This window comes from Helicoverpa armigera, chromosome 4, assembly GCF_030705265.1.
Source record: "Helicoverpa armigera isolate CAAS_96S chromosome 4, ASM3070526v1, whole genome shotgun sequence".
Taxonomy (NCBI): domain Eukaryota; kingdom Metazoa; phylum Arthropoda; class Insecta; order Lepidoptera; family Noctuidae; genus Helicoverpa; species Helicoverpa armigera.
The window spans coordinates 13621133-13730979 of record NC_087123.1 but is presented as its reverse complement, the minus strand read 5'-3'; the positions used below and the strand labels follow the sequence as shown (position 1 = coordinate 13730979).

The following is a 109847-nucleotide window of genomic DNA, read 5'->3' as shown; positions in this document are numbered from 1 at the left end:
TACGACGGATTTGTTTATTCGAGTCATTGATATCTTTTGAGCGAATTAGAAGTATGCTATAAGGATCCGTAAATTATAGATAATCGGTTCGATTCGAAGAATTTTCCATAATTCGATATTGTTATTAAAAATAATAGCTTTAAATATTTTGTAATTTAAATCTATTTTCTATTTGTTTGTGAGGCAACAACATACATATTTAGAAGTGTGAGTTATTTCAAGTTATTTGAATGGTTGGCTAGTAAGTACTAAGTAGTTGCCTAGGAATTGGTACGATATGGTAATGAATAAATCGGTAGTTTAAATTCGATACTTATCCCCAATTAAGCAACTAGCAGTATGGGGATTGAGTTCACTCGATATTTTACTATGATGTTTATTAAATGAGTTCTGGGTCTAGACAGCAGATTGAAGAGATAACATTAATTATTATCTAATATTATGTTAATACATACTCTATGATTCAGATTGCAAGGAGTTTAATATTAATTTCTGTATTTATTGTAACGGATATTAGAAGAGGCATAGATAGATAACGCATCATTTGTATGCCGGGTCGATGACATAACTAATTAGCAATTTTGTTAAATATTAAGTGAATTATTATTGTTTGAAATTATATAAAAATAAATAAAAGAATAGTCTAGCTAGATTCTAGAGTATAATTTACAAGATAAGCAAACATATACCAAGTATTCAGACAAAGCTTGAAATATAAGAGCATCTGAAAGAGTGACTATTTATAGTTCAGAAGAGCTTTAACACTTCCTATGTCCTTTCTCAGGCTACGTACCTACTGATTACCCTTTTTCGCAGTTGTAATATTGAATATACCGTAATATATTGAATATACAGATTTAATACTGTAATTCAGAATAAGCCAAGGAACCCAGCTACACAAATACGGTGCGACAACTTTTTCTCAGTCGGTGCAATCAGTGATCGATGTTTTTAGCGCCTTAGTGTGTATTTGTTAGATAGATTGTAGGCACTCGATTTTGCATTTGAACTAATTGCGTGTCTGACTTCAACATTTCTTCACACATGTACAGGTTAGTAATTTACGTCATTTAAAACGTTGATACGGGTTGTGGCTTGCATAAGCGAACTAGCCCCTAAGCTCTTAACTTTAGCTTACATGCAAATGACGAAACTCACATGCCCAGTGGTAGGATTTGAAATAAAACCGTAATATATGGGCTGTATATCTGCACTGTCCAGTGAGGTTAACAAATATTCGTTATTGCACTTACTCTAGATAGATAGTATGGTATCAAACTGTTTTTGAGAATCAATGGAGGCGGCCTATGGTCAGCAGTAGACGTACTTTTTTCTGAGGTTGTAAATCTTCAGATGGTCTCTCCCTCTGCCGCCACAAAAGGAGGTGTTATTCTTTTTTAAATTGGTTATGAAACCTTATACCGGCACATAGTTCTTCAATAAGTACATTTGTATAAATGGCCATTATGGAAGTAGTGTAAGGTTTGTTATTGAAAACAGGTAAAACGGATATTGCCAAATGAAACGGATAGACCGAGAATTTGGTAATAGGGCGGACTTAGGGCAAGCATTCGTAAAATGTGATTAATAGGTGAATTATTCAAATTAAGGTTGTAAACATGTCTATTAAAAATAATTACGACTGTGTAGTACATGGGAAATTCACGCTTAGTAACAAAACCTTTGAGGTATTATCATTTTGTTGAAAAGTTCGTAATACCTATTGTGGGTGCGCCCTTTACTACTTACACAAGTGCCATTGTTTTGAAAATGAGTAAAGACGAATTAACAAATTAATCTGTCTAAGTTTGGACGCAATCATAACTAGGCCAAGTATAAATTATTACTTGCACAATTGTTGATATTGACAAATATAAATAAACATTTTCGATTTCGATAGTGTCAATAGTTTCATAGAAAAGACAGCTGCTTTACAATTTTGATAGATAATGATTTTATTCTAAAAAACTGTTTCAGATAATCTATACTTCTAAAGATACTAATGTAATAAAGAGCATTTTTTTGTTTGTTTGTAATCGCATTAGTAGGCTCCTAAACTACTAAACCGATTTGAAAAATTCTTCCACTGTTGGCAAGATACACCCTTCCCGAGTAACATAGGCATTTATCCCGGTACGGACAGTAGTTCCCACGGGACGCGGCTGAAACCGCGGGAAATCGGCTATTGATATAAAATGAGTAGTACCTTATAGTTATGTTAGGTACATAGTTAGGTACTTTACAGCTTAGAAACCTTTCGTAGGTACTGGAGTAAACTGCGCGATTATCCAGATTATAATCGCATTATGTAAGGCAGTCCTCATGAAACTGTGGTACCAAGCGGCAGTAATGCAAATGTGCTACAAATCGCAGTAAGCTCAGCTGCCGATGTGGACCTCGATAATGTCCAGGCGTAGCCACCACCGATTTATATCTTGTCACCAAATAACTGTGAGCTTCGGTTACACGGAGTATGTAGTAAATGGAGAGATAGACAATTTCAAGTCTTTGGCTTTTCATGGCATTTAAACATTTTTAACAACTATTTTAATTTTTAATGTTAGAGTTCTTTTAGTGTTTGACTGCTTAGACATTATAGCTTAAAATATTTTATAACCTTTGTAGTCTAATTAAAAAAGTCAGATTACGAATCACAATATAACTCTTGATTTTTATACACTACGTAAGTTAATACTAAAGTAACTAGTTACTATCAAAACTGTTGCATGAATCAATAAATGTTAAATTGTGGGCGCTCCATTTGTTAACTACTCCGCGACCAACTCGTGCGCAGACCCATGCCCAGTAGCGCTCCCAAACCTGATTGTTAATCAACAAGTGCTCGGCCAGTATTTGTTTTATTGACTAGTTTTTATAAAGTAGGTACCTACACACATGGTACAAAATGTAATACATTTTTACGTAACGTTCTAACAACTGGCGCGAGGTTCCCAAAGTAATGGTCGCCTTTATTATCTGTGCAAGGTCGATTTAGTTATTATAAAAATAAATAAAACATCGAAAAATGCTCTTTATTTAATGAGATTCTTAGTGATCGTTTGGCATTGACTTGGGTTTACTTTTTAGTTTAATGTTTCAGTCTAAGTACGTATTTTACTTACGTTAATGGCTAAGGCGTAGTTGTTTGTATTTAATTATAACTTTAATGTCTTAATCGTTGTGAATGTTATGTTCGCAGCCTGTAAATAATGGTCTTTTGTGCTTTTAGAAATAAAGCTTTTACACTTTTACTATATACTCTATGATTCTCTTTTATGACAATGAGAGAAATAGATATCTAAATGATTATTTTTTGACCGATATGGCAGTCCTCATTTGTCGAAAGTTTTGAAACTTTTTGTACTTAATATGTTTGGATGATATACGTTTTTTTTTTACCTTTTCAGGAAGTGATGCCACTAACATGATTTAAAATGACTTTTCTTTGTTATCCTTGTCCGTATTTTTTTTAATGTGTCAATCGTTATACTTACTTAATTTAATGGAAGCATATCATCACCAGGTGGTCAGTATTTTAGCGAATACAAATTGTATTAATTAATTGCCTCTTACGATTGCCGCACGAGCGGAAGCGGTTGCGGAATGAACGAAGCGATGTTATTCGAGCAATGTCAGTATCTTACTTAATCTTTATTTATGTTAATTACAATTATCGGAAGAAATATCTGGTGTATTAGCTTAATTTGTCATTACTATTTAAAATGTTTACAGATTGTATAGATTGATATATTGCTTTGCTGGATTGGTAGGTAGTAGGTAGTTGTCCGGAGTAAGAGTAAGTGCTCAGCTCCGTGCTCAGTCTAGGTCCAAGGCCCATATTTTATGACACAAACATTTATCTTTTATTTTTGTTTGCTTACATATTTTGTCAAATAGAGTAGTGATATTTACGAAATATAATTTAAAGGCCCCTCTAAATTTCAGAAGTCGTGGGTTACTATGCCTTTTGTTCACAATCTAGGTAATTCTATTGGCATGCTAATGTGTCCTAGTTCCCGAACAGTGGACAGGGAGAGACATGTCGTGATTTCAGACTATTAATTAAACATAACTGACATTTATCATAACGATGCTAAGGAATTGTGATCGAAATATGACTCATGCTGTTATTATAAAGCGGCCCAAGCTTTGCTTGTATGAAATGCCCTTTTAAACATATCGTAATCAGCAATAGTTTTGCAAAATAAACAGTTCTGACGTTGTATTTATGAGATTACATACGCCTTGGGCGTATCTTAGAGCCATTTTGTAAGATTTTATTTACGTATGTTAAGGAGCGGTGTGTAACTGTATCAAAGCAAAATTATCTTGATGAAAGTGATGGCGTGAATAAAGAGATTTTTCTGCAGGATTAATTATGATTTAATGTATGCGACGGGCTTATTATGAAGTGCTTTATGTTGATATGATTCGGTAATTACATCACAAGTTGAACTCGTGGGTGTTTTGTGTATTAATACACACTTCACTAAATTGCTTAATAGTTTACCCGTTGTAATGTTTCGATACAGATTAAATACCAATAAATCTGCTTGTATGTATTCATAGCCGAGATCATAAATTACGCTATTATTGTTATGCCGTGTTGAATAATTTAATTAAATGAATCAGCCCATTTAGGTCGAATTCCAATATCCTATCGACTGCGAATCAATTACAATTACTGGCTAGAGATTTAGTCTCCATGTAGCCATGTACTCATTACACCTTATATTATGAGCCTAATCTTTAAGTTCATTACACGTTACTCGGCTTTTGTAATACAGTAATTTGTACGACTTTATTCAAATGTCAGACTACCAGACGTTATAATGGGCCTGTACCGACGTTTCTACGTACGATATGCTTCAGTTTTAGCTTAGTCAATAATTTATTAGTGGATATTGATGACTAGATCTGATTTTAAGATAATGTTGATACGCTTTTCGTTTGTGGTCACTGGTTCACAAAGGTCCTGTCTGAAACATTGTGGAATTTTGTTACAAAACCTTTTAACCCTTTTACCGATAATATCTATATCTTCATAATTACCTATATATAGATAGATTTCTATGTATTTGTAGGTACAGATTATGCTATTTACCAACCGTTTCACTATGATCTAATATTAGTAAAATGATCGAGTGCGTGCACGCATGAAGAAAGCTTGCGCAAGTTTCGCTGACCGTTCGGTAATGTTATCGATATGGTGTTGGTATTCGAACTTGTTTGTTATTGTCAAATTATTACGTACCTGTCGACATGTTCCCCCCTATAAGTACGTTAGATATCGAGTAAGTTTATTATCTGATCGATTATAATAGTTTATACATAACTAAAGCTTTCAGAGTAATTAGTTCACTACTAACCTACCCACACTTTTTTCTTGACCTGAATTTACTTTTCATTTCGTTTGACCCAGACCTGATTACAATTTTATCGTGAACTTAAAACAGTACATTAAAAAGCTATAATCGATAAGCTCAAACCAATTAAAGAGCACTATTTACATCCTGTTTTAATAAAAATACCTACATACATTTTATGATAAATATTTAAGGCATTTTAATTTATTGTTCCGCAATAAAACTGCAGATACATTTACAATTATATTAAAGCGCCTACTTATTAACTTTTGCTTTTCATATCCTGCCAGTGTCGTGCCAACTGTCGAGCGATTGTTAATCGATGATCAATTATATCGATTACCGTTGCTTGTTGATGTGTTTAATTCGTTTGGAAATAAATCGTATAAGGTATTATGTAAGGAGAGCTGATCGCTGATAACACAAGGATCTTTGTAATCTGGCGCCGGATCGCTCGTGCTTCAATTTTACGGTTGAGTAACTGTATAGTGTATATCTATAAGATCTGATCATGACCTATATGACTGTTTGATCTACATCAGGAGTTATGTGACATGACGAATGGGGGTAAGCCATTCACCTGTGTTTGAACTTAGTGGAATTAAGACATTATGTTTTGAGTCTATAAAAGAAAGATTTTAAATTATACCGGGATAAAATATAGCATATATCACTCAGGACGTGTTGCTTTCCAACAGTAAAAGAAATTTAAATCGGTTCAGTAGTTTAGGATACAAACCAACACCAAGAATTTTCTCTTTACCATATTATGTGCCTATGTGCAGCATAGACGTATATAGAGAAAAATACCTGTCTAGTTAGATTTCGTATTTAGTGTCTAGGTGTTACTTTGTACCTGATACTGAGCTGTACAAATAGATGTTTAGCAATCACTATATTAAATATTGTGATCGTAAAATATAATATAGAATATGTAGTTATTTGTAAGCTCAAGCTGTAGCCGCGATCTTTATCTCAGTCGGCAGTTCCGTTCACTTAGTTGTCACCGTGATTCAATGAAACTTGCATTTGCAACCTACTTCATGCCTTAGTAATAGAAGTAAAAAGCTAGAATTATAACTATGAAGGTATGTGAGATAATAAACGTAACGTATGTAGTTAATCGCGCCTTCAATTCAATGTACAACACTAGGTTTTGCTCTTTTACAATGCAAAGTAAGCACGCGACCAATGCAGCTGTGTCGTGAAAAAGTTTCATTTTAATAGTGTCAAGACACGCTGTCCAACAAATTGGATTATAGGAAACATTGGGTCACTGGAAAAAATGTAATTTAAAAAAAATCATGTTTACTCACACTAGTCGATCATTTCAGTTTAGGAATTATCATTGATAAGATAATAGCATAATAGGTAAGTATGAAAGGTGCACCAAACAGGTCTCGTTCATAAATTCTACCGCAAAACACCGCTATTTTCGGATTCAAAAAAAATTCGATACAGATCCGAAAGCCTGTTTAAATAAATTCATGAGGTAAATAATACATTATTCATTAATTACCTAATTATAAAATGCAGCGAACAAAATTGTACATGCAATGACATACAAAATATAATATTCAAAATATTAATATAACCAACTTTTTTAAATGCAAATTTTCTGCACAAAAAAAAAAATATACTCTCGTTCGGTAGTCGGCTAAAACATTGAAAACAAAATGTTGTGTAAATGACATGTGAACGTTACAAAGCATCGGATTATGATCGATTATATCTCGTTCACGACTCGAACTACTTTAAAACAGTAGTTAATGTGCATGTGTCGACAATAGGTTATTGAGATACCGTGCAAGTTAAACACGTGTTATGTGGACACTTGCACAATGTACAACAGGTATGAATATATAAGTCAAGCCTTAGAAAATAATGTGGCTGCTAGGTAAAATATTTATCGTGGGAATAGGTGTACAGTGCTGCACCTATCTTCGTATATCTTGTGTCGGAACGATAAATTCATTGGCGTCTTAATTAAATACACTAAAATGTCAACCTTTAAATATCAATAAGAAAATTCGGGAAAATCACCCAACCGCATTGAGCAAGGGTTGTGATTAACGCTCAATCCTTCTCTGTGTGACAGGAGGCCTGTGGGACGATAAAAAGGATGACAATGATGATGAAGAAATAGGGCTTACCACGGTCGACCTATTTTCTATTGTCTAGATTTGAAAAGTTACCATATTTGGTCGGTATAGTTTACAGATCTTGAAGAAAGGACAGCTGACAACAGACCTGAATAGCCTGAATATTGATTAAATCTCAACCTACTGTTATCTCCGTTTTACTGTGTTGTAGCATTGCAGAGGTTAGATTACAGTCGCTCCGATAACCTGCGATTGTCATTTGTTTAGTCCTGATATTCAGCAACGATACCTGTACTTAAGTATAGATACCTAATTTACTTTGTATTGCTTTTGAAAAAAGTTTAAATTGTGGAGAAGAACTAAAGCTGCTCAGGAATGAACTGGAACAGAAATTGCAAAAGCTGAGGCCGAAAATTGAAAGCTATTTTTATAATAAACATGAGGAAAGACGTAAGTTCTACATAGACTAGTGTTGCTAGGGATGTTGAAAATGATATAGAATTTAGATCAAACCCATTAATCCATTTCTGAAGTATCATTGTAAGCTTATATTTCACGTGGGTGTACAAAGATAGTTAATTAGCTGTCAGTCTTCTGAATAGTGACCGAATGGCAAATATTTTGATGACTCACAGCGGTAGGTAATCATGGCCAATGAGTAAGGGCCAGGCCACAACAGTGCGTTGCGGCGTCGCATCGCAAAAACAACATTGCACAGCTATGCGATTAATATGATATGCGTCGTTGATTTTTGCGATGCGACGCCGCAACGCACTGTTGTGGCCCGGGGTGCGATTCACTAAGAAAAAACATCTTTACAACCAAGAAATCATCGTTGTAACATCAGATGTAAACTCGGCGGTATTCATTAGTTAAAATTGCGCGATCGTAGCGCCTCAACGATGTTGACGGCGTGACATAGAACTAACATTTGGAGCCAAATGTATGAAAATCGGTATTCAGCAACACGAAACATCCTCGCCTGCAACGACAACCTCGCCTTCGCCCTCGATTTTATCTGTCAAACCGAAAAGCTTGTAAATTGTGGATGTTTTCTTGGATGAAGGCGATTAAAATGTAAGTAAAGCAAGTTATTTAATAAATTGCAATGTGAAAATATGTTTTTATGATGTTTTGTTTATCGTACTTTAATTCCTGAAACGTTTACGCCTATTTTTAATGTTTTAGATGGCAGTTCGTCTTTCCTGTACTTATGATTTTTTTGTTGGAAGAAACTAAACATCAAGATAATTAAATAAATAAAAAGTCAGGCCTCCGTGATACGTAATATGGATTTACTAACTAGGTACTGATAAAAACTATATTACGGTTGACTGAAGTACAGATTAGACAGTTGAAAGAAGATTTTTCCTTTCCTAACAAAGGCGAATCGTTAAGGAGGAATTAGCAACCACACCAATATTATTACACTTAAACAATATAATATAAATCATCATACCTACAGTACAGTGGATAGGTGCCTAAAACTTACTGGCCATCAACCTTTTGTATATACTGTACATTTTTTGGTTAGTGGGATTTATGTACCAAATAATGCTATGTGACATTGCAAGAACAATATCTCACGGGCATCTGCCTTAAGGAGTCAACAATATACAGTAGATGCCATCAACCATCCAGATATGATTAATAAGTACGAGGTAAGAAGCGACTGTGACCCGGTTAACAAGCAAGCCGGACTCTAGCAGTGACTTGGACAGTGGATGTCATGCTAGAAGTTACCTATTTAATAAACAATAATATGTGTGACACCTTCTAACAATACATATGTATTTTATTACCTGTTACTGTTACAGCCTTTTTTTTATCGTCCCACTGCTGGGCACAGGCCTTCTCTCACATGGTTTGAGCATTGAGCACCACACTTGCTCAATGCGGGTTGGTGATTTCAGACCATATAGTCCAGGTTTCCTCAAGATGTTTTCCTTCACCTTTTTATCAGCCAGTGGCGTCCAAGATATACTTAGAAAGTACATAAAAAACTTAGAAAAGTTGCATTATTTTACTGTATTTTACCTGTGTATGTTAAATAGTATTTTAACATTACACAATAGTGTGCAGGTATCAAAGTAATTTTTATAAAAATACTTTACTTTTCTGTAATCATTAATTAATAAAACAATATTTTAATTCAACATGTCTTTTTATTATTTTGTATTTTATAATGAACATGGATTTATCTAAATTCAGATTCCAAAACATTCTCCTCACATAATGAAATGTATTTTTAACTCAATTACACCGAGTTCTGGCAAACTCTTCATGTTGCCTCGCAGCTGCAATTGAACTGGACTTCCTCTGCACTGCTCCTTTTTGTCCTTCCAGTACTGCAACACAAGCAAAAATTATATGGTGTAATATATAAAATAAATAAAACAACTATTTGCTTGGTGTGGTTTAACTTTCAGTTGCAATTTCAAATGCCTTTATGATTGAATTTGAAGGATAGAGTAAAATCATTGTATGTATATGCCTGCTGTCAACACTAATTTAGTACCTAATACATACAAAACACAATGTAAAAGAGTACCTACTATACTTACCATGATTTAATGCAACAGTAAACACACACAGGTTCATAAATTATTATTGATTACTAACCTTACACCACTGCTCCAATATTTTCATACACCCACTACGTCACTGTTTGGGGCTGTTGTTTTCGGATCGTGCCTGATGACTGCTCGCATTTGCAGTACGATCATGGGCCCATCATAATCAAACATGGTTTGTTTTCCAAAAAGCTTACTACCTCTTCCAGCTGACTCAACGAAGGCAGTGCGTTGCGAGACACTAAAAGATAAATATTTTAGTTAATAGACGTAGTTCACAAAGACTGTATTGTATATTAAAATGTAAATGTTACGTACTGTGTACTTACTTTCGATAGTTTTGGAACCAAACTAAAACACAGGACAAGTAGAATGCCGTTGGTTAGGGGTACAACTTTTTTTAAAGTCCACTTGACCGCTTAAAGCCATTTGGAGCTTTGAAATCTCGTATTAAGATAAATAAAGATATAATCAAGTTATGAGCAAAATGTTTGTTTTGGTTTTGAAAAGTTTTGAAATCACACAGACTATATTATACTACATAACCTAGATTATAACAAATGTCAAAGATTTGAGTCATTATTTTCTATGTCGAAAATGACATGATTAATTAAATATTCGTTGCTTATCGAATAGAATGTGTTTTATACATACATGTTATGCATTTACATTGATTAAAAATGTCGAAATAATGCCAAAAAACGTTAGTCGAGATTTTCTCGATTATACTTTAAATTGCTTTAGAAGAAATTTGGCAACACTGTGAACATCCTACCCGACATCGTTGTTCGGCAGATCGTCGACGAGCTTTTGAGCTAAGCGAATACGGTTTTCAGCAACGTTGTTTTTAAAAGCGATGTCTACGATGCGACATCTGTGAACTCGTCGTTGTTAGCATCGATGATGTGTTTGTTACAGAATCGCATGGCTGGCCCTAAGGTAGTAAGGCCTAACGTTGCAATAGTAGTATGACGTTAATGTAGCGTGACGAATTTCTTTATATTACAATCTTTTATTTACCTTATTTTATGGTCATGAATGAAGGCTGTCAATTGGGCCTGTTAATTTTCACTAACTTTTTTGGCATTACGTCTCAGTTTTGCATGTTGCGCTGTTGACAAAAAAGCTAAACCACTTTCATCTATGACTAAGTTTATGCAGGCAAATACTAAAATATTCATTTACATAATCTATTTAAACAGGATCTAGGTATGTTAATGTTAAAGTAGATTAATTTTAATATATTTTTTCTGTATCAATTTAGTTATCACTTCTTATATCGCAGGGAGATGTAATTTCTGAATGAATATGTAAGCTTTTCGATGAATAAACAAAAAACAAAAACAACACCTGTATTATTTATGTAAGTCTGCATTTATCGTGGAATATTAGACTAACAATTTGCTGCAAGTCTTTAGAATTTGTATACTTTTATTTAATGTATTCTCTCATAATGGTAATCTACAGATTATGAAATAACTGTAATACAGCACCTCTAGCTTCTGTACAGTTGACATAATCCTAATGTTATAGTCACATGTTACGCCACCGTATTAAGTTAAGACAGTATTATGTTAGACGGCGACCGGACACTAAGCAATAAAATACTCAGAGCACAATGCATAGGTGAAGGTGATTTAAGTCAATCAAAGACCCCGCGCAAGTTTATTACTTAATTTACTAACCTGCAAAGAATGTTCTATGATAGATTAAGGTTACGTTACGCTTAACCCCGTCAATAGATGGAATATCTATACTCGTTTCGCCTTAAGATTAATACAGCTGATAATAAACATTATCCATTGTGCACGAAGCTATGGCTTGGCGCGACAATGAGATACAGGATTAAAGAAATCATTACCATTGTGTAATGGTTTATCCGGTTGGAGGAGACAAGGTCTGCCATATCTGTTGCATTTCATTTTCTGTGGCACGTTAGTTTGTCTTTGTTACATGACCACATGGATTTATTGTGACGTTGAATATATATGGGGTGGTTTAGATATTCAGTTTGGTAAGTAACAGTGGTGAAAGTTTAGCAATCGAAGCATTGCGTACTGGTCCTACGTTACAGGTGGCCTGTCTCATATGAAACATGTAGGACATTTCTACATACGACTAGAAATATAGGGTCCGTGCTCTAATGGAATATTCAAATTGGTGTCCATTTTCCTCGATAGTTTACAAGATATTAAACACAGGTCAGTATTTAATAGGTTCTATATTGCGCAAGAGCGTGCTATGACTGATCTTTAAATCTTTTTACGTTCTTAAACAAAGACTGTATTTATGATAAGATATTTGCAAATAGAAAAATAAAGCTTCGGCAAGATTCTACCAGAGTAAATCTCTAAATTTTCCAATTTAGAATCCGACTGAATCTATTAAAGGAGTTCTAGAGTATCCTACCGTAGGATACTCTTACTCGTGACTTGTATCAGATTTATTTACCTAAAAGTAACATTCCCGCTTAATTGAATAGATCCTTTTTTTTATAGCTGATAGAGTAAGCTAGGTATTATAAGGTAGCGTAAAAAGGCCTTTACATAATATCAGTGTCAAAGAAATTAATGACCTGACGGAAAGGACCAACGTTTATGAGCTCCGTAGATTGCCTGATCTAGATTTAATTGACCGAGTCTATGGTTGCGTCACGCCGACAAAGTATTACTATGTATGCAATTATTGGACAATAATCAATTTTAACATATTACTCCTAAAGCCGCGTACGCACGTACGAACAAATTTGTTGCGTTACATGATATGCAACAACTTGGTTCGCACGTGCGTACCACTATCGAACATCGAACACTCTGTTCGTCAAACATGTTCGCGGCGATCCTTGTAGTGTGTTCTGTATGGACGGTGTTCGAAGAGATTTAATAAATGTTACGCAACAAAACTGTTCGTATACCTAGATCTGGGCGGGGTGCGGGCGCGGCAGAGGTCCTACCCGTACCTAAGTTCTCGACGTCGACGAATCACTGCGAACATCAAAAAATTCTCCGCTACTTCACAATCGACCACTTCCAACGGCGCCGTCGTGGCTACTAAGATAGAGTTCACGACTGTTGTTCGCGAACTCGACTCGAACTATGTTTGCGTTCGTGTTCGAATATGCCGTCCATACGCACGAACCAAATGTTCGGGTGTGGTGTTTGTGTTCGCTATGTTCGTGTTCGTACGTGCGTACGCGCCTTTAGGATAGTAAAACAGGTTTGCGAGGTATTAAGTTGCTTCACTTTATCACTATTTTAATTGATGTCAATGTTTCTTTTTATTTATGTTTCGGGGCACATTAACTTGAGATAATTAACTCATTTTATTTGCAGTCATAATTAAAGGATAGGCAACACTTAAGTCTTACGAAAGGCGCATATTTTATGTTTCGTCAGCGTACATTTTTAAAGAAGTTAATGGATTTTTATAGCTGCGTATTACGATTCTTTGGAAAGGTTTTTATTACTTCGTTGTATAAGGGAAGTGCCTAACAATGAGCTTCAGTGAGGCAAACTCACAGTTTGCAACGATATGGAAATTCTGAAACGAGTTTCATTCTCATGACTCAAGGGTCTAATAATAATAATTGGAAGTCTGGTTACCTGAATGGGTTCAAAACGAGGTGTTACAAGCTCGCAGGTTATAATCCAAATTGTAATCCCACGTATTTGGCGATTTGTAATTTTATCTACCTTTTTTTCTCACTGTGTGTCGCAAGTAGTGATTGTACAATATACATACAATTCAATTTGGAGAATTTAGACCGATCCGGCTGGCGGTAATGAACGGTCCAATTAACACCCACAATGACACCTCCGAGACTTTCTTAATTGGTCGCTTGTCTACTTTGATTTATTGGCATTAGGAACTTGATTTATACTTTTAACTTTATACACTTAATTACTTTATCAATATAATGTAATGTAGATACGATATGGGTACTAGACCTCATTATATTTGGGTATGATAATTGTAATCAACATTCATAAACATGCAGAATTTATAACATTAAAGCATCTAAACAAATAAATAGGTATAAACACTTTAAAAAATCTTCTTGATGCTTAAACCAAAAGTATTTTAAAAATAATAATTAATTGTTAGAGTTAAGAAACATTACTTCATATTATAATACCTGCCCCCATTTTAGAATACAGTTTAACCGATTAATGCACTCTGGCTAAAGTATAGAATTCGGGAGGTAATTCTAAAGTATGGACATAGTGCCCTCTAGCGAGAATATCACGAGCAACAAGATACAGTTGAGTAGTCAAGTACAAACGTTGACTGTTGAAGTGAATGTATCACGTTATATAAAGCAAACGTATTAATTTCGCGAACTTACGCCAGATGTAGCAGCTTCCATTTGACTAGAGAAACAAAGTCAAAAACATTTTAAACCCTCACACCTAGCTACACTCGGTCGTTTCTTCCTGAATGGGTCCTGAGAAAAGAAGTTAGGGAGTGGTTAGGTGATTACCACTTTTATTTTTAAATTGTTACTTTTACAAAGTGGAAAGCTATTAGGTACCTCTTTCAGTAGTTGGCATAATTACCTATTTTATCAGAAATCAACTATTCCTGAGACAAAAATGTTAGATGATCCTCACTAAAAGAATGTACTGTCTTGGTAAGTTGGACAAGAAAAGTTAACTTAAATATTATTTGAATGGATTTCTTGGCAGATGTTGCTAAGTAGGTACTTCTCTCAGCCAAACCAAAACAAAACATCCAGCAAGAATATCAAATTACAATCAAACACAAATAGTAATGTTTTACTACATATCTCATTTACGTTTGCATACAGTGCTATCAAGTATTTTAATTGACAAGGACCTTTGTCGATGCATACATCCGCCGACAAGCACATTGTTTCACTTATCAGATGAGATGACCCTATAAAATGCAGTTCGACGAGACGAGACCCTTCAATCCACTGGCTTACTTTATTTACGTCTTGATAGCTGGTCTGCGTTATGGATTTGATTTATTTTAAGGCAAGTTATTTTAGTAGCACTCCAATTTATACAGCGCCTTGTGAAAGCTTATAGCATTTTGCACTACGTAAGCTGCGCGTTCCAATTTTGTCTCAAACGTGTCAATGTTTAAGTGTGTTATGAGAATGTTTACCACTGAAGTTATATTGTAGTATTATAGTATGTGATTATTTCTGATTTCAGTTGGTGATGCTGGTGAACGGTTGGGTAATTGCGAGTGGTTCGCCTGTTGCGATGTTGCAGCACGCCACCTCCTCGCAAAGCATTGTGTTTCACCCGCTGCAGGCGGCACCAATTGCACCCATTACAAGTAAAACACCATTTTCTTTTCCATACACCTATATTTTTAGTTCTATTGTTATTGATCGTCTTTTATTACAGCCCCAGTACCAGTGGTTCCAAGCAGCAGTGCCAGTCATGTAAGTTTAAATAGCAGTCATTTGTTTTGACCAAATTAAATTGCTATAAACAAATGAATTTTACATACATTTGTTTCATAGGTATGCTGTTTTATTCCTATCTGTGTTATAGGCAAAGTATGAATACAAATACGAGGTATCGGATCACCAGACTGGAGATAGGAAGAGTCATTGGGAAAGCCGTGATGGTGACAAAGTACGGGGTGTTTATACTCTGTATGAACCGGACGGCGCTCTCCGGACTGTGGAGTACACTGCCGACGCTTTGCATGGGTCAGTGGGTAGTTTAGGAGTTCATTGTCTTACAAATACATATTTGTTAGCACCGGTCTTTAATAAGTAGCTTGTCATATGTCTATGTTGGTTGATGTGCGCGTAGAAGTAACATAACAAATGATTTTTTTCTTCAATTACATTACATACCTTTTTCAGATTCAATGCAGTGGTGAAAAGGAGTGAACCGAACCAGCACTCTCATCTAGGTGCTGGGTACAAACACGATTCTCCAGCCACTAGTAGTTACACCTCTTACGCTGATCCCAGTCCAGGGTACACCTCAGAAAGAGGCGTATTTCCAGGACAAGGCAGTGCTGCCAGACGTCCAGGGAAAGCCAGCGGTCACAACCCTGGAGTTGACTTTAGCGTAGTACATGGACATAACCCAGACAAATCTTATTGAATGAACGAAAACCAACCATAATGTAATGAAAATAAAGTTTTTTTCAGAGAAATGGTTTAGATATAAGGTTGACAAATTAAAGATGATATTTTTGTTCTATTGGTTTTATTCGTCAGCGCTGGCGTACTTTGCGAGAAAGTTAATGATAAATGGGTATATTTAGTCGAGATCGAAGAGTTCGGAGGGATGATACAGTCCAGTTTAATGGTGGTGACCATGATCATGATGATGGTCATGATGGTGGTGGGGGATGATGTGGTGGTGAGCCGTCTTGTGGTGAACATCAGCTCTGAAACTGTAATAAAAGAGAGACGTTTATTAATTGTGGATACGTAGAAGAGAACAACCAAATAAGTTGTCGTTCTGTTTGTGTTAAGGCTTTAATTTTGTTTGGGTTTATCTTAGTTACGGCATATACCTAATATTGTGTTCACTTATGTTTAAGTTTATACAAATATAAGTTTGACATTATAATTATGTGAAAGCAGCATTAAAGATTGCTGAAAGAAGAAACGTTGGTTTTAATGTTGCTTTTATTTGACTGATGATGAAACCTTTTACCCGATAGGGTCGGCGTTGAAATAAGGGGTGCCCAACATGCAAGTCCTCATTTTCCTATGTATCACCTACTACATTGCGAATCCTTGACTTTATTTATGAACTTTCTACATCGTAACCATATCTCACATAGGTACGTTAAGGTACTTTTGGCGTACGGTCAATGTTGTCATGTACGAGTGACTGTCCTGATGATAGTATGGATATTATAACCTTGATACTATGGAGAAGGGAAAGTACAATGTTCTTACCCGTGATGGTCGTCAGCGGTGTAATGAACAGAGCGCACGTTGCCATCAGGCTCCACCAGGGAGTAGGAGCCGCTCACGTGGTCGCCGTCGCGGTGCTCGTGCTGCGACTTGTGGTCGCCCGTGTGGTGGTCCTTCACTGAGTACTCAAACTTGTACGAGGGGTGGTGACGTTCCTGGAACAGTATATAGTTGTAGCAGTAGGGATGAGGTTACATGTCCTTATGCTAGCATGTTCAATAGGGATAGAAAGTTGGCAGTTCATACTTGCATAGGTACAAGTTAGGACAGTCCGGAAGAATTGCGAATGAACGATTCGATCCACTACATACAACAATTCTATAAAATCTTGAGCACAGCTAGCATTACACGATATATATAAATAGAGAGTCCACTTACATGATCCCAGTGGTGGTGTTCGTCATGTCCGTGGTGTCCATCATGGTGACCGTGGTGTCCATCATCGTGGTGTCCGTGGTGACCATGGTCATGGTGGTCGTGGTGGTGCACGGGGTGGTGGATCTTCACGTCATGGTGGTCGTGACCATGCTTGTGGTGGTCCACTCGCGACACATGCGACACCGCCGCAGAGTGCGCATGAGCGCTCACCGCCAACAGACACAACGCGGCCACCTAACAGAACGAACGTTTAGCACCTTGTAGCGAATATTCATTTATGTTAATGCAACTGTTCAAGTATGTAAACCCATCCTTCCGTGAATGTTACTTCTGAATGATGTATTCCGATATAGGAACATAATTATTATCATTTCAACACCAGTTTTGTTAACATGATGTGATTTGTTAAAGGAAAATTAAGAAATTAATCGCTTATGTTATTTTACTGAATGAAGACATTATTTTGTAATTTGATTAATTAAATTGGTTTTGAATATTAAATAAACAGAACAATACTCACTTGTAAAAACATTTTGATAGATTAGATATTTGTTTGTTAGCTGGACTTCAACTATGAATAATTCGCGGATAGTTCACCTTATATTCCAATTCGTGTGTCGAGTTGGGGGTGCAATTCAATTATAACGACATTAGGATGGATCCTCACCAATTAGTCGAAAAATAATAGAGTTAATACGTGAAACCTAAGTTTCTTTTGCGATATCAAGGGCGTCACGACCCATTACACAGATTAATAGTGAATCCGTCAATACCGCTGAAGCTTGTAATTATCCAATAAGTACAGTTAATTATCACGCGATCGATATGCAACTTGTTTCGAAGGAAGGGCAACACATACGTATACTAATTTATGAGACGGTTTTTCTATTCGGTGCTTATAAAACAGCTTACTATGCTTGTCTATTTACTCTGATATCTCAACTGCTCGTAATTAGACGTACCTATTACTTTTGCTAATTAAAATTGCTAAACTGCACAATATTTGGGAAATTAATGACTGTGTTTTAGAGAAAAAAAAATTAATTGTAAAACCGGGTCATACAGCTTACAGATTTCACCATCTTTTCGAGTTGTTATGTCTTTACAAACTTCCACTTATTAAGTTATCTGACCATCTATTTATTTCGAAGCATGAGTGATTCCAGTAGAACAACGGCAACATTTTGTGTAATCCCTGAAATTTTCAGTTTTTCTTAAATATATTGTTCCTACGTGCATTTCTAATAGGTTAATGTCCTCGTGATTGATTTTGGGAGGGTGTTTTTTATCAAAGGAGATATGCTATCTGCGCAGGAAATATATATTAGGTAGTAGTGCTCTTTTCTATTTCAGAAATAGTCAAATAGAAGATCCGTTATGCCAAGCATTTCTAAGAGTCGCCAAAACCGGAAGCATCTCGAAAATTGAATGGCATCATTTAACACTTTCTTAAAAATATTTACGAAAGGACAATATCACACATTTTACATGAAAAGTGGTTTTAAAGATAAAGATAAAGTATATTTATTTTGCAAATATGGGTACAAATATGGGTTGTATTAATTTGTTTTCGTTTAGGAAAGGGCTACCATCATGATGGCCGACTGCTGTGTGTGATGTTATTTTTTGCTTTGTGAAATGCAAATCAAACAGCTATCCCGTGCCATCTCCAAATTAGCAGTAGGTAATACTGATTGATTGACCTTTAAGAATTTGGCTTTGTACCTTTAATCGATGGAACTGTTATAATCAGTCGCGGGAGGTCAAACTATTTCGCTACCAAAGTATGCAGTATGGTATGTCAAAATTATGTCTTATTTTTCCAACCCTCCTGGCAAACCGTCGGCCGACTGTTTACTCTGCAGTGTGGTAATCTTATGCCCATTTTCACCAACAATCTCTTAATCTAAGTGCCACTTAGAATAAGGGCTCTCCCAATTTTGACATAAATAACTATGGATAAGGGATACCTAAACTTTGGTGAAAACGAAATTCTTATTAAGTGTTCCGTAAATGCTCTTAGGGGATCCCTTAGTTTAGGTATTTGTTGGTGAAAATGGGCATTAGGCTTTGAAATGCATCAAAATTCAGTTCCGGTGATAATACATTTAATATAATAATGAAATAACTCGATGGTGCAGCCAGGAGTATCTTCTCACGACAGTTGAGTATAAATACGAATATTTGCACAGCTACCTATTCAGTTCAGTTCTAGTGATGAAAGGCATATGGTTTCTTAAATACATACACGTTATTATTTATGTTAAGAACACAATTAGTAGGCTTCATTATTATGAACAGATTTTCTCATTCAAACAATTTCGCCAGCAATGTCTGAGTGTTAAACAATTAAAGGAGAGTATGAGTCCTAGTCACCATGGTAAGAGAGTCCAATAATATGGTGACCAAATTGGGACTGAATCCAGAACCTCATGTTCTCGAGTAGTCCACCTCTGAAGTAGGTTCATGATAAGTATCACATCGTTGATCGTATTATGATTAAATGAAGTGCTAATTATCCATAATGATTTCAAGTAGAGTAGAACATCAGATAGTAGCTGAAGTTGGCCAATAAGTTCAGTAATAAAACATCCGCTGAAACGTGATTATTTTTATAATTGCGGTAATAATCAAATAAATGTAGACGAGTAAGAAGAACTAAAAATTGATTTATTGATTTTTTACATAATGTGTTATGCGTTACTGAATGATATAATGGAAGGATGTTAGAAGTAAATTATATATGTAATGGCCTAATGATGACGAGCCGCTTTCCACGGGTTGTGCTGCAGCTGATGTGGGCGGAAATATTCTTCGTGCTCATAGTTGTGGTGAGCGCGTCTAGCATCGTGATCATCTCCGTAACGCCCTCTGTTCTTTGATTGTTCAGCCAAGCGACTCAGACGGAGGTGTTCGAGCAACATGTCGAAGTTATCAAACTCCTTGTGTTCATTTGACTTGACACCCTTGGGCAGGATGAGGATCTGACCGCCCGGGCCGCGGGTGTAGTCCCGACCGCCCGTCTTCAGGTATCTATAGTCAAGAATCCAAGTAGGCTGGTACCAGTCTGGGCTGTATACGTCAGCAATTATTCTGAAACAAACAAGTTATTCGTATTAGAATATCTTCATACCCGTTTGACGACACTATAAGTTGCTGTGTAACAATGCTTACCTATTTTGGCGTTCGATATCCGGATGTCCCTAGAAAACAAAACAGACTGCTTATTATGAATTATCTTGCATTGCACATACAAATATATTTGCTCCAAGCAGGTCTTACTTACATGGCTGTGAAGCGGGTCAGGTGATCGCAATATCTGAGGCCCAGAGTGGTCATCGTCCTTGAAGTTGACTCTGATGGGTCCTTGACGGTCATCATTGCGGGGGCTGTTGCGTAACTCTTCGACACGTAAGCGCGTGCGTTCGTCGCGGCTTCGCATCAGTTCCAAGCCATCTTGGTAGTGGTGAAGTCGGTCGTCGTCATGTACCCGTATTGGAAGTGCAGATTCATCGGCCTTTAGCTCCGAATGAGCCTCGTTGTTGGCATCAGCCGCAATAACCACTGAGGCAGTCGCTAGGAGTAGTAGCTGGAAAGGAAAAAACTTGTTTATATAAGTGTAATCTACAGACCTCGGACTTCATCCTGTCGCCACTCTTTTTGCGTAATTAGGCTTTATATTATTTTTTTTGACATTGTCCTTTCCGACTATGTAAAAAGGGATTGAAAACTCACATAATGCATGTTGTACAGCGATCCACAAACGAGACGTTCATAAAACAGACCCCACACCTAAATACTAACACATAATCGATATAATTGATACTTATGTAAGCGTTTAGTGTGCCGGATTCGTAGCCAATTGTTCTGTATCCTTTACATAAACATAGTTTAAATGATTCTTAGGGTTAAGTAAGACAGTCTCAAAGGATGGTGTACCTATGTTAAAGTTATCATTGTGAAAGAAAATTATACATATCTATATAGTTTAGTGCAAAAACCTATGGGGTAGTAAATTATTAAGGTTTTTAGTCAGTTAATTCACCATTGATAAACACTTCAGCAATATTATGGAGAGTAAGTTTACCGATTAGAAAGTGCATAGAGAAGATGAATGCGCATAGGAACTACGCAGGCGTGCATCAACGAAGAATGAATGTAATGTACCCAGTAATAAAGGGAACAGGTAATTGATAGATTTGTAAGACTTTATAACAGGACCATATTGTACGCTCGCGACTTACGCTTGACGAGTTCTTTATTTGAATGTGTTTGTAAAGTACAGTAATTAAATCCGTGGCTCCATCTTATTGGCCGAAGATGATCTTTGACTTTGATTGAATCACATTTTAGGTGGCAATGTAAGTAATAGAAACTCCTAAAAATCGAGTATGGAGAAAGGAAAAGGTTTCTTCAAAAATTTCAAAATTCAATAAAAAAAAAACCGATACCACGAAGAATCTCGAAAAATTTAGGTTTGAGAGCAGTGAGGTTGATCCGATCTCTAATAGAAATCAGGTTACAATCGTCACCAAAGATTCCAGGATACTAAAACTCACAGTGGCGAGACTGATAAAAACGTCGTCGTCAATTTTCGAAAAAGGGGCGTGTATTTAAAAAGCAATATAATTTCATAATTATATATTATTATTTATTGGTGTAATGTCATGAATGTAAGAGAATTCTCTTGAAAATGAGAAATCATAAATAGGTACCTTATAGATTTCATTAATTGATTGGGAGGATAGCTAACTAACAACCGCATGCTCGATAAAGAATTATAGGTTCAGCAACGCTTGTTGCAATCAATCTGTGAATAAATGACCACCGTGCTTTGAAGATTTTCTCAAAATATTAATAGGACTCAGGAAACTAAAAAACCTACGTAACTGTTTATAAAAATTTAATAATTCTTTAGTATCTAAGTGATTTGAATAAGTCTTGCTTGACTAAATTAATTCTAGTAATTTATTTTGTTCTTTGTCCATTACGGGAAGAAAAACATACTTGCATCCTTAGAAAGCTCCTATACATAGAAGAACGATAGGAATTAGGCGCTTTGCGCAGCCGTGTATGGATGACCATATAAACATGACGAGTTTATAGGAAAGCACTTCAAAGTGGTGGGTCCCGACTCCCGGCTTTCAATTTAATTTCTTTGGCAGTCGTTACGGGTAGCGAAAGATAGAGTCTGACAATCAGTCTTACCAAGAGGCATGGGGTTGAGGAGGTCAGATAAAACTGTCTATCTGACCGAGCGACTTTGCTTCATGTAAAACATTTGCCGTCTTACCACAAAAACTTTTAAATGTCAGTTTAATACTTGTCTAAAAAAAAAACTGATTATGACGTTGAAATAAGGTCCATTTTGCAGCCACACTTTTTTTAGACAGTGTTTGGCACATGTTTATTGTTTAAGTTTTTGAAGTAAGACCATTGTACTCAGCTGCATCCGGTTAGATTAGACTACTATCCTCATCATCTTTTTACTAATTGCTAGCCTATTAATGTATGAAAGCCGATCCGTCTTCTTTAACTCATACCATTGACGCTTAATTTGCTTATGATGGTAATTAGTAGTGTTTTTTTAATGTTTTGAAGGTACTTTATTGTGGGTTATGATTAGTACACAAATACTTAGCTACATCTTTTACTATATCCAACATAGTCGGTAATATTCTTTGCAGAGCAGATGTAAGAAGCAGTGATGTAAGTTGGTAGGAATTCGAACGTTATGGTGATATAAAATGGTAAACAGTGTAGAAAATGTTAAACAGCTTCAGGCAAGGAAAGCTTCCATAAACTTTCAACAACTTTCATTAACAAGAGTAGATTTTCGCCTTCTGAAAATGCTCGCACTTTTCTGTTGCTATCCAAATCGGTGTGTTATTTAGTTAGTTGAATATCCTTTAGATGCATCGCGTGCCCGTGCAAGGTAACGGCGCAGTACACGATTATATTATAGTTTTTTCAGGGATTTTATTTCACGTACTTCAGAGTGATTGATTCTATAATGATTCGCAGTAATCGCGAATACAAACGCAATATAGCAATGAAATAAAACAATATTAAGCGCTCGATACCTTTATATCAGGTCAGCATTTGCATGAATACAATTATTATCATTAAAATTATTAACATGTTTATCACAAATTACAAAATACCATTTTCACATGCAGTCTTTGTCTTAAACGTTTAACAGGGAATACATTTAGGAGTATATCTTATCATTTAAGTACGTCTAGAAATGTTACGGTCTCTTTGGTTATGCCTGTAAAAGCGAGGGTTCATACGGGAGGGGTGGCCGAAGTAAGGCGTTTTTATCGATGGGTAACCACGTCGCTCGTCGAACTTGCGGCGTTCCTCCCAAAGAAGACTTTCCTCTTCCTTTTTGTCATGATCGCGTTTCTCGTCACGTTTCTTGTCGTCGCGGCGACTGCCGTAACTGCCCAAACGACCGTAAATAGTCATTTTGCCGATATCATATTTATCGTCATCATCGTCTTTGTCGTCATCGTGGCCGCGTTTATGGTCATCGTGGCCGCGCCTGTGGTCATCTTTGTCATGGTCCCATTTAGGGCCGTAACCCCATCTGATTACGCCACCTTCGCGGCCACGGGTTTCTTCAGCACCACGATGTTCCTCGCCTTCATCTTCGTGACTGTCCTTGTGGTCTTCATGGTCCTTGTGTTCTTCCTTGCTATGATCGTCATGTTTGTGTTCTTCTTCCTTGTGGTCTTTGTGGTCATCATCTTTGTGGTCATCGTCTTTGTGATCATCTTTGACATGACCGTGGTGTTCGACTATGTGATGGTGTTTGTCCGAGTAATGGACGATAGCGTGGAAACTGGACAAACAAAAATGTGTATCATAAAGTTACAAACTTTCATTTATTTGGAGAAACAGGACATGAATAATATATATCAATGTAAAAACCTGAAACATACCCGCTATGTTTGTCCGCGTGGTATGTAACGGTGCGCTTGCGACCGTCGGGTTCTATCAGCCAGTACTCGCCCTTCACTTCATCTCCGTCGCGCGACTCATGTTGACCCTTCTTGTCATGGGTATGGGGATCGTGGACACTGTATGAGAACTCGTATGATGGATACGACCACGCCTAAAACATAAGATATCATAAGACTTTCAAGCATAACACTTCAAAAACTTTGTGTTGAAAGATATGACAGTTCTGAAGTTATCAAACATTTTGGTCCTCTGAGTTTTGGAAACGGTGAGATTCGATCAAATATCTGAATGACATTCAAATAAATCGGAGCAAGATATTTGATCACTGTTGCCCAGACGACATTGTAGACTAAGGTTACGTCTACACGGTGTATTTAGTTGCAGCAAGTGACAAGAGTGCTTCAGTACATGCGCGAGGAACCGCACATTTTTAAAATCCATGCAACCTGCGTATGTGCTTCAACAACTTGCACCGTGTAGATGGACCACCCACCCTAAGGATCAAAGAGATGTTGTAGACTCACGTATTCCTCATGATGCTCGGGCTTCTTGGAACCGATGTGAGTCAGTTCGCCATGATGCCCGTGATGTTCCTTATGGTTTATTTTGATGTGTTGCTCAGAAACCGCGTGATGTCCATCTCCAAGCACACACAGTGCTAAGCTTAGGAGGATTATTGTCTGAAATTAAATTGAAATATTAAATAAACACTAATAAAAATAAATCATTATAATACAACTGAAATTAATCACGCAAAACATCTAATGAATATAATTACTTGATAAAACATCACTGAAATAAGACAATTTGATGGATATGGATTAGTATTCGACCTTTACGAAGTTTCTAAAATCAAACGATATCTACAAAAACAACATGGAAATCCAAACAATTAACTGTAAACCGCACAGCAATTTTCTTAATTATTGTTATTGATTCAAAAGTATTTATAGAGAGAAAATTAAGAACTTTTTTATTAGATCCTTTATCTATCAAAGAATTAAAATAATGAACGTACCTTCCGAATCATCGTGAACCTTCAGTGAATCTCTAAACTGTATTGATATCTATCGTGATCTCATCTAGTATTTATACACATATCGTTTTGGTTTTAAACATCTGCATCCTGTAATACAATACACTTAACTACAATTATATGTGATTTTTTTGCAGATTTTCTCGACTTATAGATGGGTGTGCCTATCAATGCTACAAAGAGGAAATAGGATTTTCCAAAGAGTTTAATATAACGCAGCGTTCCTTTGTTAAATTTTGATTGTGCCTGGTTACTTCGAAACACGAATCCTTAGTCTGATTAATCGTAATTATTTGTAATAAAGCGGTGATGAGTTCGTGGCCACAGCCGCACGGGTCAGTCCACAAAGGTTATAAGCTGCGTGCCACAGCGAGACTCTCCCGTTCTTCTGAAAGCACGTAAACAGTAAGTCATAGTGTTATTTTGTTAATCGGAAGAAGTAGGACTGTCAGTTACTTATGAGTAGGTACGTATTAGAGTTGTACTGTTGGTGAGAGACTGGGTAGACAATGTTCCCGTAATCTTCGTTAATGGGTAAGTTGTGACTTAAAAAGCTCAAGAAACGTTTTGATTTGACAGATGTGGTGACGGTCTGGTGGTTACGTCATTTGTGATAAGGAAATAGAGCCCGATTTATTTTTGTTATTTGACTTAAATTTTTTGTACGCTTAAATATTTTACAGAACTTCAAGTTCTGTAAAACGTCAGTTTTTCTCATTTGACTGATGATATGACCTACCTATCTGTAGTTACTGCAAAACACATTTATATTGTAGATCCCAAACCTTATTTTTTGTTTCCTACTCAATTTAAATTGATAAATAATTGTTTTATTTTGAAATAATTATAAATAACGTTTAAGCAAAGGTTATTTTTTGCGCCTGATTAGAAAATTACAGCAAATTAGCTGGCTTGTGTCTTACAGTAAAAGTTGCCAGTAATTGCAGTAAATGTTGTCAAAACAGCTCTGTTTAGTTACTCCAATAATTCGTATTCCAATAATTTTATAGAGACAATGCTATAGGGGTGAGGAATTCGTGGCTAGGTAACAGTTCCCGTCGACCATATGGTTGAGCACTTGGCGCGGCCGCCGGTCCGAGGACTGGTGACCACTGGTGGTTAATATTTATCCTGTTGGTTATTTGTACATCTTTGGCAGCTTACTTTCAGCCAGAAGTCAGAGAGCCTGGCAACTTGCCTTTGCACAGGTAACCAGGAAGAGAAGACCAGATAGGCGCTTCATGGGAAACATTGCTACTAAACTGCATTCGGATAGACTGGAAGCCGACTCCAACTCGGTTTGTAAACAGCTAGGTGAAATAACACATAAGTATTTGAAATGTTTTTAATGAATACGTACCCAAATACCCAAGGTTATGATTTTTTTCATTTTTAAACCTTATAATTGAATGTCGCTCTCGCATATGTGTAGGACTTGATCAAGGCGTAACTTAGAACCTAAAACTTTAAAATCTGCTGTAACATAAGTCAGAATACTGGGTGTTGCTATTGGTTTCCAATTAGGGTCGAAGTATACATTATGGATTCTTACGGCATAATATATTAACGCCTCTGCTATATCCTCTTAATTTACGTATTTACTGTGGGTATAACTAAACTAATTAAATTGTTTATTTGTAGTTTAGGATCCTTTTAGACTTCATCATGATTTTTAAGTTGTTACGCCTAAATTTAAAATCTGGCTCATAAACCTATTTCCTATTTGTTTTGTTTGTCTAAACTTTTCTTAAGGATCTTTTCTGAAGTTGATATTTCCAAGAACCCTATACTTCTGTAAATAATGAATATTAGGTAGCAGCTCGGGATGTACCAAGAAACTTTCATTGAAATGTCTCAGATTTTTTTAAGCTCAGCTACGGAACCATCACAACCAAAGAAAAAAACTCCACAAATAAAATTAGCGCTAATTTTATTTTGCGTACAAAAGCATTCTACATGTATCAGTACGGCAAGCATACAGTCAGTCTTGTTTGAGCAGCAGTCAGTTCTGGTCGCAGTGACGTCATCACACTCAGATGTGATGATGAGAATGATGAACATGATGGTGAGGCGACGAGTGGTGGACGATGGCGTTGAAACTGGAACAATTGGATGAGGATATTAGGTAAAGGCTTCTTCGGATATGTTGATTGAAAATCTTACAGTGTTTTTTGGCAAAAAATATGTATTCTCTCTTTCTGGTATCCAATATCATAGACAACAACCCTTTTTGTCACTCGAGTAAAAATAACACATTGAATTAAATTAATATTGAAGGCATGTAATTATGTAATTGTCTATATTTTTATACATATGTATGTGCGAGTATCCTATATACCTGACAGTAATTTAGATGCTGAAGATTTGATCTTGAAATTTTCAATCGAACACAGAATCACATAAAATACTCTCAGAAACAGTTTTTCTGTTTTTGTACGTTCAGTCAAGTTGCTGTTCTTTACTTGCATTTAGAGTCGATTCGGCTCCTTTCAACATCTAATTGTTGTATACTCACCCGGTGTGGTCATCAGCCTTGTACTCCACCTTCCTGTACCTGCCGTCAGGCTCGACGAGCTCGTACCCTCCCTTCACTATGTCTCCATGGCGCAGCTCGTGTTGAGACTTCACGTCACCAGTGTGGTGGTCGTGGACGGAGTACGCGAATTTGTACTCGGGGAATGCCTGGAGATGATGGAATAGTTTAGAGATTGGATATGGTATTCTGTTCATTAGAACATATTTTTTGTTTCAATGAGGTTTAGGTTTTTGATAGGTACTAAGTACTTATGTATTGTTTCGTATAAGTTAAATCGTTTGACATAGTCGTGGTCGTCATCACTGCTTAAACTCACTGCTCAGTGTCTATCTTATGTGATCGAATTTTCATTTTATCGTTGTTTTATTGCTGCTTGTACAAATTGTTCTAGGTTTCCTATCATAGGTACAGATTGTTACTAAATCTATTGTATCTAATGGCAAATACGATATAGATTAAACAGTTATAAATGTATGTATGGTCCGCATAATTTCAGCACCATAAAGCTACTTTGTCCGTGAGAATATAACCACTGTCCTTGTTTTGTTTAAATGTCAGCAGCTATTGTGTTGACCACTTTATAAGATTTGATTAAAATTCAAGCGCCTAATAGATACAAGACCGCCCTATTTATGTTTTACCATAGGGTGAAGGTCTCAGCTCTGAGCACTACGATTTGTCATAAGTGTTTGATGTTTGTATGTTTTTAATTTCCAATGTTCTCATAACATAGAAATCATAAGACATAATTGGCACTACTTGGATGATTCAGAAGCACTTACAAATTGAGAAGCAGAATCCGGCTACCACAAAATTGCTGATTATATGACTCAATAAATCTTAGCTTCGAAGTGCCTTCTAATAAATGGTATCACGTCATGGTCGATTAGATACTATCATGGGTACGACTTAACAACAAATTATATGAACAATAAAATCGATTTATGTTTTACCAACACTTATTTACCTTAAGATACTGGGGTAAGTACGTAAAAACTGGACTGTATACAGGAAGTGGACGGTGTAATGTAACCACAGACCTTTCGCTTGCTTCACAGAATATTTTACCGTGCAATTACTCCTCGGGGAATTCGTTGAATAATTTATATTTAACTAATATCTTTAAGAAATGGCTGTTTATTTTCACGCTATTTATAAAATGACTTTTAGTATAAAAAACTCTTTTGTTTGACTGATTTGCAACTGCTTTTGAGGCCGTTGTAAGTGCCTTAAAAGCGCCCCAATGCTTTGATTGCGGTAGACTTGATATTGTGTTAATGATGCTACCATACACAATTTATTAGTAACGAAAGCCCTTTTGGCAGTATTTGATTATATTGTTATTTAAACAATAAGACTGACGATGAATCCAGACTCAGATTGTTTTGTTTTTTTTTATCAATTTTTAAATTATATTTAGTTACTTAACAGTAACAATACAAGAATATGATCTTTGTGCTATGATTGCCCGATGACGATCCCTGTGATTTTTCATACCCCTAAAATAAAAACAACAAAACTACTTACATAATGATCATGGTGTGGAATATGGTGAATAATAGGCTCAGGTACGTGGTGATGAAGAATCGGCACGTGGTGGTGAATCGGGATCGGAACTATCGGTTCGTGGTGATGATGGATAGGTATCGGGTGGTGCGGCCCGTCGTGCTTCTGCAACTCCTGGTGGGAGATTGCTGGGTGGTGGTGATGGTGATGGTGGAACGGGAAGATCGCCTGACAGGCTGACACCACCGCGAAAAGTGTTAGCACCTGGAATAGAAGTAGATGGATAGACACGGCTTTATGCATAGATATGTTTTTCTCACAAAAACTGTTGTATAGAATATACTAGTACACATCTGTATCAAATCTTACAAAAGCTTAAGTGATTCTATTTTAAGCTATCACACTATAACTTCTAACACAGTTTATTAACCAAGTATAAAGTTCATCGATGGGAACATTGACAAAAGGATTTTGGGTATAACCTAAAGAACAATTTTTTAATTACTGGTCATATTAAACTTCATTTTGGTATTTATTTATAACGTGATTTTATATGTGTACTGTAATAATAGTATCGCTAAAGCATTGATACAATTTCCTTAATGTTAAATTGTTTACAACTATAATAATTCCGTGTACGTCTAGTTTTATTACTTTAGCGGAATTCAGTTCATTGGTACATGTAAAGCCACAAATGATCCATGTTGTCTTACCTAAATCAAGAACTTAAAAAATATGAAGAGATTTTTGATTCTGCAACAACTGTTTTATAAGATTGTAGTCATTATTGCTGGCATTATTTCACCAATTAAGATTTTCAATACGTCCTTTACGGCACCATATAAATTAAAATCAACGTAATTGTTAAAATCGTTTTTTTTTCTGCATATTAGTTATATCTTTATTTCTTTTACCTACATTTTGTAATCACGTCTAAAGATAAAACTAAATACCGTTGACGCTATGTTATTTAACATGAAGTAATTATTTAAGTTTATTCATTTCCCTGTAACACTTGTACTTACTAGTCAGTAGTTATTGAGAGTACTGTGTTAATAGAACTATTATTTAGATAAAGTTATTCGCATAATAAACATTTTTATGATAATTTAACGGCGGCGCTTGTTATAAGCAATCATGTTATATAAATAAGGGTTTTCATAACTATTATTATATGAATGTAACGGTGAGATAATATATGAAAATATTGCAATAGTAATTCGCTGTTATTTATATAAAAAAATAATACTAAAAACCAGCAAATTGAAGCTATTATATTCCTTTCGGGTAAACGATACGGGAAATATGAATATATTTACTGAATTTAAGGATGCTGTTATAAAGTATAATTAAAAGATTTGTAATTCAAATGGCATACAACTAGAATAACATTAACAATATAAAGGTACGCTGTACTGGAATTTTCGGGGAGGTGTTTACGTTTACGAACAAACATTTCACACGCACAAACTGCGAACTAACGAACTCGGAACCCTAAAAAGCTCAGCGTCCCAAAGCCCATCTTATGAGTAAGAACCAAAGACAATCACGCTTTTAGTAAATATTTATGAACTAAGAACTTACTTTAGCAAACATTTTTAAAAACACAAATTAGCACCAAATATGTTCTCGATATGAATACTAAAAGACAATACTGCCGCCAACTTTGCTTCATTAGTTTATATAGAGGTTTTAATTGTGGGAATTATTAGAGCAAAAATCCATTGATCAATTTCTCAGGGTTTGCTAACCGCCCCTGCTATCGTAATTGTGGAAGTATGCGTGTAAGTACATATATCGAAGCCGTATATAACGGATGTGAAGTTTAAACGAGCGCCAACTAGGTGAAAACCACCAAAATTATTGCAGGAAAATATGTTTTTTACGAATTATTGTTTCAGAAATACCTGTCCATCATAGCATTTATATTTTGTAGTCTGCTTACGCTTGGCGATTCTTTACTCACAATTCGTACGCAATGCTAGCTTGCTACTTGAATATACTAATTAAATGTGATCTTCCAAGAGCAGAAAAAACAAAGGAAGCGCGACGGGAAAAGTGGCAAGTTCTACGAAAAATCCCTTTATCCAGGTATTATGTTATTTGGTTGTCTTAAGTAGGTACATGTGACCGAACAAGCGTGTATTTTTTGCCCCACCTTTTCAATTTCGTTCAAACATTCGTGGTATTGAACAGCAAAAGAATTTGAGTTGCATGGTATCTGTTGGTACTGTAATTACCGCATTTTTAAACCATTTGTTTCGATATAAATAGTGCGTTATTATATGTTCAGTTAGGTAAGGTATTTAATCGCATTCAATAAAATCAATGACCGCATAGCATGTTTCCTGTTCAGAAGGACACACGTGAACTAGGTTGAATTTTAGATTTTAAGATGAATGAGTCTTTGGGCTGAGCGCTATACAAAAAAAAATGTTCTATTAGATACTAGCAGGTCCCAGTTGTCCTTAGTTTATTTGATCCAAATGGCCCAACTTAAGTATGCGACTATCGTTCAAACTTCTTTGACATCTTTTAATTTCAGGCTTCTAAAAATGCGCAAAGGACGACCCTTAAATGAAAATTACAAAAACGAAACATGAAAATACGATTGCATGTTTGGGTAATTAAAATTGGTATCAGCTTCAATACTTCCTCTTCTGCATGGTAAAAAAATGTTGTTACATTCGATTTAAACTTAGAAACCGCATATATTGCTGGCTATTTCCCAATATGGCGGTAACATAAACATGTGGTAAGTAGTTACGAATATGTCTCATTGTCGCGTTTCTTTCTTGTGATACTCGCACATTCTCACGTGAATGCTATGTGCGACAAATCGTCTTGAGTAACACTTTACACTGGCCTTATGTTAACACTGTTTTTATACTTAAATAATGTTCATAATGGCTTAGAAAATTCTTTCTATGTAAGTACCAGTTTAAGGGTAAAACTAAGATGAATAATTTGATAACAATATACAATGAATATTATGTGGTAAAGAAAATGTGGTAAAGAAAATGTCTTGATCTTTGAAGAAAGGCCATTCTTTCATTTGTCACCCCTTTTCCCCACATATATTGGGGGTCAGCTTAGGAGCAAATACCCATCTGATTTTCGCTACCCGGAAAACTGATACCCGTTGGTAATACAAATAGCTATCGAGTTTAAGTTAAATAGAGAGATACCATTATTTCAAGTTTTCTATGTTCTATGTTAATGCGATATCGAAATTAAATACTAGTAGATATCATTAGTGATCTAGTTTATTTTTCCTCCTTATTCCATTCAATTAAAAGGTACCTAAGAAATGCGACATTTTATAATTTTATTGATGCAATTATGGTAAAGCGCGGGCAGTTTAATGTTCGACAATGATTGGGTCCACGGTGGTCGGGACATTAACCTTTTTCCTAAGGCAAACGTTCTTATTGATTTTAGTCAATCGTAGAATAATGACATATTTGATAATGCGTAGGTATTGAATTTTAAACAGTCTATTACGACGTAGCAGCCCTAAAAGAGATAATAACACAGTAGCTTGACTAATTCTTACACGATCATTATTTCGGCAATAAAACCCTTTTTAATAGAAACTAGACTTTGTTGCAATCGTTATCATAACAGAAGACTATAGACATTATTATACAAGATGATTAAAATGTAATTAGATTCGAACTATATGTGCTGAACAACCTATTTTTCGCAACTAACATCACACGACACAAGTCCACCTTGTGCTTAATATATTTTGTTCTTTTTCTTACTGTGATAGCGTATTAAATTACTGTATAATGTTGATAATAATTACTTAGCGTAGCGATTTAAGTGAAATGAGTGTTTATGTTTAGTGGTTTGTTTTGTACTGTTATTACTCAGCGCAAACGAGGCGGGTTGCACAATAAGAACAAAGCACACTAGTACCTACTTATAACAGTGTTACACTTAAATTGTTTTCAGGTCAATGTCTAACCAAGGAGGTAGTGGACGCTCCGACGCCTGTTTACGACACATGAACTAGTGAAACATTATCGCTATCTTTAATAAAATCTATTTTGTTTGTGGCCAGTATTGCACGTGGTCGTGGCCTAACTTTCCCCGATTCTAATCCACTTACAATTGTTTATGTCAGCAGTTTCTGTGTCAAGTGGTACTTCAGAATTTGGACAGTCATTGCATGTCTTCTGAGATGTTTGCGGTTTGTTGGATTATGTGACATCTAGCAGTGCAATGCTAAGTAATACTAGCGTAAGTATGACCGTATAATCTTATGAAGGCGTCATAATTTATAACAAAATGTTGATTACAGAAATTCGAAAGGGTAGTTTCCAAAAAAATAATAATTAGTCCGTCTTGTAGATTGTCCAAAATTAAGCGATACGTATTTTTTCTTTTTTAAATTGGATCAGAACTTGTTAAGATATAGCGTGTTAAAGTTGAGTGTGACGTCACAAGTTGCTACAATTTTCAGGAGACTGTGACGTAAAAGGCCCCCACTCCTAATTTTTGAAGCGTATTATCTTTGTCATTTTATGTTTAATAAAAAAAAGAAAAAATACGTATCCAATATTTTTTGATTATCTAAAAAGCGGACTAAATATTATTTCATTATTTCGACCCTGGACACTACCTCGTCCCGGTTATAAATCTTGAAAAGCCTCTAATAAATTCTATCCTCCGTGATCCCCATTTCATGCTTTTTTATTATTTTCTTACTTTCGTAATTACATTTCTATGCCTTTGTTATCCAAAACCTTGCGGAGTACGTGATCCGTATCATAAACAGTTCTATGAATTTACACGACATTAACTTACGAGTTTAATTACTGACATTATATACAAGGCTGTAAATTCAATTAACAAGTCAATTTGTTGCGGTTTATGTATTTTGGGTTTGTAAAGCCTGCGTTCAGAGCATCAATTACAAGGTATAACTACTGTGAAAACTTAGTAAGTAAGTTAAGATCAATTGACTACCAAACATGGTCTGGTTTATATTTTCATATAAAACTCCTTAGTGTAATTTTGATCTGTGCAATAATAAGTAACCAAAAAAATTCAAGACTATTCGTAAAGACGCGACGTTGAAATACCTGCGTACGCACAAAGATTTTGAAGAGTTTTCATATAACACATGGGTATGTTTTACCCAGCGATGAGGAAACAAAGCAATTAAATCAACTCTATCTTTATGCACGGCGCGTAAAATCATAATTGTTCATAATTTCTTAGTACCAGCGCAAGTACAAGCGCGTGGGAATATTTGTATATAGGCGGTAAATGTAGTACATATACATACACGAAGTTATTGCTGAATGTGAAGAATTGGGGCCAATATTTGTGGAAAATATTCGACTTGATATGGTTAATTTCAAGTTCAGCTATAGCAAAAGCTTCATTGGCACAGAGTATCAGATATTTTACGAAGTAACTGAAGTTTTAGGCTGCATTTACAAATGTATTGTAGCTAACATAGTGTTCCGTATTATAATCTCATTGCCATTTATTTCCATAGACTCATGTTTTCGGGCGGTGCCGCGACAAATCGCGACCGCAACGCTGAACGAGTTCAAACCATGAAGGATTTACACCATACTGGGTGAAAAGATTTTTTAAATATGTTTGTTCCTAATTTAGCGACAAAGTAATAACCGTGACTGGTCCCTTATAATATAAACAATGTTTAATTACCGTCGTAATACAGAAGTCTTACTTCTTCTTTCTTTCTCCTGCCCTGTTCCCAAATATTACTTGGGGTCGGCGCAATATGTCATTTTCTTCCATTTTCCCCTGTCACTCGTCATACTGACACTCACTCCCTTCCTATTCATATCATCTTTCAGGCAATCCATAAGTCTTACTTATTGTAGGTATATTAAAAGGGATCGAATTGTGGGCGTTTGATCGTAAAATATTACTTTAAGTTGACATTTATCGGCCCTTAATATTTAGTAGGTTAATGGGTCAGGACATATGATAGCAGGTTTAAATATAGATTTATTTAAAACGAAACAAACAAGATGAAATTGGCAATTATTTGGATTTTGGCAGTGAAGACTTACAGTTTGGTTATATACGCTCTGTCCTTGGTGGCTTCTAGTTCAAATTAAAAACTATTTTTAGTGAAAGAGTGCCCATTTATTAAGAAAAGCTCAGTAGCTATGACTCGCGTGAAACCGTAGTCAAATGGCTAGGAGTAGATTATTACCACATGTATTTATTATTTAAATATAGCATAGAAGAATGTATGGCATTGTTCTTACTGTTAGCACCTAGAAATACTAAAGATCTATTAACAATAGGTGCTAAGAGCTATTTAACAGAAATAACATTGTGAGAGAAGCACGTGCCATTAGCAATAAAGACGGACAATCCTTTTGTAATGTATTCTGTGTTAAATAAGTGCTGAAATTATTTTTGGTCCACATGATTTTGTAAAATGTTTTGTATCGAATTGTTACTATAAAGAGCTACGCGAGACAGTAAAAATTAAAATGTAGTATGGTGAAAACACTCGTATACTTATTGGCATTGCATGCGCCTATAGGTAAATTTAAAGGTACCCATTTATCTACGTCTCAGAAATATTTTTCTCTAAAAATGTTTTCACATTAATTAGTCCTCACAGGTTCGTATATTTAATTTCCAATTATTATTCAAGTGCCCACGCAGCGCTGAAAGTACACGAACCAGCATTCCGTCGATCGGACTGTGTATTGTCATGAATGAACAGAAATTGAAACCAATCCCGCGACACGAAACAATGCAACGCAAACTGTAGCTCACGATTGTAAGTATCGTTCACACTGTTAAGTTACTGAATAAGTTATTTGAAGAAAATTGGATGAAGTAGTTGGTAAACATATGATGGAAAATATTGAACTTGGCTTGTTTCAGTTGCGGCGTTGGACTTTTCATACTAACCTACTATCGACCACTGCTGGTGCTTTTTTTATTAAAAATGAGTAAGCCTTATGTATTTACAATTTCATTTATCAAGTGATTAATGTTATAATATATTTTTTTCTTTTGTCGGAGAATTATTATTACATACTTACCTACTATTAGTTTTCACCTTACTATGAAAATTTTACCATGTAAACAAAACATCAGTATTTACATTCCCACACTTAAATGATATAAAATGACACGTAACAAATGACCTTGGCTAATTATATTGTGGTGTAGATTTCATCTTGCAGTTATTTCGCCATCTCGCCCCAGAATGGACGCGGCCTATGTCACGCGTGGCGTCGCCGCCTCGGATCATTATCTCGTGGGCCCAAGGTCGAGCCACTAGAAAGGTTCAACCAACCCAAGATATGATTCACCCTATCCCCTTTGCTTCAAGGAAAAATATTTCAGGAAGGTGACCAAAAGAAAAGGAAATACTTAACATTTTTCCAAGAAACTCAATGATTTTTTGTTTGAACTTTTGTTTCCATTTATTGCTTTGCGAATTTTAAATGGTTTGACAACTGGAAAGTAGATAAGAATTAAAACAATGCGCATGGATATTAACACCTTATTTTGTCACAACAGGCACTTTTGTAATTTTGAATTTTGCAGATTTTAGTTTCATTGTTTTATTCAACTCGAGTCTAACACTCATGAAAGTTACAAAAGTATTTAAGAGAAAAGAGACTCTCTTGCTATTATTTAGTATCTTGTTTTAAGCACGAGCCAATTCTTCGGTTAGCGACTTTTGCGTTTGAAATCAATGAACGCACGGAAATTTCTCCATATCTCTGAATAGCCTCTAGTCACTTGGGCACTTAATATTTCTTCCGAAGAGATTAGTTCCTAAATTAAAAGGATATACATTATATAAGTCTGGGAGTGCATTATAATTGTAACTTACTATTACCTAAGTCTTTAATTTCTATTTTCACCATTGGCGCCGTGAGCAATCATTCTCTAAAATGGGATCACTGGACCTCAGTCTCGAAAACAAAAGAACATGCTGGTAACATACTCAAACATGGTCACTTACTATTGTTTACACAAGTAATGATAGGCATGAAGTCAGCCTAGACGTCTTAACATTACCTATGCAGGTGATTGATCACCAGGAGTCCGGTGTCGAAACGTACCTAACCTTTATCGAACTTATATGTGCACATTTTCGTAGACAATTGTGGCAATTCATATCATTACGATTTACACATAATGGGATTTTGTTTGTAGCCACACAAATTGGTAGTCGTTATAGTGATTGCATTTAAATTGATGTCATTTATTGCAGAAATTACCCTTATGAAGGGATGTGTGAACCTAAGTAAATAAAAATGTTACCGTACTAATATCTGTGTGAAATTGCGTCAAGAGTAAATTAGCGTACGCGGTAACAATGGATCAGTTATTTGAGCAAATTACATGCATTATAGAGACAGATGCAATAACTAAAAAGGTGCGTTTTTCTAGGCCGTCGCGCAGTGGCTGGGGCGGTTAAGCATTTTGAGCAACTCTCCATACAATGTTCTGTAATTATCGCACCAAATCACCAGCGAGGAATGCGCGAGTGCCTTCGTCAGTCAGCACGCAACGCAACTGCGCGTGTCCACATAAATAACAACAGTAATTATTTCCAGCCAATGTCTTACTATTCAAGGGCATAATCGAAATTAATTGTTCTCAATGCATTTATTTGTTACCTAAGGGCAGTTAACGCGTAATCTCTAGTAGGAACTAAACTTGTGTACGTTTTTTGTTTTGTTGTTATTGCCTTCAAACGTTCAATGAATTGTTGTTATTGAGTTGCTGTATGTTTGTAAATTGTTATGCCAATTATGTTAATGCTCTTAGTTTGAATAAGATGTTTAAGTAAATCTCGATGTTTTACTTATGAACTGTATTTTGTTTACCTACGATAAAGGGTTGGCGTTTAGCAATGTGTTGTTTTGATTTTTTCTATAGGTACATATTTAGTTTATTCTATGTATTACTGTATGTAAACGTTTGGCGATCAGTAAAGTAGTTTAGCAAAGTAAAACAAAGAAGTAAAATTCAGCAGCTGAGTATTTTATTTACATTCGAGTATAAATTCATATCATCATATTTACACATAAATATCACATTCAGTCATCCGTCATCATATCACACGAGTATGCTAGAGTAGTGTTCAGTAATGGAGGCCATGATGTCCGTGCGCCAGGGGGGCGACGGCGTAGTGCGCGATGGGGGCGGCGTGGACCACGGGGGCAGCGTGGACGACGGGGGCGGGGTGGTGGCCGGGGGTCTTGTGGACTACAGCGTTGAAACTGGAACGAAGGAACATACATTAAGTATATAAAAATCAAAAGCTCTGTGGAATATTTAACGTTGCCTTATAGCTTGAAGATTATGACTCGCAGAATGTTGCCTTACCCGTGGTGGTCGTCAGCGGTGTACTCTACTTTGCGCACGGAACCGTCAGGCTCAACCAGGGAGTAGCTGCCGTGCACGGCACCACCGTCGCGGCTCTCGTGCTGGGACTTGTGGTCACCGGTGTGAGGGTCAGCCACGGAGTACGCGAAGTCGTATTTGGGGTGAGACTGGAAAATAATAGTTCATAAAATTACTTATCATTGTTTTGGCCTCAATCTTTTTGTTGTAATGGATCAAAGGAAATTAGCTAGTAAATGATTTCAGGATATCCGTTTGGAGGTAATAACCACCTAATTTGTGGCTAAGACCTTGTGAAATAGCAGGTATCCAAGCTTATGATCTTATTGTTGTTTGCTATACTTACGTATTCGGCGTGGACGGCGATGGGGGCGGCGTGGACTACGGGGGCGGCGTGGACGATGGGGGCGGCGTGGACTACGGGAGCGGCGTGGACGATGGGGGCGGCGTAGTGCGCAGGGGCGTAGTGGGCCGGCGCATAGTGCGCGGGCGCATCGTGGCGGACGATGCTTTGGGAGGACACCGCGCTGTGGTGCACGGGCAGGAGGCCGGCGCTGGCGGCGGCCAGCACAGCGCTGAGGGCGAACACCTGGACACACACAAAATACATTTATAATTCACGTTTTTTTATTTATTTCTCAAAATATGTTTTGAAATATGGCTGTGTTCTTACTTTGGTGAACATTTTGCACTAGTTAATCAGAGCAGGTGACTGATACCATTATCGGGCCGGAGTGTGACTTTTATATGAAAAGCAAAACGGAGCCGCAGTCCTGTCGGTGGTGGGGAGTGCGGTCACTTCAGTTCCGTAACTTTGACACCGCGAGGTCGTTGGTTACTCGCACACATAGGCCCGATTATAATTCACAGACAATCGCCTTCCCGCGCGGCCTGTGGGCGCCCTGCACCGCCATACCCGACATTATCTCCGATATCGACGTTGCGTGAGTGATTGCGATAATCAATCTAGTTTTTTATTGTGATTCAGACTAGAGGACCAAGGGCAACATTTGAGTGATTTGAAGACATTAGTTTGCATATAACGTATGAAGGTTCTTGTTAATAAATTATTACCAATTTTGAAACTGTATTATTATTCGAAAACGTTTTAGCTGTGTTGATGTTTTTAAACAGCCTAAGATAAATTATGTTGAGTGCTTAGTAGTTAAATTCAATGTTTTGCGATGTGAGTGCACGCACTCTGATAGTTTAGGTATATGCCTGGTATATTAAGGGGTTTTAACAAAAAAAGCTTATTCGAGTTTTTAAGCAAATTCCATGAACTCAACGTATGCGACAATATCGAACCTATCTGGTACAATTGCCACATGTCACACAAATTTTAATTATGAACGACAATTGAAATTCGATTGCCTCAAATTATCAGCTTGGTGTTATAATTACAGCCAGTGTGTGATTGCGACAAAGCTATCAAATGCACCGGGTTCGACCACACGGCGGTCAAATACTCAGCACGTAGAACGTTGCCAGTGTTCAGTTTCCTAACTCTTCGTAACGCGATCACAGACACTTGATATCATAAATTAAACGTTGTTGTAACTAATAGACCCATATTGGTTCACAAAAAGAATTTTGATAATAGCCTGGGTTTACAAAACAGTTTGCGAGTTAGGCAAAGCAATTAACGGCGGTTTCAGCACTTAATTTAGTATTAAATGAATCACCTTTGATAATGGTCGGATTAAATCTAAGCTTATCTAGAACAGCCTGTCGATATGATGAAGAGCCCAACATTAATTTTCTGCTGCATTTAGTTGGAGTGCATTAAGTACGGGTACTTTAATTATCTACGACGTCTACATATTTGGCAAAAAGACAATTACAACATTTTTAACAGCTACAAAAACAATGTATTTTCATCACGTCTAACTTGACATCATATTTTTAGGCGAGCACATACAACAATGTGCAAGTATGCGTGCAATAGTTCAGGTGTCGAACGAATCACTCGAAAACTATGTACGAACCGTGTTTCAACACTTTCAGTGTGGAAAATGACTTAATTACAATTAAATATTCAAAATATTTGAAAGGTGCTCACGATTATTGGTTGTAACTGATTTAATTGTTACGAATATATTCTGTAAAAGGTGGTCGTTATCGTGGCCTAAAGGTCCGGCCATATCTTGCCGTCGTGATCCGATACCGCCTTCGTCACGGAAGCCGAATACCTATAATTCGACTAACATACATTTTATTGTTCGGAAGGTCACACTTAATAATAGTTTTGATTGAAAGGTAATAAGAAACGATAGTTCAGAGGTCACTCACCCGATAATTGTCTGGCCGTGACTCGGAACTGACTATTTATATTAATCAGAGCTTATTGTTGACAGCAGTTTTTCTTTGTGTGCTGCTAACAAAGACGTATGATAGTTCTTAGAATAATACATGACTTTTTTTGTTCAATAAATCAAATATCTTAGGCGCATATCGTATCAAGATTATTTGTTTCATATATTTAGATTATGTTAATAATCATGTCAACATATGCATTTGAGATACAGCGTGACTTGTTTCAATCAGCCGATCGCTTACGGAATTCCGGGCCGTAAATCTTGATACGCTTTTCGGAAGTTTTTATACAAGTTCAATTCATTCCGGTTCAGTCGGTGCTTAAATTCATTTACATACGTTAGTAATGCATCCGTTAGATTGTTCCGGATAGTTTGCGTTAAATTACAGATACAATGTCAAGTTTGCCATTGTTATTATTATCCATTTTCAGTACTAGATTTTGCTCGATGTCGCAGCATATGATACGTATTACTACTGATACTTTGTTGAGCCTAATTTTGCAAAATATAATGTTAAAAACTACTTAATTACAACAATTTTTCATCTAAATGGCTACATTATTTGTTAAAAATAATTAATAATGACATCGACAGTCCAGAACTCTTATCAAAACTTTTCTTTAACATCCCACATAAATTAGTTCGTTTCAATCCACCACTACGTATACCGAATGCGTCTACCAATTACAGACAAAATAGTTATATTGTGCGAGCAAGCCGTTGCTTCAACAACCTGTGCAGGTAGCATGATTTCGATCCATTTATAACCAGTGTTGTGTCGGCGAGAAGGTGTCTGAGCCGTAGCTTCTTCAAAAGTTAGATTAGTTTTCTTATATTTTGTTTTTGTTCCTACATTGTTCTTGCATTGTTCTTGTATTATTTTTAATTTTTTTACTTTATGTTACTTTATTTTATTTTAGCCTGGTTATTTGACTGGTTGGCAATAAGTTACATATTTTATTTTATTTTATAAAACCTGTGCATGCTCAGTTTGCTCATTCTTTTTACAATTGTTACACTATTGCTATAAGTGAAGACTTGTCATTGGCTCCCTGTTAACTAAACTTGTGTTATTTCTAGTTATTTTAGCTGTAAGTCTTCCATGTTACATAAATAAATAAATAAATAAATAAATTATAATGATATATTCGCAAACGAGCTACATAATATATGCCAACGAATTTCTTCATCAAAGAAAAGTCTAGTAGTAAATTACCTCTAGCCTTTGGAAGAATAATGATTCGGAAGAGCCTAATTATATGGCAGCCACTATAATTTAACCAGGTGTTAATCTAACTTTAATTTGCTCGTAACTTTGACGAAACCGTTTGAATTAAATTATAAAATTATGTAGTATGTGTAAAGTTAACTAAGCCTGTTGCGTTAAATGATGGTATTGCAAAACGAGACTTCAAACGTTGGAGTGAAATTAGTGCAATATCAACGGATATAGGAGTGAATGTTTTAGGAGCAATGTGCCGAACAGTGCGCGATAAAACTCGTTGCTTATGACATCGTAAACTTGTAAATCCAGGCAGTTATCTCGCTGACAGGGGCGTTAGCAACATTGCTTGGGCCGAGAAATTATATGTGCTATTTGTCGGCGCTCTGGCATTATGTATTGACAAACTGTTTACTGTGTAGGCCTAGACTTCCAACGAGCTTTCGAATGTAAACCAATTGACACATAGTAGCATTCTCAATCATTGATCTATTCCTACTGTTACGTGGTTATTTTCCAAGTAAAGTCATTGTTTCAAAAAGCAAGGAATTAAGGTAACGGTTCACACAATTGGTCGGAATCGCCTTGAGATCAGTCTCAAGGTACCGCAGTCACGACACGTAATAAACCGTAGGGCCTAATGATATGAATAGTGTATGAGAGTGACAATTTGCAATGTTATGCCTTATGAAAATTGTTCATAGCTTATCCTTGAAAGGTAATCGTATTTGTATTTCGTAATAATGTATCAGTAGTTAGGAAAAGGTACACTTTGAATAAAAACACTAATGATAATATAGTAAACTTTGTTTTTTTTGCTATTATAAGAATTTCTCACGGTAAGTCCCTGTTCATTTCAGTGGACACTGAATTAAGGTTAAGTACATAAGCAGGTACAGTAGTCTCAGTTATTATCTACATACAAAGAGCAAAGGCGCAATTGGTTTTTAGAAGGTAAATATCATTTGTTCATAGCAAGTTCAAGAATTTGCGACCTGTAAATGTCAACCCTTAGCATCGATAGATCTAGATTAGTGTTCTAGTCTACATAATTCTATGTCGACCCCACTTCGATACAGGCAAGTTCTTGTGAACTATTTTGTCAGTGTTAATATTTGTTGTATTACCGAACAAACAGGTGTTCGTTTCTAAACAAATATAGCTTAAATCCCTGATTGGCATAATCTCTTCTATCTCTTAGTTAACACGTGGGTGCAAATTAATTACAATCGAGTTCCTGATAGGTACTCGACAGCAAGACTAACTTTCGACAGACCAGAGAATTTGCAAATCCTACGAAAGCCTATTTCTTAATATCAGGTTACAATTCTTCAGACTTTGTTGCCTAGGCGTAGGAAACTTTAAATTAGTTCTATAAAATACAGGCAAGCTAAGCAAGAATCAATTTAAGTTATAATTGAAAATGTCATGGTTTTGTTTGTTATTTTTAATGACTAATTATAAACATAAGAACATACACGAAGATCACAGCGAGTATAAATAAGGTACATTGTGGCTCTTAAAGCTTATTTGTTGGAGATCTAGTAATGGTGGTACTGGGATGAGTAGATGTGATGACTGGGGCCGGAGTTGTGCACGACCGCGTTGAAACTGCAACCAAAACAAAACAATCCGATAAATATTATGACAAGATAATAGTCGGAACAGGTTCCAATACCAGTTTGTTATCACGACACCTGTTCGCTGATACCTGTTGTCAGTCAGTAGCACGTGGGTCACACGAGTTCATTACTCATACGTTACTAGTCCGGCCGTTTACCGGTTTGACTAGCATGTGACTTAATACGATGTAATTTTACGACTCTCATGTGTGTGAACTAACAAAGCTCCGTAAACGAGCAAATATGGCAGGTCAGTAGTTTTGCGCAATTTGGGGAAAGTTGCACTCTCATCAATGGTACGTCATTACGTTATGCAGTTTGTGTTTAGATTCTATTTTACATAATTTTTGAAATAATGTTCTTGTGCTAACTTCTGGCTATTCTAGTCATGAATTGATTACATTTTAGTAGTTAAATATTAGAACAATTTGATGCTTTAGTAAATAGAGGTGAAATTATTATTCATTTATTTGGTCTAGTGACACAGAATTTGTTTCGTAAATACGTAATGTATTGCGTAGATGATGAGAGATTCGCTGTAGTGAAACTTTCAACAGCCTTTGCAAACACATGCATATTTTATAGTACTTGACGTTATTCCCTAGATGCTTATAGCAGCACAAGATGACTTACCCATTGTGGTCGTCAGCGGTGTAGGAGACCTTGCGGAAAGAGCCATCGGGCTGCAGCAGAGAGTATTCTCCCTTCACGACGTCACCATCACGGACCTCGTGCTGGGACTTGTGGTCGCCAGTGTGGGGGTCTTCCACGGAGTACGAGTACTTGTATTTGGGGTGAGACTGAAAAAGCAAGAAAACACGTTAAAAGGATACTTACACGTCTGACTTATTCTCTAAATGACTACGTTCGAATCTTTTTATAGATTAAGTTAACAATGCCATCGGAGTACGTACATAGTAGTCCTCGTGTCCATGGCTGTAGTGGCCACCATGTACTTCAACGGGAGCAGCGATGGCGTGAACAACGGGGGCGGCGTGTACAACGGGGGCAGCGTGGACGACGGGGGCAGCGTGGACAATTGGGGCGTGGGCATAGGCAATGGGAGCCGCGGCATAGTGCGTGTCATGATGCACCAAGTTATGCTGAGACGACACAGTGTAACCACCGTGCCCTAGGTGACCAGCACGAGCCACAGCTACCAAGGCGCTGACTGCTAAAATCTGCACAGAAAAAAATAAAATTTTTCACTTGTCCGGAAAATTTTGGTACACTTCACTTCACTTTTGATCACGGGAAGACTTACTTTAGCGAACATTTTTGTGTGGGATTGTGCGTGCGTGACTGACATACATATGATAAGCAGCAGTGGGTTTTATAAGAATTGGCTCGGGTAGTCCGGTGGGGCGCCGAAAGCACCAAGCGGCGCGTCCCCGCGGCCGCAAGGTCACCGCGCTTTGTCTTCGACATTCTCGCGGCAAATTATCAAAATGATTGTTACTTAATGAAAATACTCTGTGAACTGTAATACTACACTTTGTTATACTAGGTCAATGCGTACAATGATACGTTACTGTCGTTTGTGCGTAGCGTTTTGAAAGTCAATGTTGTTGTTTCCAAAAATAGAACTTTTTAATTAAAAACAGACTTATCTAATCAGTTAAAAGGCATCAAAACATTGTGATAATGATTTACGAGCTTTTGTTATTTTATTTGTTAGGTTTGAATTTTGTGAAATATTAAATACTAAACTATATCATCGTTATTTCGTTAATTGTAACTGGGCCACAGGCATAACATTATTGAAGATTATGTAGCACCGCTAGTTTCTCTACAAATAACGTAAAATACTGTTTACGTTTGCCACAAATGCGTGAAAAGACAAACTTGTATAAATGACGTTTGTCTCCGACAGCTCTTTTATCATCTTACTACGGATTAATTAACCGTATTGTTTTGAGATTGGAGATTGAATTTTGACATAAGCTTTAAATAAATCATGTATTTAGCCGACTTCAAAGTGTCGAAGTTATTTGATGAGGATTTTACAAATAATTTTACTTCGGAAAAACAAAGGCAATTGTACCGTATTGATTATTTCTAGACGTTTAAAAATGAATTAAAAGGAAGCAATAAATATAAAGTGAATCTAGACACACGGCAGTGTGTCCGCCAAGTTCGAGCAAAAAAAGCGACACACCGGCCGTGGGTTATATTACACGAACCATTTCGAGCCAAATTCGACCCCCCTATAACACAAAATCTATTTTATTTACGCATATCAAATTTCTAGTATCTGTTGAGACCCCCTCACTTATCTAAAATACAAAATTTCATTAATATAGCTATTGTAGGTCTTGAGATATTGACGTCAGAAAATCGCTATTTTTACTATACACTCACTGACTGACTCACTCACTCATCAAAAACCTAGACCACTTCCAATGGTTGTATTGACTTGAAATTTGGCATGGAGGTAGGTCTTTATGTCAAGGTAAAGGAAAAAATCTGAAAATGGCCAAGTGTGAGTCAGTTTCAAAATAATTAAGGTATTTTATACCCGGTGCAAATTTATACCCCTAAGGAACCAAAACGAACCAAATTTATCTATATTTATATAATATATCTTCGAATGGTCGTACCGATCTGAAATTCGTTACAAAGGTTTGTATTTAGTCAAAGTAAAGTAAAAATCTAAAAACGGCCAAGTGTGAGTCACTTTCGAAAATAACGAATGTGTAACGTGTAACGAATGTGATCCACGAACATAATATATGATAACATGTCATGTCAGTCAGTTGGTAAATCTAGTCCATTTAGTTAATCTAGTTCATTTCTTTGTAAGAAGCATAGTGCTTATTCAAAAATCTGAAAGATAGTATAAATGAGACATTTTCTTAACTAACTTAATAAAATAAACAACCTTACAAAAATAAATGAAATCCCACCCAAAACAAAAATGTGAAAGACTGCCAAGTTCGATAATATGGGAATGCTTCGCCTATAAAAGAAGTGAGATCTGAATAAGTACCAAGTTCCATACACATACCTCAGTAAAAAATAGTTACTTTTTAATGATGTTACTTGGCAAGTTTTAATAGAAAATTAAATACTTGATTCATTGCGTTTAGTAGGTTTATAACAAGGTGTGTGAAAACTTGCCAAGTGACATAAAAAAAAAGTAACTATTTTTTACTGAGGTATGTGTATGGAACTTGGTACTTATTCAGATCTCACTTCTTTTATAGGCGAAGCATTCCCATATTATCGAACTTGGCAGTCTTTCACATTTTTGTTTTGGGTGGGATAAAGTGAAACATAATCAGCTGACATAGTTTGGCGATGTGTACAATGTTTGTAAGTACCTAAATACGACGTCCGACATATTGAACGATTCTGGGAAGGAAATTGTTATAATCACTTATATTTTGTTAAACGTTTAAACAGTGAAGACTGTAAAATGCTATATAACGTATAACCTACCTACGTACTAAATTTTTTAAATTTGATTTCCGACGAATATTTATCCTGTAAAAATATTGTTTTTCATTTATGCAAAAGCTCACTGACACCTGTATGGGTATTAAAAAAAATATGCAAAGGGTAAGGAATATCTGTTTACAATACACAAAACACAGTTCGGTACTGACGAACGTATCAGCATACATTGTTTACATCTAGATTATGAGATTTTGATGGCTATTGTCCGACACAAACGTATTCCCATCCCTTGAAACGTTATTAGAATGTTTGTGTCCAAACTTTGCACGAGAGTTGATATGAATATACATAGTCGATCAAAATAAGATTTTGTTTAATTTTACAGAAAAAAGTGATAACGTGAAAGAAGTATTTAACTATGAAAGGGCAAAAAATAGCGTTAAGTAGGTGCGTTTTACTGAATTGCCTAATATGAAAGATGTACTAAGGTGTTTACCTGAATATCGGAAACAGTTGGTAATTTATTTACATCAGTTTTAATTTTCAATTGACGTCCTTCACTTCGTTATTAATTTGGTACAGTTAACAATTTTCCACTGCGTAGTTTTTTTTAGGGTTATTATTTAAATAAAAGATGCAGACTATCAACAAGTAGCAGGAAGGGGAAATAATTGTGTAATTCAGTACTTTTATTTGCCAAATAGTTGTATGAACCATAATTATGGCAATTATAACGACAGATTTGGTTGAGTTTGTGAGATGAGAGCTATTAAAGAAGTTTGAGAACGTACAATGTATTTTTTTCTGACCATAAGTAGTATCGCCGTAACATCAATAATATCGGTAACATCAGTACGTTTTTGTGGTATCTTGATTTTTGTAATATAAGTTTTTGAAGGGCAAGAAGCGAATAGTGTCTTACCCAAGATTTACCGGAGTGGGTAAATAACAGTTATGTTTTTATAGCCGGAATCACGCAAGCGCAACAGCCTTGCTATATAATTATAATATCTGATAAGTCTCGACCTAGCGCCAAATAATTTTCTTTATAACGTGCATTTTATAATGTGTGAACTTGTCATGTACGTTATGACAGCTACACTCTCGTTTACAAGCTTTACAGTAATTTGATTAATTGCCTTGATAAAAATTGCGGTTTTCAGAAGCATTTTAGCATGAATCACATTGTATCTTATTTACTTGCATTATTTAGCTTTTATGCTGATTTTAAGTGTCGTATCTTTATTAGGCTCCTAGTTTATTGTATGTATATTCAAGCAAGGTGTATACAACGAGAGTAATAAATTAGAGCAAATATATTGTGTAATAAATAATTTATTATTTTAATTTATAGTCGTATTTGGTTTCAGCAGGTCGTCAATATAAATCCACTCATTAATAGTGTTGGTGGTACTCAGGAGCCGGGTGGAGATTGGGAGCCGAGGTATGTACCACGGCATTGAATCTGAAGCAAACGAGAAATAATAAGTATCATTTTACCTTTTAACATTCTTCTTTCGTCTTGAAGTACCCACACAATGCAGACTAAAGAGGCGGCCGACAGTTCACCCGATGGTTGGAGAAAATATATTTTTAAGAAAATCTTGCATTCAATAAAATTACGAGTATACTCCTATCATATTCATACTGATTTATGAGCCCAAACCAACTATCGGTCGACAAAAAAATTTTAGTGTGCCTTAGTCTTAGATTTCAACTTTCGTTGTTAAAGAAAGGTTTTATACTAAGAAATTTTCCGTGACCACAAAAAACACTTCTAAAGAACGTGGAATATTCCATTATATCTAGTAAGCAATTCTCAACTTACCCATTATGGTCATCGGCGGTGTACTCGACATCGCGCACGGAGCCATCAGGCTGTACCAGTGAGTAATGGCCACGTACAACATCTCCGTCGCGGGTCTCATGCTGCGACTTGTGGTCACCGGTGTGAGGGTCAGATACGGAGTACTCGAACGCGTATTTGGGATGAGCCTGGAATTAAGATTTTATAGAAATTAAAACGTTGAAGTGCTTGCTACATCTTAGTTGATAAATGATCTAAAACATATAGTATAACTAAGATCTAAATCATAAGGAAGGGAAAGAGTTGATTAACATTATAACAGCAGTAATCTGGTATCAGATGCTTGAATTAACTATTAAGCTAGCGTTTGTTTGAGCCACAGTTACTTTACTCAAAGAGTAAAAGTCAACCCTAAGTATATTTATTAGACTATACATACATCATGTTCTTTGTGATGGTCGTGATGGTCATCATCATCGTAGTGTCCATCATAAGCTTCAGCAGCGGCGTAAGGAAGAGGCGCAGCGTAACCACCTTCGTACGGCACGGCGTACGCCGCTTCATACGGTGCAGCGTACCCCGCGGCGTACGGGATGGCGTATGGCGCGGCGTACGGAGCGGCGTATGGAGCGGCGTAGTGACCACCGTGATGGACGATGCTTTGGGACGATACGGCGTGGCCGTGTCCATTGGCTGCGGCCAGCATCGCACCGAAAGCTACCAACTGAAGATACAAAGAACACATTTTATAATTTAAGCACTCAATATAGATTCCCGGTTGAGTTCAAAGAAGATGGCGTGTCATCCTATATTTAAAAGTATTGATGTATGAGAATGATTTTGTTACACTGCACTTTCTTTTGTTATTCACTTGTCGCCGTCTTTCTTTTTTTGTTATTCACTGGCCGGGAATTTATAATTCGACACACAGAAATGTAAATGTTTCAAAACTTACTTTGCTGAACATTTTGTTGTTGTTAAGATCAAAGTCAATCAATGATTGATGACAAATTCCGCTGACCGTGGTTTTTATATTAGTTAAAACTGTAACAAGTGGGGTTGACCATACCGCATGCGGACCTCGCGACAATGACAATACCTAAGGTCATCTTAAAAAAAAAGCGATTATAGAATCGCAATATATGTCATGGTATCGATAACCGCCGTGGCCATGTCATGCTGTTTAAATGTGCATGTTTTGTTCGGCTACACAAAAAATGTTGTACGCATGAACGAAATTTTCAAACGCATAGGTTGATGGATGAAGCAGTGACACTTGGTACAAAAGCTTAGCATCGATTTGTACGACGTAAAAGCTTTTGTAACACTACAAAGTTGACAATTTGATGCCGCAGATTGGTACTAGCAATATTTGCATTATTTGCTACCCACGTTCCTTGTAATTTTAAAACTCATCAGATAAATAAACTATCGGTTGAGATCTCTATGATTAGAAGAACTGATTATAACGTCCTTAAATTATTAGGTATAATATTTGTATATCCAGAAATGTATAAATGCAGAAAATCTATCAAATTAGGTACTTCAGAGCTGAAGAAGAATCATTCGTCATCAAGTTGTTCCATGTAACAAGGCCGTAACAACCGCGAAGTCCTACGTGATGCTAGACTGAATGAAAGAAAAAGGCCACAGAGATCATTACTGTTCAGTGTAACTTCCACAAAAAACTACAGATAATTTGTCGTTCGATACAATTATTCTTATTATAGTAGTTTTTGTAGCAGTTCTGGGTTGACTTAAGGCTACGTTTTTTGGCATAATAGAATTGAACAATGTTATATCGGGTGTGTCGTTCATAATCACATTAAATTAAATGCGTTAATATACTGGTTAATATATGTCGATTAACACAAAGATAAAAGAAAAATACGTAAAAATAAAAAAATGATTTTTTCAAACAAAGTAAATGGAATAAAAATGTGCAAAAATTAGAACACCATATAAAAGTCAGTCATTACAAACAACTGAAATTCTCCCTTGAAAACTGACAGCTGTCAACTGAGCAAAACATTCGGTACTCCTAACTTTATCTCTGCTTTACACATGATGTTGTAAATTATAAAAACGAAAAATGACTCCTGTGGTTAAACCACTGAATGGATTAGGTTATTTTTTTTACAATTCGCCATAGAATATCATAAAGTATTTGCGATATGATTTAATGTGATTGTGAACGACACACTCGATATAGCATTGCTAATCGTGTTGTGTAATAAGTTTTACAACTTCATTGATAAGATATGGTCGCCTGTCAGATACTTTATAGTTTCTTTCGAAAATTTATGATAGAGTGATAGCTTTTTGAAAACTCATTGAGCTTTTTCTGAAGTAGATTGAGGTTGGTTGAGAATTTCTAAATTTTTGCAATTACTTAAATATAGGATAGAGTTTTGTAAAATAATGGCTAAAGATGGTCACTATATAAAGATAATTTGACTAAGATGCGTATCATACAGACTAACAATACAATTCAAATCTAAAAATAAAATACATTCACAGGCATTATTATTTATGGCATATTGTTTTAATTCATAATTCACAATACAATCCACAATTCTAGCTGAATAATTCTGTTATGTTCACACAAGGAAATAAAGGCTGGCAAGTCTAAAATGCTTGTAGTGTACGAAATTCTTACATAATTTACTGCTTAGCCGTTCTATTGTACTTTGGCTAAAGCGGGTACTTTGACATACGAGCTTAGCATTGAGCTATTGAGATTTATTTATGACAGTTATTGCAATTATTTAGTGGCGTTTAAGTTCCTGTATTAAGTCGGATTTAAGTTATTGTTGTGTGATATTATACATTTAACTTATACAACTTCTTTGTAATGCGGACCTTAAAATCAAAGCACTTCGAATACATAACATCTTCTGGAAGCTTTCTACGTAGAAACGCGAGCTTGGTAGTATGACAGCGGATAAAGAGGGATGAATTAAATTGGGAACACGACAAGAAGAAATAGAATATAGGTAACTTAAAATTATTTCTCAGAATATTAAATAGACCTACAAGAAACATTTTCATGAACCATTGATTGAGATTAAAAGATTAAATAATCAAATTAGATCATTAAACACCAATTGGGTTTTGTTGCCCCAGCACTTTAATACTGTTATTTTATATGGCCTGTTTTACTGTAGTTTAGGCCACTTAATAATATAGAATTTAAGCTTTGATTTATGTTGTGATTGTAATATTTATCCCACCCAAAACAAAAATGTGAAAGACTGCCAAGTTCGATAATATGGGAATGCTTCGCCTATAAAAGAAGTGAGATCTGAATAAGTACCAAGTTCCATACACATACCTCAGTTAAAAATAGTTACTTTTTAATGATGTCACTTGGCAAGTTTTCATACACCTTGTTATAAACCTACTAAACGCAATGAATCAAGTATTTAATTTTCTATTAAAACTTGCCAAGTAACATCATTAAAAAGTAACTATTTTTAACTGAGGTATGTGTATGGAACTTGGTACTTATTCAGATCTCACTTCTTTTATAGGCGAAGCATTCCCATATTATCGAACTTGGCAGTCTTTCACATTTTTGTTTTGGGTGGGATTTCATTTATTTTTGTAAGGTTGTTTATTTTATTTTTTTCTTATGATGAAGTTAGTTAAAGAAATGTCTCATTTATACTATCTTTTAGATTTTTTAATATGCACTATGCTTCTTACAAAGAAATGAACTAGATTAACTAATCATCCTCCGAGCCTTTTTCCCAACAATGTTGGGGTCGGCTTCCAGTCTAACCGGATTCAGCTGAGTACCAGTGCTTTACAAGAAGCGACTGCCTATCTGACCTCCTCAACCCAGTTACCCGGGCAATCCGATACCCCTTGGTTAGACTGGTGTCAGACTTACTGGCTTCTAACTACCCGTAACGACTGCCAAGGATGTTCAATGACAGCCGGGACCTACAGTTTAACGTGCCATCCGAAACACAGCCAATGGTGTCCAAGATATACTTAGAAAGTACATACAAACTTAGAAAAGTTGCATTAGTACTTGCCTGACCTGGGATCGAACCCGCGCCCTTGTACTTGAGAGGTTGGTCCTTTACCCAGTAGGCCACCATGACTTTTTTTTTTACTAGATTATCTAAATGGACTAGATTTACCAACTGACTGACATGACATGTTATCATATATTATGTTCGTGGATCAAAGTTACACATTCGTTATTTTCGAAAGTGACACACTTGGCCGTTTTCAGATTTTTACTTTACTTTGACTAAATACAAACCTTTGTACCATTCGAAGATATATTATATAAATATAGATAAATTTAGGTCGCTTTAGTTCCTTAGGGGTATAAATTTACACCTGGTATAAAACACCTTCATTATTTTGAAACCGACTCACACTTGGCCATTTTCAGATTTTTTCCTTTACCTTGACATAAAGACCTACCTCCATGCCAAATTTCAAGTCAATACGACCATTGGAAGTGGTCTAGGTTTTTGATGAGTGAGTCAGTGAATAAGTGAATCAGTGAATCAGTGTATAGTAAAAGTAGCGATTTTCTGACGTCAATATCTCAAGACCTACAATAGGTATTTTAATGAAATTTTGTATTTTAGATAAGTGAGGGGGTCTCAACAGATACTAGAAATTTGATATGCGTAAATAAAATAGATTTTGAGTTACAGGGGGGTCGAATTTGGCCCGAAATGGTTCGTGTAATATAACCCACGGCCGGTGTGTCGCTTTTTTTGCTCGAACTTGGCGGACACACTGCCGTGTGTCTAGATCGCCTTAATAAAATTATACCACTTTATCGAAAGTGTCCCACGGAGTAATTTGTCAAAGAAATATTTGTAAAGCATTTACTAAGACGGCTTACATTTATTGTTCGTAAATCATATAAAGTATATCGTAGATGTAACACATAGAAAATAAGTAGATTAAGGATACCAGAGATGGTTAGGCCTCATCGTTGTAGCCCATCGTTCAGCAGAAAAATATTAAAAATTTAGTGTTCATCGATTTATTTACATTTGACACAATATATTCACACACATAAATATTTACAGATTCAATTTCAGGCTTTCTCAATAAGCGTAATATGCGTGACCGTAGATGGGGGCTGGGTGAACCGAGGGGGCAGAGTTGTGCACCACAGCGTTGAAACTGAAAAAAAGAAAAATGTTGTGTAATTTCTATCGCTCATTTGTTTTATGTAACTCGAGGTATTGTGGTACATACCCATGGTGGTCGTCAGCGGTGTACTCGACCTTGCGCACGGAGCCATCAGGCTGCACCAGAGAGTAGTATCCGTGCACGGCGTCTCCGTCGCGGCTCTCGTGCTGGGACTTGTGGTCACCGGTGTGAGGGTCAGACACAGAGTACGCAAAGTCATATTTGGGGTGCGCCTGTTATTTAAAAATACAGCATTGATTGTACAAGATAAGCAGGTAGGTAACTATATTTGAAACAAAAATGCCAGATGTATTTATATTTAGACTTACGTAAGTGTCGTGGCCGTCGTAGTGCGCTACGGGAGCGGCGTAGTACGCTGCAGGAGCGGCGTAGTAGAGGGGCACCGCATGGGCTTCATCGTGACGCACGATACTCTGGGAAGACACGGCGTGACCGTGACCATAGAGACCAGCGTTGGCAGCAGCCAATAGAGCGCCGAAAGCTACGATCTGAAAGTTAAGATGATAATTATTGACTGATTTATTTTAGGAAAAGGATTATAAATTGAAAAGTAGTATTTTTCAAGTGACAATTAAAATTTCAATTTTTCTAAAAAATATAAGAAAGAAAATCCTTTTTTTATAAAACTTACTTTGCTGAACATTTTGTTGTATTGTATGTTACAATCAATTATTGATTGATGTCAATGGACTCGTGATTTGGTTTTATAGTTTACGATAGTCCGAATTTAGCGCAGTGGGGTAGACATGCGTGTGCGCACTAGATCTGAAACATTGACATTTATCAAGGACGCAGTTTCGTGACCAAAAAATGTGATTGATTTAAATAACCAAATAAATTTAACGATCGCGTGAATATTGTACATTTAGAATTGTACGTTATTGATATAAATATATTTATTATAATACCTATCATGTTTCCCAGGGTTGAGTAGGTTAGATAGACTATTCAGTTGCTTCATGTCAAACACTGGCAATCATGCATCATTTCATAAAAATGCTGTGTAATTCACGCAGAGTTTGTACATGTGTATGTATACACTTTTCTAGATAGTTAAACATAAACAATATTTTTTTGCAACAAGAAAATGACTTTCAAAAACATTAGAATCTGACAACGGTTCTATTCATTGCATTTTAATATCATAGCCTAATTTTAGCGTGTTTTGCGTGTATCGTCATAGCGCTTCAGATAAAGAGGTAAAGACTTGTTTCCTCACGGAAAAATTTCAAAAAATTTCTAGGCAGATCTTGATTGAATGTGCTCCCATCCATGTGATACCGTACTTTTTATAATGCAAATACCATCTCAATCGGGGCAACTATCTTCAAGTAAAGTAAAACGAAGTCACATCCGATTTGAGAATGTCGTTTTTAGAAATTATAAAGATAAGATAAGATAATTTTAAAGATAAATAAAATCAAGTACTTTTCGTAGTGGATCAAAGTTTATGCTCTAAGCAAACCATGACCTCTTGAAAAAGGTTCAAATTCATCTTCTGTTCAGTTGAACTATTTCTCTTAAAGAAAAAAAAAAGTTGTATTCAAGAGCATATTTAGATTAGGTAGGATATGTAAAATATGTATGTATAAATAGGATATATTAATATGCATGTAAATAGATGAGTAAATAAGTGCCTATTTCCTTTTTCAAACGTCACCTTTTTCAAAGAACAATGTCAGGTTTCGGCCCATCCAATCAACTTTTAAAACTAAATTCTCACTGACACAAAGTTCTTTACTACAACAATTTAAATATAAAATACTAACTTCTTATAAAATATTTAATTGTTATCTAGAACTTTACCAAAAAAAAATATCATTTTAATAAGTAATTATTTTGTTTATCGAGTTCAGGTTTTTCGTTCTAATAATTTGGAATAATTTGGTTTTGAGAAGTTCAATGCAAAAGTAGAAAACATAGAAAAGCTTCTGACATTAAACTACATAAAAAACTGTAAGAATTTTCACTGTACATGAAATATTTTTATTGAGCCTAAGTTACTATGGACGTCTGACATTGTTCTTTGGACTATTACAGAGGGTCCTAGTCCTTAGTCAAAATGTTATTGTTTTTCCCGTTTGTTATGTTTTAGAATTTCAGACTTGATGAATTCTTTCGTAAGTAATTAAAAAAAAAAAACAAAAATTAGTTCCATTTAAGCTTCCTAATTCAGCAACTATGTAATATACTGAAGTGTTATTTTATTTATAGTTCATAATGTTATCCGTCACTCTTTCGACAAATTATTATAATTGTGTACTTCATAATTGGCGTAATGTTTTGTATGATGATTCAATGTAATGTACTGTTAGCTGTGAAGCTACTTCTCATAAATAAATAAATAAAGAAAATGCGAGTACATTATCATCTGTCTACCAGTTCAGCTGAATTCCCGAATGTTACGTGAAGCAACTGAGCCCTGAAATCCCTTTGTAGTACTAATTTCTCCCAAGAATGACTATTATAAATCTTTTAGTTAAGTAATAGCTGAGAAATCTCGGTATGACACTTCTGGTCATAGGTACATTTCATAGTTGACCTAGGTGATAGGTCAGAGGCAAGCTAATATAATTTCTTTACTTTTCTTCGCACCAGTTCATATTCAGCAAGCAATTCATCAATTGTTGTTCGTGACGCTAATATTAAATTCAAGTATGATATTGTAATGGGTAGGTGTCAAACGTGTTTCAGCATAAAATACATCAGTCAATGTGATTAATGAAATGGTTACACAAAGACATGTTTATTTCTCTGTCAGGAGAATTATGCACCTTATAGTGAAGTTAACACGATTTAGTTGTATTATTGCCTTAACTATTTTGATAGCGATGTCTTAGGTGCGTTCGTACTTGAATGGCTGTTAGCGGATAACAGTTGCAGCAAGTTGAGTATATTATAGGTTAGAAAAACTCTTTACGCTTTGAAGGCGTAACATTAAAGCAGATTATGTTGATCAGAATATTGCTTGGTGTCTGCCATGCGGCTTAAGTTGCGAACAGACAGTTTAATTGGAGTAGAAAATTTGTAGGGTGTTAATTCCGTTCTGAAGTCTTTATTATTGTTGGTAATGTTTTCAATTCCCTTTTAATTTTCAGTCAGATTGAGGATAATCATAGAACATGTAATAATAAAATGTGGATAAGTATATGATTTTTTATTTGGAAAATCATTCATTCTTTTGGTATGTATAAAATAATAAATAGGCACACACACAACAATTATTTATAGATGTACGCTCAGTAATGATGGTAAGCGTGTCCGTGGACGGGGGCGGGGTGGACTGAGGGGGCGGAGTTGTGCACCACAGCGTTGAAACTGAAAAGAAAATACAGCGTTATTTTTGATGAAGAAATAAATACAATTTATCAATTGTTTTTTTATAGATTTACTACAAGATCAGGAAAGAAAGAAGAGGAAAAACATACCCGTTGTGAGCATCAGCAGTGTATTCAACCTTTCGGATGGAACCGTCAGGCTGGGCCAGAGAGTAGTATCCGTGCACGGAGTCACCGTCGCGGCTCTCGTGCTGGGACTTGTGGTCGCCGGTGTGAGGGTCAGCCACGGAGTACGAGAAGTCGTATTTGGGGTGAGCCTGGAGTGTTTCATGAATTAGAATTGTATATCACAAAAATAAGTTTTCATTATAAGAATGTAGTAGTAACTTACGTAGGTATCGTGTCCGTCGTAGTGGGCTACGGGAGCGGCGTAGTGCTCAGCAGGGGCAGCGTAGTGCGCTACGGGAGCGTAGTGGGCTACAGGTGCAGCGTAGTGCGCTACGGGGGCAGCGTAGTGCAGAGGTTCATCGTGACGGATGATGCTCTGGGAGGACACAGCGTGGCCATGGCCCAAGTAACCAGCATTGGCGGCGGCCAACAGCGCGCTCAGGGCTACGATCTGGAAGTAACACTCTATGCTATAGTCACTTATTTACGTTCACTGGTAAATTCACTACATATTTTATTCATTTGTTTATAATATTAAAGTTCAAAAATTTTATCTTACTTTGCTGAACATTTTTGTTGTTTGATTTGCAATGGTCAAAATATATTTGATATCGTTACGAATTGTTGTATGATTTTATATATGAAACACAAAGACGTAAGTTCTGCAGAGGTGGGGCGGAGAAATGTATGCACTTGACTCTGAATAAATTGTCAGGTCTCAAGGTCACAGATACTATAGCTTACGTTACACTATTCGCATTCATAAATGTTGGTAGTTACTTTTAACAATAGAACACGAAACTTATAAAATGAATTCGATTTTGTTTAGTTCATGATATTATTTCATCAAGAGACATAAAATAGGTCCGGAAATGCTTATACTGCTTTTGCTTTTCCATATTTTAAGTGATATGGTTATCAAAAATAAAGTTAGGTACTCATAAAATATATAGGTACTAATCAAAGTTGTAAATATGCTGTTTTCACAGTTAATCAATTTTAGGGTATTCAGATTTTCTTCGACTTGAAAATGTGATGTTTTTGTCTTTTATACCTAAACTGAGGGTTTTCTGTATCAGCTTTAAAATTTTTCGTTCGTATAGGTGCTATTATAATGAAATCAAAGAATCACTGGTACTCATTTGTATCTGATTAGACCAAAAGTCAACCTCAGAAAACGTTGGGCAGAGGTTTCTAAATTAAATATTCACTTCCCACGTTATGAAGAAATTATATTTGTCTTAAAGTATTTCGTTATATAATCAAAAAAGGCGAGTTATATGAAGTAAGTGTCGAGAACAACATACCGGGATAAACAGATGGTAACACTACAGAGATGGCACCAGCAGGATAAGCTTGCGTCTCATAAAAAAGGGCTCTCCAAATGTCTCTAGATCTAAAACTGCTAATGAGTCTAGAGACTAGTAATGAGTACTTTAGACTAATGAGTCTAGTCTTATAGTGTAAAAAAATGTTTTCCTATCTATTCCATTTATTTTTAAAAGACGTACAGCATTTCTTCTTAATAAAATTGACTAAGTTTGTTAATTTATAGTTCCCTTTTCATTTCAGCCGTAACATTGACTAGTGATAATGGACAGTTTTCAGCGTCAGGTTCAGATATTACTCGCCGCATGATCGCTCTAGTCATTTTTCACTGTTCAATGACGTTCTTGTTATCTAGTACTACCTACTACGAGTACTATACAGATGTGACTCAATAATATTATTAATAACATTTTGTTTTGTATTCAAATATTAATTGATGCTTCATTCAATTAAGGGCTTACCCTTAATTATACAAAAATATCTTAATCTTATCATAATCCATATTATAACATTTTTATTTATATTTATAACATTTTTAAAATAACACTATCAAACAAGCGATCATCATACTTGTTACAATATGAACTGCATATTTAAGACAATCAATACATAGATAATTGTAGTTACGTTAAGAAAATAACTCCGATTCATCATAAAGCTCTTGTTCTCATCCAACGTTCTCATCAAAATTAGGTTTTCAGTATCAATTGATAAGCCAAAAAAGTATCTAAGTAATCTAATTTGACTATTTGTTTTGTCATAGTCATGTATGTATGTAAACATACAATGTACTCTGTGATAGACATCCTCTTCCGAGCCTTTTGCCCAACTATGTTGGGGTCGGCTTCCAGTCTTACCGGATGTAGCTGAGTACCAGTGCTTAAATGTTATAGTTTACCAACCGATTTAAAATTGTCACCAATATTTTGTGAATTGTAGCTAAACAGTTTGATGATATTTTAAAGCTAACAGAGTACATATTAAAATTTACTTATAAAAATTAAAAATATAATTACTTTGCTGAACATTTTTGTTGTTTAATTTTCAACGGTCAAGTGTTGATTGATGTCAATGGACTTGCTGAATGGTTTTATATACTAAAAGCATAGCCGCGTGCGTTGTCATGGTGGGGCAGAGAAATGCGAGCGCGCACTTGACTTTGAATACTTTAATGTGTCTCAAGGCCGTCGTTACAATAAAGATAGAATTGATTGTTATAGTGATTTAAGCGTTATTACGTCAAAACGGACATGTAAACTTGACTCGAGATAATCTTACTTTATTGTTCGGTATTTTTATGAACCAGAAAATACGTGAATGTAACGATCCAATTTTATTTAAGTTATTTAAGTAATATAGTACATACATGCTGCATCAACCTTCTATAGGCTTTCAGGTTGCAGTAAAGCTTTGCCACTCTTGCGGTATGCGCGGAAAAGCTATAAATAAAATAAATAAATACTCTGTCTGAGCATTTTATATAATAGACAAGCAAGTTTAAATACATATGCATCCTTAACTTTTAATAAAGAGTAGTAGGTAAATCAAAAATTTATAAATTTTTGCTCTATGTTTCATATTATTTTTATTAAACCCTATTTTTAAGCGAATGGTAACAAAACACCGAAATCGATCTTTCTAGCTGCCACACACATAAATCGTATAAAGATGTAGAACATAATAAGACGTACATAGTACATAGTACATATATCATTCTACGCAGGAGGTTATTTGTTTGATAGGTACTAGTGTCGTCGTTTCAGCCTAGAAACAGTCCACAACTGAACAAAGGACTCCCCAAACTACTCTCCCATGCGTGTTGGTTAGCTTGTGCGTGTTTTTCTTTACCATTTAAAATACACAACAAATAACTTTCATATACATAGCATTCATAAACTAAAAAATTTTGTAACTAATGCTACAACTTGGTCTACATCAAGATATTAAATATGTATAGGTACCTATATTGAATTTTAGTGACAGATGTATTTGTGTGTTTTACTTTTTTTTAAAGTCCCGCCAATCATATGATCACATTCGTAAGAAGAAGGAAGGAATGTTAGAGTGTTAACAATTAATTATCCAAGTTTTGAGATACTCATCGTAATAGAGAAGGGCTGGTTAATATATTCAATCAAGCGATTAGTTGACTGCAATGCGCATAATTATAAAAGATGTTCAGAATCTCATAGGGCTACCTGTACTTTTTTACTGAACTTTTATAATATTAGCCATTACTTCCTTCTCCTTAATGCATTTCGTGATTTAATATTGGTGCAGCATTGTGTTCTAATTTGCACGCGGATTTATGTCTGGTTATGTGATTTATTAGTATGAAATCAATATTTACTCCTCCTATTCCTGATTAAACATGTCATCAGACAGATAAGTGAGATGTTTCATTTGCTTCGCATTTAATTACTGAATTGTAAAAATCAAATGTAACACGTTTTGTATACTTTCATTTCTAGTCCCAATGATTTTGTTAAAATCTACTCATCATCTTTCATTATCTGGCTGGTCTTTTTATTCGACAAAGTAAAATATATAGGTAGAAATAATTAAGGCTGTGGTGTTTTCAAGTCATTTATATTTTCTTCTCATCTCATATCACATTTGCATACAAATAAATAATTGTTTTCTATAGCTAATCGCTCAGTAGTGGTGGTAGTCGTGTCCGTGGACGGGGGCGGGGTGGACTGAGGGGGCGGAGTTGTGCACCACAGCGTTGAAACTGAAATTAAGAAAAAGGTATTTTAGATTCAAGTCTTACAAAAAGCTATACAGAAGATTGTTCTGATAGTAGTGGTACATACCCATGGTGGTCGTCAGCGGTGTACTCGACCTTGCGCACGGAGCCATCAGGCTGCACCAGAGAGTAGTATCCGTGCACGGCGTCTCCGTCGCGGCTCTCGTGCTGGGACTTGTGGTCACCGGTGTGAGGGTCAGCCACGGAGTAAGAGTAGTCGTATTTGGGGTGAGCCTGCAATAAATCAAATCATGAGTAAAAATGTTATATTTCCTAATTGACCAATAGATGGTAATCAATTTTAGGTACACTTACGTATGTGTCGTGTCCGTCGTAGTGTTCCACGGGAGCGGCGTAGTGCGCTACGGGGGCAGCGTAGTGCGCTACGGGAGCGGCGGCATAGTGGGCCACAGGTGCGGCGTAGTGCGCTACGGGAACAGCGTAGTGCAAAGGAGCGGCATGGGCTACATCGTGATGAACAATGCTTTGGGATGAGACGGCGTGGCCATGGCCGTAAAGGCTGGCGCTGGCTACGGCCAAGAGGGTGCCGAAAGTTACAATCTGAAAAAGAAAATTCACTCGTCATTAGACCACGGTAAATCACAATTTTTTTTTGACACAGGACACTCTTATATTATTTAGATCACTCACTTTGCGGAACATTTTGATGTATTGTATGTTAGAATCAAGAGTAGATTGATGTCAATGGAACTGCTGAATGGTTTTATAGATCGCGGTCAAAAAGTATTATCGCGGTGGGGCACACAAATGCTCGCACGCACCTTGACTATGTACGTAACTATGACAACGTATTTCAGACCTTGTAAGTTACAGTTCCGACTGTAATGCGTGCTGAGGTTGTTGTGTATGAAGTAATTGAAATAGTTTTTTAGGGTGAAGTGTGCATGCCACCAAAAACCCAATAGGGTGGTTTTATCATGAGGGATATGGTATCTTCCTGTATCATATTCAGTAATATTGTTTATTGGTTAATAAAATAAATATTGGTAGGTGCCTAAGTACGGAAAGTGGTACGTTTGTAACAATTTGTTGCGTGTTTTTAAATTAAATCCTTTATTTGTATATTGTGACTTTGTGAGCCATAAAATGAGTGGTTCATAATGCATGCAGTTTGTGCAGAGACCACAAGTGTAATTATAAATAAAATTATATTATTGAATAAATGATTGTTTATAGTTTTATTTTTGTCTTCTTCCTGTTACTTTCTTCAACGGGTGTAAAGAAATTATTAATTGTGTTATTAATTGTGATGAAGACTCCTTACTACTGTCAATCAGGTAGATCGCTTTACACAGGGTAAGACAGAGACCCAAATACAAATAATAATGTAGGTAATAATACTTTGATACAGTACATATAGAAAAAGACTAATATTATTTTTCTTGTCTCATTTATACGATAAATTTTGTTACATTAGTGTGTTCGCATGTAAAATATTTATTGTTTGTGTGATATATGTATGTACATTAGTAACGACTTGTGTTGGGTACTTCGTTCTTTTTCTGTATTGTGACTGTTTTAATGATAAGATTACGTACAAATCCCCATGAAAACCTAGACCTGAAAGAAAATAATTAATATCAGCGTGCCTGATGCATTACAAATATTCAAAATATCCTAAACACTCCTAAAAAAGAAGCGCAAGAAAACGCGGGTATTCGGGGATCGAGAAACGTTACTAGCTCCACCGTCATACGCCTTCTTTGGAACCTCCCCTTTTATTTTGATAGAAAGTCACCAATCAATCAAAACCTAGCCGCGCCGCGGTATCTCTTTCGAACAACCCGCAGCCCCGGCAGGCCTTTTATCAATACCATCAATAATAAATATTGATTGGATATAAATATTATTTTATTTACGAAGTTTGATGAAAATCATCATCATCACAGGCTCTCAAGCACAGGTTGCCTCTCACACAAAGATGGATTAAGAGTTAATCACGATACTCTTGTTCAATTCGGCTTGTTAATCTCTAAATAGAATCAACAAAGAAAAATATCCCTTTTGTGTATATTATCAGTTTTCAAATCAACTAAAATACTTGCACTGAAGCAAACTCATTGGAGTTCCCTACTAGTTTTATTTTTCGGAGTCCCCAGTTATCCACAGTAAAGGCATTGTAAATCATCAAATTGTAAATAAAAAAGTCGTCTCGCTTTACACACGGAGTTTATGACAATTTTTACAGACATTTGACCTTTTTAGGATTCCGTACCCAAAGGGTCAAACCCTATTGTTTTCGCTCCTCTGTCCGCCCGTCCGTCTGTCACCAGGCATCTCATGAACCGTGATAGATAGAGAGTTAAAATTTTCACAGATGATGTATTTCTGTTGCCGCTATAACAACAAATACTGAAAACTAAAATATAATAAATATTTTGGGCAGCTCCCATATAACAAACGTGATTTTTTTGCTAATTTTCTAAATAATGGTACGAAACCATTCGTACGCGATTCCGACTCGCACTTGGCCGGATTTTTTTTTACAGTTGCTTTTGTTACAATACTGTCAATTGATCTTATTATGGGCACGACCTATGGAAATGGTAGGTATAAGATCAATGCACGTTGATACAATTATTAAAAAAAGTACATTTATTGTAGCGTAACTACTTTTTTTTAAATTTCAAATATTTTTATATTTTTGTACTCTAGCAAATTGTTTTTCGCTTTAGACTGAAGATTTTGGGCTCCGGTGGGTTATAGGATAGGTAATTTCAAATTAAATTAATAAACCAAATAATTTTAATATGATTTATTTACAGGATAAGTACATTATTTACAGAAATAAATATGAAGAAATATCACAGTCAGTTATTGATCGTTCAGTAATGATGGTAGTCGTGTCCGTGGACGGGCGCGGGGTGGACTGAGGGGGCGGAGTTGTGCACCACTGCGTTGAAACTGAAAATAATATTTTTAGATAAATACATGTTTGACGAATCAAATATAGCATTCGACTTATAAAAATGCTTTGGTTCTTACCCGTTGTGAGCATCAGCAGTGTATTCAACCTTGCGGATAGAACCGTCAGGTTGGGCCAGAGAGTAGTATCCGTGCACGGAGTCACCGTCGCGGCTCTCGTGCTGGGACTTGTGGTCTCCGGTGTGAGGGTCAGCCACGGAGTAAGCGAAGTCGTATTTGGGGTGAGCCTAGAGTGTTTCATATAAATTAGAATTGCATATCACAAAAATAAGTTTTCATAAATATGAATGTAGTAGTAACTTACGTAGGTATCGTGACCGTCGTAGTGGGCTACGGGAGCGGCGTAGTGAGCTACGGGAGCGGCGTAGTGCTCAGCAGGGGCAGCGTAGTGCGCTACGGGAGCGTAGTGGGCAACAGGCGCGGCGTAGTGCGCTACGGGGGCAGCGTAGTGCAGAGGTTCATCGTGACGGATGATGCTCTGGGAGGACACAGCGTGGCCATGGCCCAAGAGACCAGCGTTGGCGGCGGCCAACAGCGCGCTCACAGCTACGATCTGGAAGTAACACTCTATGCTATAGTCACTTATTTACGTTCACTGGTAAATTCACTACATATTTTATTCATTTACTTATAATTTTTATTTAAAAAATTGTAATCTTACTTTGCTGAACATTTTTGTTGTTTGATTTGCAATGGTCAAAATATATTTGATAACGTTACGAATTGTTGTATGATTTTATATATGAAACACAAAGACGTAAGTTCTGCAGAGGTGGGGCGGAGAAATGTATGCACTTGACTCTGAATAAATTGTCAGGTCTCAAGGTCACAGATACTATAGCTTACGTTACACTATTACACTATTCGCATTCATAACTGTTGGTAGTTACTTTTAACAATAGAACACGAATCTAATAAAATGAATTCGATTTTGTTTAGCACATGATATTATTTCATCAAGAGACATAAAAACCTCTGTTAAATCCGGAAATGCTTATAGGTACTGCATGTTTTGCTTTTCCATATTTTAAGTGATATGGTTATCAAAAATAACGTTAGGTACTCATAAAATATATAGGTACTAATCAAAGTTGTAAATATGCTGTTTTCACAGTTAATCAATTTTAGGGTATTCAGATTTTCTTCGACTTGAAAATGTGATGATTTTTTCTTTTATACCTAAACTGAGGGTTTTCTGTATCAGCTTTAAAATTTTTCGTTCGTATAGGTGCTATTATAATGAAATCAAAGAAACATTGGTACTCATTTGTATCTGATTAGACCAAAAGTCAACCTCAGAAAACGTTGGGCAGAGGTTTCTAAATTAAATATTCACTTCCCACGTTATGAAGAAATTATATTTGTCTTAAAGTATTTCGTTATATAATCAAAAAAGGCGAGTTATATGAAGTAAGTGTCGAGAACAACATACCGGGATAAACAGATGGTAACACTACAGAGATGGCACCAGCAGGATAAGCTTGCGTCTCATAAAAAAGGGCTCTCCAAATGTCTCTAGATCTAAAACTGCTAATGAGTCTAGAGACTAGTAATGAGTACTTTAGACTAATGAGTCTAGTCTTATAGTGTAAAAAAATGTTTTCCTATCTATTCCATTTATTTTTAAAAGACGTACAGCATTTCTTCTTAATAAAATTGACTAAGTTTGTTAATTTATAGTTCCCTTTTCATTTCAGCCGTAACATTGACTAGTGATAATGGACAGTTTTCAGCGTCAGGTTCAGATATTACTCGCCGCATGATCGCTCTAGTCATTTTTCACTGTTCAATGACGTTCTTGTTATCTAGTACTACCTACTACGAGTACTATACAGATGTGACTCAATAATATTATTAATAACATTTTGTTTTGTATTCAAATATTAATTGATGCTTCATTCAATTAAGGGCTTACCCTTAATTATACAAAAATATCTTAATCTTATCATAATCCATATTATAACATTTTTATTTATATTTATAACATTTTTAAAATAACACTATCAAACAAGCGATCATCATACTTGTTACAATATGAACTGCATATTTAAGACAATCAATACATAGATAATTGTAGTTACGTTAAGAAAATAACTCCGATTCATCATAAAGCTCTTGTTCTCATCCAACGTTCTCATCAAAATTAGGTTTTCAGTATCAATTGATAAGCCAAAAAAGTATCTAAGTAATCTAATTTGACTATTTGTTTTGTCATAGTCATGTATGTATGTAAACATACAATGTACTCTGTGATAGACATCCTCTTCCGAGCCTTTTGCCCAACTATGTTGGGGTCGGCTTCCAGTCTTACCGGATGTAGCTGAGTACCAGTGCTTAAATATTATAGTTTACCAACCGATTTAAAATTGTCACCAATATTTTGTGAATTGTAGCTAAACAGTTTGATGATATTTTAAAATGTACTACATATATGGTACCATTTATAGGGCGTAAAATAAAATTTTAACAACAGATTATGTAAGATTCACACTGTATTTAAGAATCGCATATCACAGTCATTACGTACAAAATAATAAATAGGCACATTACAATCAGTCAATGTTGATTATTCAGTAGTGGTGGTAGTCGTGTCCGTGGACGGGGGCGGGGTGGACCGAGGGGGCGGAGTTGTGCACCACAGCGTTGAAACTGAAAATAAGAAGAATATATTTAGATTCAAGACTTTCAAAAAAAGCATCGGTATAGAAAATTTTTGAAGAAGTGGTACATACCCATGGTGGTCGTCAGCGGTGTACTCGACCTTGCGCACGGAGCCATCAGGCTGCACCAGAGAGTAGTATCCGTGCACGGCGTCTCCGTCGCGGCTCTCGTGCTGGGACTTGTGGTCACCGGTGTGGGGGTCAGCCACGGAGTAAGAGTAGTCGTATTTGGGGTGAGCCTGCAATAAGTTGAATCATGACTGAAAATGTTATATGCCCTTATAGTCCCACAGATGATAATACATTTTAGGTATTCTTACGTATGTGTCGTGTCCGTCGTAGTGTTCCACGGGAGCGGCGTAGTGAGCTACGGGGGCAGCGTAGTGCGCTAAGGGAGCGGCGGCGTAGTGGGCCACAGGTGCGGCGTAGTGCGCTACGGGAGCAGCGTAGTGTGCGGGCTCATCGTGACGGACGATGCTTTGGGAGGACACAGCGTGGCCATGTCCCAAGTATCCAGCGTTGGCAGCAGCCAACAGGGCGCTCAGAGCTACGATCTAAAAGTAATAATGTGTTATTACAAAACTGCGTAAAGATGTAAATATGAAAAGATTTTTTATTTATATTTTAAATTATGCAAAGTGATAATTAATTTTGTGAGTACTTATTCCAATTTACTTATAAAATATAAAAATATAATTACTTTGCTGAACATTTTTGTTGTTTAATTTTCAACGGTCAAGTGTTGATTGATGTCAATGGACTTGCTGAATGGTTTTATATACTAAAAGCATAGCCGCGTGCGTCGTCATGGTGGGGCAGAGAAATGCGAGCGCGCACTTGACTTTGAATACTTTAATGTGTCTCAAGGCCGCAGTTACAATAAAGATAGAATTGATTCTTATAGCGATTTAAGCGTTATTACGTCAAAACGGACATGCAAACTTCACTTGAGATAAGTTCACTTTATTGTTCGGTATTTTTATGAACCTGAATATACGTGAACGTAACGATCCAATAACTTAATAAATTATTTTTTGAAGATATTTAAAGCAATGGGTATGTATTGAAGTAATATGCATACATATTACATCAACTTTCTCCAGGCTTTCAGATTATAGTACCGACTTGCCGGGCCTGCATACCGCAAGAGTAGGGTAAAACCATCTGAAAGTTTTCTGTAATATATTTAGAAGCAATTTCAAATACATAGTTACATTTGATAAATGAAAAGAAGATAGTACTTCAAAAATTTATCAAGTTTAGGTCTGTGTTAAATATTATTTTTATTATGCTCAATTTTTAAGCGATTGATAACAAAATATGGTAATAGATCTTTCCAGCTGCCACAGATAAATCGTATGGAACATAATAAGACGTATACTGCATTTGAGTAGGTATTATTATGTTATTTGTTTGAAATGTACGAGTACGTGTGGCGTTGCCACAGCTGATAAACGTCCACTGCTGGACAAAGGACCCCCTCAAGCTTGGGGGATTTCACCATCTTTACTACGCTGGTCATATGTGTTGGTTAACTTGTGCGTGTATTCCTGTAATAATACTATATTTTATGTGTTTTACTTTGCTAAGTCCCGCAAATTATATGATGGCATTTGTATTATTGTCTTAATAATTAAAATCTATCTAAGTTTTATATTTTCAATAAAGACGAAAATTATGTCAAATGTCCATGTTGCGCCCACCCCAGTCTCTGTTGGAAGCTCGGTACTCGAAGTTGTTGACTCATAAATCTACCTAGGACAAGTAGTCCAATTAGGTAGGTCCAACTTCGAGAAACAGGTCAACCGCCGAATCCAAATCGGCTGGGCAGCATTCGGGAAACTACGCAATGTCTTTTCGTCCGACATACCTCAGTGCCTCAAGACGAAAGTCTTCAATCAATGTGTGTTAATGTTGATGACTTAGGGCACCGAAACGTGATCTCTCACTATCGGCCTCATCTCAAAGCTCAAAGTCGCTCAACGACCTATGGAGAGGGCTATGCTCGGTGTTTCTCTATGTGATCGAATCCGAAACGAAGAGATCCGTAGACGAACCAAAGTCACCGATATAGCCCATCGGATTAGCAAGTTGAAGTGGCAATGGGCAGGCCATATTGCTCGCAGAGCAGATGGCCGATGGGGCCGAAAAGTGCTGGAGTGGAGAACACGGACTAGCAAGCGCAGCGTAGGACGTCCACCAACGAGGTGGACAGACGACCTTATAAAGGTCGCCGGAAGACGCTGGATGCAGGTCGCTTCCAACAGGTATCTGTGGAGATCAAAGGAGGAGGCCTATGTTCAGCAGTGGACGTCTTATGGCTGAGATGATGATGATGATGATGATCCAAGTATTTGAGACACTTATCGTATGTGAGACGGTTAAAGATCTTTAGCATACTGTCTATAATAATATCTAGTTACTTTGTATGTATCTTTAGTAACCAACTGGTTAAAATATCCGTTCAATCAAAAGACTTGTTCATTGCAATGTGCATAATTATAAAAGATGATTAGAATCTCATAGGGATATCTGTATTTTTTTACTTAACGTTAATATAGCCATTACTTCTTTGCCCTTTGTGCATTTCGTGGTATTATAGTTATGCAGCATTGTGTTGTAATTTGTACATGGATTTACGTCTGGTTAAATGTGATTTATTAATGTAAAATCAATATTTGCTTCTACTATTCCTTATTAAACGTGTATTGAGACAATAAGTGAGATTTTCCATTTGCTTCGCATTTAATTACTGAATTGTAAAAAATAAATGTAATACGTTACGTATAAAGTATACATGTGTACATTTCCAGTCACAATGATTTTGTTAAAATCTACTCATTATCATTCAATATCTGGCTGGTATTTTTATTTGACAATGTAAAATATTTAGGTAGAAATAATTAAGGCTGTGGTGTTTTTAAGTCATTTATATTTTTCGTCTCATCTCATATCACATTTGCATACAAATAAATAATTGTTTTCTATAGCTAACTACTCAGTAGTGGTGGTAGTCGTGTCCGTGGACGGGGGCGGGGTGGACCGAGGGGGCGGAGTTGTGCACCACAGCGTTGAAACTGAAAATAAGAAGAACATATTTTAGATTCAAGTCTTTTTAAGAAAGCCTTACGATGTCTGTTCTAATATATGGGGGACATACCCATGGTGGTCGTCAGCGGTGTACTCGACCTTGCGCACGGAGCCATCAGGCTGCACCAGAGAGTAGTATCCGTGCACGGCGTCACCGTCGCGGCTCTCGTGCTGGGACTTGTGGTCGCCGGTGTGAGGGTCGGCCACGGAGTAAGAGTATTCGTATTTGGGGTGAGCCTGCAGTAAATTAAATCATGAGTAAAAATGTTACATACCCTCAAAAACCAACGGATGCTCAAAAATTTTTGGTATACTTACGTATGTGTCGTGTCCGTCGTAGTGTTCTACGGGAGCGGCGTAGTGCGCTACGGGAGCGGCGTAGTGCACTACGGGAGCGGCGGCGTAGTGGGCAATAGGTGCGGCGTAGTGCGCTACGGGAGCAGCGTAGTGCAAAGGAGCAGCGTGGGCTTCATCATGACGAACAATGCTTTGGGATGAGACGGCGTGGCCATGGCCGTAAAGGCTGGCGCTGGCTACGGCCAAGAGGGTGCCGAAAGTTACAATCTGAAAAATAAAATTCACTCGTCATTGGACCACCGTAAATCACAAAATTGTATTGACATAGGTCGTAAACTTTTCTATTATTTAGATCACTCACTTTGCGGAACATTTTGGTGTATTGTATGTTAGAATCAAGAGTAGATTGATGTCAATGGAACTGCTGAATGGTTTTATAGATCGCGGTCAAAAAGTGTTATCGCGGTGGGGCACACAAATGTTCGCACGCACCTTGACTATGTGCGTAACTATGACAACGCATTTCAGACCTTGTAGGTTACAATTCCGACTGTAATGCGTGCTGAGGTTGTTGTGTATGAAGTGATTGAAATAGTTTTTTTTAAGGTGAAGTGAAAAAACCAACAGGGTTGTTTTATCGTGAGGGATATGGTATCTTCCTGTATCATATTCAGTATCTAATATAGTTGGTAGGTTAATTTAAAAAAAATCGGTACAAAAAAACGGTACGGTATGGAAAGTTGTAGGTTTGTAACAATTAGTGGTGTTTTTTTTTAATTATATCCATTGTGTGTATATTGTGAGTCATAAGATGCTCTATGGCCAATGATGAAGATGAGCGCTACATAATGCAGTATGTGCGGCGAAAATAAGTGTAATTCTATTTAAAATTCTAATATTGAATAAATAGTTTCTTTTTATCACGCTTGTTTAATTCTTGTCTTCTTCCTGACACTTTCTTTTATGGGTGTTCTTTTATGGTCTTTTATGGGTGTGGGTGAACTATGTTCTTAATTGTGATTTAGAACCTTTATTACTATCAATTATGTTGACCCAATGTAAGACAGAGGCCCAAATTAATAAAAATAATAATGTAGTAAAAAGCTACTTTGATAATACATCTAGAAAAAGGCTATTATTATTTTATTGTTTAATTTATATTTATACGATAAATATTTTTGATTTTATATAAGAGTGACATATGTAGATTAATTACTATTTGTGTTGGGTACTTCGTTTTCCTGTATTGTGAATGTTTTAATGATAAGATTACATAAAAACCTCATGAAAACCTGGACCTGTACGTCGATTCTATAAAATTCGAACAACAACTCGTAATTCACTTCTCATTTCACTTCGCTATTCACTCTCACTTCATATTCGGTCTAAATGTCATCTCATACTTTACCTGTCAAAATCTCGAGTTTAATTTAGTTCAACTCGCAAACACGCTCGAAAGTGTAGCGCTAGTGTAGTAACTCACGGCGGATTCAGATGCGAAGTTTAGAGTGAAGCTTATAGAATCACATTGCTGGAAGATAATAATTAAATATAATAATAGCAGCGTACCGGATGCGGCACAAAATGTTTTGATAGTCGAATTTCTTTAGTGATTTTCATTAAGTTGATCTCCCACGAAAATGATTCTGCCATGGTTGCCTCCCACACAGAGACGGATTGAGCGTTAATCACCACACTCTTGTTAAATTAGGCTTGTTAATCTCTCAGTAGAATCAACTAAGAAACATATCCCTTGTATATTAACTATAATTAAAATCAACTAAAAGACTTATTAATTCCTGCACTAACGCAAACTTATTGAATTTCTTCTAGTCTTATTTCTCGGAGGCCACAGTTATTAACAGTAAAGGCACTGTAAATCGTATAAAAAACTTCAAGCATCCAGGATAAAAAGTTGTCTCGTTTTACATACGAAGTTTATGAGAATTTTTACAGGCATTTTACCTTTTTTTATAAGAGTTGCTTTTGTTACAATACTGTCAATTGATATTATTATGGGCACGACCTATGGAAATGTATAAGATCAATGCACGTTGGTAGAATTATTAAAAAAAGTACATTTATTGTAGCGTAACTAATTTTTTTTAGATTTCAAGCAAATTGTTTGTTGCTTTAGACTAAAGATTTTGGGTTCTGGTAGGTTATAGGTAATTTCAAATTAAATTAGCAAACCAAATAATTTTAATTTGATTTATTTACAGGATAAGTACATTATTTACAGAAATAAATATGAAGAAATATCACAGTCAGTTATTGATCGCTCAGTAATGATGGTAAGCATGTCCGTGGACGGGGGCGGGGTGGACCGAGGGGGCGGAGTTGTGCACCACAGCGTTGAAACTGAAAATAATGTTTTTAGATAAGTACATGTTTGACGATTCAAATATTATAGTATTCGACTTATAAAAAATACTTTGGTTCTTACCCGTTGTGGGCATCAGCAGTGTATTCAACCTTGCGGATGGAACCGTCAGGTTGGGCCAGAGAGTAGTATCCGTGCACGGAGTCACCGTCGCGGCTCTCGTGCTGGGACTTGTGGTCACCGGTGTGAGGGTCGGCCACGGAGTACGCGAAGTCGTATTTGGGGTGAGCCTACAACAGTTTTTTTGAGCGTTAAAATTACCCAGTATGAGTTACAGTTGAATAACGTTTTGGAGACCAAAATAGTGTACATACGTAAGTGTCATGTCCGTCGTAGTGAGCCACGGGAGCGGCGTAGTGCGCTACGGGAGCAGCGTAGTGCGCTACGGGAGCGTAGTGGGCAACAGGCGCGGCGTAGTGCGCTACGGGAGCAGCGTAGTGTGCTGGCTCGTCGTGACGGATGATGCTCTGGGAGGACACAGCGTGGCCATGGCCCAAGAGACCAGCGTTGGCGGCGGCCAACAGGGCGCTCAAAGCTACGATCTGAAAATATACGTAAATTAGTAAAAACTCCTTCCAAATTTTGCAAAGTGCTCCAAAATAAATTATATATTTTTTTATTGTTACACTCACTTTGCTGAACATTTTTGTTGTATTGTTTGCAACGATCAAATGCTGATTGATGTCAATGGACTCGCTGAATGGTTTTATATATAAAACGCAAAGTACGTGGGCGGTGGGGTTAAGAATGCGCGCACTTGCTTTGACTGGCAGGTATCACATGTCCACAAGGTTGTTTTAAATATTAATTGATAGCTATTACATTCTTTCATAGTTATAACGTTACAAACGAAAGTTTATTTTATCGTAGCTCATTGTGAAGCACAAAGCCTCACGGGCATGTTCTACAACCGCTTTGTTTTCCAAGAAAGCAATATGCAGTACAACAGAGGAACAACAATACAATATAAGCAAAAGACAAAACGAAAAGATTATTAATCGTTCATATTTATTTATTTACAAACAATAAAATAACACTGAAATCATCAATGGCACCTATGTTGTGCATGATATGATTATTGGCATGTTTCAGCACCTTAGTTTGCCGACCTAACAAATAAATTTTGAAATAGTGTTATAATTAAATCAGTAAGATTCCAATTTATGTACATTATTTTTTTCACGTTTAACGACTATGTTACTAATTGTGGTAATTAATCATCTTTCATAATATTTTCGTACCTGAAAATGTGTTAATTAATAATAATAAATTTCAGCGCTTCGTTGCAATATTGAGTTGAACAAGTCCATTGTTATCTTTATTTTTTATCAGATTTAGGTATTTTTATAGTTTCTTGGAACGGCTTAAAGAACGTTTGAACTCTTGATACGGTGATAAAACTCAGCTTAGCTGCATTGCTTTTGTAAATAAAAATAAACAAGAAGGGGTCGGAGGAAGTGATACATTTGCCCCAGCATTTTACAAAGGTTGGCCATATGTCAAGTGTGCAAGTTTGCCTAAAAATTGATCTCTCCATAATTCAGGATTCCGTCATCACATCCCCAATTGACCTATGGTTATAGGTCGAACTCGCAAGTACAACCATCAATTCTAAAATGCCTTAGTCGAATTAATATCATCTTCCTTTTTTGAAATCAGTTTTGATAAGGAACTTATAATAATAACTACTCGCTTTCTTATGGAGCACCACAGTTTAGTGGAAACTTGTAAGGAATGACTCAAGCTTACTCAATGCGCTCCTAGAACCAGCAATAGGGCTGTTTGGTCGAATAAAACCTGATAAACCAGAATAGAAAGCTTTTGCTATGATAACAGTTAATGTGTCAGCTATTATGTCACGTGAAATTATTCCAATGCCTTATTTATTGTTCCTTATAAGACCCATTCAATATAAACCAGTTGTTATTCCGAAATATTGAATCGCCTAGTAACAGACGTACTAGGTAATTCAATATAAGTGTGATATTATCCTGAAACTGTAAATGCGAATGTGCATTCGTTTGTTATGTATGCTTCTATAAAAAAATGGGCTGACGTTATCTAGATGACGTTTATATAGGATATCTGTTTTTCATATTAGTATCCTGTCTTTTTAGGGTTCCGTACCCAAAGGGTAAAACGGGACCCTATTGCTTTCGCTCCTCTGTCCGTCCATCCGTCCGACTGTCACCAGGCTGTATGTCATGAACCGTGATAGTTAGAGAGCTGAAATATTCACAGAAGATGTATTTTTGTTGCCGCTATAACAGGGCCGTAGCTAGGGTCGAATTTGAGGTAGGGCAGCATTAGTTACAGGTAGGGCGGAAGTAAAAAAATTATCATAATTGATCTGCCGTCGAAACACGGGCTCCTAAATCAATCACCATGTATATCACCATCATGTGAATAGTTATTCGTAGACAAATAATTACTGTGACAGTGCATGAGCATGGATCTAAGAACTATTAAATCCTCAATGATGAAGAACAAGTGAATAAGATGGTTGAACTTCCAGATTTGGATGTAGAGATCCACGTCTGAGTGAGAGTGAGGTAATAATTAATTATTGGGTGGGGTGATACGAGTAAATAGAAACGACCAAAAATACCATTAAGATCACATTGTTTTTGCGTACTTATTATAATAATTAACTAACATAATAATAAAAAACATTTAAAACAGCTGAATTCTACGATTCGCCATGTTATTAAAAATGCGAAGAACTTCGTTCAGATCAACTGATTTTGTTCTTTTTTTTTCAAAGGCCAGAAATACCATACCAGCCATTCTCTCGTGACCCATTGACAGCCTTTGAGGCCTATTGATTGCAGTTAAAGTTGAAAACGTAGATTCACACACTGCAGTGCTACATCCTATGGTCGCCACAGACGCAAAAAGTTCATATGTATCTTTGAACGCCTCTCGTTGCCTGTACAAAACTTGCAATGTATTTTCCATTATATCCTCGTTACGACTCAAGTAAGCTTTAACCACACTAGCCTCTTCTCTTGATGGAATTTTCAGACCTGAAAAATTAGTTAAAATTGTAAATTGAACATGACAATTTTTTTGAATTATTTTTTTTTTTAAACTTACCCAAATTTTTCAGTGGAACCATTTTATCTACATCCAACTCATCAAGACTTGCAATCGAATTAATTAAATCATCGTTGTCCGAAAACCTTCTTTGTAATTCAGCAATTAAAATGTCCAACGTTTCGAAATACTCAGACTTAAATGGCTCGTGGTTCTCATCTATATTTTGTCTGGCGGAGGAACAGGGGGTGTACGTCAAATAGTCATCCATCCGATTTGGTTTTTTTACTTGCCTCTTCGAGGTCTGTGTCCTATTTTCAGATTCGCCGCAGTCATTGCTTGTTAAAGACTTAGCTTCTTCCAGAATTTGATTATACATTTGATTTGATCTTAATTTAATAATTTCATCTTTGACACACTTTATGATTGTTATGGCATCTTTTAATCCTGCGCTTCGGGCTTGCAAAGCTTTGTCTGCAGGTTGTAGCGTGGATAAGATTTTTTTGGCCACAACCATGGCTATTCGGAATTCCAGATCAAGCATGACTTTTTTAATACCTATACTCTTGGCGACGTCATCACCGTTGAATCTGCCATTTTTAATTTCTTTCAAAGTCTGCAAAATCGATGAATAATTATCGTATACAACTTTTGTAACTGCTAAATGTCCAGACCAGCGTTGTTCGAGGAGTCGGCCAATCCTTTTTCCATCATATAAGGCAGCTATTTTGCCATGATGAAAGAATTCATGTAACATGATGCATTGGTCAAAAAATAAACGAATAAAAGTCATTTCTGAGATAGTCCTGATGACTATTAAGTGCAAGCGATGGTTATAGCAGTGGACGTAAGGAATTTTTCGGCCCAATTTATTTTCTATTCTAGTCGCAACTCCTGAAACTTTCCCACTCATTACACTTGCGCCATCATAGCATTGGCTAAGCATACAAGAGGGGTCAATGTTATTTTCCGTGAGAGTATTTAACGTTAATTCCGTGAAAGTGGCTGCATCAAGATTTTCAGTAGTCTTAACCATCAGCAACGACTCATTGACGACACCATCCTTGACGTAGCGTATTGCTAATGCAATATTTTCGCGGTTATTTTTATCTCTCGTCCCATCTTCCATTAGAGTAAACCATTTCACGTCAGATTCATTAATATCTTTGACAATGGAACTTCGTACCGCTTGAACCATTGCTTGAATTATTTGATTTTGAATTTCGGGTGAACGATATGATGCGTTTTGTGGTATATGAGTGAGAACCTCGTTCAAATTTGGATCTTTCATACATGTGTATTCAAATAAATTCTGAAATAATCCTTGTTCTTTTTCTTCTTCCAAAATATAATTTCCACGCAAAGCTAATTCGTTGACAATTAGAAATTGTATTACTTCCATGATAGACTTTACATAATACCTATATTTTTCTAATACTTTTTGATTTATTAACGTTTCAACACTGCTAGATGTAGATATTCTTTGTAATTTCTCCTGCCACATCGACATAGCTTGAATATGAGAAATTGATTTTTCATGTTTTGGAAAACCAGTTTTAGAATCAGTGGCATTTTTCCAGTTTCTAAATCCTGTGGAAGTGTACGAAGTCTGTTTGCTTCCATGAGGTAAAAATTGCTGGCATGGATAGCAAAAAGCAGCATCTTTCTCGACAGAATACTGCAACCATTTATAACGCTTGAACCAATCGGAAACAAAGGCCCTGTTGTGTTGTTTTGGATATGTGTCTAAAACAACTTGTTTTATTGGTTCTCCGATTTGTGCAATATCAGACGGAATACCATAGCTAACGTTACCTGTTGCTACGGAACTAGGAGTAGCGATTGTATTTGGTGCTTCCACCTGTTTTGAACAGTTAGGTTTTTCGTGGTCAATTTGCTCCTCAAGTCTTCGTTTTTTTCCAAAGAAAGCCCGTATATCCATCGCGAAATAAATGAATCTTCAATTTATAGCAATACAAATAACAATTGTATCGATTTTTGTCTAAAGCACTCTTCACCGTACACTTCACTTAACCAAACTACAAACAATCATAATCAATCTTTAGGTCAGGTTTAAAAGGGGATTCCCCGTACCATAGATTGCAATATAGCCCATATTGCAGTCTATGGTACGGGATTCTACATCACACAGATATTGGCGCCAGTACACGCTCAATCTGGATCACGATCCAGATCTTGCCTTCTCGCTCTTAGATAAGACGGTGTCCCTTTCAGACTCCTACGTGAAAGGGACATAATTCAGTTGAATCTTCAACTGTTGACAATTGTAAACAATTGAAAAGGTGGCTAAAATGTCATGGGCGTCCGCAAAAAGGGAAAAAAAATTAGCTGATTGAGAGGTTAGTCATCGAATATTCGTATTCTAATTCTTTGTATAAACCCATCGCTTCATGAGATGGCGCTTCGAATGCCATCTATACACAGAACAAAGAATTATTATAATATGAAATGAATGTCACAATCTGTGGTAGGTAAGTATTTTCGGAAAAACTTAGATACCTATCGCTACATTTTTTTTCTCAAACTATGAACAAACAATTTAATTATAATAATTTATCTTAGTTTTAGATATTTTTAAGGTAGGGCATTGTGGTTTCAAGGTAGGGCATTGCCCCACAATGCCCCCCCCCTAGCTACGGCCATGCGCTATAACAACAAAATACTGAAAACTAGAATTAAGTAAATATTTTGGGGGGCTCCTATACATTTTATAAATAATAGTACGGAACGGTTTTTTATTAACTCATTTTGATTAATTTGTATGATAAATAGTAAATAATAAAAAAATACTTTCATTGTTATCAACTGTAAGGAATTTTAGCGAATTAATTTATTTCTCGAATGCTCTGATTGATTAGGTACTATTGACATGGCGATTGCAAACTTATTGGAAATATTATTTTTATACCAATATGTTTATTTATCTTTCCACTATATGTATGTATGTGGTATACAATTGGTGAAATTATCAGCCTAGTGTACCTATTATTGTATGGAATTCACGTAGGATAACAGCATTAACGTAACTGTATATAGGTTGATAGATAACAGTCAGTTAAAGATTGGGATATTTAGATTATGTCATAATTATGTAGGAATTCCACTTTGTACCTACACAGCTACGTAATAGCGTCCTAGAAAGCAGTCAGTTTGTTATGCTAACTTATTTTCTTCGTGAGGTAATAGATCCGAATGAGATAATTTTGTGTTTCAAGTTTGAAATGTTCATGAAGGAAATTGTGTCACTTGATATGTTATATATATTTTGTTCTTTTATCTTTTTACATGTATTGTTTCATGCCTCAAAAAAGTTTGAATGCTACAGTTAATTTCGTAGCAGGTTATTTGATAATTGAAAGAAAGATATAGATTTTTCAGTTATATTTTATAGTCATCATTTCACATTCATACAAAAATATAAATAGGTAGGTTGCAGGTCAAACATTCATTAACAATCACTCAATTAGGAACGTTCAGTAATGATGGTAGCCGTGGGCGGGAGCGGGGGCGGGGTGGACGGCGGGGGCGGAGTTGTGCACGACAGCATTGAAACTGGAAAGAATGAAGTTCACATTAGGCCTATAAAGTTAATAAGTAAAAATAATCATTCTTTCAAAAGATTTCTTTATAACTTACCCATGGTGGTCGTCAGCGGTGTACTCGACCTTGCGCACGGAGCCATCAGGCTGCACCAGAGAGTAGTATCCGTGCACGGCGTCACCGTCGCGGCTCTCGTGCTGGGACTTGTGGTCACCGGTGTGAGGGTCAGCCACGGAGTAAGAGTAGTCGTATTTGGGGTGAGCCTACAATTTAAAGAATCGTTTAGGAATGTTGATTTACTCAATGAAATAAAATGTAAAAGTTCTAGTAGTAAAAAAAGCTTACGTAGGTGTCGTGTCCGTCGTAGTGGGCTACGGGGGCGGCGTAGTGCGCTACGGGAGCGGCGGCGTAGTGGGCGACGGGGGCAGCGGCGATGTGGGCGATGGGGGCGGCGTAGTGCGCTACGGGAGCAGCCGCGTAGTGAAGGGGGGCAGCATGGCTCTCGTCATGACGGATGATGCTCTGAGAAGACACAGCGTGGCCATGTCCCAAGAGACCAGCGTTGGCAGCAGCCAAGAGGGCGCCGAAGGCTACGATCTGGAAAAGTGAAATTGGAATATTTTTTAAATGTGCTTTTACAAAGAAATTATTTTTTTAATTTTATTTTTGATCCTCCAATTTTGCTTACAAATATATTTTATCTATGTTTATTTTTTATGAATGTTTTAAAAATAATTGTAGCAACTCACTTTGCTGAACATTTTTGGTGTGTTTAGATTGTAAGAATCAAAAGTTGATTAATGTCAATGGTCCTGCTGTATGGTTTTATAGAACGCGGGCAGCGCGTGCGCCGGCGCGGTGGGGCGGAGAAATGCGCGCGCACCTTGACTCTAGATAACTTTGACATGTATCAAGGTCGCAGTTCTTACAATACGAGACTAATACGTACGCATTGATTTGTGTCCGGATCTACATTAATTAATACGTAGGCGTCTATTGTTAATTATTCCGATAATGTACCAGTGGCTCTATGAACTATTTATAATATCAAAATCGTGAATTATCAATCATTGTGATGTGATTTACTGATTCGCCTTACGGATTGGCAAATCTTGTGAGCTGAATACTTGAGATGCTTTTTGGTTTATAATCGTTTACTAATTGTCATTAAAATAATGCGAAGAGGAAAAAAAAGCCTTTATTTGATATCTAATTTAAAAATTAAATCAATATAAGCATATTGGTTTAATTATTCAATTACCCAAAATATTCATATTATAAGTGTTTTCTATATTAACATGATTTTAAATTATTTATAAATAGAATTTCTCAAGATATTATATTTTATGCGAATATTTATATTGACTTATACAACTGGCAAGTACCTCTATTTTAAAAATTCATGACTCATATATACTATAAGTTTATTTCTACAATTTCCTACATTTTTATCGTTATTCATTGGAATTCTTTAATGGTTTTTTGTTTCTGCCGCATACGTGGGTTATTTCATGTTTTGATCAAATCATTATTATGTGGTATGTCTGTCGACAATAGTTAGTAATCTATTTGTTATATCTAATACATAAATTATAATAAACTGCGTAACTAGATCGGTTTTTGCAATTCTAGTTTGGCATGTAGTCATGTTTCAAGATTTTGAAAGCGGTTTGTTCGACTGCTGTAGGAATGTATGTATATAGGTTATGTAAAATGTCTCTTACTTAATGTTGATAAAACACTGTTTAAAATAATTAATCAATTATCATTCTATTGATGTTTTGAAACTGTCTTTTCATGGTCACGTTTTTTTCACGTACATATATGATTTACTGCACAACACTATTAATGTTTGTGGTTGCACTATTGGTGCCAGTATCATGAATGTCAATAGAAGAAGATGCTTTATTATCTCTTGGATTATCACAAAAGATGTCTAGTAATGAGTTTGACGTGTTTGTCTCTTAGGCTAAGTATGTGTCTTCCGGTGACAAAGAGGCTCTCGAACCAATTTTGACCTCGTCGGTTTTGACTTTAACTTGAGTTATTTTGCTATATCATAATTTTGTTATGCTACGTATAATTTGAAGTATATTGGAAAAATGAAAATCATGCATAATTTCAATAATGAAAACCATTATCCAGGCTCTCAGCAGGTATTTCCCAGCACGTGGTTCCAGTCAAACAAGTTTGTCAACGGTTTACCAATGAACGTATGTGAATATGTGACGAGTTATGCGTCACGCATGTTATTTTATAGCACTTGAAGGCTAGAAAAATAAAGGACAGTTTAAATAAGTAAATAAGTAATAACAGAAATAAAATATCTCAATTTCAATGAAACAGTAATTCCTCGATACTTTTATTTGCGATTTTAAAGAAAAAAGCTAGGTCCTTTCTGCTTAAATCAACTGTAAAAAGGGACCTTTATGTCTTAGGTAAAAGATGGGAGTAATACATTTATCCAATTAGGTAAAATCTTTTACTAAATCCATTAGGAAAAAATATCACTTCTTCGTCTTCTTTCTTCTTCTTGGCGAGTCGATGGCAATTAGATTTATATTTTTGTGGCCCAGTCCCAGTCAAAAAAATCAGGTGCTATATCGTACTATAGTCTCCTGGTGACCTAGATCTAATTACCAAACCGGAGTCTCGCAGCCTTCAAACCAGGAAATTCCGGGTATAGCCCAGCGAATAAACTGCTCTATCTGCAATAAATCTCAATGAGATTACGTGCGTAAGTTGTATTAGTTACTTCAGAACCCACTGGTATTGTATCGGTTTTGTAGGCGGAAGGACCACCTTGTGACTCGAAAGCTCGATTTCGAAATATTTAATTCATTACTTGAATAGTCAGCTTTCTTCATAATTTCATAGTATTGTAAATGCACAACTCCAAATAAATTGGGAATAGGGTAACAATATGATGATGACGGATATGAAAAACGTCAGAACACTCCTATTTTCTGTCAGAGTACGGAACGCAATTCTCTCGGAAAATGAATAAAATCTTGAGAATAACTAGGCTGATTATTGAGAACCTTAACATAATAAGATGGCGTAAATCTCAATTGAACATACACGCGTACCAGCCATAACATAACATCTCATTCTGTCTCGTAACACATTAAGCTTCCGCAAACAGATCGTTATCGCGATCGGAACGCGAGTCCGGATGAAAATCAAAACAATGAGATCTTGTTATACATACCTATATGAATATCAGAAAAATAAAGCCTTCATGTAAACACTTCTCTTCATCTTGCTTAAGGAAGACATTTTTCTATTTGTATGTCGTGGCGTATGCAGAGATGCGAGCTGTTTCTGCTGAATTAGAACTGAAATCAACGTATACATTCAAGTAAAATAAGTTGCTAAGAATACTCCGTACAAAAAAAAAAAAAAACAGAACGGAACGAAGAAAGAACAGAACTCTTGCTGAGAACCTTACCAACGATCAACCGACCGGATGAAAAGGGCAGAATGTATAAAATTGTAACACAAGGGAAATTGTGAAAAAGTCTAGCCTATCTTAATAGTTTGGTTCCTGAACTTAAGTCTTTCATTACATGGATCAAGCACTTATCTTTCTGTTCCGCTTCAATTACTTTTTAATTAAGGATATCGGTAATTAGGGCATTCAAGGACATTTAAAAGTCGGTAAAAGTTTATACACGTTGCTAGTAACAAAATAAAAGAGCGTCTAAAAATACTCGACATATTTACTCTTGATTTCTGCAAACGTTTAATTTATGCGCATTTAAAATTCATAGTAGCAATATACATAAATAAAATGTGTTACTTAAACAATAGAATTCTTTATAGTAGAGGTTTCATAATGTTTCATTGACCAAGCTATTTTGAGTTCGTGTCATTTGTTATTTGATAGATTGGACATTCGATCGCGGCCTACACTCTCCATTAATACACGAGACTTTTATGTGGGTCAGGTTTGATAGAAAGACCTTACGTTGTTTACATCAATATTAAGATTAAGATCACTTTTATTTGTATGACTTTGCTTTTGTCTAAAGATTTGGTATCAACTTAAATGCAGCTCGCTCAGGGGCAGGCATTCGAACGTAGCCGTAATAATAACGATTACATTATTAACTTGGAGTAAATGTTTCTGTTTATAGCCTGTAATTTTGAACGATTCTGTGGTTCCGTATTGTGCATAATAATCATGGTTGTAGAGTTTGTTTTGCTTAGTGAATTTAGCAATGAGTTCTTGATTTCAATCAAGACCTGTCATTGCTCATTAGGCGGTGGACTGTTTAATATGAATGATTCAATTAATAGAAAGCTGAGGTGGCTGCTGTCACATAGCGCTGGAGGCTTGCGATATGCGAGTTGAAATGTATGTTTAATATTTTAAAGTTGGTTAAGGAAGAACAGGATCACGAATAAAATAACGGAGTTGGAAATAAAGGAACGCGTTATACGGTCTCACAGAATTTTCTGTGAAATAAGTAGGTAAGTACGTGAAAATAATTTAGGTATATTTCTTCATGAAAAGTACAAACGACGATCGAGATACGAATTTAAATTCATTCATCGTCATAAAATTTTACTATCGCGAATTAATATCGGTAGGTATGCTACAATTTGTCTATTTAAAATTAACGACTACGTAAATTGGCTAATAAAAGTACTAGATTTATAAAGAACATGACACACACTAATCGGTGTTAAAAGTTCTGCGCATTAGAACTTTACAACAATTTGTGAAATAAATACATTCTAGTTGCAAGACCCGGTCACTTACTAGCAAGTTTTTGCTAGAATATTTCAGCCTATTACACCCTCATTATAATTAATATTGCAAACATTTATAATACAAATTCAAATATGTAATTAGACCATGAACATTTCTAATTTGCGTTGTTCATATTAGCTGTCATTACTAAATATTTTCAAGGTCATTGGACATATTTAATAACAAGTATTTGCTAACAAAAGCAATTGGACGATTATTATCGATCTAAATTAAAAGCGGACTTAAAAGGTTCGACAAGATATGTATCTATTGGCTAATAGCCAAATTATCTTGTGTTTAGTTAGGTACCCTGTGATTAAATATGGTTTGTTGCATTCATTTTCTTAATGTTTCTATTATGTAGTTGAACATATTTGGAACTGTGCTATAATAAGTTCCAAAAAATTACAATAGTTCGTGACAAAATTCTGCTAAGCCGTATGATGTGATAAAACCACATAAGTTCAAACAGGTCTTCCCTGACGTATCACATAATTATGACGACACTAACTTTAGGTTGATACATCCATCCTACATGTAATGATACCTGCCGCAGATTGTAGCTGATACAACGTTTGCAAAGCTTAATTCAAACTGAATCAAAAGCTTGTTGCTTCTCTTATTAAGTTTTTCGTTGTGAATTTTGAAAGGATATCAGTATAATATCGGTAGCGAGGTTAAACCATTACTTGCAACAAAATAGAGATACCAATAAATGAGATAATAATGTGATATGAATGTCAGGCACCGTGACCAATGTTTGGTACTCAAAGTATTCACGACGGACCACTAACTCAACAGTGAGTGACCGTTTCTAACACATTAGGGACACACGATTTATACTTTATTATATTAATACTTGACGTTAAGTAATTCCGTATATATTAAGACACCACTTAATCATCAATCTCTGCCCTGTCATGAAATAAGTAATTAAATAGACACTAACTGTCTTGTACCATTTCTAGGCTGAGGAAATAATGGCATTGAATCAAAATTACTGTGTCAACTTTTCCCTTTAAGGAATAGGGAGATAAAGTTCGAGATAAGCAGTGAAACCCATAGAGATAAGACTATTACTCTTATGCAACAGTAGTTGCTTTGGAATGCGTGTCATAATTTGAGTTTAATGCACTCTACATACTTTTTATACGGCATTTGTTTTTTTTTTCTTGTTTTTTAGTTAATCTATTTAAGTTTATGTTGTACGTAATAATACAACTATGACATTTGTACTGTTATATGTTTGTTTAAATATACTTGTACTTTTTTTTGGTTCATTTTTCAGCTGTCATTGGACTACTGGTACTTTTTATAGGCGCTGTTTTAGTTTCAGTAAGGACCGAATATAGACCCGTGAAACGATATAAACAAAAACACAGGGCATGTAGTTTGCTGGATTTATTTATGCTTTTGAATAAATAAAGTTGAGCCTTAAGTTTATTGAGATTATAACAAAAACAAGAACATCGTTATCGACTAGACATTATACATTAAATCACTGTGTTAGCATGGTTTGTTCAAGACTATGTATGTGAGAGGTGAGTGGTCCTCGTTAATGGCGGATGGTACTCCATAAGATCTCCTCATAGCTGCTTGAATACATCTGATAATATCATGATACGGCACAACTCCTTCTTGTGGGGGCTTGAGTAACTCAAAAGTTTCCTTATTCTTACCATTCTCACCGTTTTTTTCTTCAGTAGCTTTTTTCTTAGGTTTTTCTTTTAGTTCTTCTTTCGATTCTTTAGATACAGACTCCTCTGTAGATTCATTGGAGGCTGGTTTTGAAGCGCTGTCATCTTTTTCTTCGGATTTTGGTGCAGACTCCTTGGAAGGTGAATTTTCCTCTTTGGAATTTTCTTGAGATTCTTCTATGGAAATTTTTGGTTCTAACTGTAGATTTTCTTTTGACTTTTCTCCGGATACATCAGTAGATGGTTGTTCGGTAGATTCGGGCTTTGTTTCGGGCACTTCCTCTGACTTGTTTTCAGTTACTTCCCCAGATCCATCTTTGGACTGTGTTTGTTCTTTTGAATTAACTTCCGCACTCTGTTTTTGTTCATTAGAGCTAGTTTTTGATTCTTCATCTGACACGGCTTGGGTGTCATGTTCATTAGCTGTCTCTTTACTATTTTCAGCAGATACCTCTTTAGATAGTTCTTTGTGTAAGTTTTCATGAATTTTCAATAACTGTTCAGTAATTGCTTCCGAGTTTTCATTTGAACCTTGTTTAATGGACTCGCTTTTGATTTCATGACAGTCAAAGGTCAAAGGCGGAGATGATTCGATTTTCACAACTGGTTCAATTTTCTTTTTGACTTCCACGGTAGCAGGTAAGAAATTCTTAACTACCGCATTGAACCTGTTAAAAATAAATGACTCTTAATATCTTATGAATAATAATGAATGCCTGTAAATAACAAAGCATGTAAAAATATATACCCAGAAATATCGTCCGCTACATATTGCACTTCTCTAACGTAACCGTCGGGCTGAATAAAAGAGTATTCTCCTCTAACAACTGAGCCATCACTCAGTTCACGTTGCGCCTTGTGGTCTCCAGTACTCTCATCATAAACAGCGTAAGAGTATTCATATCCGTTGGCAGCCTGAAGATTAAACACACAATTATATATATTAAAAAGAACATGTCGTACTTAGAGCGCGCACAATACCAACTTGTAGTCGGCCGACTGTAGATTCGTTGGTTGGATATATTTTTTTCAATCAAAGTTTTTGGTCGAACTGATAATACCAGACAAATACCTGATCATTTTTACGTGTGTACTTCCATTCATCTTCATACTAATTTATGAGCCCAAATCAACTATCGGCCGACTAAAAGTTTGAAGCGTGCGCGCCCTCTTACGCTTGCAATCTTACCTCTTTAGGCGGAGTTACTAAAACGGGTACACTTGGCACCGGAGCACTGTAAGCTATTAAATTTGGACTAGGGTTCACGGGAGCCACCACAGATGAAACAGCTTGGGCAGGAAATACACAAGGTGACCCACAAGGTGGACCATACTCGGTAATTGCAGGCAGTGAAGTGATTTGAGATATTCTTGGGTCTGCTAATGCTGTGTAGGGAGCCCCATATCGATAGTATCCCCTAGGGGCAATGTCACGCTCTACATAGACATTGGAATACGAAGCACCATTAACTCCGCTTAATATACCGATGCTGAATATTATTGTCACCACGACAGCCTGAAACACAAAAAAATATTTTATTAATCGATATAATGAGACACAATAGAAGGAAGTATAAATATGTATGTACTTACTTTAACAATCATCTTTCCTGGTGATCGATGGAAGACTACTGATATTTTTGAGAATGAAGCTGCGCTTATAAGAGCTTCATTGTTTGTCTAAAAATATTCTGTTCGGTAATACCGAAACAAACCATCAATGTCGTAGACTGGATGAATAGGAGCAAACAATTAATATGTTAATGAAGATTTTACGCAGACTCTGTAATTTTTGAACTGTATTCCGCACACGTGGGTGGACAAAACATTGCTAATTTATCGTGACCGTAGTTTTTGTTTCAACTGGTCCAGGCAAAGCGTAAGTTATGAAATAGCACGGGGAACTGCTTGCTATTTCTTTATTCCAAGAACTGTTAGTTGCATCCAGCTGCGCGATTATTCATGATGGGAAATCTTTCATTTATTCAAATTTGTCTGCATGGTCGTTAGTTCTTATTTTTGAGCCTACTTATGAGAACACTTCATTTAGGATTTGCATTAACATATTGTTAATTGTTGTCGACGGCACAATTTCTCCCATTGTTTCTATTGTTTGTCTATGTGCTTAGATAGTACGTAGGTACTGTACCAATTAATGAAATTTATCAACAAATATCATACATAAACATTTTTAATTGGCTTATAAGCTGTCTTAGATACATACAATTGTACTACTTAGGTATACCATAATTATTTACTAAATATACATGAACATTGAATAATTACATTCCTAAGATTAGGTGATGCTTAATTATTTTTGAAGGTGACAAACTGTTCCTGACATCGTAACAATTAACGGCACGTAGTTATGTAAACGCCTACAGTGAATTAGGTAGCAATTGTTCATCAATGTATCGTTGCTTTATTTTTCGGTCAGGCTTCTGTGATTCTTGATTTCATAGGTCGTATAATTAAACTGATCTACAAATTATTATATTTCTTTGTCCCAAAGGTGAAATATATTATTTCTTGTAGAATATTTGATACGTAAGGAATCCTAGCGCAACTTTATGTTCTGGGCTTCGATTACGTATCAAATATATATTATAAAAGATTTATTATATTTCACCTTTGTTGGGACAAAAATGCTCTAGACCAGTTTTATTTGAACTGCTATAAAATTCATTTTTCATTCATATTTAATTTAGTTTTAGATTGATTTACATTTCCGGACGATAAGCATTCTATATCTATATTTGTACGATGCTGTTGTCTTATTGTTACAAGTACAAAATATTGTAGACAGATAATAAATAGTTACGTTGCTATTTAACACAGTCAGATAGTTTTAAAGTGTGATGTAGAGGTAGATATAAATTTTTAAATAGATAATATTGTTAGACATGAGTCTTGAATGAAACTTGCTTACCATCAAGTTTTGCGACTGTTAGTAATCCACCTGTTCCTCAGTTGCTTGCATATTTATTATTATGTTAAAGAATACATTGATTATGTTTTGGGCTGGCCATATCGCTAACGCAGACGAAGTTGCAGGCAACTGGCAATCTAATTAACGACGAACTTGTGGTGGGATGGCAATCCTTCCATCAAAATCATGATCATAACTTTGAATGAAGTAAAAAATCTTCGGAAATAAGTTTATCTTATATATCAAGAAGATGATAAAACTTCTAAAACAGCCTTTGTGTCTAAGTAACAGCCCCTTCGAGTTAATGAATACAGGCCACTGGTTTATATGAGACCTGACGAAAGTCCTCTGCGTTTTTTGTTCTCCTTTGCAATTGTAGTTCTCAGACAATCGATATGAATAGCCCCAAGTCAGAACAGTTGATAACCTATATTACCCAGTCCTATCCTGCCATACTGAAGCTGGGTTGTAGACGTCTGATCACACCCTGGTTTGGAGAGAGGTCACTAAGTGGTCATCAAGGCATGCATCCTGTGTGGAATTCAGTTGGGAAGAGGTTTACTAGATGATTACTAGATGATTTTGTGTTAGATTTAGATTCAGTACGATAGGAGATAAAGTCTTTTAGAAAAACATGGTAATTATGTATTATCTTTTGAATACTTCAGATTCTCTAGTAAGATTTTCTCGAATAATTACTGTATATTGTTACGCTTATTCACGCTTGCTCGATTATTCTATCTTTATTATTTTTTTTCTATTTATCGGTAGGATAGGATAAAACAATCCGATAACTCGCATTGGTACGAAAGGACATTGTTCAATTTTGGCCTAAGAACCGATGTGAATATAAATTATACTATAATTTTCATTTATTTTTATATTGTTGGAAACATATTTTAGTATTCCACGGACACTTCAAATAAATAAATTCCAAATAAAAAGTTGTTTCACAATTATTGATGCCTTATAAAATGTTTCCGTCAGCCAGTGCTGCCAGTTTCGGAAGTTTTCGCGATTTCGGTAAAAACGGATCGAATTGAGAACCTCCTTTCCGAAGTCGGTTATTAAAATTAGTTGGTAACACTTTATTCATTTAAATACCTGAATTGACTAGCTAGAAAAAAACTAGTATTCTATATGTTTTAAGCGAAATCGCGAATTTCTAGCTTGGCATTCGAGTAGGATTATAGTTTTCGTAATTGGCAACACTGGTGTACTTCAGTCAGTTTGCTAGAAGTCAGTTTGATTGCTTTGCGACTATCGTTTCTTTTGTGATTTTCTATGCGTTTCATGGTTTTATTCTAACAACTTTGGCTTGATTACGGACTCCGATTAGATTGCGTACTTGGTAGACTCGGCTGTGTGTAAAGGACTGGATTTTCCTGGCATTTTCGGATATTGCTCTGTCTGTAATCGAATTTAGTTATTTTATAATTACAACAATGGATGCAGAATATAGTTTATATTGTGTAAATTGTGGATCTGCTGGAGGTTCTTTGGTATTAGAAAACGAAGATATACTTCGTTGCATACAACAATGGATAAACTGGGCGAGATACCAAAATTCAATTGAACCCCCTGCTCAGTTCTTAGATAATTGAGAAATATTGATGATTAAAACCTTTAATTGAATATAAATATTGTTTTTATTGCACATCCTCGAAAACCTCTTTCATTGTTATTGGTAAACCTTACTTTAACTGTTAAATTATTTTGTGTGGTAATGACATTTTTAGTATGGTCTGTGCCTTCTTGGTAATAGACCGCGGGTTCGATTCCCGCCTTATGGCATGTACCTAGATAGCTAGGTAACTGTCCAATATAAAAGTAGTAACAATCATTTAAATAAATAATTCTCTATCGTAATAATATCGATATTTTATGAATTGTGGTGAATGGAACCCTTCCATTTTGGATACTTAGGTATGCGTTTTATCACAAATCCAAAGTGGATTCACTATATATTAAGAAACGTAAAGTTGAAAGCAAAAGCGTTTAGGTAGTTGTTTTTCATAAAAATTCTAAGCATTTATGAAAACTAGCCACACGCCCCGTCTTCGCACGGTGGCAATGTAAAATCTTGGTGTAAACCTTCCTCTTGACCTACTCTATCTATTAAAAAAAATCGCACCCAAATCCATTGCGTAGTTTTAAAGATCTAAGCATTCATAGGGACAGACAGAAAATGCAACTTTGTAAAATGATAATTGTCAAAGAATTATCTTAAACTTGACTAGGTACTATCTCTTTTCCTAGTATCTAGTAGAGTAGTCGTTTCCTAGATCTAGAAGAGAACATATAGAGCTGTACATAGTATTGTTGATATTTTGTATAGTGTAGTTTGATAATACTACTCTGATATTTCACGCAAGCTTGGTTATTTTTTATTTATAACCTCAAAATATTAACTTTTTTCATAATTATTTTAGTTTCCTGAAGTGTCCGTTCGTGAAAACTTATTTCATAGGATTCCATATAATTTTAAGAGTTTATAGAAGTCACTTTCCATTCGAACGGTTCTTAGGCAGAACATGTATGGAGCCGGAACAATGTCCTTTCTGTAAAGTGAGATGAAGTATAGTTCCTCATACAATAGCGATATTTTTGACATATAATTGTAGTACCTACATTCCTATCTCTTAGTGAAATCTTTACACATACCTTCATTTTACAAGGGTAAGTACATGACTGTAAGTACAGAGGTTAACAAGTTAATTATAATTAGGAAAGGACAGATAATTTGTAAGTGCTCTGCTGTTATAATTGTTTTTATATTACCTGCACACAAAATATTTTTGTATACTAGAGTTATATTTCGATGAGATGGGGTTTTCTTACGAGATATATACCTACACATTTTAGCTCTTTTATCGAATAAAAAAATAATAGAATCATGCCCATGATAGATCCTCCATCTAATTTGTGCTCGATACATCGGACTTATTATCAAAATTTCAGCTAAAATGCTTCAGCTGCTTTCAAGTTTTACTGTTAACCATACATTTTGAGAACATGTTTTATATTTTAAATATGGATAGGATACATATGTTTTAATTTTTTGCATATTAAAAATTGCTAATATTTAGGATTTCTCTCATAAATATGCAAGCTATGTGTTATCGGAATCAAATATCTAATTGGGCAGTGATTTATGAGATGTTTTCACTAAACAAAACAGTTGTTGTATTTGGCCTGTTATGTTATTTCTAATTAACATATATAAACCATCATAGAATGAGTTCTGAAATATAAAAGGTAGTAGGGATAAGGGATTTTCTTTACAAGGTAATAATTAATCGAAACGAAAACAAAAGTTTTCTTAAAGTTTATTTTCGCCGCAGTCTTACAAAATAAAGAGTCGTTGTCGACTAAAGACTATCTACATTAAGTATTAAGTGTATAATATCACATGAGAAACAGTGGCAGTGCGAGCCGGCGCTAGTGGTACTCGTGGTGCGCGGGCGCCGTGTTGTGCACGACCGCGTTGAAACTGCAACACAACATAACATTGTAGCGACGTAACTCGAGGAAATGCTAAACGCATTCTTATGTCCAGATGTAAGCTGTTATGAACTGTTTTCATTGAATACATTTACATTTTAGTAGGTACAGCGTAATTGGAATTAGGGTGTCTTTATTCAACCGTAAAATTTTTTGTTTGTTAAGTAGAATCGAAAAAGTGTTTTGCAAATCAGAAAAAAGCTTGCGCTAAATCCAAGTTTGCAACATTTTGCATGGCTAATCAAATTCCAGCCAGTAATTTATAGACAACCAAAAAGATTTCAAAGGTACGTTTTCCTTACCCGTTGTGGTCGTCAGCGGTGTAAGTGACCTTCCTGAAGGAGCCATCAGGCTGCAGCAGAGAGTATTCTCCCTTCACGACATCACCATCACGGACCTCGTGCTGGGTCTTGTGGTCACCAGTGTGGGGGTCAGACACGGAGTACGAGTAGTCGTATTTGGGGTGGGCCTGGGAATAAAAAGCTTTGATATATTTCCTAGATCCTACGATAACCCAAGAATAATGTGCTTTAGATGTCAGTTCTGCTGGTTCATTTCCAGTCGATCTTAATTTCAATTGTTGTTTATATTGTGTACCTGATAGCTAGTTACAGTTCTCTATTACACGTTCAGATCAAGTATTTAAAGGTACCGAGCTCATTAGCAATTTCAAAAGTTCTGTTTTGCTACTTGGTGTCGTATCATTCGATCTTTTAAAGGAAATGGGCCTACTGGTACCTACGTAACAAGCAAACAAAAGCTGATTTAAATTTACAATTGCTTTATTTCTTTTGAGTATATGCAACGGATATGTATGTAATGTAACGTTTTCATTTTGGCAAGTATTTAGGCTGTTGGAGATCGTTATCTACTATCATGCTCCGTTGCCCAGTGGAAATTGATTTTTAATGTTCAAGCAGTTGTGTAAACTGTTTCCAAAATGGAATTATAACGCGTGTGCTAATCTTTGATCTACGTTAGTTGCCCCTTAGCGGTGTAGGAGATCGAGCTTGATCCCATTATTGTTGCATACACTACAATGGCTTGTACTGTCAAACGCTTTACGCAACTCTGCATTTGGGTCGACATCGGTCGGCAACGAATCCACATCTACCATTAAACGAGCGTGAGAGCACGAGCCACCAAGTTTATGCAAACAACAGTCCAATGGCCTGGATATCTTGGCAGTCATTACGTCCCGGGCCTTAAGCGCGAATGTTGCAACCTCCCTGGGAACAGCCACGTTATCGCTCCTTCAGTCACGACCGGGATATACTTGGCTATGCGAACCGTTATGTAATTCTAAGCGGATTACTTCAAATCACTGCCCGCGGCGGCGATTTATGACAGCTTATACTATCGACAACAGATTAAACAGAACTTTATGCTTGAGAGTTACGATCTTTAATTTGATTCGATGAATACTAATATTATACAATCTTTGTAGTTACAATTTATAGTTTTCCATTTTGTAAAGAAAGAAAAGATTACTACGTCACTAATGTTTTCTTCTAAAGTAATAAATAGTATTTATCTAAAAGCAATTTTATTGCAAGATAAGCAATAAATTAAATGCCAATATGTGTCATCACTTTTTAAAAACCTACAGGAAGCTAATAATATTTTAATTGCTCTTAGATAAATGTAAGATAAAGCAGTTTATTGGGATGACCCAGTAGATTCTCGTCACATATTTATTTGTTGCATTTTAGTTGACGTAGCACCTGCAGATTTGCATGATTACTGCAACTCGGGAGGAAACGAAATAATTATTTAATATTCATTTACTTGTTCCCATTTAGTAAGAAAATGATCGTGATGTAATATCCAAGTCCTGGTCACTGTGGGACTGTGCCGTTGATAGGCATCGGAGCCCGGAAACAGCTTCGATTGTGTTGGATCGTTCAACACGCGCGGTTTATGCAAGCTATCAATTAGCTTGTTACTATTGTATTACGAAACCAAATAGGTAACACAGGCCTAGGGAAACAAAACCAGCTTTTGCTGCTCCACTTACAGACGAGATATTAGCAACAGTTTGTTTGCTACTAACGTAACTGTTATAATTAATAGAAATTAGCAAGATCATGAATGTAATTCACTTGTCGTGACGTTGCTTCGTGTTGATTACGAAAACGATAACTTTATGTGTCAAGTTTTTGTGCAGTTGCTAGCATGACTGTGTACCTTATATGGATAACTTGTGTCTTCGTAATAGACTCGTTAATAACATGCGTGAAGTCATTGCTGGTGTCAAAATAAGATGCGTTTTTCTTGATTTGTGTATCCTTGACCAATATTTTTTATTTGATGTGTGAGAACGTTCCAGTTGGTGCGACAGTGAGTGCAATGTTGTAATGATCGCGACTATTACAGTGCGCACATGCTCTTAATACGAGTAACGGGGAACAATGCACATTAGCTGAAGGTTACTTTTTACGTTTTTGTTGTTTTCTTGTGCCAATTTTGATCGCGTTTTATTTGTTTCTGGGTCATTAATGTTGGTGTGAAACCCTTTTTCCTGGGTGATACAAAACAATATAGGATTTTGATATCGTAACTTTAATTGGACACAAGGAAATGTCTTCAACTAAAATTTTTACCCCCCATTAATCGCAATATTTTACTTAAGTGGTTTTCTATTTTCTTATTGTCTCCCAGCGTCCTCTAAAGTTTCTCTTTTAACACTTACATGATAGTCAACATGCGTGTCTTCATGTCCTCCGTAGTGTGCGACCGGTGCGTACGCCACGGCTTCGTGACCGTACGACTCGCCAGCGTAACCATGTCCCAGCTGCACCACGCCGGCGGAGGCCAGAGCCAACGCGCACAGGATTACTGTTACCTGGAGAAGAAAAGAGGTCATTAGAATGTTCTAGAATCGATTCAAATGTAATGGCTTTTTTGGAGGAGTTTGTAAGGATGCTAAAGACGATTGATGTTTCTTTATGGACAGGTTAGTGTCCTATGCAGTGTTTGAAGAATGTGTAAGGCAAGCCAAATATATTTCTGGAGTTGCCTATACTTAATGAGGAGTAAATGCTTGAAAAAAAACGAGGGGTTTGGTATACATTTCGGGCTGAGCACAAATCTGCTTAATCTAGTCGTGAATTTAGAAGCTGCAAAAGATAAAATAGAACAGAACTATAATACTATAGGTATGGTTTAAAGTAAAGGTAATATCTATTTATAGACTGTTACGTGTCTGCGTTTATTTGTAGCTATGGTAAATTAGGGTAGTGTATCAAGCGCCGTCTGTTCAGATTATAGTCTAGAGATAGCCTTTCACTCGATAGGGAATTTCAAAATCTAGTTTTATTACATAGTTAATATTCCGCTAGATCGTATTAGATATAAGATCGCCCGATAAAATTGTTCTAGATTTTAATCTATATGAGGCAGTTAATGAAAAAGATTTATTGGATACAATGATCTCACGTTTAGTTTGTAACGTAAGTCTACTAATATCGATCTCAATTAAAGTTCAATATCGAAACTTTAGCAATAGCCGAACATTTGATTGATTTAATGTTAAATGAAATAAAAGTATTTCGAAACTTGGATGCAAGTTGCGATTCTATTGCAAAATACGAATATACTGCATCAAATAATGCTATAGAATCTTGTAGAACATGACGAATAATATGCATATATTGAGACATGTATTTAAAACACGAGCGCGATGTAATTGAGACGGAAACTTCAGATAGCGCGGGATCAACTAGAGCTTGCGACAGCTTTGTACATGCAAATGTCTTGCGTGGAAACGCGTGTTTTGTCTCTACAGATTTAATCCTGCAAGGATAAGAAATTGATTACTTTGACATAGTACACAATCTGCAATCCACATCTAATGGCTTTTTGAAATAAATTAATTAGGAGAAAGCTTCAATGGGATCCTTAGAGACGATGACAAAATTTAAAAATTTCTGGAACAATTCCTGGAATATTTTAGCACTCGTAATATGCATTAGAGACAAAAAAAGGACACTACGGGAAGAAATCTCGATCTGCTCCAATTCACTAGCTTCGAATCCTTTCACAAAACAGGAGTAAACCACAGGATGCACTTACTCTAGCGATCATTTTCCGTTTGGATTAGGTTTGGTCCGACTGCACGATCACACACAACTGATGCCGAGGAGCGAAGGCTTCCACTTTTATATTAGTATACCGGCGAGATGCGACGCAGCAAGCCGCCTAGTTCTACGCAAGAATACGGTAGTTTGATAATGATACAGCAATTACGTAAAATTACGTACCAATCTACGGTTCAAGGTGATAAATATATTTTTTGACAATTGGTCTGGATAAAATTAAACCATTTTTGGCTACAGATCTAAGCACTAGCCCCCTCTCTCTCCTAACTTCGTTCGTTTATTCTATCAAGTTCATACGAACATTCATTAGGCCTATGTTGGAATTCTATCTCGATACTCAGTTTTGCTTTCTCGTCCGGGGTGCTGGAGATAAAGTTAGTTAGTTAGTAGTTAGTTACAGCCTATTTATCGTCCCACTGCTGGGCACAGGCCTCCTCTCACACGGAGAAGGATTGAGCATTAATCACCACGCTTGCTCAATGCGGGTTGGTGATTTCAGACTATATAGTCCAGGTTTCCTCAAGATGTTTTCCTTCACCTTTTTATCAGCCATTGGTGTCTAAGATATACTTAGAAAGTACATACAAACTTAGAAAAGTTGCATTGGTACTTGCCTGACCTGGATTCGAACCCGCGCCCTCATACTCGAGAGGTTGGTTCTTTGCCCACTAGGCCACCACGACCGTACTGGAGATAAAGACGTGACCGCAAATATTATTAAGATGAGAATAGTTTAAAATTCTTGAGCCTATCAGTTTTTCACTTGAGATAGTTTGACCATATTGGTTTCTAGACAAAAGGTTCTTCAGTAATTTCTTATATGCAAAATCAAAAGAGAAAGATTATTTTGAAAATTATTTGATTTTTTATTGCAGTCACTAAACGTGTTTGGAGAAAGATGTTAGAAAGTAAACATGGATATAAATAATTAAACAACTTAGCTGTAAATGCTCCTTATTTAAATGCTTTAAATACATAAACATTGATACAAAAACTTAAAAAAATATATAAAATCCTCTGCATTCTAAGGCTAAATAAGATAAATGAAAATCGGAACCAGCTAGCGGATGAAGATGTAACCAATTTATTAATTTATGAATTTGAAGGCTGATATTTTGCAACGATATGCTTATTTTGATCTTTAGCGTATTTTAATATGTATTAAGTTGGAAAGGCCACAACATATATACCTACTTTCGACGTGAGTGATGGATTTGTATCAAGCATTTAATCGGAGCATCAAGTTGCATATTTATCAACGCTCTGCATGCAAAGACCGCTTCCTGAGAATTTCAATTTGATGAGTCATTCAAGTGTTGAGAAAACCTTTCCAGTCTACGTATTTTTATATACATACGTGCATACATACATTTGACGAGTTATCGATTTATTAACGAAGTTACGCCAAAAGAATGTTGATGATTTAACACCCCAAACGCAACTTTTTTGCTCAAAAATAATTAGCACTAGAATTTTACGAGCAATTAATTTTTTGAAAACTCACTTAGAGTTTCACGCCGAGCCTACTGTTACCTAATCGTTTGAATAAAATATTAACACTCATCACATTCTTACTCTCATCAAGGTACGTCGGTACCTCGTTAACTTGTAGGTAATTGCTAAGAATAAGTAGAGCGTTGCCACGCGCGAGAGCAACCAAAAACACATAATGGCCGCAACTCGACCTTGCTAGGGATTATAAAACAATGTATTATGGTTTTCGACACTATACATTAAGTAATTAAGCCGTTTCTCAGTATAACGTGAGGTTTATGCGCATTTTTGTGCGTAATTTCAAGTTCAGTTTATTGTAGTTTTTATTTTAGAATACGCTGAACTTAGTTGTGATAATTTGACCTTATTTCAGCTTTGAATCCTTGTATGAACTAACCACATAGGTACTCATACGTGAAGTAACATTCTTAAATGCGAATGTTACTCTGTCTGTCTGTCGCGGTTTCGCGCCATAACTACTGAACCTAAGAAGGTAATTTCCTCGGGACGCGGGTGTCATCTCGGGGAAAACCTAGTAGAAAATATGTGACGTGCAAACCTTAGGTTATGTTTTATTTATTGGACATTAAACCTGGTCAGTTTAAAATGAATAATTTATGTTTTAGAAAGAAGATGAGTCATTCTGGTTTGTTTTGAATGAGTGTATCCGTATTATGATTATGAACTCGGAAGGTTTTCCCGTCTGTTTATTTGTGATATTTTAAGGCTGAACTCAATTTTTTTTTTTAATTTAGAGGTAGATTTATGACACTTGTTGAAAGTGGAATATTTATGTCAAAAACCGTACCAGCAATCATAATCTTATTATCCCTGAGAAATGCAAGTGAAACGGCAGAAATCTTTTTAATGTTATTTCACTCTTGTCAAATTCAAATAACACATTTAATTTAATTCATCTTTTAATAAGAACCAGGAAGTACCCCTATTTTTCTTAAAATCAATTTGATCCCAAATTACTTATTTAATAACAGGCTTTTTTGGATGAATACAAGTTTATTCTTTATGCATTTAATACAGTGACGCTTTACTAAAAATTAAAATAAACGCAGGAAATACAATATATGCAAGTTTAAATTGATATGAAAAGGTCATCATTATAATTCCGAATGTATAAAAAACAAGATTCCCAGATGTTCTTCTTGCTCTTAATTTTTTTGATATATTTTTCCCACTTTTTATAATAAAAGCACTATGAGTGGCCGTTTTTCTTAGGAATGAGTTTAAATAAAAACTCTTTTGTCCCAGTTTAATTTTATATCTAAACAGAAAGGTTCAGACTGCGTATGCAACCTCTCCATTGCAGCTCATAGTGCAAGATATACTTATAAGGAATGTTTTTTGTAACGTTTCGTGGTCTCAAAATTCATATCAAATATGTTTTTATAGTTTCGTGACTTTGCTACACATTCGTGAACTACATTTTCCATGAGTTGGTCGTAACATCAAGATTTCTCAAAAAGAGTAAGTTACGTATTTTGATCCACTTCCGTCATCTGATAAAATGTGATGTAATGTAATCATAATTTAATGCTAAACATATTTTTAATATATTATAAACATTATCATTCGATTCGGCAGAACAAATTACGTTAGAATTAGCCTTACCTACGATATTTTTTTTATTTTTCGCCTTGTCTTGAATAATTATGATTTATATTAATATTTACTGTTTTCTTAAGGAAGCAGCATTGTAGATAACACTATGGTTTAAATGTAACACACGCAATTCAAGCCTGTATGTTTTTTTAAATAAAATTCTAAATCGCACTTGCGGTGTTGGTAATCTTATTAATAAAAAAAATTGCAAAATTATTAATTTCAACAGAATTGTAAATAAAACTTTCTCAATATGTGTATTTCGACAACATCTAATCAACAAGAAATAGGCTGATTGAGATAAAATATTTTTACATTTAATATCTAATTGAATACATTAAACTAATAATTAGTTTATCAAAATTAAAATATGTACCTGACATAACTTAGAAGATAGGAATCTATCAAAATAAGCGGAATGTCCAAACTAAGGTTTTAGTTCCATCGACCACCTGCTTTATACACACATACTGGTTTGTACATAGATGTGAGCAAGTTAATTATGCACACACCGAAATACCCAGTAAGTTGTCTATTTTTTTTATCTCCTTCGACTGGATTTTGTAAGGCTATCGTATATATGAGTCTATAATAATATAACCAACTGCCTGAAACAAATCTTAGCTGCAATTTTTTTCATAGAATTTCTAGATCTATAGGTATATAAATATTATGCGTATCACTTATGGTCGGGTATCTATAAGCTTGAATAGTGCGACTAATAAGCGAGTTACTTAACATCACACATCGGATGCGTACGAATTGTTTAAAGCGGTACCGACCGGCGCCGACGCAACGCTAATCTAACCATACCTGTTCACTTTCTGCCAACTTAATATTCGCATCGTTTCCTCGATCCACGTGATGCGTGAAATAGATTTTTTTCTTGTTATAAACTTCTTAATTGGATTACTTTAGGTATGTGTTCGTTTTACAGATATGTGGATACATATCTGTTGCTTATGAAGTACCTATTGTTAACTGCATGTTTGTAGCGATAAATTACGACGATTGATTGGTAGTTGTTGAGTAGAAGCAATGAATTAGGAAGAAGAAAGTACTCATAGGTAGGAGCATGAAAGGTTCTTTAATTCATTCAGTGTGAAAATGATATCCTGAAACGAATAATCTACGTTGTTAGCCAATTTAATTCGTGTTCTATGTAAATCACGAGTGTGCCAACTGAAACTAGTAATTCACTTATGCGGGCAAATTAATAGATTTCAGCACATTGTACTCATACATTAATTAAGCAACCACTTTATCAATCATTAATACACTTTAGATTGATTTGGGGGATTGCTAATCCACTTATAGTGACTCAATAAGTAAAATGCATTTGTATTGAATTGGGTAAAAATGAAAGGTAGCCAAATACGAAAAAAACGTCCAATTTATTCTTAATAAAAATAATAACAGTGTATTCATAGTAACTTAGCATTAGGTTAATACATATTCAGTGTAATACTACTTAAGGTTTAGTGGTGGGCAGTAATGTAGTGCGCTGGTGCGGCGTGGACAAGCGGCCCAGCGTGGACAAGGGGAGCCGCGTGGACTACTGGCGCTGCGTGAACTACTGGCGTGGCGTGAACTACGGGAGCGGCGTGAACTACTGGAGCAGCGTGAACAACAGGGGTGGCGTGAACAACAGGGGCGGGGCTCGGCGGGGCCGCGTGCGCAGACGGCTCGGAGTTGTGCACGACCGCGTTGAAACTGCAGTTTATAAAGTTATTATCATCCACACATTTAAACTCCACGTAACAAAATTACCTATTTACAGTATTCAATACATTTCACTCAAAGTGCTAAACTGATTTTACGAGTAAATTGCTCCCTATTAAGTTAATAGCGATGGTATATTGTTATGCAGTCTGGCTGCAATTTATTCACGCGTTATACAACAAACATAACGAGCTGAGGATAGACAGGTGTTCTTCACAATTGCAGCACTTGCAGAATTCTTTGTAACGATGTTATCTGCGTTATCGACCGAAACAACACTCGATTTAGATCAAAACTCTAATAGATTGCATTACTAAATACTATTAGTCTCGCCAGCTCGGAATCGTTAGTAATGTATCTGGTAGATTGGCCTTAACATAGTCGATGTATTACGAAACAAGACAGATGATCAACAAGATCATATGAATGGAATCGAAGCGTGGTACAATTTTATCATGTGAGTATTTCCGTACAGACTGCGGTTGTTACCAGGTTATTTATTTAAGTCAATGTTATTAATGAAACGGAGTCAAAGTTACGTTTTATTGTACAATGACACGATATATGCATGACATAATGCAAGCACCTTGAACATACGTTTACATGCACCATTTAACTTTGGTCGAGATTTTTGTCTAAAGATATATTTTCAAGTAGGTAAATAAGTTGTTCTTGGGAAAAGTTTTACAAGAGTCATTATGATTTTCAAGTCAGTCAGCAAAGACCTATCTAAGATATGAAGACTAACAGACTGACATTTATCATACTTGATGATATCATTTACTAGGGGCTTTGAATTTGAGTACAGAATCACAAATCATGAAATGACTTTTCAACTGCTTTGCCTCAAAGTGGCTTTGAACTTTATCAACAAGTCAAACATATTAGACTTCAACCAAATGCTTATACCTGGAATGATATAATTACATCACAAATTATAAAAAGGTTTTAAGAGATATTTACCCATTGTGGTCATCGGCGGTGTATTCAACCTTGCGGATGGAACCATCAGGCTGCAGCAGAGAGTACTCTCCCTTCACGACATCTCCATCACGGGTCTCGTGCTGAGACTTGTGGTCACCAGTATGAGGGTCCTCCACGGAGTACGAGAACTCGTACTTAGCAGGAGCCTTCAACAAAAACATTTTACAATCTTAAAAACACGTTGTATTAAGTTAACATTAAAATTTTAATTAATTAGTATGTTGTAAATAACATTACGTGTTGCAACTTTTCATTACATACATCTACAATAAATTCACAACGCAATAACTGTCTTAATTTTGAAGAAAACAGTGATACTTAAACTAATGACTAACAATGCTAATTTAGACATTTAATATATCATGTAGATGAAACAATTAGTATTTTTTCACGAAACTTATTTAATTGTTACTCAAAGTCAATTTGGCAGATGCAGGGCAATTGCTACGTAAATGTTGATCAATTTTAATCTAATGATGTTTTTGATAAATAGACGTTAATACCAATCACAGCTTGATAGATTGCTGTGCACATGTTACAAAACTCTTTAGTCTTGTAATAACTAGGGGCTTACACAATAAATATTTAATTGGGTTGTATCAATTGATCACAGAATTTTAATTGTAATTGTAATGTAGGTACCTTTCACTTGCTTTGTGTATGGATTGGCTACGCGCTACGCTTGTTCGAGATATTTCCTTGACTTTGACCCAGTGGAAACATGAGGTACTAGGCTTCCGTAGACTCGAGTTTATAACCTCATTAATTAATTACCCAATGATGATGAACACGTTAGATGAGGTCGCGGTCGCGTAGCGCATACAGGTAGGTGATATTCAATATAATATTCGTAAAATATATGAAGATAAGTTACTCGAAATTTTACATTATAGCACTAAATTAACTGAGTGTACAAACAAAAAATAAACAGTCAACACTTAAACAAAATTAATAACGTAATTTAATCGCCATTGAAATACAATATGCCGCTGAAAAACGATGTGGTTGTTAATGTTAAACTTTTAAATTAAAATATCTTTTTATGGGAAAATGCAATAAAGTACCTCGTTAACACATTCTCGCGAAACCGTTTAAGGAAACGGAATCGAATTATATGTATGGCTGATTTTAAAATAAGAACAGTTAATAAAATCGTGCGCATCTGTACGTAAGTATATGATTAAAATAAAACGAATGTAATTGTTTAGTTGCTAGACGGAACTGACGTAATAAGATATCTAAAATGAACTAGATGCTTATGTGATTCGAAATGCAAATCTAATTAAATCCATACAATATAACTAGATCGGTGGTAAATTGAATCGTGTCGTATTGAGAATGATGAATATGATTGAAGAAAAGAGAATTAGTGCTACATGGCTAACCGAAATTTTTCATTTCCCTGAAAGAGGTGTGCTCTTTCAAGGAAATGAAAAATTAGTCACCAGTTTAACTTTTTTTTTTTTTTAATTAATATTTCGGTCATAGAGACCTATTTCCTAGACTAACGTTTGACAATAGAGTAAAAGCAAAGTAAAGTACTTACGTGCTGCTCAACTTGTTCACTATGTCCAATGGCCACAGGTTGGAGATGCTGCACAACAGGCGCATGATGGATAGCTGCCGGAGCCACATGCTGAACCAAAGGAGCAGCATGAACAATAGGACCACTATGCTGAAGATACGAAGCCTGTTCAATCAACGGAGCATGGTGTAAGATAGGCCCGCCATGTTCTAGAACAGGAGTGAAGTGTTGTTGCTGTCCCAGCTGGTGCGAAGGCTCATCGTGACGAACTATGCTCTGCGATGACACCGCCTGGCCGTGCCCTTCGTCAATCAAACCCGCTTGGCACAGAGCTAGCAAGGCACTGACAATTGCGACCTGGGAATAAAAAGCCATTATTATTATTGCTTTTGAAGAACTTTCTTTTTTATTTTTATAAATAAGAGATGTGTCCTCACTTTGAAGTACATGTTGATGTTGTACTGAAGCTTGGTACTCGATTGATAAGGATGCTGGCAGGGTTGAAGTTTTTATACGTGAGGAAGCAGCCGCGCGGGCCCTTGTCACCCGATACAGAGAAACCGGCCGACCCAACACATGACACCGCCACACACGATCACCTTTACACCTTAATTACGTCATCGAATTTTTCATTTTTGTTCAAGGTTAGGTTAAAGCTGTTTTCATAAGCTCGTTCTTACTGAAGATTCATTTCTTCTATCTTGCTTTGTAGAAAACTTTATAGGTATTCATTTTCTTAATTTGCATCCCACGATTTCGAACAAATGTAAAAAATGGCATCATCTTAATTATATACAAGAAATTGATGAGTTGCTGATCGCAATGTTTATATTTGCGTTCATTAGTGTAATAATAAGATACTTTATTAGATGGAATGCAATATCTCAAAATGTTTATGTTTCTTGAAAGCATCGATAACTTTTTTGCAGACGCTCGTATATTTATGCGTATACAGAGTAGTTTCAAGTCTTAGAAGTATATTTAAAAGCCTACACCTCTAGTAGTGTGTCTATAATCACGGTAACCTTTCAATACAATTTACGCATTTTATGAGAGCTGCGTGTCTAATCCGGTTAGCGTATCGTATTTTTATCAATGTTGCATCAACTGCCTATATAACGTACATGACTTGCATATTTTAATTAACATTGCATGGCGTTTGAATGAAAGTATTTTCTTTAAAAATTCTAACAAAAGGTAGGTTTAATATAGAACTTTCTTATTATTAAACTTGACTGAAAACTTTGTTCATCATTTCTGACCAGATGTTGATAAACTTCTTGACAAAATACTTAATACTTTTTCGTGTAAATGAGGTTAACAAGCACAATTTAGAAACGCTCTTCAGGCACTAACGAGCATTAATCAGGCTGTCTATTAGCCGTAAACAAAAGGCTAATAAAGATAATCGCACATAAATAATTCAACAGCTAGCAGTGTAAACAAGTCCGTAGTATCGGCCGGTAAGAAAGTAGCGCTCTGGGTTGCACCGACTGATCCAGTAAACTCTTACGCAACGTTAGGCCGAAAACACACCAAGCTTTATAATGACGCTTTCGATTTCTGTTGTGCTATGTGTCATGTGTATATGGTACTTTTCTAAATTAAAAGCAGCAAAGCATTGTTTTTCTTTTTGGTGTAATACAGATATTGAAAAGTAAAAAAAAGTATGGTTGTACTCAAATATATTCTAGCTAATTTCTCAATTAAACCTTAATATTATGTAAAATAATATTTACAGTAATACGCACAGTGACAAAGTGCATACCTAGTAAAGAATGACTAACATAGATTTAAGTTTTTATTTACTAACATATATATGCTAGTTTTTAAGGTCATTCTTCTATGGGCCATTGATGTCCGAAAATAAAGTTTTAAATAAAATACTTATGACAATGTGTTTAAACTATAAGTTAGTACTTTATGTTTAAGTGGGTATTACTGTAAAAATAATGTAATCTTATACATATTCTTTTTGTTTAAGCTTTATACGCTCTCAGTGTACTCTCCGCACTAGGACCGGTGTAGCGAGTCGTCGCAAGCGCACCACATATTTCCCCGATCGGCTCGCATCACGATCGTGACTCCGCGCGATGCTCGCAGCTTTCTGTGAAGGTCACTCGCATCATCTCTCATACGCGAAACCTTTACATATCGCCACCATATTTTACATAAAGTAACATTTTCGAGTGTAAATTTTAAAACTTGTCATGAAACGAAACGATAAGACGGCGAAGCTTATTAATGATGTGACTGTTGTGCAATAGGATTTAATATTTAACAGTTACGCATCACTAAATCATTATCGTTTATGTTATTCTGTTATGCAAATAAGGGAAATTATTTTGTGTTGGAGTAATTTCTCGATTTATCTGGTCATAAAGTCGTGTTTATGAAGATTCATTTTGTGAGCAATATGATTAAATAGTTCTCGAAATTGGATGTTACGGTAGTTTTGTCGTATTAGCTTCAGTTTGTGAGTTAGGAGTGCTAAGTATTATAATGTCATTTGTGTATTATAATATCATTATTGTTAAGTGTATCGCTAGTCTGATTCCCACGATACTGATACTAACATGCATAAATTCGTCCTACATGTGATTGATGTGTTAGACTACCTAGGCTAGAATCTCTAATGTAAATCTGAAATCTTGGAGCAATCTATGTAATTTACGCGAACATAATAGAGATTTATCAAACATGATGAGTGTAATGACCTTGCAGTAAGAACCATGACGGATCATATCAATACTATTCAAACTTGGAATGTAGGTACTTAAAGTATATAAATATCACGCAACTACATATACACACATGCGTTGAAAATAACTCCAATGTCATTGTTACCTTAATTCGCCAATTAACAGTACTTGATCAAGGCAAAAACAAGGTAATTTGGTTCAGATTTTTGTTTTCCTGTACACAAAAACTGTTTTAGTAAAAATGCTTGACGATTTCACCGAACTGCGATTACCTATAGCAGCTTCGGTCATGCGTGCCATAAGATCTCCATATAAGCGTATAATGTCAGTAAATGTTCGATAATTACGATATAAGTTGGTGTATTGTGATGAGCAACTCAAAGGGTGGATGTTTCGCAACCCGCATCAATCAAGATGTTAAAACATATGACACTCGATAATCCTCTACAATTACTCGTATGTTTCATTTTGCATATCGTTATAAAGATTTTGTAAGATCATATTAAACTCATCCCAATGAATTAAATTAATAAACTTATTGACATTTAGAAATTTTGATGAGGTTATAAATTAGAGGAGGTGTACTTCATGTCAAAAGTTTCGTATACTTTGAACTACCTATACCTACATAATAAAAGTAAATATTTACCTATCGGGTATTTATGATAGACGAGCGCTACGAGCCTGTATTTAATTAATTCTGTATAACAGGACGGAACTCTAAAAATAATATATTCAATTATTCACAATGAATAATTTTGGTTCATGAACATCACTGATGATATTTTGGGTTCCACTTTCTTGAGTTTCACCTTATTCGTAAGAACATAAATCTGACGTCGATTTTAAGCTTTAAATCGCGATTGCCACATCAAATAATTTGCCGCAATTACTGATCAATGATTTAAGGTAAACAGTTTACCAGCTGTTAAAAATTTACGTTAATAAGCCACAACACCTACGCTTCGTCGCACTTCTGTCACATCGCAGTACGCAATAAAAGTACTTATATTCAATTCTAATGTAGTCAGTCGATATCTGTGTGATCTCAATTGCTAAATGTTTGAATATTAAATAGGTAATATAGGGTTTACCGCGGACTACCTGCGTTGTGTTGCGCGGTACGCGGGTCCTTACTTTAGTTCCGCCAGTACATTTGCTTTCACTCCATATTTTGGTTCGGACATTGTATGGTAATGCTGTGATATGCAATTTGGATGAGATCTCATATCTTCTCACGCTCCACTGGACTTGTTCTGCAATTAACACTTTCAGCCCAATGCATGCACTATCGCAATGTGTTGTTTCGTCTATCACCGTTTACGGCTAGGCTAATTGTTATTTCAGATTGCGTTCGAATTGAGCAACTGAAGAACGAACATTGTACATCAAAATATTTTTGTGTTTTACGATCTACTTATTCATTATACTTAATTTATTTTTCAATTATTTTCACTTACGCAAATGTGTTGTGAAAGTCTATGAATTACTTATTTTGCGATGTAAAATTGACTAAGATGTTTTTTTATTAATTGTATTAACATTCGCAATATTATTCGGAGAGCTATCTAGATGTTTTGGAGTGGTACATATTTATTATACGGCTACGCTGCTTTAATTCAGTTGCATATTATATGCGCAGTCAAGACAGACCGCTAATGTAGGTATTAGTAATATGCTGTTGGTTTTAAGTTATTAATATCCGTAATAGCTTTCATATCAGACCACATCATTAAATTGTAAATGAATTCAAGTTTGACAACTAAATAATTAATTAAAAAAAAACCGGCCAAGTGCGAGTCGGACTCGTGCACGAAGGGTTCCGTAAATTACAGTTAAATCAACCTATCTCAAAAACTATAAGAGATACTTTGATCAAACCAAAAATCGTTGAAAGAGTTAATTAGCATGCATCACCTCTATTTTTTAGAATTTTATACCCCGTAGTTATAAAATAGAGGGGGACATACTTTTACGACTTTGAGAGCTGATATCTCAAAAACCGTTCACTTTAAGAAAAATGTTTTTTAGAAAACTTTATATCATTTTAAAAGACCTTTCCATTGATACCCCACACGGGTATGTACATCGAAAAAAAAAATTTCATCCCTCAGTTACATGTATGGGGGGCCCCACCCCCAATTCTTTTTTTTACTATTTAGTGTCATATTTTTGTAGCGGTTCATACAACACATATTCCCATCAAATTTCATCACTGTAGTACTTATAGTTTCCGAGTAAATCGGCTGTGACAGACGGACAGACGGACAGACGGACATGACGAAACTATAAGGGTTCCGTTTTTGCCATTTTGGCTACGGAACCCTAAAAAGGATCAATATTTCATGCATATGTCCTACGATATTAATAAGCTATCACAAATAGCCTAAGTATGTCGTAACGTTAACTTCCTGTGAATAATATAATTTTCGACATCGTCATCCGATGTGGCTAAAAAGGTGACTAGATAAACCAGTTCGTCTATGTATGAATCTTCATTCATGTCAAATCATATTCGTAAGCCTGATCCACAAATAAGTACCCGTTAAAACTAACTCATTAATATGCATAGGTCAGTACCAAAATAGGAACTCAATGAACTGCTTTCGCGTTAACGTAAACCGCATTAATATCTCAGATGGCGGATCAGAGGTCAGATCTACTCACAATGTCAATATCGTTTTGCAATAATAAAGTTATGTATGATAATTGTAACACAGTAATGTTTTGAAGTTTTCTGATCTATCAAAAAGTTTTCGGTGTATTATTATCGAAACTTTCATCATCATCATCTCAGCCATAGAACGTCCACTGCTGAACATAGGCCTCCCCCTTTGATCTCCACAGATACCTGTTGGAAGCGACCTGCATCCAGCGTCTTCCGGCGACCTTTATAAGGTCGTCTGTCCACCTCGTTGGTGGACGTCCTACGCTGCGCTTGCTAGTCCGTGGTCTCCACTCCAACACTTTTCGGCCCCATCTGC

At 35.9% G+C, this 109847-nt stretch overlaps 14 protein-coding genes and 4 long non-coding RNA genes across 18 annotated transcripts; 2 read left to right on the top strand and 16 right to left on the bottom strand.

Moving 5' to 3' along the window:
- The first annotated feature begins 8238 nt into the window (after positions 1-8238).
- LOC126056092 (uncharacterized) lies at positions 8239-9624 on the top strand. The gene is made up of 2 exons (XR_010276409.1): positions 8239-8545; positions 8657-9624. It is a non-coding gene; the product is annotated as an uncharacterized LOC126056092 (long non-coding RNA).
- A 36-nt stretch (positions 9625-9660) lies between these two features.
- Positions 9661-10574, bottom strand: LOC126055980 (uncharacterized). The gene is made up of 3 exons (XR_010276408.1): positions 10371-10574; positions 10091-10282; positions 9661-9816 (listed from the first exon to the last, which is right to left on the bottom strand). It is a non-coding gene; the product is annotated as an uncharacterized LOC126055980 (long non-coding RNA).
- A 4837-nt stretch (positions 10575-15411) lies between these two features.
- On the top strand, positions 15412-16145 carry LOC135116832 (uncharacterized). The gene is made up of 3 exons (XR_010276411.1): positions 15412-15457; positions 15570-15730; positions 15890-16145. It is a non-coding gene; the product is annotated as an uncharacterized LOC135116832 (long non-coding RNA).
- A 33-nt stretch (positions 16146-16178) lies between these two features.
- LOC135116831 (uncharacterized) lies at positions 16179-17563 on the bottom strand. Its single transcript, XR_010276410.1, has 3 exons — positions 17342-17563; positions 16946-17118; positions 16179-16431 (listed from the first exon to the last, which is right to left on the bottom strand). It is a non-coding gene; the product is annotated as an uncharacterized LOC135116831 (long non-coding RNA).
- A 2531-nt stretch (positions 17564-20094) lies between these two features.
- On the bottom strand, positions 20095-21085 carry LOC135116813 (uncharacterized). The gene is made up of 4 exons (XM_064034390.1): positions 21077-21085; positions 20628-20930; positions 20516-20544; positions 20095-20434 (listed from the first exon to the last, which is right to left on the bottom strand). The coding sequence occupies exons 1-4, from the start codon at positions 21083-21085 to the stop codon at positions 20095-20097; spliced, it is 681 nt and encodes a 226-aa protein (XP_063890460.1).
- Positions 21086-23572: 2487 nt separating this feature from the next.
- On the bottom strand, positions 23573-25340 carry LOC110375232 (sarcoplasmic reticulum histidine-rich calcium-binding protein). The gene is made up of 4 exons (XM_064034389.1): positions 25329-25340; positions 24835-24990; positions 24289-24461; positions 23573-24188 (listed from the first exon to the last, which is right to left on the bottom strand). Exons 1-4 carry the CDS (start codon positions 25338-25340, stop codon positions 23573-23575), a joined length of 957 nt encoding a protein of 318 aa, XP_063890459.1.
- A 1960-nt stretch (positions 25341-27300) lies between these two features.
- LOC110375248 (cuticle protein 8) lies at positions 27301-29691 on the bottom strand. Its single transcript, XM_049846891.2, has 3 exons — positions 29410-29691; positions 27862-28028; positions 27301-27445 (listed from the first exon to the last, which is right to left on the bottom strand). The coding sequence occupies exons 1-3, from the start codon at positions 29689-29691 to the stop codon at positions 27379-27381; spliced, it is 516 nt and encodes a 171-aa protein (XP_049702848.2). The 3' UTR covers positions 27301-27378.
- An 8697-nt stretch (positions 29692-38388) lies between these two features.
- LOC126056015 (cuticle protein 21) lies at positions 38389-39559 on the bottom strand. The gene is made up of 4 exons (XM_049847362.2): positions 39446-39559; positions 39119-39361; positions 38755-38921; positions 38389-38648 (listed from the first exon to the last, which is right to left on the bottom strand). The coding sequence occupies exons 1-4, from the start codon at positions 39455-39457 to the stop codon at positions 38510-38512; spliced, it is 561 nt and encodes a 186-aa protein (XP_049703319.2). The 5' UTR covers positions 39458-39559; the 3' UTR covers positions 38389-38509.
- A 3931-nt stretch (positions 39560-43490) lies between these two features.
- On the bottom strand, positions 43491-45243 carry LOC135116823 (cuticle protein 19-like). Its single transcript, XM_064034401.1, has 4 exons — positions 45199-45243; positions 44849-45115; positions 44568-44734; positions 43491-43923 (listed from the first exon to the last, which is right to left on the bottom strand). Exons 1-4 carry the CDS (start codon positions 45241-45243, stop codon positions 43854-43856), a joined length of 549 nt encoding a protein of 182 aa, XP_063890471.1. The 3' UTR covers positions 43491-43853.
- Positions 45244-48692: 3449 nt separating this feature from the next.
- On the bottom strand, positions 48693-50107 carry LOC110375243 (cuticle protein 7). Its single transcript, XM_064034406.1, has 4 exons — positions 50096-50107; positions 49667-49864; positions 49162-49328; positions 48693-48798 (listed from the first exon to the last, which is right to left on the bottom strand). Exons 1-4 carry the CDS (start codon positions 50105-50107, stop codon positions 48729-48731), a joined length of 447 nt encoding a protein of 148 aa, XP_063890476.1. The 3' UTR covers positions 48693-48728.
- Positions 50108-54224: 4117 nt separating this feature from the next.
- LOC126055938 (cuticle protein 8-like) lies at positions 54225-58350 on the bottom strand. The gene is made up of 5 exons (XM_064034388.1): positions 58339-58350; positions 58017-58230; positions 54642-54769; positions 54379-54545; positions 54225-54303 (listed from the first exon to the last, which is right to left on the bottom strand). Exons 1-5 carry the CDS (start codon positions 58348-58350, stop codon positions 54225-54227), a joined length of 600 nt encoding a protein of 199 aa, XP_063890458.1.
- Positions 58351-61712: 3362 nt separating this feature from the next.
- On the bottom strand, positions 61713-62520 carry LOC135116812 (cuticle protein 8-like). Its single transcript, XM_064034387.1, has 4 exons — positions 62509-62520; positions 62173-62418; positions 61925-62091; positions 61713-61842 (listed from the first exon to the last, which is right to left on the bottom strand). The coding sequence occupies exons 1-4, from the start codon at positions 62518-62520 to the stop codon at positions 61764-61766; spliced, it is 504 nt and encodes a 167-aa protein (XP_063890457.1). The 3' UTR covers positions 61713-61763.
- A 2183-nt stretch (positions 62521-64703) lies between these two features.
- Positions 64704-68220, bottom strand: LOC110375280 (cuticle protein 18.6). Its single transcript, XM_064034386.1, has 8 exons — positions 68164-68220; positions 67784-68017; positions 67536-67702; positions 67377-67452; positions 65465-65479; positions 65108-65356; positions 64864-65030; positions 64704-64782 (listed from the first exon to the last, which is right to left on the bottom strand). The coding sequence occupies exons 1-8, from the start codon at positions 68173-68175 to the stop codon at positions 64704-64706; spliced, it is 999 nt and encodes a 332-aa protein (XP_063890456.1). The 5' UTR covers positions 68176-68220.
- Positions 68221-70398: 2178 nt separating this feature from the next.
- Positions 70399-71223, bottom strand: LOC135116811 (cuticle protein 8-like). The gene is made up of 4 exons (XM_064034385.1): positions 71212-71223; positions 70872-71117; positions 70624-70790; positions 70399-70540 (listed from the first exon to the last, which is right to left on the bottom strand). The coding sequence occupies exons 1-4, from the start codon at positions 71221-71223 to the stop codon at positions 70462-70464; spliced, it is 504 nt and encodes a 167-aa protein (XP_063890455.1). The 3' UTR covers positions 70399-70461.
- A 1850-nt stretch (positions 71224-73073) lies between these two features.
- On the bottom strand, positions 73074-80617 carry LOC110375249 (cuticle protein). Its single transcript, XM_064034384.1, has 8 exons — positions 80580-80617; positions 80176-80427; positions 79927-80093; positions 79771-79842; positions 73866-73929; positions 73548-73775; positions 73297-73463; positions 73074-73211 (listed from the first exon to the last, which is right to left on the bottom strand). Exons 1-8 carry the CDS (start codon positions 80589-80591, stop codon positions 73133-73135), a joined length of 1041 nt encoding a protein of 346 aa, XP_063890454.1. The 5' UTR covers positions 80592-80617; the 3' UTR covers positions 73074-73132.
- Positions 75506-78398, bottom strand: LOC126056615 (zinc finger MYM-type protein 1). The gene is made up of 2 exons (XM_049850284.2): positions 76330-78398; positions 75506-76259 (listed from the first exon to the last, which is right to left on the bottom strand). The coding sequence occupies exons 1-2, from the start codon at positions 78209-78211 to the stop codon at positions 75907-75909; spliced, it is 2235 nt and encodes a 744-aa protein (XP_049706241.2). The 5' UTR covers positions 78212-78398; the 3' UTR covers positions 75506-75906.
- A 5358-nt stretch (positions 80618-85975) lies between the features above and the next one.
- Positions 85976-87998, bottom strand: LOC135116818 (uncharacterized). Its single transcript, XM_064034396.1, has 4 exons — positions 87880-87998; positions 87476-87802; positions 87035-87201; positions 85976-86954 (listed from the first exon to the last, which is right to left on the bottom strand). The coding sequence occupies exons 1-4, from the start codon at positions 87889-87891 to the stop codon at positions 86096-86098; spliced, it is 1365 nt and encodes a 454-aa protein (XP_063890466.1). The 5' UTR covers positions 87892-87998; the 3' UTR covers positions 85976-86095.
- Positions 87999-92528: 4530 nt separating this feature from the next.
- LOC135116826 (cuticle protein 19-like) lies at positions 92529-96942 on the bottom strand. Its single transcript, XM_064034407.1, has 4 exons — positions 96794-96942; positions 95412-95564; positions 93022-93188; positions 92529-92708 (listed from the first exon to the last, which is right to left on the bottom strand). The coding sequence occupies exons 1-4, from the start codon at positions 96803-96805 to the stop codon at positions 92657-92659; spliced, it is 384 nt and encodes a 127-aa protein (XP_063890477.1). The 5' UTR covers positions 96806-96942; the 3' UTR covers positions 92529-92656.
- Positions 96943-109847: the final 12905 nt, after the last annotated feature.

Coding starts and splice junctions, on each gene's coding strand:
- LOC110375243 (XM_064034406.1), bottom strand. Junction 49,329..49,666: donor TGCCGTACGAAGGTGGTTAC/GCTGCGCCTCTT, acceptor TCTTAATTCCAG/GCTCATCCCAAATACGCGTT. Junction 48,799..49,161: donor ACCGCCGATGACCATAATGG/GTAAGTTGAGAA, acceptor CGTTTGCTTCAG/ATTCAATGCCGTGGTACATA.
- LOC110375249 (XM_064034384.1), bottom strand. Junction 80,094..80,175: donor ACGACGGACACGACACCTAC/GTAAGCTTTTTT, acceptor TTTAAATTGTAG/GCTCACCCCAAATACGACTA. Junction 73,930..79,770: donor CCCGCCCACGGCTACCATCA/TTACTGAACGTT, acceptor AAAACCATTCAG/CGAGTCCATTGACATCAATC.
- LOC110375280 (XM_064034386.1), bottom strand. Junction 67,703..67,783: donor ACGACGGACACGACACATAC/GTAAGAATACCT, acceptor AACTTATTGCAG/GCTCACCCCAAATACGACTA. Junction 65,031..65,107: donor ACGACGGTCACGATACCTAC/GTAAGTTACTAC, acceptor GAAACACTCTAG/GCTCACCCCAAATACGACTT.
- LOC135116826 (XM_064034407.1), bottom strand. Junction 93,189..95,411: donor ACACGCATGTTGACTATCAT/GTAAGTGTTAAA, acceptor TTTTATTCCCAG/GCCCACCCCAAATACGACTA. Junction 92,709..93,021: donor ACCGCTGACGACCACAACGG/GTAAGGAAAACG, acceptor GTTGTGTTGCAG/TTTCAACGCGGTCGTGCACA.
- LOC135116811 (XM_064034385.1), bottom strand. Junction 70,791..70,871: donor ACGACGGACACGACACATAC/GTAAGTATACCA, acceptor AATTTACTGCAG/GCTCACCCCAAATACGAATA. Junction 70,541..70,623: donor ACCGCTGACGACCACCATGG/GTATGTCCCCCA, acceptor TCTTATTTTCAG/TTTCAACGCTGTGGTGCACA.
- LOC126055938 (XM_064034388.1), bottom strand. Junction 54,770..58,016: donor TCCCGTAGCCCACTACGACG/GACACGATACCT, acceptor GTCTCTATGGTC/ACGGTCACGCCGTGTCTTCC. Junction 54,546..54,641: donor ACGACGGCCACGACACTTAC/GTAAGTCTAAAT, acceptor TTTAAATAACAG/GCGCACCCCAAATATGACTT.
- LOC135116818 (XM_064034396.1), bottom strand. Junction 87,202..87,475: donor TAGTAACTCCGCCTAAAGAG/GTAAGATTGCAA, acceptor TTTAATCTTCAG/GCTGCCAACGGATATGAATA. Junction 86,955..87,034: donor GTAGCGGACGATATTTCTGG/GTATATATTTTT, acceptor TATTTTTAACAG/GTTCAATGCGGTAGTTAAGA.
- LOC126056615 (XM_049850284.2), bottom strand. CDS start 78,211: ATGGATATACGGGCTTTCTTTGGAAAAAAACGAAGACTTGAGGAGCAA. Junction 76,260..76,329: donor GGTTCCACTGAAAAATTTGG/GTAAGTTTAAAA, acceptor CTAATTTTTCAG/GTCTGAAAATTCCATCAAGA.
- LOC110375232 (XM_064034389.1), bottom strand. Junction 24,462..24,834: donor CCGAGCATCATGAGGAATAC/GTGAGTCTACAA, acceptor CTTATGTTTTAG/GCGTGGTCGTATCCATCATA. Junction 24,189..24,288: donor CACGCGGACAAACATAGCGG/GTATGTTTCAGG, acceptor TTGTTTGTCCAG/TTTCCACGCTATCGTCCATT.
- LOC126056015 (XM_049847362.2), bottom strand. Junction 38,922..39,118: donor TCGCCGTCCACGCCGAATAC/GTAAGTATAGCA, acceptor ATTATTTTCCAG/TCTCACCCCAAATACGACTT. Junction 38,649..38,754: donor ACCGCTGACGACCACCACGG/GTAAGGCAACAT, acceptor CCTTCGTTCCAG/TTTCAACGCTGTAGTCCACA.
- LOC135116812 (XM_064034387.1), bottom strand. Junction 62,092..62,172: donor ACGACGGACACGACACATAC/GTAAGTGTACCT, acceptor GATTTATTGCAG/GCTCACCCCAAATACGACTA. Junction 61,843..61,924: donor ACCGCTGACGACCACCATGG/GTATGTACCACT, acceptor TCTTAATTTCAG/TTTCAACGCTGTGGTGCACA.
- LOC135116823 (XM_064034401.1), bottom strand. CDS start 45,243: ATGTCAGTCACGCACGCACAATCCCACACAAAAATGTTCGCTAAA. Junction 45,116..45,198: donor ACACAAAAATGTTCGCTAAA/GTAAGTCTTCCC, acceptor TTTTCTGTGCAG/ATTTTAGCAGTCAGCGCCTT. Junction 43,924..44,567: donor ACCGCTGACGACCACAATGG/GTAAGTCATCTT, acceptor TTTTGGTTGCAG/TTTCAACGCGGTCGTGCACA.
- LOC110375248 (XM_049846891.2), bottom strand. CDS start 29,691: ATGCATAAAGCCGTGTCTATCCATCTACTTCTATTCCAGGTGCTAACA. Junction 28,029..29,409: donor TTCCACACCATGATCATTAT/GTAAGTAGTTTT, acceptor CATCATCTCCAG/GCATTCCCCGAGTACAAATT. Junction 27,446..27,861: donor AAGGCTGATGACCACACCGG/GTGAGTATACAA, acceptor CAATTGTTCCAG/TTTCAACGCCATCGTCCACC.
- LOC135116813 (XM_064034390.1), bottom strand. Junction 20,545..20,627: donor CTGACCCGCTTCACAGCCAT/GTAAGTAAGACC, acceptor TTTGTTTTCTAG/GGACATCCGGATATCGAACG. Junction 20,435..20,515: donor GATATCGAACGCCAAAATAG/GTAAGCATTGTT, acceptor TGTTTGTTTCAG/AATAATTGCTGACGTATACA.